Source organism: Anopheles arabiensis, chromosome 2, assembly GCF_016920715.1.
Source record: "Anopheles arabiensis isolate DONGOLA chromosome 2, AaraD3, whole genome shotgun sequence".
NCBI lineage: Eukaryota > Metazoa > Arthropoda > Insecta > Diptera > Culicidae > Anopheles > Anopheles arabiensis.
The window spans coordinates 58,512,767-58,656,945 of NC_053517.1; the positions used below are offsets into that span (position 1 = coordinate 58,512,767).

The 144,179-nt window shown below is 42.5% G+C and overlaps 7 protein-coding genes and 6 long non-coding RNA genes across 17 annotated transcripts; 7 read left to right on the forward strand and 6 right to left on the reverse strand.

Annotated features, from left to right (window-relative positions):
- Positions 1–15,708: 15,708 nt before the first annotated feature.
- LOC120897428 lies at positions 15,709–18,022 on the reverse strand. Its single transcript, XR_005738526.1, has 4 exons — positions 16,766–18,022; positions 16,619–16,692; positions 16,220–16,522; positions 15,709–16,134 (listed from the first exon to the last, which is right to left on the reverse strand). It is a non-coding gene; the product is annotated as an uncharacterized LOC120897428 (long non-coding RNA).
- Positions 18,023–20,147: 2,125 nt separating this feature from the next.
- LOC120908665 lies at positions 20,148–24,583 on the forward strand. The gene is made up of 2 exons (XM_040319894.1): positions 20,148–20,577; positions 24,552–24,583. Exons 1-2 carry the CDS (start codon positions 20,148–20,150, stop codon positions 24,581–24,583), a joined length of 462 nt encoding a protein of 153 aa, XP_040175828.1.
- A 5,221-nt stretch (positions 24,584–29,804) lies between these two features.
- On the reverse strand, positions 29,805–30,820 carry LOC120895854. The gene is made up of 3 exons (XR_005738383.1): positions 30,332–30,820; positions 30,140–30,235; positions 29,805–30,073 (listed from the first exon to the last, which is right to left on the reverse strand). It is a non-coding gene; the product is annotated as an uncharacterized LOC120895854 (long non-coding RNA).
- A 4,746-nt stretch (positions 30,821–35,566) lies between these two features.
- LOC120894892 lies at positions 35,567–36,468 on the forward strand. Its single transcript, XR_005738257.1, has 3 exons — positions 35,567–36,109; positions 36,176–36,273; positions 36,352–36,468. It is a non-coding gene; the product is annotated as an uncharacterized LOC120894892 (long non-coding RNA).
- Positions 36,469–36,963: 495 nt separating this feature from the next.
- On the reverse strand, positions 36,964–42,347 carry LOC120897904. Its single transcript, XM_040303091.1, has 4 exons — positions 40,452–42,347; positions 40,183–40,389; positions 39,853–39,988; positions 36,964–37,114 (listed from the first exon to the last, which is right to left on the reverse strand). Exon 1 carries the CDS (start codon positions 42,327–42,329, stop codon positions 41,340–41,342), a length of 990 nt encoding a protein of 329 aa, XP_040159025.1. The 5' UTR covers positions 42,330–42,347; the 3' UTR covers positions 36,964–37,114; positions 39,853–39,988; positions 40,183–40,389; positions 40,452–41,339.
- Positions 42,348–46,273: 3,926 nt separating this feature from the next.
- LOC120901227 lies at positions 46,274–46,918 on the forward strand. Its single transcript, XR_005739283.1, has 3 exons — positions 46,274–46,449; positions 46,517–46,614; positions 46,693–46,918. It is a non-coding gene; the product is annotated as an uncharacterized LOC120901227 (long non-coding RNA).
- A 2,631-nt stretch (positions 46,919–49,549) lies between these two features.
- Positions 49,550–50,243, forward strand: LOC120901200. Of its 2 annotated transcripts, none has more exons than XR_005739278.1 (3): positions 49,550–49,680; positions 49,746–49,847; positions 49,934–50,243. It is a non-coding gene; the product is annotated as an uncharacterized LOC120901200 (long non-coding RNA). The 2 variants fall into 2 exon arrangements; XR_005739279.1 differs by having other exon boundaries at positions 49,561–49,680; positions 49,752–49,847.
- A 614-nt stretch (positions 50,244–50,857) lies between these two features.
- LOC120901234 lies at positions 50,858–51,681 on the reverse strand. Its single transcript, XR_005739284.1, has 3 exons — positions 51,183–51,681; positions 51,019–51,116; positions 50,858–50,940 (listed from the first exon to the last, which is right to left on the reverse strand). It is a non-coding gene; the product is annotated as an uncharacterized LOC120901234 (long non-coding RNA).
- Positions 51,682–57,437: 5,756 nt separating this feature from the next.
- Positions 57,438–59,204, forward strand: LOC120901100 (palmitoyl-protein thioesterase 1). 2 transcript variants are annotated; one of them, XM_040308810.1, is made up of 5 exons: positions 57,438–58,011; positions 58,089–58,234; positions 58,290–58,378; positions 58,469–58,925; positions 58,984–59,204. In XM_040308810.1, exons 1-5 carry the CDS (start codon positions 57,888–57,890, stop codon positions 59,104–59,106), a joined length of 939 nt encoding a protein of 312 aa, XP_040164744.1. In that variant the 5' UTR covers positions 57,438–57,887; the 3' UTR covers positions 59,107–59,204. The 2 variants fall into 2 exon arrangements, with proteins under 2 accessions (XP_040164744.1, XP_040164750.1); XM_040308816.1 differs by having other exon boundaries at positions 57,457–58,011; positions 58,490–58,925.
- A 331-nt stretch (positions 59,205–59,535) lies between these two features.
- On the reverse strand, positions 59,536–60,571 carry LOC120901143 (probable ATP-dependent RNA helicase DDX10; the record flags this gene model as incomplete). The annotated part of the gene is made up of 1 exon (XM_040308856.1): positions 59,536–60,571. A coding segment is annotated over one exon (921 nt), but the record flags the coding sequence as incomplete, so codon positions are not given.
- Positions 60,572–68,628: 8,057 nt separating this feature from the next.
- LOC120901124 (ubiquitin-conjugating enzyme E2-18 kDa) lies at positions 68,629–73,924 on the forward strand. 3 transcript variants are annotated; one of them, XR_005739274.1, is made up of 5 exons: positions 68,629–68,764; positions 69,102–69,197; positions 69,529–69,565; positions 73,282–73,472; positions 73,534–73,639. XR_005739274.1 is itself a non-coding variant. In XM_040308835.1 (4 exons), the coding sequence occupies exons 1-4, from the start codon at positions 68,738–68,740 to the stop codon at positions 73,683–73,685; spliced, it is 462 nt and encodes a 153-aa protein (XP_040164769.1). In that variant the 5' UTR covers positions 68,630–68,737; the 3' UTR covers positions 73,686–73,924. The 3 variants fall into 3 exon arrangements, 2 of the variants coding, with proteins under 2 accessions (XP_040164769.1, XP_040164775.1); XM_040308835.1 differs by lacking the exon at positions 69,529–69,565 and having other exon boundaries at positions 68,630–68,764; positions 73,282–73,468; positions 73,534–73,924; XM_040308841.1 differs by lacking the exons at positions 68,629–68,764; positions 69,529–69,565 and adding an exon at positions 68,932–68,950 and having other exon boundaries at positions 73,282–73,468; positions 73,534–73,924.
- Positions 73,925–95,383: 21,459 nt separating this feature from the next.
- LOC120908671 lies at positions 95,384–96,328 on the forward strand. Its single transcript, XM_040319910.1, has one exon. It carries the CDS (start codon positions 95,384–95,386, stop codon positions 96,326–96,328), a length of 945 nt encoding a protein of 314 aa, XP_040175844.1.
- Positions 96,329–103,136: 6,808 nt separating this feature from the next.
- LOC120908677 (histone-lysine N-methyltransferase PR-Set7-like) lies at positions 103,137–105,581 on the reverse strand. Its single transcript, XM_040319936.1, has 3 exons — positions 105,196–105,581; positions 104,819–105,131; positions 103,137–104,716 (listed from the first exon to the last, which is right to left on the reverse strand). Exons 1-3 carry the CDS (start codon positions 105,579–105,581, stop codon positions 104,669–104,671), a joined length of 747 nt encoding a protein of 248 aa, XP_040175870.1. The 3' UTR covers positions 103,137–104,668.
- Between the last annotated feature and the right edge of the window lie 38,598 nt (positions 105,582–144,179).

Here is a 144,179-nt window from a genome sequence, read left to right on the forward strand (position 1 = left end):
AACAGCTTGGAGTTCAGAAAGGCTTTCGTACCCTAGAATGCCGTCAAAATAATTATGAAATTTGAACAAAAAAATGTAACATCCGAATTGAACAATTTTGTATCGACCTTTTTATTTGCGTAATGCGTGCCGTTACTATTTGCTATCGATATTGGTTTGCATTTTTTTCCATCGATTTGGGAAATACGTAAGGCGAAATGAAATTTTTATTCGATCCACTATCGACCAAAATTTTTGCGCATTTATTATCGATATGTAACAATATGTAAGGCATTCCGTTTACTGCGTTTACCTCTGAGGCAGAGGTGCAAAGACCTCTTGAAAATTTACTCCGTTATCATAGCGCTGTTCAGTATCCTCGCTAGTGTGCGTGAATAGTTTTACACCTGTTCTTGTCGTATCGACTTCCATCGGTGTGTGCTTTTGCCTACTGCTGTTTAGCTTCTCGGAACTATTCGGCTTTCTAATGGTGTTAGTGAATGCGTTCGTATTCCGATTTTTTGATGAAGGGTCAAACTGTTTCTGATAAGAAATCTTCGTTTCGACACAAGGTGCTAGTATTTTATTTGTGTGTTCCAGATTTTGAAATTTGCAAAGGAACGAATATGCAGATTCCAAATCTTCGGGTTTAGCAGCTTGCACGTAGCCAAAATATTCTTTATTTAGCCCTTTTATAAAAGCGGCAAGACATTCTTGGTCTATAAAATCATTTATAGCCTGCCAATGGTTACAATACAAGTCTTTTTTTCTTGCCAAACACTTCATATCGTGTGCAATTTCTTTTGTACGCTTGTAGTACAAATGGATCGAACTATCCATTTTCATAGACCACAACATCGTTTGATAGGTAGCCATATCTTTTTTAATTATTTTTTATTTATTTTTTATTTATTTACATAACTGCTGTCTGAATTGAATTCTTAACAACATACCTATTAACTAAACTTATTAAATATTTGCTCGGAGGATGGATCGGAAGGATGGTAAGGAGAGGTGATGGTCAAACAGGTGTGCGCAGGAATTAAACAATCTCACAGCACGTAATAAAGGGTAATTTAAACCAACTGAAGTGCGTCGATTTGGAACAAATAAAGGAGCACGAGGGCGTAAGGAACGAATTGGAACATAGAAATGCTGGGATGAAAGAATGATATGTGAATCCACAGCATTAGATATGAGCGAGGCAACAAACATTATTTGAGAAATGTGACGGCGTTTCTCCAATGAGTCCAGACCCAACAGCTGGCATCTTTGTGTAGTGACCGGAGGAGGAAATACGCTTTTCGGATCTCATTAATACGCCACGCACTCACAGTATATGTGTTCCAGCTGACAGTTCTAACTCAACTGACGATTTATTTTCTTCAATTCCATTCCTTGTCCTTCTCTCGCTGTTGATACAACTATCCATCTATCTCCTTTTTTTTCTTTTTCTCTCTCACTCTCTTCCTCCCATACCTTATAATCCCTACAATTTACCTCTCTTCTACTCTCCGGTATTGAAATTTAAAATTAGTAATTATACATAAAACAATTATTTTATAAAAATACAACAAAAAAATCCAATCCCTTAAACACCGAAACCTGTTTTTTATATGTTTTTTTTTATCCAATTTCGTCTACTTATTCCGAGAATCTAGTACAATCTAATATAATTCCATATCGTTTAACCGTACTGGTTTTCGTATCTGGCGTTGTGGTCTCTGCATTTCTATCCTATCATTCGTACATGGAACCTGTGATGAATCTATTATCTCTTCCATATTTTGGTCATTTTCATCTTCCATTAAGCCTTCATTTCCTGCACTGCTTGGGATTAGTTTAACGTCTCGCACATTTCTTGTAAACTCAGTACCGCTCTCACCACGAACAACCACCTTTGCGCCGTCCCTAGCCAAAACTGTGTAGCTTTCTTTAGAAAACGAAGGATCTGTCTTCGTTTTCTGGGGTACGTAAACTAACACTTTGTCGCCTACTTTGATGCTACTAATTTTAGCACCTCGACGATCATCCGCGTATTTTTTACTAACTAATTTAGCATGAGCATCAGCTTCCCGCACGTCAGCCCTATCCAGGTTACTTCTTGCATCCCATAAACTAGGAAAAGTGCCCCTGTAACGCCATCCCACAAGCAGCTCGAAAGGAGTAACACCCAATCTAGCATGATGTTTGCGAGTGTTATGTAGGTGGACATACTCCTCGAGGGCTTCACGCCAGTTTCGCTTTTCTATTTTCGCCGCAGCTATTGCTTTAATAATACCTTGGTTTTGGCGTTCAACAGCTCCATTGGACTGAGCGCTTAGTGGTATGGACTTACGAACCTTTACTCCCTTATGCTCCCAAAATTCTATAAACTCTTTACTTTGAAAAGCAGGCCCATTATCACTTTGGATAGCTAGTGGTAAACCCCATGTCTTGAAAATCTTGCATAATGATGCATTGGTTGAACTTGCATCAATAAGCCTTAACTCCATAACGTGCAAAAAACGAGAGTACGTATCTACGCAAGCCAGTAAATGACCTGAGCTACACTCTTGTACTGAAAGAAAATCAATTTGTAGTACCTCCCACGGCCCTTCCGGAAGATTTCGACTTATTAATGGGACTGGTGGATTTCTCTTTGACATGGATAAACAGGTCATACAGTTACTAACGTAAATCTGGATAACGTAACGTAAAGCCTATTTAGACATATTAGGCCACCAGAAATGGTCCCGTAGAATTCTTTTGGTGGCGCTGCTGCCCACATGACCTTCATGTGCTGTAGTCAATGCCTTTTCCCTTAACGATTTAGGCAAAACAACTAGATCGTCTTTGAAAACTAGGGAATCAAGGGTCGTCAGCTGCTTTGACAAACATTCGAAACGACTCTTCTGATGCAAGCTCGATATCTGACCATGACATACTCATATGCAACGTATCAAGAGCGTATAACATATGCCTTTCGTTGTCGTCGTCGAACGGCTCATCTACTTGAGACTCATTTATCAGGCGAGACAATACATCTGCAATGTTCTGATCTCCGGGAATACATTTAATTTGGAAATTAAATGGTAAGAGACGAAGGGCCCACGTTTCTGCGCGTGTAACCGATCTTTTCCCTGATCTATATTGGCTGCCAAAGATAAATTTGTTTGCTTCCGAATCAGTCCAAATGGTAAAACTGATATTCGTAAGGTAATAACTAAATCGCTCGACTCCCCATACTATAGCTAACGCCTCCTTCTGTGTGTGAGGGTAACGCTTTTCTACTTTCGTTAACGACTTCGAGATACAAGCTATTATTCGAGGCTTTTCAACTTCATCGAACTGAACCATTACCTCTCCTAATCCAAGTGGGGAGGCATCCACAAATAACTCCGTCCTATCTTTGTGATCAAAGTATCCTAGTTTTGCGATTGAATTTAAGGCTATCCTTTTTATCTCGTCGAACTCAAAATCTTCATACTTCGTCCAATAAAATGTATTTGAATTTGCTAGTGCTCTCAACTTTTCTGTCTTTTCGGCTCTGCTGGGAGTAAATTTCAAAAAACTTTTCACTTCTTGAACAGTTTCTGGCTTGCGGAATCCTGCAATAGCTTTCCTTTTATCTTCATCAACACGCCAACCGTCGTGAGAAAGAAGGAAGCCAAAAAATTTTACGGATTGTTTTCCAAAAACACATTTAGCCGGGTTTAACATAACATTATGTTGTCGCAAGCGAGATAAAACATCACCAAGATTTCGATCATGCTCTTCTTTCGTGTTCCCAAATACGAGGATATCGTCAAGGTAATTCACCGTACCGGGACAATTTCCTAACACAACTGTCTGCAGAGTTTCCTGGAATATGTCTGGAGCATTGCACAGGCCGAAAGGTAAACGTATGAATCGATATGTATCGCTCCCAGAGAAAAAAATTGTTAAGTGTCGGCACGATTCGTCTAAAACGATATGGTAAAAAGCGTTGGTGAGATCGATGGTTGAGAACCAGTGAGCCTCTCGAAGTCTAGCAAGTATTTCTTCCAAAGTAGGCATCCTAAAAGGAGTTCTTATGACGCATTTGTTTGGCCCTCTCAAATCTACAACTAATCTAATATCCTGTTTACCCTTAGGCACTACTAATAGTGACGAGCAAAACGATTTATCCATGCCACTGGTTACCTTCTCTATTATATCGGATGCTAATAAGTCCTGCAGCCTCATCTCAACCTCTGCTTTAAATGCCGGAGGAATGTTTGTAAACACTTTCCTTGATGGTGGCAAATTTCTGTCATAGGAAAGCAATACCGGTGGCACATTAAACTTTGGAAAATGCGTTTGCACTTCTACAGCACACATTTCTCGTGGACTTGCAACATGTTTCATTTCTTTTGAGTCTTTTATTGGAACCTGTAGACCTAGCTGTAATACGCTATACCTAGTTGCTGTGCTACGCCCTAACAGTGCTTTCGCTCCCGGAACCACATAAAATTTTTCAAGCAAGCAAGGGCGGTCTGCTGTGATGGTAAATTCGGCTAAGAAAGAAGCCACGACCTTTATCGGCTGGGTAGTTGCGTATGCTTTCAATGGTTTGTCAGTTCCTTCCTTTATGGCGTAAATTGGGTGAGATAAAGGATCACTCATCAGCCGATTGAAAACGCCGTCCCCGATAGTGTTCACCTCAGCACCCGAATCTATTAAAAAATTAACAGCAACTCCGGCCACAGAACCTATAACAGAACCTGTGCTTTCCATACCAAGCCGGTCCAATGAGCACATCACGTATTCCTTTTTTACTTTTCCTTCTGATGCACCGTTAAATAATGCTGTAGCAGGATTAATCGCTGCACATGCGTTGTCCTTCGATTCTGCAATAGTCTGTGGATAACAGATCCGCTGAACACTAGTACTTACTGGCCCGAATGTGCCCCCGCCTATTGTTCTGATGGCGTTGCTCCCTGGTGGTTAAAAAATAAGTATGAATACACAAGGCAAATTGCATTTTCTTTTCCAACGAAAGAACTTCTAATCATAATTTATTCTAAATAGTGAACAACATAATGTGACCCCTTCAGGAAGGATTAGAGCCTGATCAGTCTAGGGTTGGACGTTGCGGTATTTTTTATGTTTAATTTTATTTTAACAAACAACTTAAAAACTAAGCGGATTGCGCGCGCGTCCGATCGCTGCCGTTGCCGTTCGTGGAAGAAGGTTCCCGCTGTTCGGGCGATCACCTTTCTGCTGTTGCCCTCTCACGCACACCAACCAACGCGTTGATGGCCGCCAAATTATGGCACTCTAATTATAGCATTATGGTTCAATTCGCTAGTTATAATATTCGTTAATTATAGCATTGCAGCTGCCTCAGCTCCTAACTCTTGTGTATAAACATCCTCCCCCCCTTGATATGGCATATCAACAAATCGATTGCTACCGGAAAGCACAACACAACAAACTCCCGTCAGAACGGTGCAACCAAAAATACAGACTGCTGCACGTGCATTCAGCGCTATCAACCTATTCTCCTATCAATTTCTCTTTGTTCAAATCAACCTCCTCTGAAGCTGCGTCGTCTATTGACGATGGTATCGGTAACAGGCATATTTTTGTTATGGGACGTTTGTATATACCCTTACTGGTGCGCACAGATACTACTCTCGTTATTCCGTCCCTTCCAGCATGCGTCTCAACAATACGTGCCAAAGGCCATCGGGTTGCGGGTAACAGCTCATCGATGAGAATGACCATCCTGCCGATAGTGAACTGAGGATTCTGTTCATGTCCCACCGTGTCCTTTTGCAGCTCTTGCAAATATTCGCCTTTCCAGTGGACCCAGAAACGCTGCACGTAGGCTTGTAGCTTCCAATAGTGCTCCAACCGGTTTAAGGGAACGTCACACAAGTTAGGTTCGGGAAGTGCTTGCATGGAGGTACCGATCAGAAAGTGGCCCGGAGTTAGCGCCGCCAGTTCATCAGGATTTTCTGAAAGAGGAAGCAACGGTCGCGAATTCATGACCGCTTCGATTTGCGTTAGTACCGTATAAAAATCTTCAAAAGACAAACGAGATGCACCGAGGATACGACACAGATGTCTTTTTGCTACCTTCACCGCAGATTCCCACAGTCCGCCGAAATGAGGAGCCCTTGGGGGATTAAAGTGCCATGATATCCCTTGGGACGTGCAGAACTCATTCACTTGCTGTTCTTCTTCCTTTCTAGCGATGAGCGATGCCAATTCTGTTATTTCGTTACTAGCTCCTTCGAAGTTTTTCCGTTATCCGAGTGAATGTGACACGGCTTACCACGGCGAGCAATGAATCTTCGTAGCGCTGCTAAAAAGGCTGATGTAGACAAGTCACATACCAGCTCGAGATGTACCGCCTTTGTAGCGAAACACACAAAAAGGCAGAGATAAGCCTTGCAGGCGGCCGCTCTTCTGTGTACCGGTTTTAAATAAAATGGGCCGGCGTAGTCGATTCCCACGTTGCTGAAAGGTCGGCTAGGTGTCACTCTGGATGCGGGTAGCTGTCCAATTCGCTGGCATGCGATAAAAGGATCCGACCGAAAACACCGGAAACATTCCCGCGTTATGCTTCTAACTAATCGTCGAGCATCCAAAGGCCAAAACTCCTCTCTTATGTTGCTGATGAGATTTCGCCCTCCAGCGTGAAGTAGTTTCCAGTGATAGTGAACCACTATGTTGCGTGTAAACGGATGCCCCTTTGGAAGGAGAGCAGGATGCTTTGACTGGAACGGCAAATCAGCTAAGTTTAACCTTCCTCCGACTCTAAGCACACCTTGGTTGTCCAAAAACGGGTTGAGATTTCTAATCGAAGAGTTTTTCTTTATAGGTTGGCCGTTCCGAAGGGCTGAAATTTCGTTTCGGAAGGCATCGTCTTGAGCAGTCTTGACCAGAAATGCCTTTGCCTCCTCATTCTGCTCTGGTGTCAGTACGATGGATACCGGGTCACAAGAAGGCTTTGTTCCCGCCTTAAGGCTTAGATTTTTTATAAATCGCTTGCAGTATGCAATAATGTGCAGTAATTGGGAGTATGATGACCACCTTTTGAACCAAGGGTTAACTGCAGGCGATGCGCTGGCAACAGCAACTAGTTTCCTTTTCGATGCCGGTCGGTAGTAGAGGTTCAGATGTAGGCCATTCAGCAGAGGGTAGCGCCAGCCAAGCTGGCCCAGAGAGCCAAATGGTGCTTTTTATAAAATCGGGTGCCGTCATGCCTCGCGAAACGAGATCAGCCGGGTTCTGCTGTCCAGGTACATGCCTCCACGTGTGGCCCTTCGTACATTGTTGAATGTTTGCTACTCTATTTGCCACGTATGTTTTCCAGGTATTTGGAGCCGCTTTGATCCAATGTAGTGTAATACTGGAATCGGACCAGAAATGTACCGACTGCACAGTAAGCTGAATGGCTTTGGCAATGTGCTCGTAAAGATGAGCCCCTAATACGGCACCGCAGAGTTCTAATCGAGGCAGGCTTATACGCTTCAATGGAGCTACTCTAGATTTCGACGCAAGCAAAGATATTTTAATATTCCCCTCGGCATCCTCGCACCTTGCATAAACGCATGAGCCATATGCCGCCTCTGAAGCATCAGTAAATATGTGCAGCTGCACATTCGATCGTAAGGCGAAACAGTATCGTTCGATTCTATAGCAAGCCAAAATCTCCAACTTCTCATAAAAATCTTTCCATTTCAGCCCAAATGACTCTGGTACAGTCTCATCCCAGCCAATCGATAGCGCCCAAAGCTGCTGCATCATTATTTTTGCTCGCACTACGACAGGAGCGATAAGACCCAACGGGTCAAATAATCGAGCTATCTCCGAACAAATGCTCCGTTTAGTAGAGGGTGACTGTAGTGGCTTGATGCTTGATGCAAAGCATAAATTATCGCGCTCAGGTTCCCAGCAGACACCTAGGGCTTTGATAGTTTCGTCGGTATCAAACTGCAGAGATGATTTGGTTCCGATTTGAGAAGCATCGAGCTCTTGCAAAACCTCCAAACGATTTGAGGTCCACTTTCGTAATGGAAAGCCGCCCTTTAGCATAATTCCAGTTAGCTCAGATCGGAGCTGTATAGCTTCCTCAACAGATGATGCTCCGCCAATGAAGTCATCTACGTAGAAATTGCGAATAGCACGACTGGCAAGAGGGTAATTGCTTCCTTCGTCCTGCACTAATTGAAGTAATGTGCGAGTAGCTAGGAAAGATGAAGGAGCCAAACCGTATGTGACAGTATTCAGTTCATACTCTTTTACTGGTGATGTTGATGAGAATCGAAACAATATTCTCACTAATGCGCGATCATCTTCATGCAAAAGGATTTGACGGTACATTTTTTCGATATCTCCGACTAAGGCCACAAAATAGGTGCGAATACGCAAAATAATGTCCAACAGCTCATCTTGCACAATAGGTCCCACACATAGTGCTTCGTTGAGGGAATAGCCTGTAGATGTTTTCGCGGAGCCGTCAAAGACTACTCTCACTTTGGTAGTGGAACTGCTCTCCTTTATGACTGGGTGATGAGGCAGATAAAAGGTTTTCGTTGAGCTTGACGCATTTTCATTAACAGGTTGCATGTGTCCGAGATCTATATATTCCTGCATGAAGGCATGATACTCCTTCTTCAATTGCGAATTTCGAGATAGGCGCTTTTCTAATGCGTAGAATCGGCGCAACGCCTGGCCTTTTGACTCGCCCAAGCGTATCGAGAACTCTGGATGTTTAGGCATCTGCACCACGTATCGTCCGTCACTATTTCTTCCTGTCTTTGATCTATACAGCTCTTCGCAATGCTTTTCTTCTATTGAATGTGGTTCGCATGCATGTAGCTGTTCTGCCTTCCAAAACTGCTCTATTTTTTCTTCCAAAGAAACCATTGGTACTCGTGTTGGGTTGGAGTGAGGATTAACGACCTCCTCGCTAGCTGGACCGACTACAAGCCACCCAAACACGCTGTTGATCAGTATTGGTAATTTATCTGCCAGATAAATACGCTCTGCAGTTGGAAAAAAGGTGTAGAAATGCTCTGCTCCGATTATCATATCTATTGATTCGGCCTGATTAAAATGAGGGTCCGCCAGGGATAGTCCAGGCGGAATGTTCCAGCGACTTATATTAATGTGGTGGGAAGGAAGTTTTGCAGCTACTTCATCCATTAGCAGGAAATTTACTCCACAAGAAAATTGGCTGGTGCGAGATCGAATTTCAGCATACATGGACTCCCGCACCCTCGTCGTAGCACAACCAGCACCTTTAACGTCAATGTCCAATCTGGAAGTAGGTAGACCTATTAATTTTGCCAATCTTTTGCTTATTAGGTTAGGTTGTGATGCGCTACCTAATAATGCTCTTGCTGGATGGTGATTGCCAAACGCATCCACAACAATGACAATAGTAGTGAGTAAGAATACCTCTCGTTGGTCCGCTGCTCGGTTTTCGTTTTCCAATGCTGCTGTGCTGTTAAATGAAGCGCTAGGCTCTACCTGAGGGCTGGTACGTAGTGTTCGGTCGTGGGATTGCTGCCGGCGTACAAAATCAAAGGAGTGCAATAAAGAAAGATGTTGCTGGTTGCAATGTTTGCACCGATTGATCGAAGGACAATCTTTCATGCTGTGGTCGACTCTTAAACAATTAATGCAGAGACTCTTCGCTCGCACTATCTGAAGGCGCTCAGATTGCGGAAGTCGCATAAATTGGTTACAGTACCATAATAAGTGATCTAGTCGACAGCAAGGACATCGTTTTGTATTATTTGCGGTGTACGAATAGTACGAAAGATGCGAAGAAGGCCTTACGGCAGGCACCGATGTAGAGCTTGCATCCGCAGATTTACTCATATAAACAGAATCTAATGTTTTCATTCTTCTTTGCAGAAATTCTATTAACGCCTCATATGTTGGCTTTTTCATGCTAGCTGCCTTGTCTTCCCAATGTGTAAGAGTTTCCGATGGTAGCTTGGAGCACAAAACATATTCTAACATTGAGCTCCATTGGTCGGTTGGCTCTCCTAGCTTTTGAATCATTTTTACATGCCGATTAAATTCGTCTACCAATCTATGCAAGTCGGCTGACGATTCTTTTCGTAATTGTGGGATGCCGAACATTTGCTTAAAGTGCATCTTTTGCAGAAGGTATTCATTTGAGAATCGCCCCTTGAGCTCCTGCCATGCGATGGAGTAATTCGATGCGCACAATGGGATCGACTCTATCAATCTAGCGGCCTCACCAGTTAATGAAGCTCACAAATAATGGAATTTTTGTATGTCCAAAACGCTTGCATTGTTGTGAACTAATGCTTCAAAGGTATCATGAAATGCCATCCAGTGCATTATATCACCGTTAAATTCGGGCAAAGAGATGGCTGGTAATTTAACGTGGTTTTGGATGGGAGAGTGGCTTGGGTTTTGAGCGTGGCTTGAGCCAAGCTCAGAGCTAACGGCTTGAGCTGTTTGAGTAGGCATGTGCGATAGCATGGCGCTTTTCATAGCTATGAACCTTTCCTCAAAATTATCCATCAACTCCTCTTCTTCTAGCTTCTCAGCTTCACTGGGCGCTAACAAACACAAGTGCGTATGAGCCGTTTCAAACTCCTTTTCCATACCATCAATCGTTTGGAGCCGGACAGGCACGAGATGCTTGTGTTGTTCAGCCTGGAAGTTCGCTATAAAAACTTCATTTCTTTTCAGCTTCGTAAATAAAGAATTCAGCCGTTGTCTTAGGCTCGCAATTTCGGTCATCTTTATACTTGACCTGTTGAGATGGCAGGATTCGGGAAAGCAGTTGCAATTACGATGGAGGGGAAATCTCTACAGATGATGACGGATGGCTGCTTCAAACTGCGACTGGCGGGAAACACACGATTACGAAGACGGATATCACACGCGCGAAAAACAACCGGTTGCGACACGGAAGATAAGCTGACGTTTTCTCACACTAATGTTCAACGGATTGGACAGTAACTTAACTTTAGTGTTCTTTGTAACAAGACGTTACACGCTTCGTGACACGAAGACGAACGAAACCTTATATTATAATAAAGGCAAGACGCCTGCGCCTTTTTTTTTTTTACGCGACTGCGGTAAATCGCTGAATTGTATCCAAAAAACGCGATGGCTGAGGTAGGACGCTTCTTATAGCTTTTACGATGGCCGTGGCAAGACGCCGAAGAAGGCGGTAGTTAGCCTGTCTTTTTGGCAACGAACTGAATACGACGGAGACGCGGACACGCAATCAATGAAGAGTAATAAGCGGCACGACTGTCCCTTTGCAGGTTGAAATTTCACATTTACTGACCGCCAAAGTTCGTACACTCAAACACGTATTAACGATAGTTCCTTTGCACGGTACGCACTAAATCACAAAACGAAACAAAAAATGCTCAACGAATAAATCTTTTCACTTAGCGCTTGTCGAAAAAAGGTTTTCAATCCTGGTCACGGCACCATATGATCAGTCTAGGGTTGGACGTTGCGGTATTTTTTATGTTTAATTTTATTTTAACAAACAACTTACCCGGGTAGCTATTAAGCGGCTTCCGTGGAGACATAACGACGTGCTACCAGCTTATCATACGAGGTGTCAGTTGTTAGGGCTTGAAACTTTGGAAAAGAGAAGAATGGTTGCCCAAGGAATTTTTATGTTCAAACTATTAACCGGAAGAATCGATGCACCTCTATTGCTAAGTCATGTAAATTTGTATGTCCCTACTAGACCTTTAAGAACTCGACAATTTTTAATAACTGACTTTCGTTATCGTCTTTTCTGTGCTAGGGATCCGTTGTTATTAATGTCCAAGAATTTTAATTTATTTTCAAATTTTGTAGACCTGTCCTTTAGTGTACCGAAATGTACTAGCGTCATTCGAGATTGCATTACGTCTAATTTTAGGAACACATAGTTTATAAGACATTAGTTTTAATTGTGTATGTAGGCCATGGAGGCTCGATACTCTATAATAAATAAATAAATAAATAAACTTTAAAACTAAGCGGATTGCGCGCGCGTCCGATCGCTGCCGTTGCCGTTCGTAGAAGAAGGTTCCCGCTGTTCGGGCGATCACCTTTCTGCTGTTGCCCTCTCACGCACACCAACCAACGCGTTGATGGCCGCCAAATTATGACACTCTAATTATAGCATTATGGTTCAATTCGCTAGTTATAATATTCGTTAATTATAGCATTGCAGCAGCCTCAGCTCCTAACTCTTGTGTATAAACAGAGCCCTCATATCCCCCGCACTTACAACTTGCTCGTCTAATTCAGCCGTCAGTGCTGCGATTTTTCGTGTTTTTGGTAAGGGTGCCTTTTCTCCTTCTTCAATGTTTTCACGCTTCGTACCATGAGATGTACACGCTCTTTGAATGTGGCCCTTTGTTTGACATCGATGACAGAATTTTTCTATAGCGAAGCAACTATCTGGGCGATGACCCGTACTTGTGCAACGCCAACAAGGTTTTGTCGTATAAAAACTAGGCCCATTCGCACGATGAAATCCTCCTCGATTCCACGGAAAATGACTCCGTCCTCGAAAGTCTGATGTTGATCTGCGTAGGAATCGATGGTCTGCATAGGACACTGCCATTACACTCGCCATGTCTTCCTTGGGATGATTCTTAATAAAAATCTCCTCAGCCTGCTTTTCTATCTCCGTACTCCGTACCCAATCTACAAGTTCTTGAAGGGAGCTTCCCTTACGAGCAGCTTTTCTAGCAACGTCTCGCACTTTCCGATTATTGGCATTGTGTTGAATTACATCAGCCACTGTTTCCACGAGTTGATCGTTCACGTACCCACAAAGTTTAGCCACTGCCGCTACACGTCGCACGTACTTAAGATCCGGTTCATCCGTACCCTGTGGCATGGATCGAAGTTTTTGACGTTGGAACAAAACATAGTCTCGCGAACCAAAGTATTCTCGAAGCCGATGAATCGCGTTCGAGTATGGATGAGAAACCACGTTAGGGCCGTTCTTGCTTAATGTACCGTCAAGCATATCTAGCAACTTAGAACCGGCTTTCATCTTAAAAATGTTGGCTTTTACTGATTCATCGTTGATGCCGGCCAACGCCATTGATGATTCCAAAATATCGAGCCATCTATCGAAGGTGATTTTGTCGATCTCTTCTTCTCCTTCCATTGGCTTACATTCGCCAATCTGGAGCGTAGCAAACGATAGAGAAGAAGAAGTAGAGGGTCCTGCGATGAACGCCACTGATTCTCTAGTCTTGGCACAATCTGATGAGCTAGATGCATCGCCTTGATTGGAATTATCTTCGACCAACCACACTGAATTCTTCTTGTTATACGTTTTAGCGAAACCGCGCTTCATTTTGCTGCAAATTGATAATTTGCGATGATTTAAAGTTTACTGGCCTTGTCAACGATCTGAACACGACTATTCTCTATCCAAAATGGACGCAATTGATAGATGTTGTGCAAGGTGTATGGATATTAAGAGGTGAAGTGCTTCAGAGCAAATTGACATTTCACGACTTGACATAACAATATTAGGGGCTCCTGTATTAAAATCGGAAAGGACTGGAGAAGGGTATAGAAAATTGTATGCGATTTGACATTGTTAAGTTTTCCTGTACTTTATTGTTGCACTACCCGTTCTCACGCGTCTCTTGTGCAATTCTCTTGATTCCATGTGCCCCCGGTATACGGCAGGTGTCACTTGTTATTCCCCGAGGTGCGTATAGAAAAACCGGTGGACGCACTGCTAGCCAAAGGGGTTCACACCGCACAGTGGGCTGTCCAGCCAACAGACATAACAATACTCAATGATGGCGCCCGGCAAACGCGCTAATAATTTACCTTCTAAATAAACACACCTTGGGTATTGGGTTAAATAACACCCCCGCAGTGCAAGTGACAGCGATTTGCGAGGGCGCGCGAGGGCTCGCACGCCATACAAGTTCACTGCTCCAGAGCCCTCGCATTAAAGAGCTTGCGAGCCTTGGAAGTGTCATATGAGCGAGACAGCTGTATGTCAAGTGTATGGCTATCTCTTTCGGGCAAGAAAAAAGCTCCGAAATGCAACGGTGTTGGTGGACAAAATTTAAATGGCCAAAAATTTTGACCACACACACTCTCTCTCCCGGTGCCTTCCCCTGTCCTCTCTTCCTTCAGGCCCCTTCCTCTTATTTGCGCGCGCCGCTCGCTTGTGTGCGATAGCTCATCAGCTGGTACTGGTATATGGTAGGGTTGTAGTTGTATCTTGAATTGGCGATTGGTACATATATATGTAGTGTATTTGGTTTTACCTGTGACCTTGACGATGCGAGAGCCGATCAATTCTGGTTTTGAAGCAATATTTGTGCTATGCTGGTGGTTGCCGTTCCTTGCCGTTTCTGATGTGGCTATTTGATCGCCATGAGGATCAACGGTTATGAAGCCAATTTCAAACGAGCGAAAGTGAAGGAATAATTCCGTACCGGAAATTTGATTTTTTATCAAGTGTGATACTCCAATGTTGATCTCAACCCGATGTAAGCTGGTTTTAACGGCCATATGAGATAATGTACTCATGTGTTAAAAATGTCGCATTTTTTCTTTCCTGATATTCCCGAAAATTGACCCATAATTCAATACGATTTGACTATTTTCATTGATTCCTCATACAACGCATGGAAAGAGGTAAACTGGCTTCGCCAATTCATTCATCTCCGCTCCCAACCATTCATCACCCGAACCACCCACAACCTCATCATTCCATCCACATGCAACGACATTTCCCTCTTCTTTAACAGCAAAGGTCTCAACCGAAGCTTCTACAGACTGCTGCTTTCCATTTTCCTGTTTCTTCTTCTTCTATTTGTCGTATACCTGGTCATGCCAGCCAATGCAAGCTTTAGCGTCTTTTTAGTACCACAAACGCGGCTGGCCAGTCCTTACTACGAGGGGACGGTCTATATGAGGCTTGAACCAATGACGGGCATCATATTATCATCCTTTATGTATCCACATTAATACAAAATGTGCGACAAAACAACACATAAACGTCGTTCAACAGCTCTTTGGTTTATTTCTTTAACACATGATTATAAAGCCACATACATAAGGAAGAAGAAAAAGAAAGCCACATCCAAAAACACACGCGGGAGGGGGAGGGGGAGAGAACGGCCACACTCGGTTCCGTGTCAAGATCCTCTCTGCGGACATCACACGCTGACAGTGCCTCTTTCAACGGTGAGCCGTCAGGATCGGGCCGTGATCTGTGCACATCCATTTGAACGTGTCACCAACTGATAATAAAACGTTAGAAACGGACTCTCTCACCCGCAGGTACCCATCTTCTACCATCTGTTACACATTTTTTGACACACCACGAACAGCTTCCTTTTGTCTGTCTTTGCGAACGACTATGGGCTGGATCGTTCACTACCATGACATGGCCAACCCATCGCGGACTGGCGAGTATGGTGCGCTACAAGCTACCAGATCCACCAGGTTAATCCAATGTAATGATAGACTAGCAGTATCCTTGCTGTTGGGGTTTGTAAAATACAGGACGAGGCAAAGCGACATGCGCAATCGAAGCGACATGCGCAGTCCGCAAAAATCCAAACAAAATCAACTAGCGAACGTGCATAGTAACCTTCTAACAAACTAAATATATGTCATCATGTTCATTCCCCTTTTAAAAATGCGTAGTGTTTTATGAGAATATAATCTAGATTTTTTTATCTTAAATGTAGTGTAAAAACCGCACATTCGAGTGGAGGCCCTAAGCAGTCACACAAATGTAGGCTTGGTTTAAGCGTCTAGCAGGGAAATGTTCTAGACTAGAGAAGGATTGAGTAGCAATTTAACCTGCGAGCGGGGGATGGGTTCCATTTTTGGGGCCCCTCAAGACCACGGGGCAAAATTAGCGCTTATTCCGCCCCTTCACACACACGCGCATTTCAAAACACTTTACTTAAAAATAGGCATATCAATTTATGCCTTAAAGCGCACTTAAGATTAAACTTAACTCGTTAACATCAAGTTTTTTTTCCAATTAACACAATAACACTATTAATGTAATGTCGTGTAGATGTGCGGAAGTGGATTCACGTTAACAATTTGCCACTGGAGATGTTTGAGAGTGTTTGTCGCCTTTCCGGGGTTATTCAGTGGCATGGTGGTGCCATGATGAAATCGATACACCTGAGGGAATATAAAACATTTGTTTTAGAGAGAAGATAAAACAACATATCTAGATGTAGCGATAGTGCATCTAGAAGGAACTTACTTGTGGGGTTTTTTCTCCTGCCAGGAAATATGACCACAATCAGTAGTGCGGTCGGTTCGGTCCTGTTGCTGCTGCAGCTATTGTGGGGCAGCGGATAATGCAGATCCGAAGGGTTGAATTCCTGCCCCGAACGTTGTGAACGAGCGCGCTCGACACCGTCTGACGGCGCAATCGGGGCACCCGGTGCCGGCTGGGTCTCTAGCGTGTTGTGCTGGTAGAGCCCGATTCGTCGCCGTACAGCTCCCGGAGGATGTTCTTTAATGGTTCATCGTAAGCCCACATTCCAGGATAGAGTAAAATTGGCTGCAAAAAAAGGAAAAAAAACACCATGATTAGCATCCTAATCCCTAGCTTCGCCAAACAATCTTCTTCTTCTTTCGTGGCCCACTTACAACTTACCGTATCATACACAATCATACACAGCGCACAGTCGCAAACACCTGCGGCAGGCCCATATCATTTCTGCATTACGTCTGCAAGTTAAAAGAGGTCATAGTCTATTAAAATAATGTTTCTTCATCACTATAATCGCTGGATAACGCTTACCCACTGTCTTGTGCTGTGTTGTCCACCACACCACTTTACTATGCCGGTACATGCACGTACCGCTTCCGACGGAGCCAGCACGCATTGGGCAGGACTTCTACCGCTTATTTTAGCTAAAATGGCACTTACTTACGTAAAATTAAGAACTTAATTATTAAAAAACTTACCGCACTTGATCAGCCAACAACACTGTTTACGTTTTTTTTACACACACAACCTGACTTCTACAGTGACAGCAGCCGCAGAGCACCAACACAACGAAAGGTGTCAGGCGAGATGTCAGACGATCTTAGGCGAGGGGTAGGAAGGAGATCGGTGGTGAGGGACGTGAAAGCTCAGCTCGACAGAATCGCTATAGGAGGAAGCGAGGCAGCTAGACTAGACTAGAGAAATTAGAGCGAGAGGTACCTCACCAACCCTCGCATTGTTTGCCGGGCCACTACTATGAAATAATCACCTCACAAATGTATGTTACAAGGCTTATACGCTTATACGTGTGTATATTCTTGGTTGCATCGGTCCCCGTAGGAATGTGCTTCACTAGTTATTTATTCCTGCATCGATCCCATAAAGGAATGTGCGTTACGATTATATTCATCGACATCGATTCCCTTAAAGGAATGTGTGTGAATCCGTCTGTCCGAGCATGCGCATCCTGCTTATAGGTGTATATATTCCTGTTTGCATCGATCCCCGTAGGAATGTGCTATACTAGTTATTCATATTAGCATCGATCCCATGTGCGTCACCCGGCATCCTGCTTACATGAGTGTATATTCCTAGTTGCATCGATCCCCGAAGGAATGTGCTTTACTAGTTATTCATTCTTGCATCGATCCCCGTAGGGATGTGCTTCACTAGTTCTTTATTCTTGCATCGATCCCATAAAGGGATGTGCGAAACGATTACTTTCATCGACATCGATTCCCTTAAAGGAATGTGTGTGAATCCGTCTGTCCGTGCATGCGCATCCTGTTTATAGGTGTGTGTATTCATGTTTGCATCGATCCCCGTAGGAATGTGCTGTACTAGTTATTAATACTTACATCGTTCCCATGAAGAAATGTGCGTGAGTCTGCTCTTTTTAATCTATATCAATACATATTATCCAATCCAAAATGCCAGAGCTACTCACCCATGACGCACAGATTGATTCACTCATTTTACCAATGCGTATGTCTTCCGCAATACTTATTCGTATCCCTCCTAACTGCGCCATTGTAGTGACCGGAGGAGGAAATACGCTTTTCGGATCTCATTAATGTGGAATAATGGTTTACCACTGTCAGGCGTGATGCTACCTGGCATGAATATAATGTTAAGTGACAGGAGGTAGGGTATAAAGTAAGTTGCTATGTTGAATAAACTCTCTCTCTGCGTTCTGAACTCTACCCCTCAAGTGTGCTGCGTTAATTCATTGCGATTCTGCTAACAGGTTATGGGCCCAGGCGAAATGGCGGACTCCCAACGATTTATTGTGCAAAGGTTGACGAACCAAAACTACCAAACGTGGAGGTTTAAAATGCAAATGCTCCTCGAACGCGATGAGCTGTGGTGCACAATAAGTGAAGAAAAACCTGAGCCAGTGACGCCTGCGTGGAGCCTAAAAGATTCGCATGCTCGTGCGACAATCGGTTTGTGTGTAGATGATAACCAAGTGAGTTTAGTGCGAAACGCGGCAACGGCAAAGGATGCGTGGACTGCGTTGAAAGAGTACCACGGGACGGGGTCGGAGGTGTACCTGCTAAAGCGGCTTACGCGCCTGGAATTAGCGGAAGGAGGCGACATGGAAAACCACCTACAGACGTTTTCCAATATCGTCCAGCAGATAGCAGATTTAGGAGAGCCAATACCGAAAAAATGGCAAATAGCCATGTTATTGTGTTCTTTGCCGGAATCGTACGATCCTTTAACGACGGCATTAGAACAGGTTTCCGCCAATAATCTCACATTAGAGTTGGTGAAGAGCAAATTACTTGCTGAAGGAGAGAAGCGACGTGAACGCGCGTGTAGTGGTTCACAAGAAAACAAAGTATTTCGTGTATCGGCGAGCAAATACAAAAGGTCTGAGCGAGACACTAATACAAGTGTAGTGTGTTACCATTGTGGCAAGGCTGGCCACATGAAGCGAAATTGTCGTTTGTTGAACCGTGCTCAAGCACAAAGCAAAGGTGAGAGCGGTAATTCGGCGAAAGTCGCTCACAGCGAAGCGGCAGAACCGATGGCTTGGATGACAAACAGTGCAGCGCCAGGAAACTGGTACGTCGATAGTGGTGCATCGCGACACATGACGAGCGATAGAACTTTCTTTGAAAGAATGGAGAGTTGCAGTGAAATGCACGTAACACTAGCCGATGGTGGAAAAGCTAAGATCGAAGGCGTTGGTTCCGGGACATTAGTGTGTGTGAACCAGGATGGAGAACGAGCGGCAATAAAAGTGTGTGAAGTGCTATACGTACCGAAATTGGCAAGCGGACTAATATCTGTAAGCAGTTTGGTGAAAAAAGGCATGCATGTGGTGTTTCATGTGAATACATGTGAAATAAAGCTGCGGGACAGAGTGATCGCCGTGGCGGAGAGATGCGGAAATTTGTACAAGCTGAGCAGCGGCGTGGATGCTTTGGTGAGTACAACCGCTAGAAAAGAAGATGCTTGTCTACATTTATGGCATAGAAGGCTCGGGCATCGCGACACACAGATAATTCAGCAACTTTTTAATGGTGATCCTAAGCTGAAGGAGTGCGGTGTTAAGAGTGTGTGTGTGAGTTGCTTAGAAGGAAAAATGGCGCGATCGCCATTTAAGCGGCTAGACAAAAGAAGTGAAAATATTTTAGATATTGTTCACACTGACGTATGTGGTCCCTTTCCACATACACCGAGTGGTAATCGCTATTTTATCACATTTATCGATGATTATTCGAGGATGGCGTTTGTGTATCTCTTGAAAAATAAATCCGACGCGGAGAGACTTATACGGGATTTTGTAGCCTTTTGCAAAACCCAGTTTGGCATGGTTCCGAAAGCCATACGGTCGGACAATGGTGGAGAGTACACGGGAAAGACGCTACAAAATTTCTACAAAAATGAAGACATAGCGAGCCAACTAACAGTGCCATATTCGCCACAACAAAATGGTGTCGCCGAGCGAAAAAACCGGCACCTACAAGAAATGGCATTGTGCATGTTGCAAGACGCACACATGGATATAAAGTACTGGGGCGAAGCCATTCTCACTGCCGCATACACTCAAAATAGACTACCATCGCGTACAATTGGTATGTCATCGTTCGAAAAATGGTTCGGTAAAAAGCCATCTTACGACCATTTTAAAGTGTTTGGGTGTGAAGCGTGGGCACAAATACCAACAGAAAAACGAGGCAAGATGGAGCCCAAAGCAAGGCGATTGAGACTAGTTGGCTATTGTGTTCAAGAGAAAGCGTACAGGCTTGTGGATACGAGCTCCGATCGTATAGTGATTAGCCGTGACGTTATATTCAACGAAGCGTCTGCATCATCCGAGCAAGGAAATAGTGGTCCGGCTGAGGTGGTTGAATTCGACGTTGATTCCAACCGATATCAACAATTTCGACCTGATGACGTTAATGGTGAATGCAGCCCTGATGACGTTGATGACGAATGCAGCATTGATGACGTTAATGGAGAACGTAGCCCTGATAACGTTGATGACGAATGCAGCCCGACTGACGAGCAGGAGGAGGAATTCGATTCGGCAGAAAGTGACGAAAATTCTGCATCGAGTTCTGATGGCCAAGACGAACCTGCTGCAACCTCTTCAAAACGCTCAACAAGAGGTAAACCACCAGCTAAATTTTCTGATTATTTTTTAGGTCTGGTGAAGACGAGTTTCGATGAGCCAGTGTCCTATAATGAGGCTGTTGCTTCCGAGGAAAAGGAGGAGTGGATAGCTGCTATTGATGATGAGTTTCATTCCCTCGAGAGCAACAACACGTGGGAGCTCACTTATCCTCCACCTAACTGTAACATTATCGGATGCAAGTGGGTTTTTAAGAAAAAGTTGGACGCGAGAGGAGAGGTTGAACGTTATAAAGCGAGACTTGTTGCACAAGGTTTCGGACAGAGAAAAGGATGCGATTATGAAGAAGTTTCGGCACCAGTAGCAAATCAGAGCACGTTAAGAATATTACTAACCATAGCAGGGCATAAGAAACTTTACGTAAAACACTTGGATATAAAAACAGCATATTTATACGGAACGCTGAACGAAACGATATATATGTATCAACCACAAGGATTCATAAAGAAAGGAAAAGAAAAGTTAGTTTGTCGCTTAAAGAAAAGTATGTATGGACTCAAGCAAGCTGCAAGAGTCTGGTATCAAACGATATCCGGTATATTGATGCAAACAGGATTCGATCAATGCATAGGAGATACATGTTTATTCAAAATGAGGCGTAAAGATAACATAATATATTTGCTTATATACGTCGACGATATGATCATAGCAGGAAATAATGAGGAAATGATCAAAGATGTTGTTAAATCAATTAGTAAAATTTTACAAGTATCATCCTTAGGGGACATTAACTGGTTTTTAGGGATGCGTGTAATCAAGAATAGAGACGGTTTTTACAGCTTGATACAGGACAGTTTCATACAAAAAATAGCATCCCGTTTCAATTTAGACCAGGCAAGAGATTCCAAATACCCTATGGATCCAAACCATTTCAATAATCGAATGAGCAGTAAAGAAATGGAAAGTAATGATATTTATCAGAAAATTATAGGTAGTTTGCTATATTTAGCAACTTATACACGCCCAGACATAGCAGCTGTTACAGGCATATTAAGTAGATTTGTTAGCAAGCCTACCGAAGCAGATTGGCTTGAAGCAAAGAGGGTAGTTAGATATTTGCTACATACGATCAATTATGCTTTAAAGCTAGGAAGTTCAAATGAAACAATTGAACTTGTAGGTTTTTGTGATGCGGACTGGGCAGGCGATACCAGTGATAGAAAATCCTGTAGCGGATTCCTATACCGTTTAGGAGGAGGCACTATTAGCTGGACTAGTAGAAAGCAAACGTGCGTATCGATGTCTACAATGGAGGCAGAGTACATAGCTCTTTCGGAAGCAAGTCAACAGGCTGTTTGGCTACGTAGGTTATTAGAGGACATGGATCTAAAACAAGAAGGAGCAACTCTAATTTACGAAGATAATAGAAGTTGTATTGATTTTACATCATTACATCATGAAAAAAGAAAATCGAAACACATCGATACTAGATACCATTACACAAGAGATCTTTGCACGAAGAATATTGTTAAATTAAAATATTGTGCTTCAGATAGAATGTTAGCCGATTTATTAACTAAACCTCTAGGAGCACAAAAGCTTAAGGAATTATCGATAGGATTAGGACTCGTTAATGTAGGATCCGATCGAACAATATATTCATGAGGAGGAGTGTGGAATAATGGTTTACCACTGTCAGGCGTGATGCTACCTGGCATGAATATAATGTTAAGTGACAGGAGGTAGGGTATAAAGTAAGTTGCTATGTTGAATAAACTCTCTCTCTGCGTTCTGAACTCTACCCCTCAAGTGTGCTGCGTTAATTCATTGCGATTCTGCTAACAATTAATACGCCACGCACTCACAGTATATGTGTTCCAGCTGACAGTTCTAACTCAACTGACGATTTATTTTCTTCAATTCCATTCCTTGTCCTTCTCTCGCTGTTGATACAACTATCCATCTATCTCCTTTTTTTTCTTTTTCTCTCTCACTCTCTTCCTCCCATACCTTATAATCCCTACACTTTGCTCATAGTCCGGTAGGGTATCTGACGTGAAGCCGGGCATTTTGCTGACAATATACCGAGTAAATGATCTCTGCACTCTTTCTATGCGGTCAATCGATGTAAATGAGGTGGGACACCAAACAACAACACAGTATTCCAAAATCGGTCTTACTAACGAACAATATAACGCTTTTAAACACAGAGGGTCGGTTATGCGGATTGAAAAACGTTTTATCATACCGATTGTTTTACGAGCCTTATTAACGGTAACGTCAATGTGATCGAGGAATGATAACCTGCTATCGAAAGTTACACCAAGATCTTGTACCGAGAGTACACGATTTATTGCTATACCCTCAAAGTTATAAGCAGTCGTAACGGGACAACGTGAACGACTGAAGGACATGACATGACATTTTTCGGGGCATAGAACTAGCTGGTTCGATGAGCACCATGATGCAAATCGGTTGAGGGTGTTTTGGAGCGATACGCAGTCACCAACAGACGATATAGATTTAAAAATCTTTAGGTCATCTGCATAACAAAGAAAACAATCGTGTGGAATGACTGAGTTAACATCATTAATAAATAAAACGAACAATAAAGGACTCAACACGCTACCTTGAGGCACTCCCGATGTGGATGAAAAGGATTTGGAAAAAAAGGAGTTTAGTTTAACACGAAAAGAGCGATTGCTGAGAAACGAATCAAGCCAACGAATGTGTGAGTCAATGAAACCCATTTTGGATAGCTTCGCAAGAAGGATAGGGTGAGGAATACGGTCAAAGGCTGCTTTAAAGTCAGTATTGGTATTTTTAATTGGTAATAAACGATAATTGGTAGCGTTTGCACGATTACCTTTCTTAGGGATAGGAATAATATGAGCTAATTTCCATGTGTCCGGGAATGAACATGATTTAATGGATATACGGTACAGTTTTAATAGGAGAGAACCGAGCACAGTATTGCATTTCTTATATACTGCTGCTGGAATGCCATCTGGACCGGGATTATATGACTGTTTCAGATTTTTTATTGCTTGTAAAACTGTGCTAAGGTGTAAGTTTAGATTACTGTCATTGATTACATCGGTGGGAGTGTTATGAGTGCTATTAGAGATTGATGCTTTGGTTTTGATTGATTCAGCATACACACTTAAAAAATGTTCAGCTAGAAGGTTGCAGCAGCCGTCAGTACCGGATGCAGAGAGATTGCCAAGATTCAGATGAGAAGGGATATCATTAGATTTACGACGTTTATCAGCATATCCCCAAAAGGCTTTAGGATGAATTTTAAACTGTGCTTGCACTCGGTGGACGTAAGATCTAAAGCAAGCCCTGTTATATATGCGATATGCATTAGAGGCGTATTTGAATATGCGCTTATGATGAGGATCTCGCATGTCTTGATAATTACGTAGTGTGCGATTGCGATCTCTTTTGAGGGAGCGGAGTGTAGAGTCAGACCAGGGAGGGGAGTTGTTAGGTTTATAGGTAGGACAGCAGGAGGGGAAAGCCGAGATAATATTAGCATTAAAAGCAGTAACCGCATCATTAATTGAAATATCTGTATCTAAGAACGACCAGTGAATATTCGAAAGCATAGCTGAAAGTTTAGAGTAATCCATTTTTTTTAAAGTTATATCTACGAATATTTGACGATACTGAGCGCGGAGCCTTTTGAATATTTGCAGAGAGAGAGAATTCTAAAGCTGGATGATAATCATCTGGTCTAAGTAAAGGTGCTACAGCCGATAGCACCTGAGAGTTTATATCAACTGCGCTCTCATTAACAAAAATTAGATCTAATTGACGTCCCAGACTGTTTTTGATCCCTGAGATTTGACGGAGACTACACTCTGTTATTATGTCGCAAAATACATTATGTTGAGCGTTGCTTGATGAGTGTGCATTACTTGAAACATAATAGTTTTCAATGGGCGTCCAAACAATAGAAGACATATTGAAATCACCTAACAATAACATTGAATCGTTTCTTTTTAGGCGGTGTTGAACCGCATCAATACTATCGCTAAGGCTATTTAACAATGCGTTATTTGCTATCATACCTGGCGGGATATAAATGCCGCCTATAAATAGTGATACTCTCTGCATCCTAATCTTTACCCAAACCATCTCGATGTTGGCTGGAGATGAAATCAATTCGGTGATCAGATCCGTTGCACATGCAATTAGTACACCACCACCACGAGAGTATGCGCTGTTATTAGGAGAGCGATCGCAACGGTAAATGTTGTATTTGTTACCCGAGAAGAGCGAAGACGGTATTTGTTCGTTTAGCCACGTTTCGGTAAAAACAATGACGTCATAGATGTGATCGCTGAGCACGAGAAGTAACTCGTCCAGTTTCGTACGAACGCCACGCACATTTTGATAGTAGATCGTGAGAGTATTGCGTTTCGGCGAGCGATTATTGCGATTGACATATCCTGTTGGAGTTCTCTCAGTTGTTGTAGTTATTGATGTCGAGGGATCGTATGTGTGGGTTATAAATTGGATGTGTGAGCAGTGGCCAGCTGTGATGCTATTAGTGTATGATTGTTGGTAGTGGTTATGACAGGTTTCACGCGTAAAACCGATGTTGGTATTTGTTGTTTGCGATTATCAATAAATTCCCTGTAGGTTATAGTGCATGGCCAAGTGGACGGAGAGAGTGCTTTGTCCCTTAGTGCTGACGACATCCCAACTTTGAAGGATACAAATGTTAGTGTGCCAGTATCACGATCTTTCGGTGTCAGCTTGATGATAATGACGTCATCAGTCCCTAGTTGTTCCTTAACGAATGTCTCAACCTCGGATTCGGATACCGAAGGAGCGATACGAGTAAGGTACAACCAAAATCTTGGTGGTGCTGGGGGTACCGTCAAAATAGGGTGAGACGATGTTGGCGGTGCTGCTGTACCCGAAAGAAGTGCAGGGATTACATTCGATGAAGGCGGTGAACGATCGATGAATCTACGTTTCGATGTGTTGGACAGCTCTTGTTGATGTGTTGTGTGTGCGGTGAGTGACGGTCTGCGTAGTGACGTTGTCGTTGTTTTTTGTCACCGAACGTAGCATTCAACACTTCGATAACCTCATCAAATGATGTAGGATTACCGTTCACACATAAACTATCTCTAGCTTTGCCTTCTACTTTATTTATAACTATTTGCTCGTACATAACGTAAACTGCGGTAGAAACAATCGGCTGATACATGCTCAGTGTTTTTTTCGCTGTGGCAATCCATGATGCCAAATGCATTTTATTTCCATCGAATAATGGAATGCTTTTCAAAGGATCAGGAACTTTGAAAAGATCGTTTTGGTAACCACCCGAAGGTCCGGGGGAAGCCAACGCGGTTTGTTGCTCAAGCTGTCTGAATAATTCGTCATTTTGTAATTGAAGATCACTTAAATGCTGCTCCATGGCAGAAAAATTAGCCATGAACGCATGGAGATCGGCTGGTTCCATTTTTTTCACAAAAGATAATGCTTTCACTTTCGGAAAGGGTTGGAATCTAGGCATAAGCTTTTAACACAATGCTTGTTTCAGTGGAAGTAGGTACGGTGCCAATTCTCCGGATTGAAATCCTCCAGGGTGTTTTAGTTTACCTGAATATCACCGCAAATCGTCCACGGGTCGGGAGATGGTTTACACCGGATGATACCACAAAGTAAATCGCAGGTTTCTGCACTTATCACTCGGTAAACTAAAACACACTTAGGAAAGGCCCGAACGGCTGCGCCAGTTATGAGTATGAAACCACAGCTTTTATTCAAAATGATTATTGCGTGCTTATCGCTTGGATGCTGATACCGATCTGACGCGACGGGATCGGCTCCTATCGTATGGGTGCGAGGCTGTTGCAGTGATGTCGCACCTGTATTTGTGTTCCACGCATATAACTATATGTTTAAGATAAATACTTTTAGCCAATAGAAAAACGTAGGGTAAATTTTGGCGCGAAAAGGAGTAGTATAAATAAGAGTTAGGAATAAGAATTAGATCATTAAGGAAACTGTATACTAAGAGGAAACGCTGCCCGAAAATACAAAGAGTAAAAAGTATTTCTAAATCGGTGTAGTTATTTCGAGTTGGATGGAAAGAAACCTTTGTCCAACCTTTGTGAGTGGAGTGGTTCCCGTGCCTGACGCATAGATGTCGCTACAATCACTACATGACCCTCCCCCAGTGACCCAGTCACGAATTCGATGAACCGTGAAACGCAAAAAAACCGGACAATTGTATCATTTGAAACGGATTGTTTTTTTCCTTGCGCCTCTGGAAGGACAAACCGGAAGTGAGGTTGGTGATTTTACAATGTCTGGGCTCTCTTCCGATTCGAACGCTGGTTTCAGCCGATCAACAGAAATTGATTCGTTTTTCTCGTTAATTTTTACGACGTAGTATTTTCAACATCTTCTTATAACGTCGTAAGGTCCTTCATATGGTGCAGTAAGTCCTGTTCTCACTTTATCAACTCGAACATAAACTTGTTTGCAATCCTCTAAGGTTTTTGGAAAGTACACGTGCTGACGACGATCGTACCTTGGGGTCTTTGGTTTCACCGATCTAATTTTTTTTTTTTTTAATCTTTGATAGATAAATTCGGTTCGATCCGTCAAGCAGTTGTCTTGTGATGGGGTAAATATTTCAGAAGGTAACCTCAGGTTCTGGCCATAGACCATTTCCGCAGGTGCGCCTTTAAGATCTTCTTTAAAAGCGACTCTGATTCCCAAAAGTATCAACGATAGGCATTTCGTCCACTGATTGGTGTTTTCATTTGCCTTGATTGCTTCCTTTAAATGTCTGTGGAAACGCTCCACCATACCGGTTGACTGGGTGTGATATGCTGTTGTTTTAATATGGTGTACTCCCATCATTTGCATAAGCTCGTTGAATAGCATTGAAGTAAACTGTCTACCTCTATCGGTAGTAATAACTGCAGGGCAGCCAAAACGTGAGATGTACTCGTCAACGAATTTTCTAGCTATTGTGGGTGCAGTTATATCGTTTAACGGGTAGCACCTTCTGGCCACCTTGTGAATCGGTCCACAATTGTTAGTAGGTATGTCATGTTTTCTGACAGGGGCAATGGTCCGACCAAATCCATGAATGTGTTCGATCCTGCCTTTCGTAGGCTTGAATTCCTCGATTGGGGATTTCACGTGGCGAACCACTTTAGTTTTTTGGCATCCCAGACAAGCTCGCGTCCAAATTCCAATATCTCTTTTCATGGACGGCCAGAAAAATCTATCCGTTACAATTTTACGTGAAGCGCGTATGCCTGGATGTGCCAGATTATGAAGGCTTTCAAAAGTTTGTTTCCTTAAGGTTGATGGGACGTACAGTCTGTTATTCCCATTCGAGGACTCCAACACTAAATCTGTGTCGAATAAGGTTAGGCGTTCCAACCTGTATTTCGAGTTTCCGTTGGCGACAAGGTTTTTGAAAAGAACGCTAAAGGTACTCGCTTGCCATTAGTTGTCTGTTCGAGAACAGCGCCGACGGCAGAATTGGAGGCATCCGTTGTGACCGATAGTTTGGCATCACTGATTGGATGGGCCAGCATGGTCGTTTTTTCCAGGTCGATTTTTATGGATTGCAATGCTTTCTCCCATTCTTGAGACCATTCAAAAATCTTTTTATTTTTTTTTTGTTGCTATGCTCAGCTATTATATTGGTGAATAGGACGCAGTTTTTCCGAAACATGTTTAATAAACCGGTGGTAATAGTTCACCATTCCAACTATGCGTTGGGTCTGTTTTACTGTAGTTGGGGTCGGAAAATCTCTGATAGCAATTATTTTGCTTGGGCAAAGAATAATGCCCTCGGCCGTTATGCGGTGACTGAGAAATTTTATCTCGCTTACCCCGAAACAGCACTTCGACGATTTTATCCTTACGCCGTTCTCTGAAAGACGCTTCAACACTATTCGAAGGTGTTCCATGTGTTTTTCCTTTGTTGGTCTGGCTATAAGGATATCGTCTATGTACATGAAAACGAAATTTAAATCACGAAATATAGTGTCCATGAATCGCTGGAATGTCTGTCCAGTATTTCTAAGGCCGAACGGCATTCGAACAAATTCGAATAATCCGAACGGTGTGGTGATATCAGTTTTGTGAATGTCCTCTTCTGCAACCGGAATCAGGTGGCAGGCTCTGATTATATCCAACTTTGAAAAAAATGTGCACCCGTTGAGGTTCATGGTGAAGTCCTGTACATGGGGAATTGGATATATCGGTCTGGTGTGGTGATGGCAGTGAGTTGCCGATAATCACCACACGGTCTTCAATCCTGATTCGATTTAGGCACCATATGTAGAGGTGATGAAACAGGTGATGATGACACACAGCAGATTCCTAGTTGCATCATCTGTTGAAACTCTGCCTGTGCAATCTTCTGTTTTGTGGGGTCCAGGCGCCGAGGCCTTTTTTTTTTTTTTTTTTTTTTGTTAACGAAGAGTGAGCATATTCCATCCCCCTCTCCGACTCACCCAACTCGGCCGGTACGCTTGTGGTGCGTATTACTTCATGCGGAGTCGTGTGTGCGGTTGCACCCTGGGTCACGACGCATCTTCTGCGGCGATCTGGTCTGATGATTCTGCTTATTACGCTGCTTTCCGTGGTGCGACGCGGTCCCTTTGGTCCTATCGCCCACGCTTCGGGTGGGCAATGGGGGGTCTGCATCGTTGGTCACCACTCCAAGCCCGTAAGGCAGTTCTCCTGAACGAAATTTGGATAGAGGACCAGGCGCCGAGGCCTTGAAAAGGGAAGAGTCCCTTTGGTCTCGATATGGTGTTGGACCGAATGACGCACTGGCTCATTGAAATTCGGAGGCTGCAGTAGATTTGGAAACTCTTCTAACACCTTCGTGAATGCAGAAGGTTCATCTGAAAAATGTTTAGGTGTAGGCGTGTCAACCTGAGCAATTTTCCTCTGAGCAGTAATGTGAGAAGACGAATCTACGAACTTGCGTCGCTTCAAGTCTACTGCGATATCATTACTAAAAAGAAAATCTGCTCCCAATATCCCAGATAGCAAAACTGAAGGCCTTTGTATGGGAGCCATCGCGCTGATCAAGGCTCACTTTTTCGCGCGCATAAAGCAAAATGTGCGCGAAGGCGAAAAAAACCCGAAAGCGCTTCGTGTCCTCTCTCGTGTTTCTAGTTTTATTCTCTCGCATGTCATCACTCTCTCCCAGTTTTTCGGATTGAAATGAGAATTCACTCTCTTGATTTGGTTGCGGCAGTCTAGATGCTTCACACTCTTTATTCTCTTCTTTTTGCAGTTCCCACAAGAGGATTCACACATGTGTTCTCACATACTTACATACACACACACACGGTGGTTGGAAGCCACCGCGGCGCGGCTGTTTCCAATATAGTCTTTTCTTCTTCCCTCTTCACACCGCGCTGGAGCCCGTGGTGGTGCGCGTGTTCAGCCTGCTTGGTTCAGGAAAGATGTCATCAGATTTGGCGCGCCTCAACCGCGGTGTTGTATGAAGGCTGTTGATGAAACTACACAATTAATAGACACACTTTGTTAAAAAGATTACACTTCATTTAAAGATGTGACAAACTTACCTTTGTACTCGAGGATCAATTGAACCTTGAACGCCTGTGCACACAGTGTCGCAATTTGAAGAGGTTTGGAGAACAGCTAGCGGTAGCAGCACACATCTGAAACTTGTAAAGTGCAAAACATTGCATATTAGAATAATATTAGAATTAGAATAAATGTCACATAGCACTGGACACTTAGAAAAGGACACTTACCCAAACAATTAGATGATAACAATTCGACCTCCGATGAAGCAGAAAGAACACCGCGGATGGCGCAGTATGGAAAGTGTTTCACGCAGCACACAAACACACACTCTCACATCCACGGTTCAGGGCAAACTGAAGTCGCTCTTTGGCTTGGATGGAAAAGAGCAAACACCCTGATGAGTGCGATGGAAGAAAATGACGTGTGTTCAACAGGGATGGGTAGAATCCAACACACGAAGTGTGCAGGAGAATTCTCTTCGTGTGGCAAGAGAGAATTGGCTAACACCCTGATGAGCGAGAACGCAACAAACGTTGTAGAATGTAGAAATGGGGTAGGAATAGTGAGCGAAGGCAGTTTTTGGACATGAGGGGGTTGAAACTGGGAGAAACAGGCTTCGGTTGCTACTTGGGATAGGTCGATTGACTGCAGCCACCATAAATATATGGCTAAAACCACGTCGTAATCCGAGGCTAACTCTTAGCAGCATCGTACAGTATCGGACAAAAAGATAGGGCTTTTTTCCACGCACAATGCACAAATGTTGGTACAGGTTTTTGTGTGGTTTGTATGTGTGTATATGTGTGTGTGTGTGTGTGTGTGTGTGTGTGTGTGTGTGTGTGTGTGTGTGTGTGTGTGTGTGTGTGTGTGTGTGTGTGTGTGTGTGTGTGTGTGTGTGTGTGTGTGTGTGTGTGTGTGTGTGTGTGTGTGTGTGTGTGTGTGTGTGTGTGTGTGTGTGTGTGTGTGTGTGTGTGTGTGTGTGTGTCACAAGTATGTCGTTTCGGATAGATTTGTGAGTAGTTGTTTATTGTTTTTTGGGTTAGGTACTTACTTACTTACTTATCCGGCGCTACAACCGCTTTGCGGTCTTGGCCTGCCTCAGGAGTGTCCGAAATCGCTCACGGTCTCGCGCCTTCGTCTGCCAGTCCGTTATCCCGGCCTTAATGGCGGACGCCTCCACGCCATCTTGCCACCTCAATTTGGGCCTACCACGCCTCCTCTGTCCTTGTGGACGGCCTAAAAAGACTTTACGGGCTGGGTCGTCCGTTTCCATGCGTACAACATGGCCAGCCCACCGGAGCCTGGCGAGCTTAATACGCTGTACGACAGTGAGGTCGCCGTACATCTCGTATAGCTCGTCATTATAGCGGCTCCTCCATTGTCCTTCCACACATACGGGGCCAAGTATCCTTCTGAGCATCTTCCTCTCGAACGCGGCTAAGAGGGCTTCGTCAGATTTGGACAGTGTCCATGTCTCAGAGGCGTATGTGAGTACTGGTATTATATAGGTACTATATAGTCCCAGCTTCGTCCGTCGCGACAGGTTCTTTGAGGTGAACTGCTTTTTCAGGCTGTAGAATGACCGGTTGGCAGCCAGCATCCTTGCGCGCAACTCAACTTCCATACTGTTGTCGTTGCTGACCTTTGACCCAAGATAGGTGAATTCTGGGACGACTTCAAAAGTGCGTTCACCTATCTGTACATCACGCCTACGTAGATTTGGATTATTTATTGGTAGGTCCGCTGATGTTGCCACCATCAGTTTGGTCTTTGCCTCGTTTATCTGCAATCCGAGGTTCTCTGCCGCCTGCTCAATCCCTTGGTAGGCTTCTGCTACATAGGAGAGCCGCAGACCAATGATGTCTATATCATCAGCGTATGCCAGGATCTGGGTTGACTTATAGAAGATGGTTCCCGTAGTCTCCACCCTCGAGTCGCGGATGGCCCTCTCTAGCGCCAAGTTGAATAGGAGACAGGCAAGCCCGTCCCCCTGGCGCAGACCCTTGGTGGTAGCAAAAGGTCCTGAGAGTTTTCCATTCACCCTCACCTGGCATGTGACGTTGGTCATAGTCATTCTAACTAGCCTTATCAGTTTGGCCGGGATTCCAAATGAGCTCATAGCGTCGTACAGTTTTACCCTGGCTATGCTATCGTATGCGGCTTTGAAATCTATGAAGAGATGGTATGTGTCGTTTCTGTATTCAGCCATCTTCTCCAAGATCTGCCGCATGGTGAAGATCTGATCAGTGGTTGATTTTCCGTTTCGGAATCCTCTTTGATAGTTTCCTACTATCTCTTCGACGTGCGGGACAAGGCGATCCTGAAGGATCAGGGAGAATATTTTATAGGCAGTATTCAACACCGTAATACCCCTGTAGTTGTTGCAGTCCAACCTGTCTCCCTTCTTGTATATGGGGTAGATGATGCCGAGATTCCAATCACAAGGCATCGATTCGCTATCCCACACCTCAGTAACAATTTGATGAATCTCTTTTTCTAGTCGTGCACCTCCATTCTTGACCAGTTCGGCTGCAATTCCGTCGGTTCCGGGTGCCTTGTTATTTTTCAGCCGACGGATAGCCTTTCGTGTTTCTTCTATGCTAGGTGGCAGTAGCATGACATTATCTGCTAGTGGCGCTTCTAGCTGTCGCTAAACTGGTCATTGAGTAATTCATCAAAGTACTGAGCCCACCGCGAGAGGACCTCTGGCTGGTTACTGACCAGATCTCCATCCTTGTTGCGACAGCAGGTTACCTTAGGTACAACGTTGTTTCGGTGACCTGCTATCGCTTGGTAAAACTTTCGTGTCGGTCCGTACGCCTCTCTGGTTTGCTCGAGTTCCCGCATGTTTTGCTCTTCCAAAGCATGCTTCTTGGAGCGGTGAACTTGTTTCTCTTCGCGTGTGAGCCGTGAATATTCCTCTGCGCATGCCCGCGTTCTATGCCGTTGCTGCATTGCTCGGTATGCAGTATTCTTACGTTCGGTCACTAGTCTGCATTCATCGTCGAACCAGCCAGATTTGGTGTTGCCACGACTTGGTGGGAGTATATTTCTTGCACAGTTTATTATTTTTGTTTTTAGAGCGTTCCACCTCTCGCTCGTAGTTTCGTATCTGTCTTCTGGTAGTAGAGACTCGTCTAAAGCGGCTTTGAATTCCTGTTGGACAGTAATGTCCCTTAGAGAGTCCGTGTTGAGCCGAGGCTGCGTGTTTTCTCCGCCCCCATTGGCGCGGGGGCGGGCGATTCTACAACGTATCACTAAGCCAACCAAGTAGTGATCGGAATCGATATTGGCTCCTCGATAAGTTCTGACGTTTAACAGGCTCGACTGTCGTCGGCGGCTTATTAACACGTGGTCGATCTGGTTGAAGGATTCGCCATCCGGGTGCGCCCACGTCATTTTGTGGATGTCCCTCCGCGCAAATTTGGTACTTCCTACAACCAGATTGTTCGCTGCGGCGAACTGGACCAATCTACTACCATTATCGTTACTGTGCTCATGCAGACTGTGGCAGCCAGTGTATTGGCGGTACATTGGCTCCCTACCGACTTTTGCGTTGAAGTCCCCCAGGATGATTTTGAGGTCATGCCTGGGGCACGCATCTATAGTTCTAGCGAGGCGGCCGTAAAAAAGGTCCTTCTCCTCTTCCTCTTTATCTTCGGTAGGGGCGTGAACGTTTATGAGGCTTATATTAAAAATTTGCCTCGCATGCGCAGGGTGCATAGCCTATCGTTTATAGCCTTGAAATCTATGATTACGGATTTCAGCCGGGGACCTACGGCGAAACCCGTTCCGAGCACGTGGTGGCGGTCGTGGCAGCTGTAGTAAATTTCGTAGCATTGCTTACCACGCCTGTTGTGCACACCGTTCCCTAGCCACCGAATCTCTTGTAGAGCTACGAGGTCCATGCTCAGTGTGGCTAGGGCGTCATCAAGTTGTTTCAAGGCTCCGGCTTTGCTAAGAGTGCGTACGTTCCATGAGCCCATTTTTATCGTTGTCCGGGGGCATTGCGTTGGGTCGGTATCGTTAAGTCCGTTTCGTATCCTTCTGATGCTTTCTGTAGTCAGTTGTTACGTGAGACTGGGTGACTGGCCCTGCGCCCACGTGGCCGTTTTATTTTGCGTCGGGTTGCCCCCCCGACGTTCAGGCACCAGTTTCCCGGGATACCCACCCCCCTCCTGGTTCGCCATATGCCACCATCCGCCCAAGGGGTTGGATCTAGCCCGTGTACCCAAGCTAGGATATATGGAGGCACATGTTACCACTCTGCACGACGAGGACGTGTCGGAATAGGAGTTGGATGGGAGAGCCTATGTTATCCCTCGGAGGGCTTCGGATCCCATCCCATTACAGAGTAATGGGATGGGTATTGGTTTTAATTAGCAGGACCACCGCCCTCGCGAGTAGTGTTTCTTCGATAGATACAATCTTACGGTCTTTCTCCGCCGTGGTCTTCCGAGGACGTCCGGGTGACTTGCGCGTTTCGGTTGTCCGAAGCGCGTTTGCCACAAAAGTACGCGATCGTTTCATCACTAACTAGATCGTTTTGCGCTTAATGCCAGCAGCCGCCATTCGCTTAATGATATGGCGCTGATAATCGGTACAATGTTTACCTCGACCCATTGTTACTAAAATTCCTTGCTTGGACCGTCAAGAACGCACTGGTTAAAAACTTGGCCAGGGCTGATGCCGTGCACTGCCTGCGTTCTACTTTTTATACGCGATGAATCACATCATTGTCGAGCAGCGAAAAAAGCGTATGGATAAAAACTATCAATGAGTAAGCGAGCGAGCGTCTACCCATTCAAGTCGAGAACAGAATACTGCCGCGCTCATGAAACAAAACGCCCATTGAAAAGAACACCAGCGCGCTTGCTCAATGCACGCTCAAAGTTTCCCATGCACACCCGAGGTTCAACGCAGAGATGCACGCAGGCCTTTCAATGGCGTGCACTGGAGAAACACCTGTGAGGGAATGCCGATCTCATTGCAATTGTGCGCGTTTCCATTTCGCACCGCTGTCGCATTCACATTCATCAAACAGCACACCTGCGTTCTCGTCTGAGGAACAAGCGCTGCTGTCCATGCAAACCTTAGCTTTTATCCAAGTGTGAACGCACGCTGTTTCACATGATAACACACATTATCAGAATACAGACGCAATATGACATCAGGTCAAGCTATGTTTCTTCAGACACATACCCGCGCACTCGCACATACACGCACGGTGCGATGAAAAAAATGCCCTATCTTTTTGTCCGATACTGTACCATACGTTGTACCATACGTAATGGTACTGCCGTTGGCTGCGGTGGGCATTCCCTACAAACGAAGAGCGGGTAATTTTTTTCATGGTGTGCGTAAAAACCTAGAATCAAGCCGATGGAAGATTTCCTAGGCTTAAAAAAGGGGAGAGAATCGGTACCACGGTTCTCTCCCGCTCCCATGCGAAACACACCGTGCGCTCTCTCGGTTTCCGAGGTTCTTTGAAATGAACCGGTGCGCTCTCTCGGTTTCCGAGGTTCCGAGAACCGGTGCGCTCTTTCGGTTTCCGACCCTACAAACAACGAGCGGGATATTCCCAAGTAGCAGAGCCGAAGTTGTTGAGAGGTTTTTCTGTGAGCCAAAGCGAGAGGCCCTGTCTTCTCTCTCTAGATTTTGGACGGCAAACCGCCGCCCGTGCAGAGGTGTGTGCGTGTGACGAAAAATTATGGATGAAATACGGGGGAAGCGGGGTCTGAAGTTTTTCGTTCGTCACACACACATGCATTTACCAGCGGATATCGCTGGACCGAGTCTACCCATCTCTCTCGATCCACCATGATTTTTCTGCTATCGCGCTCATCCGGGTGTTAGGAATCCTCAGTCTGTCCAGAACTTTCGTTGTGGAAGGATGTACTGAAGTGAGGTGCGATTTCTTGTGCGACGTACTTTGCTCATTTACGTTTTGTGCCGTGTTCCTTCTTCCTCAGTTATGGAATGATTTATCCTAGCAAATTGTTGAGGTAAGTTTCTTGCTGTGTGCTTGTGCAGGTACATTCAACTAACCCTTGGTGTCTAAAAAGTCACAGGTGTGTGCGCTATTTATCAACGACTACCTGCTAGCCTCGTCAACAATCTTCAAAGTGAGCGACGGAAAGAAAACGTTTTCCAGTTTTAAAATATTAAGGTAAGTTTTGATCTAATCCTATGCGCTAAACTCTCCATAGTAATACATACTACATACATTCGTTATTGCTTCATTCAGCCCCCGGTGAGGACGTCATTACTTAACAGAAGCCGGTTCAACACGCGCAGCATGGATGGTACCACGAGCGCAGTAGGAGGAAGGAAGAACGAGAGGAGGAAGAACGGTAAATTTGGAAGGGGTAAGCGTTCTGCCGTCTACACAGCGGGAGTATCCCAAAACACATGTGGGAAGGGAGAGGGATATTATTCAATAAACAGCATGCGAATGTGTGCATAAAGCAAATGTGAACAGCCTCATCATTTCTATAAGCAATCCGAAAAAGGGGGTGGAGCAAACACATTGGTATGCGTGAGCGGCTGAAGAAACCAGAACGTTTAGATGTGTGAGTGACGGATGGTTCGGGCGCCTGTGGCGAAGCTCTCGACAAGCCTGCAAACGAGAGCTTTGTGGAGAGCTTTTTAGGGAGTTCAGATTACATAGGCCGCCGTCGGTTTTTGTGTCCTTGGGCACTTACGTACCCACTTGCAGTAGAAGAGTAAATGTGGTTTCACGCACACATAGACACATTCCACCCGAACGATCGCGTTCACACATACTAATGCATACTATCCCCTCTCACGCACACTTGTTTTGGATTGAAAAAAACCGGTTTATTTCGTTGTTGTAGTTTTTTTACTCTTCTGTTTATTGGCACCGCATGGAGTGGAGCTATGACGCTATCCTTATCTAACCCACTGATTTTACGGTTGCACTGCGTTTTGGTTTCTTCTTGGTGCTTTTGATGGTTTTTTACGCCACCCGCTGTTTTGTTGGTTTGAGGCTGTGAACGAAATAATAACAGAGAGCGTTAATCATTCTTGATAATCAGAAGTATTCTTGCACAGTGAAATCGAAAGTTGTTTATCTTAAATTAGACCAATTCGCTAAAATTACATGTGCTAAAATGGAGCCAACTAATTATCCTGTAAGTATCTACACAAAGTAAGCACGAGCGTTTAAAATAGACATTTTCTTAACAAGTTTTATTTTTGTTTACAGCATACCAAATTACAACAACCATCGACACTGAAATCCGCTGAAATGGTAAAATCGACCCTAACACGTTCTCAGCAAGGTGCGAAATTTCCTCCTGTGCGAGTGCTGTCCCCAGGAGCGGCCGGATTACGTGTAATGTTTTCCCACCCGGCGACACCGTTGTTATCGGAAGAAGTTGGAACATCTATTCAGACAAGTACGCGGCTTTCTCCAGTACGGGTTCTGTCAACGGTTACGATTCCACCCCCGCCAGCACCTTTGCCATCCGGAGGAGCTGGGCCATCGATGACAAAAACTGTGCCGTTTTCGCCCGTACGTGTTCTGTCCACAGTGACGATTCCCCCCCCGCTGGCACCTTTTTCATCCGGAGGAGCAGGATCGTCTACACAGACAGGTGCGCGGCTTACTCCAGTACAGGTTCAGTCAACGGTAACGATTCCACCCCCGCTGGCACCTTTATCACGAGGAGGAGCTGGATCGTCTACACAGACAGGTGCGCGGCTTACTCCAGTACAGGTTCAGTCAACGGTAACGATTCCACCCCCGCTGGCACCTTTATCACGAGGAGCGGCTGGACCATCGATGACAAAAACTGTGCCGTTTTCTCCTGTCCATGTAATGCCATCTAATGCGGCTGGACAATTGCGGCTAGTGTCCCCTTGCCCGTCGGCCAAGTTTGAGTTCGGAATAACAGGACAATCGCAAATGCAAACACCGATGCGTAACATTTCTGATGGATTTCATGAAATCGAATACATCACATCGCCACCACCATTGTTTTCTCCGTCACTTCCAATGCCGTCGAGGCCAGCAAGATCATCACCTAAAAAACCTGCGCAATGTACTGCAACAATGACTGTTTCATCTGGTACAAAATATGAATCAGAGAATAGTGATCTAGTTCCTGCAGCAAACACACCGATTCCGAAAACTATTAAAAAAATAGAAAGAGCTTCCTCAATTCGATCCGTAAACCAACCAACCAAAACCAAAAATGTTGCTGGACGATCTAACAAGCAACGTGCCAAACGGTCGCTAGGTGAAATCGAAGGTGTTACAAAGACATCATTATATTGCTTGTCACTTCCATTATTTTCATTAAAAGATCTCGGTCCACCACCAATGACAAATGTCCATTCTTTTATGAGCAACAATATCAAACCAGTTGATGTCAAAAGAACAAATGCTGCTCCTACGTCAACATACATCCATGCCATGGATTTACAATCACCGGAGAATGTTCAATCATGTGACATTTCAAATAAATCTGCCCCCACAGCAAAACCATTGCAAGGTGTGTTAGGAGAATTGTCGATGAAAAATATATCACCCACACAAGAAGTGTTACCTGATTTGGTTGATGATATGACGTTGGAAAACCATGAGCCGTCAGCACTGTTTCGAGCCTCTCCCGTAGAGCCTCTCCCTCGAATGTCAAACGAGACACGTGTCCTTGGAGATGTGGACAATCGGATGGTGTTACGTGAAGTGCGTGCCTTGCGGCAAAGATTTGAACATGCAGTTCAATCGGGATGCATCCGACCACCTATGCAGACAAACTCAGTTCCGAAAAATTTTCAATTCAATCCACTCAATACCAAAAAAGAACTGGAAGAATTCGATGTTCGTCTAGGGGACGATCAAACATATAAGCAAAACGTTTTAGCGTTTGTTTTACGTAAGGCTCGTGACAGTCGAATCAATTATATTTTACACCGCGCAATAGACACAATTTTCTCAAAACAATTATTTGCAAACTGTACCTGGAGTGGCAAGGGTTCAAAAAAATTCCTTTAAAAGATTTTCCAAACATGCTGAATCTTTTTAAAGAACTTGGTGATCTTCAAGATGAAGACCTTCAGCCGTATTTTACCAAAAAAAATCGCCATGAAAAGCGAAGGTTACATTTAAAAGGAAATAAGATGCCAGCTCCTCTTTATAAAATGGATAAGGAAAATGTATAATAAGTTAAGTCTCTTGTGCGAGTTAGTTTAGTTTTGTGTGAGTAAAAAATTGTGTTATGTAAATACTATTGCTAATAGCGTTACAGTATGGAGTACTGTTGTGTAAATATTAGGATTTAAAGGAAAAATGAATTTTGTAAATAAGACTAAAAGACATGTACGTATTTTATTTAACAGAAAGAAATCAATGATCTTTGACACTCTTGCTTTGGCCAAGTTGTGTTTATGGCCAAGTATGTTTCAAACTGATGAGTTAAATGGAGAAAGAATCTGCCCCCGTATGATTACCGGTCTTACATTCAGATAAATAATAATAATACAGAGTTCCGCATAGCGATTACTCCTTATTATTATTATTACGAGTACATCTACGAGCGAACAAGCAAATTCATATTTTAATTAATAAAATCTTGCATTACATTATCAAATATTAAACACTACCGTCGTAGACGATATACTATCAGCGATAAATTATGGGGGTAAGCATGAAGTTACTTTAATTTCGACATAGTATTTTATCAATAAATTTTAATTATTATTGTAAAAGTTACACACTTACTTTATGTATACATCAAGTTTGTTGGGCACATAGTGTATTTCGCGCTGTCCACAAACTGGTTATCTATTGATACACTTGTTTCCTTTCTTTATCTCGTTACGGTCCTCCCGTCCGGTGTCCGGCTGCTAGTATTAATCTGTTATCAAAACATTAAAAACAATGACAATGATACAGTAAAAGTTAGCGTGTTTGCTGTTAATAGATGTTTAAAAATGGATAACAATAATAAATTTGTTATGAACAATGTTTTATACGTGTTTTTTGCCGCTTTTAATACTTATATTTTATTTAATACAGTTTTTGCCAAAATAGATACAGAAAACTACTTACATGGCGGTGCCGGACTGATCTGCCAGTTTGCCGCATTATCGACACGTTTGCAGTTGGTGTATGGTATGGCTGGATTATCACAAATGGCACTGCTTCCTTTGATGCTTCCGTCGTCGTTCGGAGAACTTGTGCCATCAGATAATGTTTCTCAAACGTAACCAAACGTCCCATTCCCATCAATGTCTGTTTCACAACCTGAAAATAGAACTGTGAATAAAAAAAAACAGTTGATGGAGGACAATCGCAGAAGATTAATTCGAAACGCTTACCAAAAAAGTTTTTTGTCAAGTGCCGCTTCAATTTATAAACAGTGCGTCGATGCACATCGTGTATGCAGTTGATGAATCAGTAATTATCGAAGAAACGTGACATATCGATAGTATCGTAGGTAATAATGACGTGTCGTCAGCACCGCTCCCGGCTAAAGCTCCAGTGGAATTGCCTGCTTCTAAAGATGTGGACATTCGCACAGTACGCTTAATAAAGTCAATTAATTTGTAAAACATTCCGTTTAATCGAGGGCCATTGGCCCTCCAAAACAAGATAGTGGTCAAATGTTTCATGTCAATCCACTCAACTACGAGACTTTACTTGAAGAGTTCCTTGTTTTTTAGGAGTCGATTTACAGTTCCGTGATTATGTAAAGATATATTATTATGCGAAAAACAGATGACAGTCGAAAAGTGTTTGCTGAATGTACTTTGGGTGGTTGGGGGTTCAAAAGGATAAAATGCTTTAAGCAAATTATGTAATTATAAGAGTTTTTCAAAGACCAAGAATTTTGAAGAACAAGAGGTTAACTTTTTGCAAATTTACAAAGTGAACATAATATTAAATGCCAAACGCAAGGCATGAAGGGTGTAAAAATGTCTGCTCCTTATGCCAAAACTTTGAAATTAAAATAGAAGAAAGCAAAAGCTTGACAATAAATATACTAGTTGTAATGAATTAATAAGGACTGATTTAAACTTGAATTTATCATTTGCTTTATTTTAGAACGGCAAGGTCGTTATATTGAAGTATAATAATTCACGTGCTGTAAAAACCCGTAAAGAAGAAAAAAATATTTATTTTTTTATTTAAAAAACCGTAATGTGGAGAAATTTGAAATTAATATTTTTCCTCATATTTTTGTAATAAAGAAAACTTACCGTTGTTCAATTGCTGTCTACGTCGGGAAGCGTGTGTATCAAAGGTGTGAAAAAAGTGTCTCCACCTTCATTTAATGGTATGGCAACAAGTTTACAGAACACTTGTGATGGAGTAAGCTCGACTACGGTTCTTTCAATTTCATTTACGTTACATTCAAATGTGAACAGATATGTTGAAGAAAGCGGGAAGATGAAGGCTTCTTTCTTTCTGCCTATCAGCATTTTTCCGGTAATACGCACAGTAGAAGATACCTTCGCTGCCGAACAATATTGAATAACTTCTTTTTCTGTGGAAAGAAACCAACCATCTCTATTTCCTTTCTTCAATACATAATTGTTCATAAGAACTGTTATTTGAGTATCTGTGACTTCGATGTCATAAAAAAATTTCATTGGTTCTGGAGCAGTTAAATTGTCTAACTCGGACAGCCGGTTTATTACTTGCTCCAGATTTTTGTAACCACTTCTTAGCATGCGTGTCTTACCCTGAAGCGCATTTTCAAAATCGAATGCTGATGTTTCATGGAGAGGTCCAAGGTCCATAACTTCCTCTGTAACATGTAGCAAATTATGAACATTACTGCTCACGTACCCTTCCCCGTAAATTTTATCATAGTCGGCAACAAATTGTTCAAGCAAATATCCAGCGCTTGTCCATTGGTTTTTAAACGTTCTTGAGCAAAGGAATTTTGTAGCGCAATTGAAAAGCATATAGTGGTTGTATTCATTTTCGCTAACTCTGCCTCTCAAAACGACAGGAGCAGCATAATGTAGGAAAGAACTGTACTCAGAGCCTTTCCAAAACTTCAAATCGTCCAACTTGCGTAGTTTGCGATGGATCTCCGATGGCAAAACTATGCTTACCAAATGCAACGAAATTTGTTCAACCATTTCTGCAGTCCACTTTTCCGACCCCCACAATCCGTACACCTTCCCTTGCAAATGCCGGCGTTGTATACCTAAGTAGAAAAGATGCAGGTCATCATCCACCGGCATTTTTTTAACCAAATTGAATTTTTTTTAATTCCAGCAGTGGTGTTTTTCTTTTATGTGCTCCTTATAGACACCCGCACGGAAATCTTCGTCCGTCCTCGGAGCAGCACTGGTTGATGGAAAGCACGTTGTTCGTGATGATGGATGATAGTATCCAACTGCCGTGCATTTCAAGCAGCCATGATGCCCTACGTGTGACACCACACCTAGGAATAAAGTGTTAAAACAATTTTAAACAAGCTCCATTTTTTTCGTTACCTTTAAGAAATGCACGTGCTGGAGAATCAGCCAATTGCCAATTGCATATACTTCAATCTTCACCAGAGTAGGAGGAGAACCTGCAAGTACTCCATTGTCAATGATATGATTGACATCCTATACCAACGGACGAAGGTAATCCTCCAGTGAATCTGGCTTCTTTGTTCCACAAAATATTGCCACCGTCATAGGTTTTATGTGTGGCATTTTGTGTACTTTTGCCAAAATTGGCCAAAATGCCGTTCGGCTACTTTTGTGCAATGGCACTCCATCAATATTTAAGATAATTGGTAGTTTAGTGCCGGGTATTATCCTCTGTTTTCTAAAATAAAAATATATTACACATATCAACAAAACAATATACACAACGATTGGATGGTTTGCACTAGTGGTGGGAGCTCGGAATCGGACCTACCCGATTCCGATTCCGTGTTGGGAATCAATTCCGGAGCCGATTCCGATGCTGGAATCGATTCCGATTCCGGAGCCGATTCCGGAGCCGATTTCGGAGCCGATTCCGGAGTTGGCTCCGGAGCCGATTCCGGTGTTGACTCCGGAGCGAAATCAGTCCGGGAATCTCCATGCGAATGGATCTTTTACAAGTAATTTTGGATTTTTGCAGTTATCAATACGTAGTATGATTGAGCCCAAACGCCTTTTTTATGGCGATGCCGAAACTGACTCCGTTTGGTAGCCGATTCTAATTTATGAACCATTTCCGATTCGATAGCCGACATCGATTCCGGAACCGATTCCGGAGTCGATTCCGGAACCGATTCCGATTCCGGAGCCGATTCCGGAGTCGATTCCGGAACCGATTCCTATGCCGGAGCCGATTCCGGAATCATCTTTGGAGCCGATTCCGGAGTAGATTCCGATTCCGGAGCCGATTCCGGAATCGATTCCGGGAAACTGATTCCGGACCTACTATCCGGAATCGATTCCAGAAAACTGCGGAGCTAGCCGGAATCGATTCCGACAAAAACTTCATTTTTCCCATCACTAGTTTGCACCACTGCTATCCTTGGTGGCTGGTGTGGGAAATATTAGTTAAAATATACAGATATTGGATCTTTAAAAGATTCTCATCCAACCAAAAATTAAAAAAAGGAAAATGAAGCCTAACATATTGTGCCAGCCTTCTTTGGCGGTTTAAGCGTTGTGGCCCTGTAGGCGCCTGGCTGTGCTACTGATGGGCTAGCGTGTCTGTAACTCATAGCAGGATAGTCAGGCAGGATAGGACAGGAGTGGAGGGGAAGGGGGGACACAATCCACAAGGGGCTTTAACTCATGATGAGCATTTACAACAAAACCGATTTTGCCTCCTTAAGCAAGGATAAATTAAATAACATACTACATTATTATTACATATTCTCACCTGAATGCCTTTTCAAGACACGGTCCAAGGCCATTATACCAATACTGTCCCCCCGCAACGTTTAATATTTTTTTGGGCGCGGTACTTGTTTTCAACAACGTCCGTGCGTCCTTAGGGAGTAATAAATTAGCTCGCTCACGCATTATATGCAGCAACAAATTAACGGACGAGTGAGCCGCATTGGTCTTCAATGCCCAATATCTCAAACATTCTTCCAGGGAATGCGCGTGCAAATCAAACCCAGGGGTTTTTGATGTTTTGCCTGCACCTTCACCTTCCTCGTGACCATCCTCGTCATCATTCTCGTCACTAGAAATATCCAATGTGTCGCCCTCTACAACAGCTTCGAAAATGTTCGACACTTCGCATGGATCCTCCACAACAGCTTGCGGTTGTGGTTCAGTAGCTAAAATGTTTATAAATCCTTTTTTTACTAATCACGATTTCAGCCGTTGGTTACGCCTGATGTACCTTTTCGTAGATTTGAAATCTATGAGTTGTTTTTTTATTCGCAGATTAGTCAATTCTGCGAAAAGGTATCGGCACACCTTTAGTTTTATAAGCACATAATTTTACAAAACACTTACACATACATACACATCGAGGATAAAATGTTAAGCATTGTTTTTCTTTTACTTATTCACTTTAACTGCGTGACGATATTTGAATGTATTGTTACAAAAAACCTCACTTAGTAATTAATTTTTATCTTTTTAGTATGCTAAAACATACTACAGTATGCAGTCTCTGATTGAAGTTGGATTCTCTACCTACTATTGAAAATGTGCTTTTTAGTTAGCACGTTTTTCCATAACATAAATAAATGAGTTTTTTCTCGGCAGGCCATGAGGTTTTTGTGAAATTTGTTAAACGAATACAAACGCAACTGTCAGCTAACTATTGAGCGATCATCTAAAAAGCATGCCACCTAAAAACCGTTCAATTAGCATGGATTATTAACTGAAACATATTTTTCTTCCTCCTCTTATTGGCTTTACAATCTACGCGGTTATGCTCAGCGGGATAGTCAGTCCATGCTAAAGGTGAAGGTTCATGCGATGCTTGAACCCTTTCTCCTTGTTCTTTGCCAACACTATCTCAGTACGCAAAATGCATTTTAGTTAAAACAAAATATTGTTATAATCTGTCTTTGCCTCGGTATGACGGTCCATTCCAGCCTTGAACCCATGACGGGCATATTCTTGACTGGAAGGAGATAACGACTGCACTACGTTACCGCTTTTTTCTTCCGTTCCTCCCGAATAAAAAAAATGTTTTAAACACTACACTGTTTTGAACTGTTGTGCAATTAAAGATGCACTTATTTTTATTTCAGAATGCTTAACTATTTATTTTAATTTGCAAAAAAAAACACCATACATACCCGGACATTTCACTCTGATTTTAAATTGATAAACATATACACAACGTAAACACAACTATCGTTTGATGCTAACACAATATTGAATAAATATCCACATCAACTATCACTTGCACAACTGGGCATCACCACAAACAAGTGTTTCATTAAATACTACTTACCAATCTGCACATTACACCGGCTGGTTTCTGCTTCTTCTTCTAACTCTAATTGAGCAGAGCGCATTTGCATCTGGCGATAAAATTGCCCGGATTGCTTAGATGCCTCCAGAGACGCATCCATGTAGTCCATGTCTTCAATGTTTTCCATGTTATTGATGTTTTGCTGTATTAAACAAATGAAATTAAGTTAATTTTGTAATATTACATTACTGACACAAAACAAATTTACCTTGCTTCACTTGATAAAACCACCTTTACTTTTCACTTGAGTTTGCGCTTTAGAAATGGCTTCACGATTTTGACAGCACTTGATCAGATTTGAGGAGAAAAAAATGTATTGAGAGAACGCACAGCGCTGGCGTGATCGATTTGTGCGGTGAGAGAATTTTGCAAGTCCCAGATGAGCGCGATAGCAGAACAATCATGGTAGAACGAGAGAGATGGGTAGACTCGGTTCAACGCAATCCAACGGTAGATGCATGTGTGTGTGACCAACGAAAGATTTCGGACCCCGCTCCCCAACCCAAGTAGCAGAGCCGAAGTTTTTCAGAGATTTTTCTGTGTGCCAAAGCGAGAGGCCCTGTCTTCTCTCTCTAGATTTTGGACGGCAAACCGCCGCCCGTGTAGAGGTGTGTGCGTGTGACGAAAAATTATGGATGAAAAACGCGAGGAGCGGGGTCTGAAGTCTTTGGTTGGTCACACACACATGCATCTACCGTTGGATTGCGTTGAACCGAATCTACAGATCTCTCGATCCACCATGATTTTTCTGCTATCGCGCTCATCCGGGTGTTAGACATCCTCAGTCTGTCCAGAACTGTCCCTATGGAAGGATGTACTGAAGTAAGGTGTGGTTTCTTGTGCGACGTTCTTTGTTCATTTACGTTTTGTGCCGGGTTCCTTCTTGCTCAGTAATGGAATGATTTATCCTAGCAAATTGTTGAGGTAAGTTTCTGGCTGTGTGCTTGTGCAGGTACATTCAACTAACCCTTGGTGTCTAAAAAAGTCACAGGTGTGTGCGCTATTTATCAACGACTACCTGCTAGCCTCGTCAACAATCTTCGAAGTGAGCGACGGAAAGAAAACGTTTTCCAGTTTTAAAATATTAAGGTAAGTTTTGATCTAATCCTATGCGCTAAACTCTCCATAGTAATACATACTACTTACATTCATTATTGCTTCATTCAGCCCCCGGTGAGGACGTCATTACTTAACAGAAGCCGGTTCAACACGCGCAGCACGGATGGTACCACGAGCGCGGTAGGAGGAAGGAAGAACGAGAGGAGGAAGAACGGTAAATTTGGAAGGGGGTAAGCGTTCTGCCGTCTACACAGCGGGAGTATCCCAAAACACATGTGGGAAGGGAGAGGGATATTATTCAATAAACAGCATGCGAATGTGTGCATAAAGCAAATGTGAACAGCCTCATCATTTCTATAAGCAATCCGAAAAAGGGGGTGGAGCAAACACATTGGTATGCGTGAGCGGCTGAAGAAACCTGAACGTTTAGATGTGTGCGTGACGGATGGTTCGGGCGCCTGTGGCGAAGCTCTCGACAAGCCTGCAAAGGAGAGCTTTGTGGAGAGCTTTGTAGGGAGCTCAGATTACACAGGCCGCTGTCGGTTTTTGCGTCCTTGGGTCCTCGCGTTTTTCATCCATCGTTTTTCGTCACACGCACACACCTCTACACGCGCGGCGGTTTGCTGTCCAAAATCTAGAGAGAGAAGACAGGGCATCTCGCTTTGGCACACAGAAAAATCTCTGAAAAACTTCGGCTCTGCTACTTGGGTGTGTGTAAAAACCTAGAGTTAAGCGGAGAATCGGTGTGAAATACACGGAGGCGAGAGCGCGTTTCGACACAGTTTTGGCACTAACACAGTTACACATGTGGAAATGTGTGCGTTCATTTTCGGCCAGCTCGCTCAGTTTGATCTGCTCGCAGCGCTGTCCTGATGTCGGTGTCTCGCTTGCACTGCTGCACCGAAAGTTCCTCTGTGTGCTCTCGTTCTTGCTACCACACGAAATCGTCAGTACAGCTCAAGGATCGACAGCGAGCGGCCGTACGTGCGTCAGCCTAAGTCCTGGACGATTTTTTACAGTAATCAACGTGTGCAACAGGATCTACGCAGATATTCGACAACTTGCAACGTTTGCATCGATGAAGCGATCAATTTTATTTTAGTCAAATATTGTGTATCACCTTACGTAAATGTGTGAAATCGTGTAAAGTTAAAATGTAAATGTTTCAATAAAGTGATGAAAAAAAAATCTACGCGTGTTTGTGTTTTTGTTTAGCTTTAGATAACAAAAAAAACGCAGCGAGTGTGAGCGATCGCTGAACGAAAGAAACGCACACAGCGCAACACGAAAGAAACAAACACAAGCACACGAAAGGATGCGTGGGCGCGAGCATTGAGAGAGCGCACCGTGTATTTTATATGGGAGCGGGAGAGAACCGTGGTACCCGTTCCCGCCCCCTTTTTTAAGCCTAGGAAATCTTCCATCGGCTTAACTCTACCCTACTAGCAATGAGAATGAAAAAGTGTGCGACTTTCAGGCGAGGGGCATGTAGAAGCATGGGGAGACGGTTGGAAATTCGCGGAATTGCTCGGAGGCGCGAGCGTGTTTTGGTTTCTACGCAGTTTTTGCACTCACACAATTACACATGTGTGAATGTGTGCGTTCACTTTCAGCCTGCACGCTCAGTTTGGTTTTCTCGCAGCGGCATGCGGGTATCGGTGTCTCGCTCGCACTAGTGCAGCGAGTGTTCCTCTGTGCGCTCCCCTTCTTGCCACCACACGAAATCGTCAGTTCAGCTCAAGCGTTCGCCGTGAAAGGCTGCGCGCGTGTTAGCCTAAGTCCCGGGCGATCGAAGTTTCGCTAAGTGTTGAAGTGTTGTGCACATTGAAATGAAGCTGCGCTTATTTTTTATCATCTATCCTAAATGTGTGATTTGCGTTGCTTCATTTTAATATTTGTTTGCTGTATTGAACATCAACAACGGTATCCATGCAGTTAGGCGACTATTTTAAATACGACGATTTTTTTAAATAAATAATGTGTGTGATTTTGTGGCAAGATTGTGTGAAGCTATGTGTGAAAATGCCCCTTTATTTGCAATAAAAGTGATAAAATATAAACCAAGTTTGATGTGTTCAAGTTTTTGTTTTGATTCGGGTGCACCAAGTCCGAATGAAGGGAAGCGCACAGCGCGCTACGAAAGAAACGAGCGGGAGGGGGTGTCAGTCCAGCGCAGCGCAATTCGCTCGAATCAAGTGGGAGGGGGTACCAGTTCAGCGCAGCGCAAGCCGAAAGAAACGGGGAGGAAGGGGTATGAGGAAAATACGATGAAACAGCGCGAGCGAGCGTTCTTTACAGCGAGAGCGCCTCGTGTATTTTAAAGGCAAGCAAGAGAGCGCATTCTCTCCGTGGTAGCGCTCCATCCGCCATTTTTAATTTCGAGCCCAAAACAACGGACTTTGGATCCGATCTTGGGCCGGGCCCCCACCGCGTGTTTCTACCTACCCCTCGCCTGAAAATTTCGTTCTCTTTGTCTGTCGGGTAGGTTTTTACGCACACCATGAAAAAAATTACCCGCTCTTTGTTTGTAGGGTTGAGCTCGCTGAAAGAAGACACACACACATTCACAGACGGCTCGTCAAAGCACGGTATTTGTATTGGTGTTAGTGAAGCGCGCGTGTAAAACAGAATGCGAATTCTCATCGCAGCGCGTTTCTCCGTGCTTCCTCCCCAAGTAGCAGAGCCGAAGTTTTTCAGAGATTTTTCTGTGTGCCAAAGCGAGATGCCCTGTCTTCTCTCTCTAGATTTTGGACAGCAAACCGCTGCGCGTGTAGAGGTGTGTGCGTGTGACGAAAAACGATGGATGAAAAACGCGAGGAGCGGAGTCCGAAGTCTTTCATTGGTCTCACACACATGCATCTACCGTTGGATTGCGCTACACCGAGTCTACCCATCTCTCTCGATCTACCATGATGTTTTCTGCTATCCCGCTCATCCGGGAGTTAGGCATCCTCAGTCTACCCAGAACTTTCGTTGTGGAAGGATGTGCTGGAGTGATATGCGATTTCTTGTGTCCCCTACTTTCCTTGTTTACGTTTTGCGCAGTGTTGCTTCTTCTTCCGTGGTGGAATGATTTATCCTAGCTAACTTGTTGAGGTAAGTTTCTTGATCTCATATGTGCTTCAATGTACTAATTCGACTAATGCTTATCGTCTTCAAAGTTACAGGCATGCGCCATTCATCAACGCCTACCTGTTGGCATCATCAACAATCTTCAAAGTGGGTGACGGAAAGAAATTGTTTTCCAGTTTTAAAATATTAAGGTAAGTGTTGCTCTCATCATATACGTAAAACTATCCAAAGTAATACGTACTACATGCATTAATTATTGGTTCATTTTTATTGACAGCGTTCAGCACAACTCAGCCACAAAACAACGCACTGGATTGCGCTAAGAACCTGTCGAAACGCGCGCAGCCCCCGGGAGCGGTAGGAGAAAGGAAGAACGAGAAGAGGAAAAACTAAAGCCAGCGCGCAGCTCTGATGGTACCCGGACGCGGTAAGAAGAAAAAAGATCGAGAGGAGGAAGAACGGTAAATTTGGTAGGGGGAGACCGTTCTGCCGTCTCCACAGTGTGAGTATGCCAAAGCACGTGTTGGAAGGGAGAGAAAAAGTGTGGAATAAACCGCATGCGAATGTGTGCATACAGCAAAAATAAACATGTGTGCCTCATCATTTCTATAAGCAATCCGAAAAGGGGGTGGAGCAAACACATTGGTATGCGTGAGATGCAGAAGAAATCGGAGCGTTATAGTATGTGTGAACGCGATCGTTCGGGTCGAATGTGTCTATGTGTGCGTGAAACCACATTTACACTTCTACTGCAAGTGGGTACGTAAGTGGGGCCATATCCCAAGGACGCAAAAACCGACGGCGGCCTGTGTAATCTGAGCTCCCTACAGAGCTCTCCACAAAGCTCTCGTTTGCAGGCTTGTCGAGCTTCGCTTCGCCACAGGCGCCCGAACCATCCGTCACGCACACATCTAAACGTTCTGGTTTCTTCAGCCGCTCACGCATACCAATGTGTTTGCTCCACCCCCTTTTTCGAATTGCTTATAGAAATGATGAGGCTGTTCACATTTGCTTTATGCACACATTCGCATGCTGTTTATTGAATAATATCCCTCTCCCTTACCACATGTGTTTTGGCATACTCCCGCTGTGTAGACGGCAGAACGCTTTCCCCCTTCCAAATTTACCGTTCTTCCTCCTCTCGTTCTTCCTTCCTCCTACCGCGCTCGGGGTACCATCCGTGCTGCGCGTGTTCAGCTAAGCTTCAGTTTCGTGATGACGTCATGAACAGGAGCTGCGCGTGTTGAACCGGCTTCTGTTAAGTAATGACGTCCTCACCGGGGGCTGAATGAAGCAATAATGAATGTATGTAGTATGTGTTACTATGGAGAGTTTAGAGCAGAGGATTAGATCAAAACTTACCTTAATATTTTAAAACTGGAAAACGTTTTCTTTCCGTCGCTCACTTTGAAGATTGTTGACGAGGCTAGCAGGTAGTCAATGATAAATAGCGCACACACCTGTAACTTTTTAGACGCCAAGGGTTAGTTGAATGTACCTGCACAAGCACACAGCCAGAAACTTACCTCAAGAATTTGCTAGGATAAATCATTCCATAACTGAGGAAGAAGGAACACGGCACAAAACGTAAATGAGCAAAGTACGTCGCACAAGAAATCGCACCTCACTTCAGTACATCCTTCCACAACGAAAGTTCTGGACAGACTGAGGATTCCTAACACCCGGATGAGCGCGATAGCAGAAAAATCATGGTGGATCGAGAGAGATGGGTAGACTCGGTCCAGCGATATCCGCTGGTAAATGCATGTGTGTGTGATGAACGAAAGACTTCAAACCCCGCTTCCCCCGTATTTCATCCATAATTTTTCGTCACACGCACACACCTCTGCACGGGCGGCGGTTTGCCGTCCAAAATCTAGAGAGAGAAGACAGGGCCTCTCGCTTTAACACACAGCAAAATCTCTCAACAACTTCGGCTCTGCTACTTGGGATGTGTACGACACGATCCCATACAAAACTTCGGCTTTTGCGGACTGGGTCAAGCTCCCTCATATCCCTCGGCCTGAATCACTCAAAATTTGGAGTCTCATTGTTTGCGTGGTAGGATGTTGAGCTGGCTTGAGAAACCCTGTAATGTTTACAGGGTTTCCCAAGATTAATTGGTTGGTTCTCATCAATTTTTGGTGGGTTCCTATATTTTTTTGATGCGTTCCCACGATTTTTTGGCCATTTCCCAGAATTAAAAATTGATATCCAGTCCAAGGTGTAATAAATGACAAGGTGAAGTTGTTCAGAGCAAAATGACATTTCTCGACTTGACAATTCTCTTCCGGGGGCTCCGGAATAAAAATCGGGGAGGACTGGTGCGGGGTAATGAAATTTGTATGCAGAGAGTGACAGATGTCCGCCACAATGTCGCCCAGCAAAAGTGATAAAAATCAACCTTCTAAATACATTATCCTTGGAACGAACCAAAAATCTATGGGATACGACCAAAAATTCTTGGGAACGCACCAAAAAATCATGGGAACTGACCAATAAATCGTGGAAACCCTGTATTGGTATTTATTGTATTTTATGTGCATATTAAATTACCTTAGTTTTGAACACCAGTTCAAACAAATAGTTTAAAATGTAGTGGCTTGGTTTTTATGGTTCTTTAAGGCCGAAAATACACGGACCGGAATTTCGCGGCCGCGGAATTCCGCTTGCTGAAAAATGTATGGATATGACAGTTCGGGAAAGTTGCCGTTGACACTTTGTATATGGGTTTGACAGCAGGCGGAATTCCGTGGCAGCGGAATTCCGGTCCGTGTATTTTCGGCCTAAGATACTAGCCCAATTTTTCGACCAGTTAAGCTCAAAACTAGCCTCATCGATATTTAACCGTTCAAATTGACATACAGCGACAACGTTACGCTCGACGACGTCGCGCGCGACAAAAAGTAGCTCAAAATTTCACTCGGTGTAGATCAAAGTAGCTCATTTGACTCAGTCAACCAACTTGTTTTTTGTTTGAAAACACACAAAAATAGGTTAAAATGTGTTCAAATCTATTTTTTGCGTTTGGTATTAATCAGGCTTGTAAAAAAACTAGATAATTCGATTATTTAGGATGAAGCAAAATTGTCGCGCGCGACGAGTAGCTCTGTTTGCAAAATTGAGCTACTTTTTATCGCGCGCGACGTCGTCTCGCGCGACGTTGTCACTGTATGTCTATTTGGACGGTTATACGCGGATTCGGAGATACGCGGTTTTCTAAGTTTGACAATTCTTTGAGCAAATTGTACTGATTTGACACATCAATTGCAAATTGCCAAATAATTTCCGTTTTGATCGAATGTTCAAAACTATTTCAAAAGGTTTAAAACAGTTATATTTGTTGCGTATTGAATTCACTTTATTGAAAAAAGAATGTAATAATGAGGAGAATAAAAGAGTGGAAGTTCACGAGCCAACGATGCTGATTGATCTAGAGCTCTTTTAGTTGATGCCAGGTCGGGGTGCATCCGGACGGCATCCAGGTTGTGTCACGTCAGGAGCGATGACAATCATCACCGCTCATACGTAGGGTATTCCATATACAACAATATTCAGTCAGAATCATATCAAATAATTCATAAAGTGACTAAAACCGCCCACTACTTGCAAAATTACACGAAAATTTTTGATATTTTAGCTGGAAATCACGAGATTGGACTTAGGCGGAAATTCGAGATACGCGGTATTTTGCGGCCGTTTTCGGTCCCCATTAACCGTGTATCTCGGGGACCGCCTGTATATGTATTGATGGATTTTTTACGTTTTGCATGGTCAATATTTGGTGGAGATCAATTTGGGTGAATATTTTAGTTAATTAGAACACAGCCCGTGATTTCCAATGGAAACTTTCCTTCGAGAACTTGAAGCGTTCGCCAAACGCGGAAAACTAACTGTCAGTTTTCTTCGTCGATTCTTCTTCCACCTAGCTGTCAAAATGGGCTTACAGGTTTACCTAGCCAATCCGGCATCGTCAAAGCGTTATTGGTCGCCGTAAATACTTTTTCGGGCGACGTAAACCCTCAATTGAGCACTGTCATTTCTATTCGGGCCTTGTGAAGTATGAATCGGGCATAGTACAGAATAAAAGCGTCCTACTCTTGAAGGTGTCAAATCGGTAGCTTCGGTGTGTTTGATCCATTAAGTTGTTTAAAAATACGTATTTTGCATGTTGTTCAACTTATTATGTATTATTTTAAAATGTTTACCTAATTAAATCACCAAACATATTATATTTTTAAAAAAATATGCAGTGGAGCGTCGTTTATCCGGGTACCTTTTATCCGGCTTTCTGTTTATCCGTGCTGTTGAGAAATGACAGTTCAATACAAAAGTGACATTGGGTTAGGCTGGAAATAGACGAACCGAGATCGTCGCGGTACCGCGAAATTCGCGCCTTGTTTATAACAGTTGTAGAACAGTAGAGCTGTCAAATCTTCCGCGCCTCCAATCGCGCCTGCTGTTTCGCAGAGATACCCAACATCGGTTTTGCTGAGATTTTCGCGGTAGCGCGAACCGATTATTTTTACTTTTCCTGGCGGATTTGTGTGAAAACTCGTGTCGAGAAATGAGTTTTGTATTTTATTTTGCATAAACTATGTGAAATAAATAATTTGATTCGCAAATTGATAGAAAAATATTTCTTCTTGGCACATTCAATCGTCACCAGACCTCGGATGGTTCCATACACGAACCGCGATTATCTCGCCTATCTGTCAGATGTTATAACATAATTGAATGCTCAAGTCATACGCGATTTTCGTGGTACCGCGATGATCTCGGTTCGTCTATTTCCATCCTTATGAGGAGGATATTTGAAAAAGCGGTTATAAGAGCAAATTGTCATAACAAAAAAACACTGTAATTCATGGCAAATTTTAAAAATGCTCTTTTGAAAAACATGAAGTTAATAAAAACTGGGTTATTTTTATTAAAAATAAGAAAAATTTCCAAAAAATCACCATGAGTTGGTGATAAAACCCAAGTGACATTTGCTAGAATTTGTTTTCCCATATCTGCTCGATTAGTATTCGATACGCCTGAAATTGTGGATTTGTGTCTGATCAAGTGTTTTGAAAGCGCTAAAATTTGGTGAGTTCGTAAATTAGACTTGCTTCTATCGATTGACGATGCCGTCGAGCTCATTTTACACACATAGCTTAGATTTTTGATGAAAAACAAAAGCTAATTTTGTGTGACGTTATTTTATAAAAAATCAATATTATTTAAGTATAAAATGGCTACCTGACCAACTATAACGATAGGAAACATCATTTTCGAGCGAATCTAGAAGAAAACAACGAAAAAGCCGCATCACAGTGGATTTTAAAGGCCTTTTTCTAAATTCCCTTAAACTGATGCAGTTTAAGGGAAGTTTAAGGCTCCAGTTTAAGGGAATTTGCTCGAATTCCCGATTATTCGTGCTCGAAAATGTCAATTGGGAATATATCATATGACTCATTATCCGTATTATTCGCTTATCCGGGCGAAGCCAAGTCCCGGATAAACGGCGCTCCACTGTAAAACCAAATTGCATTGTACGGGCAGTGCTGCAAAATGTCACCATCAATATCAAAAAAAAAACTGAATGAATCAAAAACCTTGTCAGCGTCACGTACTCAATTGCGATTATCACAGGTGAAATTCTCAAGTGGTTGTAACGAGTGATATGATTGCTGACAATTTGGGAATAAACTTTTAGTCAATCACTGTTATGAAATTTTCTGGACCAGGAGCAGCACTGTAAAATATCACTGTTTCAGTCACCAACGCTCATGACTGAAACGAACCTCAAATCAGCTCACGTACACAAGTGCGATGATCAGACGCAAGATGAACATAGTCGTTGTGACGTGTGACCAGATTGGTGACATTGCAGCAACCCCTCTTGGTCGGTCACTTTGACGTGACTTTGTTTGTATGTGATCAATTTCGAAATGTCACTGGTTCTATCACGAGCACTCGTGATTGAAATGAAATTCATTTCGGTTCACGTACACATGTGCGATGATCAGGGGTAAGACGCACATGGTCGTTGTGACGTCTGATCTGATTGGTGATATTTTGGTAACCAACTCCTGGTCAATCAGTTTGTCGTGATTTTTTGGTATTTTATTATCGCGATAGACTTAGAATATACGTGGCGCGGGCGAGTGGTGTTTTTTTAACCATGTGCATATGATTAGAAGCAGTAGTCGGTTCTGCTAGCTGGTTAAATGATCCCGCATCCTATAGATATTGCCAGACTCAGTTTGCTGATCCAAACGTTTATGTATGAACTCTCGTAAGCAGTGCACATGCAATGATGCAGCGAGCGTTGCCTTTCTGTGAAAAATTCACAAACCCGCGACAATCACGGTTGCCTCTGATTTAGTTCTAAAACTGAGAAGTTGTTTTAGAACAAAGAGCTCGCAAAAAATTGTCGCGGAAGATTTTGTGGGTCGTCTAGAAGCGGTGTGACAGAAAGTAGCCCAATTTTGCAAACAGAGCTACTTGCCTAGCGCAATAATTCTGCTGCACCAAATATAATCAAATTATCCAGTTTGTTCCAGCCAGATTAATGCCAAACTAAAAGAAAAATAAAATTGAGCACAATTCAACTTGTTTTTTATGTTTTTTTTTTTAACAAAAAACAAGCAGGTTGACTGGGTAAACTGAGCTAATTTGATCTACTCGGTGTCAAATTTATCAATGCAATTCACCAAAAACGTGAGCGAAATTGTCGCAAAAAACGTTGTCGCTTTAAGTTTATTTAAACGGTTACGGGTTTCAATCATAATATGCCATTCTATTAAGTCACTAATATTAAGATGTGTCGTACAAATTTGGAAATTAAAAAACAGACTATGAGCAGCCTGGTCTCCATAAACCTTGGGCTTGGAGAACGATTGTTGTTGATGTGTGTTTAATATTTACATTTCAAGAGGCATAGCAAGCGGAAAACGGTTTGGTTTGTTATTCGAAGCTAGGAGATAAAATTTCAAACGGTTCGTGTTTCATACCATTTAACATATCAGCAAGTCGAAGCACACGTAGAATGGGATCGAAGTAACGGCTTCATATTTTGGAACCATGCACCAGCGTTGGATGCTGGTGTCATACTTAGCACTCATACTTAATTCATACTTTTGTTCATACTTACATCGGCACTTGTGTACGTGAGCTGATTTGAGGTTCGTTTCAGTCATGAGCGTTGGTGACTGAAACAGTGATATTTGGCAGCACAGTACACAGCCAGCAATAGTCATGATTATGCTTATGCGGGCAGTAAGCTAAGCTTGTCAGTCAAAGTATCGCGTTGGACTCAAGAATTCACATGTCGTGTTCAGCATGTCATGATGCACTTTTATTGACTATCAACAATGAACATCAAGCTACCACGGATATGTTGATTGTTTTCATTGGTGAAAATCTCGTGATAGTCATGCCATTTTGCAGCACTGTGTACGGGTTCGAATTAAAAATTAAAAAAAAGGAATTTGAATAATTTGTTATGTGATTAAACTTAAAAATATTGAATTTTCATACATATCAGTTCAACTACTAGCAAAAAAGTATTGTTTTACAGCTAGAAAGCAACAAAATATAAATTAGGCCCAATTCATTCTGTACTTTTTCCGATTCATACTTCACAAGGCCCGAATAGAAATGACAGTGCCCAATTGAGGGTTTACGACGCCCGAAACAGTATTTACGGCGACCGATAACGTTTTGACGACGCCCGATTGGCTAGGTAAACCCTGTATAACTTGACCTGATATCTTTACGGTCCTTGTACGAGAGGGATTTTTGTGCCAAAGTCTTAGTTTGACAGAAAAATGCCAATCGAGAAATGACGGTATTTTCCTCCGTCTAATAAGGCCTTATCACGGCGCAATTCTATTTGGCGGGATGTCTGGTTGCACGGTAATGTGTGTTTACGGCTTTATAAAAACAAAGATCGTATAAATGACATCTATTCAGTTTAATGGTATGAAGCGGATCGGTCCGAAGAACATTGTTGTAGTTGTTGGATTAGTTTAGAGAGCCTTTGGCTCCACCGGAGTTCTTTCGCCTCTAGGCCCGCAGAACATATTTACTTAAAGCAACTATTTAGTGTCTAGTGTGGTATAGTTTAGAAGAGCTCTTACTTATTCATCCGTGATTTTAAAATTCATGGAAATCTAATTAAAAGTAAACTAATAACAAACGTTGATAAGACAAACAACAAGTTCATTTTGGTCTCACAATTGATGTGTGACTGCATAAACATGCAACATACTAGATTTGAAGTGGTTATTTTCTACTTCATTGCACTCACAACAAAAGTGCAAGTTTCTAGTGAGAAATTACCTATTGTTTTGTGGCACGGCATGGGTAAGTTATGCAAGAAGTTATGTTCGATTTGTTTGATTTTTTTTTGTAATTTGTATTTGTTTGTTTTTAATCTTCAGGTGATACATGTTGCTTTCCGTTCAGTTTGGGCGGTGTGACAAAATTTCTAGAATCTGAAATCAATGTTTACGTAAAATCGATTGAAATCGGAAATTCTATAACTGAAGATTTTAAAAGTGGTTACTTAATTCATCCCAATCAACAGGTAACATTCGAACAAACAGTATTCCCTACAGATTAATAATCGTTCTTTAATACAGGTCAATATGGTTTGTGAAGATCTAAGCACGGATGCTCAATTGAAGGGTGGATTCAATGCTATTGGATTTTCTCAGGGAAGTCAGTTTTTGTGAGTATTGAGTTGTATGTTTGTAATTCATGTCACGCCCGTTCCTTAGTTATTCGCGTATGAAGGCATGTATATAATACGACCATTAAGGATGAAATTGGTATCTTCCAGGCGAGCACTGGTGCAAAGATGTTCAACTCTACGCATACATAATTTGATTACATTGGGTGGTCAACATCAGGGGGTTTTTGGATTACCAAACTGTCCTTCAATAAGCAGTCGAACATGTGAACGGTTTCGGCTGCTTCTAAACTATGCCGCATATACAGATTTGATGCAAAATTTTCTCGTTCAAGCCACGTATTGGCATGATCCGCTGAATGAAAGTAAATACAGAACTTCTAGCACATTTTTAGCGGATATTAATAACGAGCGGTTCATCAACAAAACCTATGTGAAAAATTTACAAAAATTAAATAAATTTGTAATGGTTCAATTTAATAATGATAGCATTGTTCAACCATTACAAACCCAATGGTTTGGTTATTACAAACCTGGACAGGATAAAGAAATACAGGGCCTCAAGGAAACCAATATCTATATCGAGGTAAAGTAACATCTACTTTTCGCCCGCCACAAATTTAATTCTACTTACTTTTTTTCAGGATCGACTTGGTCTAAAAATGATGGACGATCAAAATAAAATCGTATTTCTCGAGTGTGAGGGCAATCATCTTCAATTTACGAAAGAATGGTTTAGAGAAAATCTCTTTAGTTATTTGAAATAACTGAATCATGAGTAGGATTTCAATGCTGAATATATCTGAAAGCGAATTTGTAGAATGTATCGTATACAAATAAAATACTTCAGCTATAATCTGTTAAATGTTTATTAGTTCATAAACGATGTCAACGATCAACTATAAATTACCCACTACTATTGAAACATATTTGTAAGGCACACACCATTTACAAAAAAGAAAAACAAAAGATCATTGAATCAACATTTCGTTGCATACTTGTATTTTTTTACTTCGTTGTTGGAGAGACCACTATCATGTTCTGATTTGACACGATCGTCGGAAATACTATTTTAGCAAATTAATGGCCAGTTGTTCTGTATCATTTAAGGACAATGCTTGAGCATTTTGAAGTACACGTATTCTTTTGACTGTATCTTTAAAATCATAGCTTCCTGAAGCGTGTTTACAATCTACATGTTTTCTTTTTCCATACACTTTATCCGGATCAGGAAGCCAATCAAGAGAAACGCTATTTTCGCTTTCGCTGCCAAAATCATCAGCCAGAACACAAGAATCGTCAACTTGCCTTTTACGTTCCTTTTCTTTTATAATCATTCTTTTTTGCTTTCTTTAATGCTTTATAACGCTTTTTATCATCCGCATCTTGTTGTTCTAGTCTAAACCGTGCATCTTTCAAATCGTAGAACTTGTTCGATTGCTCACCGTTTGTATTAACCGGGGCACCATCTTCATCAAATACGATTCGTTTACTCATATGTAGGGACTTCTTTACTAGCTTGACCTTAGATATTCGTTTTTTTTGTATCTTTTTTACATCTTCTGATTCAGTAGTAACATTGGAAGCCTGTAGATCATCCGATGCAAAACAATGTGAACTATTATGAATGTGTTTAATTCGTAGAAAATCATCCAGATCTTGTTCTTCATCGCTGCTATCCTTAGTTTCGATGCCAGTAATTTTGATTTTACTTTCAGAATCGGAAGTATTTAAGATTTTACTTCGTTTCCTTTCCAACGTACGAGAAACAAAACGTACACGCGGAGTGTTACTCAATCCTAAAGAGTTTGCAAACTCATCCAAATTTAAATTGTGCAATTGAAACACTTCCTTATTCTTCATCAGGGCTATTGATTTGATGTATGCAACAAAAGCTCGTTTTGCACTCTCTTTTAATTCTGGGGATTGGGCAAGCAGTGATTGGATTTTCAGCAGTGGTGAAAATAACTGACGTTCATCAATTTTAATCTGTTTAATAGGTATTTTGTTCTTTTCTAGAGAATCTAACATTGGATCTACCTCGTGCGGGAGCAAAACGAGTAAATTTTCACCACTTGTATTCAACCTTGCAGTTCGTCCGGCTCTATGTATGTACTGGGCAACGTCTTCGGGGCAGTCAATTTGAACCACCCAGTTAACCTTAGGGAAGTCCAGCCCACGCGATGCTACATCTGTGGCTAACAAGCATACATTTGTTTTCTTTTGCAAAAATCACCATATATTTTGTTACGCTTTTCTTGGTTCATTCCCCCATACAAGGGTAACAGTAAAGAGGTCGGACGAAGCTTCTTAAATACCTGGTAGAAATATTTCACCTGTTTGCAAGTGGCAAAAAATACTATAACTTTTTGTTTAGGATGGGTTTGCAGGAATGACCAAAGCATGGTCAGTTTGTTAGCAAGATCAACTACAACGTAGCTTTGCTGTAATTTCGCCGGTGTGGCGATTTGTTCATGCTCGTGTGGAGCAATTTGAACAGGGTTCACTAGTTTCACTCTGGCTAAATCACAAACAGAATTCGTTTGTGTTGCAGAAAACAATACAGTTTGTCGTACTTCTGGAAGATTTTCGATGATGGAATCCATTGTAGCCGAGAATCCCATATCCAAGCATCTGTCAGCTTCATCCAGTACCAATATTTTCAAGTTTGTTGTATCAAATAAAGGATTTTGATCCATATGTTGTAACAGACGACCGGGAGTGCCGATTATTATGTTCAGATTGTGCAGGCGATTTCGCTCGTATTTGAGATTTTGACCTCCAATGAGAAGACCAATGGTAAAATCGTGATGCCGTCCGACCTGTGTCATAGTTTCGTAAATCTGTACAGCCAGTTCACGTGTTGGTGTTATTATGAGAGCTCCTAAACCATCCATGCGGGTCCATTTCTCCACGAATAATCGTTCGAGGATAGGGATGATAAAAGCTAATGTCTTTCCACTACCCGTTTTCGCTGCCGCGAGAATATCTTTACCGAATATAGCAGGCAATATAGATTCCCTTTGAATGACGGTGGGTCTAGTGAAATCTGCTTCGGCTAATCCAGCTAAGGTTTTCTTTGAGAGCGGAAAATCTTGGAACGTTTCAATAACTTTAGAAACTGAGATTTTGTCATTGTAGCGTCTACGCAGCATTTGGATTTCCTCTTCCTCTTCCGTAACTGTAATATGCATTATAGAGCGTTTCGATTTCGTTTGGTGAGGAAAACATTTTTCATTCGCATCACCGATGGCATCATGTTTCGAAATGCGATTATTATTAACTTTGAACACATTACACTTGTTTCTTCTAGCAAAATTAATATATTTGGTATTCGACATTGCGGTGTTATAATGAAAACGTGGACTAGTCTGGAACAGCTTTCAAAATCACACCGAGCTCTGGCAGCTAATAAAGAAGAAATCATTACGTGCGACACCAAGGTGAATTTAAAAATATCAGGTGCTGGATTCTAGTGCATTTTGACAACTCGTCACTTGACGTAAGGTCCCCAGGATTCAAACTTTGTTTACATTTATTAAATTTGATCATATAATTTATCTACCTCATTTTTTCGATTGAACATTCTTTCAAAATATATTTTGGACTTTTCGAGTTCTAATTTAACATTAAAACATGGATTAAAATGTGTTATTTTATGTTATTCCTAGAATTTATTCTATAATTCATTGTGTTACCGACATTTTTGATGATAAAAACTAAGAAATCATTTTTTTTTTCAATTTTCACATTAATTCCACATTATCTACGAGCCGCATGGGCAATTTACGTGAGATTAGAACTCTTACTCACATGATTTTAAATTTCGTGCATAAACAAATCATCAAATCTTTTGTTAATATATCTCATTTTTTCGATACAATCAATAGACATACAAAAATGTGCCCTTATCCACCACCTGATATTTCTAATCCACCTTGATATAACCTTGAAAATTTATGCGCAATCCAAGGTGGATTAAAAATATCAGGTGGTGGATTAGGGCCTTTGGGGGGTCGCCATAGTTGAGGGACTTTACGTCATTTTAAAACCGTTAAACATTTGTTTCCGCACAAAGCTTAGCAAATAGAACAGATTTCTTTGTAATTACAGTGGAGCGCCGTTTATCCGGGTACCTTTTATCCGGCTTTCCGTTTATCCGTGCTGTTGAGAAATGACAGTTCAATACAAAAGTGACATTGGGTTATGAGGAGGATATTTGAAAAAGCGGTTATAAGAGCACATTGTCATAACAAAAAACACTGTAATTCATGGCAAATTTTAAAAATTCTCTTTCGAAAAACATGAATTTAATAAAAACTAGGTTATTTTTATCAAAAATAAGAAAAATTACCAAAAAAATAACCATGAATTGGTGATAAATTAAATCATTTGACTCATTATCCGTGTTATTCGCTTATCCGGGCGAAGTCAAGTCCCGAGAAGGCCGGATAAACGGCGCTTCACTGTATGTGCATTTTTGTGTGTCTATTGGTTTTATTGAAAAAATGAGATATATAAACAAAAGATTTGATGATTTGTTTATGTACGAAATTTAAAATCATGTGGATAAGAGTTCTAATCTCACGTAAATTGTCCATGCGGCTCGTAGATAATGAGGAATTAATGTGAAATTTGAAAAAAAAAAATAATGCTTTCTTAATTTTTATCATCAAAATGTCGAAAACGCAATGAATTATAGAATAATTTCACGGAATAACGCAAAATAACACATTTTAATCCATGTTTTAATGTTAAATAAGAACTCGCGAAGTCCAAAATATATTTTGAAAGAATGTTCAATCGAAAAAATGGGGTAGATAAATTATATGATCAAATTTAATAAATGTAAACAAAATTTGAATCCTGGGGACCTTACGTCAAGTGACGAATTGTCAAAATGCACTAGAATCCAGCACCTGATATTTTTAAATCCACCTTGGGTTATATGTCCGAGATGTATAATTTTTTTTTGACAGATAAATGTTTCAAACCGATCCGTTTGACAGATAAATATATGCGCAATCCGAGGATAATGTATTTAGAAGGTTGATTTTTATCGTTTTTGCTGGGCGACATTGTGGGGGACATCTGTCACTCTCTGCATACAAATTTCATTACCCCGATCCAGCCCTCCCGATTTTTATACCGGAGCCCATGGAAGAGAAATGTCAAGTCGAAAAATGTCATTTTGCTATGAACAACTTCACCTGGTCATTTATAACACCTTGGCGCAATCTGAGATTGCGCATCGTCTATTGCTACGGAAAGGTGAGCTTTTGTCAAAATCAAGGTGTTATCAAAGTGGGTAGAAAGGAGGTGTCGTCATGTAGAACAATTGGGCATCGAGGCTTTAGAAAAAAGCACAAAACCATGATCGACGGCAGTTGTCAAATGCGACGAATGTTGCTGGTATTTGGATATGATATATGAATTGTTTTCGTTTAATAAACATTTTTTTAGCATTAAAAATTCGTATTTTGCATCCACACTTCATAAATCGACATTTTACACGTTATAATGTAGCTGCTGCCTGTAAACAAATATCGACGGCTGTTGTCAAACCGAATCTCAAAATGGCAACATGCCAAACGCTAAGAAGACACCTCCTCTATATTCCACCTTGGGTGTTATAAATGACAAGGTTAAGTTGTTCAGAGCAAAATGACATTTCTCGACTTGACATTTCTTTTCCTGGGGCTCCGGTATAAAAATCGTGGAGGGCTGGTGCGGGGTAATGAAATTTGTATGCAGAGATTGACAGATGTCCCCCACAATGTCGCCCAGCAAAATCGATAAAAATCAACCTTCTAAATATATTATCCTTGGTCAAAATTCGGTAATTTTGACCCAAGGTGTTTTAAAATGACAAGGTGAAATTGTTCAGAGCAAGGTGTTTTAAAATGACAAGGTGAAGTTTTGCGCAAAATGACATTTCTCGACTTGACATAACCGTTCCCCGAGCTCCAGCAAGGTCTAAGTGGGTAGAAAGAAGGTGTCGTCATGTAGAACAATTGGGCATCGACCAAGGTGGAATGTATAATAGGTGTGGTTATAGCGCTTTTGGCGATCCTCCCCCTGGGCTCCGATTTTGACAGATGGTTTTCCGCTCGTATATGTATTGATGGATTGTTTACGTTTTGCATGGTCAATATTTGGTGGAGATCAATTTGGGTGAATATTTTAGTTTATTAGAACACAGTCCGTGATTTAAAATGGAAATTTTCCTTCGAGAACTTGAAGCGTTCGCCAAAAGCGGAAAACTAACTGTCAGTTTTCTTCGTCGATTCTTCTTCCACCTAGCTGTCAAAACGGGCTTATAACTTGACCTGTTATCTTTACGGTCCTTGGCATCGACGCTTTAGGCAGCGGTCTAATCTTGTTGCGCGCAATATTGTTGCCCGGAAACATATCGCTGAGGTGGTCTATGAATGTTGCTGGCAACATTTCGCTTTGAGATTGTTTAGCGTCGAAAATTGGCCCTTTCATAGCTCAGAGTTTATTTTTTATCACTCACTTGTTGAATAAAGTGTTGAAAAAATAAAATATACACCAAAAAATGTATTATAAATGCAAAAATTCCAAATTTAGCGGATGTCAACAAAACGCACACTGCTGCTGTGTCACTTCATACACCCGATTACCATGACCAAGGTAAATAGAAAATGTTGCCAGACAAAAATCAAATTGGATAGAATTTGGCATGCAACAAAGTTGCGCTAGCTGTCAAAATCCATACATTTTGCCAGCAACAATGTTGCGCGCAACAAGATTAGACCAGTTCCTTAGAAGTCGTTTAGTGGTCGTTTAGTGGATTTGTGGCACTTGGGTATTTTGCATTTTTCTTGATTAATTATTATTTAAGGGTTATGAAACTTACATGGTGTTCATAGAACACTCTAATGAATACATTTTGAGCATTGGAAAGTATCTTTGTAGTCAAATAATGCTTAACGTCAATCTGAGTGTCCGAACAAAAAGGCAAAGTACCACCAATGCATCGAAGGCACACGTCGGTGAAGCAAGTGTTAGTTTCGTTGGTGTAAATGCGGGATGTTTTAACAAAATGGAGTGGTATATAGATTCGGGCTGTTTCGATCATCTGGTGAATAACAAAGAGTTTTTCGATCAAATGTGATTATTGGAAAATCCAATTGAAATTGTGATTGCGATGAAGCTCAACTGGTTGGGGTATCCCACCAACAGAGAGCGCCACCAGCTTTTTTGCTATTTTTAGAATGCATGAGTCGTTTGCCGTCTGCTAAACGAAGTCTTTCTATATTCCGTTTAGGTAGAGAACTTGAGTCGTTTAGAAGCCGTTTAGTGGTCGTTTAGTGTATTTGTGGCACTTAGGATTTCCATACAATTTCAGATTGCGCCAAGATTGGGCATAAATTTTCAAGATTATATGTCCGAGATATATACATTTTTTTTTACCGATAAATATATCAAAACGACCCGTTTGACAGATAAATATATGCGCAATCTGAGATTGCGCATCGTCTATTGCTAAGGTCAGAGCAAAATGTCATTTCTCGACTTGACATAACTGTTCCGGGGGCTCCGGTATAAAAATTGGCGAGGGCTGATACAAGGATAATGTATTTAGAAGGTTGATTTTTATCGCTTTTGCTGGGCGACATTGTGGGAGACATCTGTCACTCACTGCATACAAATTTCACTACCCCGCATCAGCTCTCCACGATTTTTACACTGGAGCCACTGGAATAGTTATGTCAAGTCGAGAAATGTTATTTTGCTCTGAACAACTTCACCTTGTCATTTTAAAACACCTTGGGCTGGTGCAGGGTAATGAAATTGCAGAGAGTGACAGATGTCTCCCACAATATCACACAGCAAAGGGATAAAAATCAACCTTCTAAATACATTATCCTTGCCTTGACCAGCCAAGAAATAAAGTTCACTAAAAATGACAAATGGGACGGTCTGATGGTACAGTCTTCAACTCGTACGACTTAACAACATGCCCGTCGTGGGTTCAAACCCCGTATAGAACGTGCCTCCATACGTAGGACTGCCTATCCTGCTATGGTAACAAAAAGTCACTGAAAGCCAAAGCTCACTTCACTAGTGGGTACGGGCAGGCCTTGACTGACGACGGTTGTTGTGCCAAAGAAGAAAAGTGACAAAACTTGAGGTTCGTGAAAAACATAAACAAAATTTTGCGCAATTGAAGATCCATTGCTATGGTAATTTTTATGTTTTGCACATTTACACATTTATTAAACGAATTAAATAATAAATAATAACACAAAACACAATACAATAAAGTATGGGGCCGCGCGCACGAGCCGCACCGTGAGCCCTACCGGGAGCCCTGCTCGACCGGTAGCCTGTTACACTCCCCGTTAGGTGCGCTCTGCACACACTTAGCGCGCATCGCTAAGTGCGGCGTATTTGTGTGCGTGAGCGCAGTGTCGATTCCTGGATGTCGACCAGCAGCAGCGCAACTGCTACGGCGAATCCAGGGCTCGGCACGTCTATCCACAACAGTAATAATGTTAAAATGCATGTTTCTAATTGTACGACATCGGGACGATTTTTCGTTATACAGCCCCAAATCAGCTTTAAAGTACGAGCTGGCTAGTTGGGTTGTGGCTGATTAAGAGATAGACGGTACTTCGTGGAACTATTAAGCCTTTGAACAGGCACATGGTACTCTCAGGAGCCTTGTAGCTGATTAGGTTGATGTGTGATGTGATGGTTCACGATGGAACTTGAAGGCTTGTTAATAAAGCGTACCGAACTTGGAACTTTATAGCTTTTTAATGCATGAAAACGGTACGAGGTGGCCCTTGACGCTTGCTTGAAAATAAAACACAAAGAAAAATAATCCCCGGCATTGTAGCATTGTATGGATATGACAGTTCGGGAAAGTTGCCGTTGACACTTTGTAAATGGATTTGACAGCAGGCGGAATTCCGCGGTCGAGAAATTCCGGTCCGTGTATTTTCGGCCTAAGGAAGCTGCTTAGGCGCTATTTGGAAGGACCACCTGGAACTTTGATGCTTTTTACCTACAGCAAAAGGCGAATTCAAGCAGCGATCTTTAACATGCCAAAATTGGCCGATAAGCGTTTTTGGCTAATTTTCTATTTACCTATTTACATTGATTAAAACATTTTCTGACCTGTATTTGCGTTGCCGAAAATCGGAACACAGCATGCCAAAAATAGGAACAAACTGCCAAAAATAAAAGCAGAACCAAACCAGCATTTTAACAAATATTTGTGGAACATGGATTTCGATTGGCACTTTCACTTTGGCATCGCATACGAATTGTTAATTCGATCGCAATCGAAATCGCAAAGTCAGTTTCGACCAGTAGACAAACCCTATGTAAAACATCGAGCAGTTGACAATTTTGTCGACAATTGGTATCGCATACGCTCTTTGTCGATCGAATTTATTTCGACTAGGTAGAGGGTAGTCGGAAGATCTTGTATAATCTGATTTCATTCAAATTTTTTAGATAAATCATTTCAAAATGCATGTAGAAATTAAAAATACCATTTACAAAACAGTAATGTATTAATTGAGGCAAAAATAAATGAATTAAAATCTGTTTTGAAATACTGATTTTTTGTAACCTAAATCAATACAAATATCTATTAATTTGCATGTATACACCTATGTCTATGTGTATATATATATAACTAAAATATATAACTAAAAAATCTATATGTATATACAGGTGTCCCCCGAGATACGACTGTATTTGGGACCGAAAAAGTGTCCCAAAACAAGGCGTAAGTCGAAAAAGTCGTATGTCGAATATCTATGAATATAAAGTTTATAACCGAAGTTGAAGAGTTGGAATCTATGATATCGTGTATTTTATTTAAAATAATGTTCGATAATGTAATAATTATATTTTAAAAGACGTACACAATATAGATATTCAAGATAGAGTAGTTGTAGAATCTTTGGAAATGTGTGTATAACGGATATTATCCCAGAAATTCAAAAAAATACATCCATTTCTTGTCAATGACAACTTTTAACTGTTAAAATCAAAATCGTCGTATCTGCGAATCGTCGTAACTCGAGGGGGTCGTAACTCGGGGGACGCCTGTATAACTAAAAAAACATAAAATTAACAAAACTATTTTCCATCAAATGAATGTCACCAGTCTGCAACTCTCTTTACCGCATGCATATATGTAAACAAACGGAATTTCTGCGAGCTCGCAGACTGCTCGAATTCGTTTCATGGATTTTTTTTTACAAATGTCACTTAGGTTGGTAAATGGACTCTGGGCCTGCTCATTGGGAGTGTCTTACTTGACAAAACGCAATTAGGTTGAATCTTTCAATTTGATGATAATCTAGCTGCCAAACAGGAAATAACAACCTTTATTTAATATATCTTAGCAAAATGGCAGCCACACGAAGATTGCAAAAAGTAAGTTGATTTTTGTAGTATTACTTTCGGATATTTCGTTGGCTTAAAAGTGTGTAGTAAAAAACAGAATAAAACGCAAGTTATTAATGTTATTGATAGGAATGAGGGCTTAGCGCGGCTTCAGTGTTATCAGTGTTATGATTGATGAACTGATACTCAATTAAATAGTTAAATACATTTACGATGGTACAAATTCTGTTGAAGTGTTATAAATTAAGCGACGTTAACAACATGATGTTTTTACTCGTAACATGTAGTTGGACATCCACCGAAATGTTCTATGTTATGGTTGTGTGGCTCTTTTTTCATCTGATTTTCCTGTTGGCATCTCTTGTAGGAACTGGCAGACATTCGATCGTCAGGCATGAAATCCTTTCGTGACATTCTTGTAGATGAAACAAATTTACTACTTTGGACGGGATTGATTGTACCGGTAAGAATTGTGCTTGTGAAGTAAACCAATGAGTTTGCTTGTAGTATTATTCTAGTCTTATTATATGTACAATTATATTTTCAATAACACAAACACACAATGGAAGAGTAGATAGCCCAAAATTCTTGTTACAAAACACACACATTCCCCGAAATACGCGATATCACTTTACAGGCTGTCCCCGAGATACGCTATCAATGGGGACCGACAAAAAACCGCTTATCGAATTTCCGCGTAAGTCGAATCACGCAATTTTCAGCCAAAATATAGCTAACCATGAAACATAAAAATTGATCTATATATATATATGGTATATAATTTTTTTTTACAGATAACTAGGGCTCTTTTTAAAATTGAGATTAATGAAGGTAGTAAATACTTGTATGTATTTCATTATCCTGCTTTATCAATTGCTGGGAAAATAAATAAATAAAATATATATATATATATATATATATATATATATATATATATATATATATATATACATATTATATATATATTATTTATTATTTATTTATTAGCGTAACGTAGAGGGCTGAGCCTTACTTTTACCCGGTCTCGGTTCGTCTATTTCCATCCTAAGACTCAGCTCTCTACGTTACTTTGGAGAAGTGTTACATTCCTTAAAATATTCCCAAGCAGCATTTTTATTACAGTTTTGTGTTTGTTTTATTACAGTCCACGCGACTGGCCAGTGAATATTATTTCAATAAAAAAAATTTTAAATTGCGATGAAAAAATGTTGATTTCTTTAACTCGAGATTCGAATCGATATCTACGAGATTTATTTTTTAACTATAACAGGTTTTATATTTTTCATTGTTTTTCATTGATGTTCATTGTTATAAAATATTAAAAATGTTCACAAATAAATGATACATATGAAATATAAATATTATCTGTTCAATCTATTTTTTGGCCATTTTGATAAAAAATACTTTAGGTGCTAGGGTTCTTTTTAAAGCGATTCTTCTTCTTTGGCACAATAACCGTAGTCGGTCAAGGCTTGCCTGTACCCACTGGTGAAGTGAGCTTGACTTTCTTTGACTTATTGTTACCATAACATGATAGTCAGTCCTACGTATGGGGGCACGGTCTATTCGGGGCTTGAACCCATGACGGCCATGTTGTTAAGTCGTACGAGTTGACGACTGTACCACCACACCGGCCCATTAAAGCGATTAATGAGTTTAATACATATTTTTTTACAATCAACATGCTATTTTAAAAGTCTCGATTCCACACTTACCCTATCTTGAATATCTATATTGTTTACGGCTTTTTAAATATAATTGATACATTACATAAATACATCGAACATTATATTAAATAAATACACGATATCATAAATTCCAACTCTTCATCTTCGGCTATAAACATTATATTCAAAGATATTCGACAAACGACTTTTTCGACTTATGCCTTGCTTTGAGACATTTTTTTCTGTCCCAAATACAGTCGTATCTCGGGGGACATCTTTATACAGTAGAACGTCGATTATCCGGGGGCGGCTTAACCGTGCGCATAAAAGTGACAGCTGTTCAAACGTACAGCGAACATTTGCTGCGATCGTCAAGTGGGCAACCAGTTTTTTGTGCAGCTCTGTAGTGTCTAGTGGTGTTTTCGAAATTTATTTTTGTTCATGAACAGTTGTTAAACCTATAGTTATTGATTTAAATAATATTCTACTAACGATTTATTGATTGATTCAAGGTGAATTAATCATAAAATTAGTGGATTTTTTAATTTTGATATGAATTTGACATTTCTTTAACCATTATCCGTGCAAATCGATTAACCGGCAACCGCCCGGTCCCGAGCTGCCCGGATAATCGACGTTCCACTGTAGTTGATTACAGTTTTCCCCGAGTTACGCGACCCCCGAGTTACGCGACACCCGAGTTAGGCCCGTGTCTGTGCTTCATCGCATGCGATTTTATCGCACGTGCTGTCAAACGCTTTTTCGTATCATATTGCGATTATTTGGATGATTTTAATAATATAACGATTATGAAAACTTAAGTTGCGATTGTTCCTACAAAACACCAAACATTTAGTTTGACAGATAAAATCGGATGCGGCGTCCGACGAAATCAAAATGTTTTGATTCCGTCGTACGACGAATCGCACGTCCGACGTTATCTGTCAAATCTCATATAAAATTTTGACAGGCCTTCCGATAAAATCGCATCCGATGGAGCACAGACACGGGCCTTAGGCGAATTCGAGTTATGCGAATTTTATTTTTGACAGTACATATGTCAAATCAGTAAAATGTTTTGCATCAATTGTCAAATGAAGAAATTTTCAAGTTTTCCAAAAGTTTTAAATCACTAAAAAACAAATAATCGAATTTTCTACACGAATTGCATTAAATAAGTAATATATTTCATAAATGAACGGAATTCAAATTCGGAATCAAAAATCATAATTAATCAAGTATATTTGGCTGTAAAACCTGATAATCGACTTACGCGAAAGGTTGCTCGCAACAAACAACGTGACACGAGATTTTTATTTATATAGGCGGTCCCCGAGATACACGGTACCTCTTATACGCGGATTCAGAGATACGCGGTTTTCCAAATTTGACAGTTCTTTGAGCGAATTGTACTGTTGTGACAAATCCATTGTGGAATACCAAATAATTTCTGTATTGATCGAATGTAAAATATCATTTCAAAAGGTTTGAAAATGTTCAATTTAGTGGAAACATATAAAATAATTTATTTTGTGTCTAAAACCACCCCCTACTTGCTCCGAGATTGAAAATAACGAGATTCGACTTGTATCTCGGGGATCGCCTGTGTATCAGAGATTATATATATACATATATATATATATATATATATATATATATATATATATATATATATATATATATATATATATATATATATATATATATATATATATATATATATATATATATATATATATATATATATATATATATATATATATATATATATATATATATATATATATATATATATATATATATATATGACCCGGTCTCGTACTACAGTCGTCAACTCGTACGACTTAACAACATGCCCGTCATGGGTATATATACAAATTTTAATCAAGATTTTAATAATGACAAATGGCACATAAGATGGCCAATCCGATTTTGGTTAATATTTGACCTCGTTCCTACACATTCCTTGTGCCTATTTTTTGTTGTGGACAAAATATAGTGTAAATAGACATTTCCATCTCATCAACGTGGCATGGAGTAGTTACACCTGTTTCCAGCTAGGTTCGAATCTCGTGCCGTGTGCATCGAATCGCAAACCGCCTGCTTCGAATCGCATGTCACTACGATCGAATGCGTGCAACCATGGTTGAATCGCGTTCCACTACGGATTGAATCGTGTGGCGCTACCATTGGAATTCTTAAAGGTAAAGCATAGTAAACTGTTTGTTTACGTTTGCAAACTGCTTCCTTCTTTGCCGATGTCAATTCGTTTCTAAAATTCTAATAAAATTTAATTATTCACTGACTACACGTAAAATTTTTGTTATCAGCGAATTAGTCATGGTTCCTCGTTGGTGATAAAACCCTTGTTTTCAACTAATATTCGTGGGTTTTATCCATAATCAGTGAATAATTACCATTCGTATTTTACAAACGAATTGCTATCGGCGAAGAAGAAGGCAGCTTTCAAACGTAAACAAAAGGCTTGCTATACTCTACCTTTCAGAAATTCAATGGTTCAACTCTATCGTAATGGTGCACGATTCGACCGTAGTGGAAGACGATTCAACCGTACTGGCACGCGATTCAACCGTGCATGTACGCATTCGATCGTAGTGCCATGCGATTTGAAGCAGGTGGTTTGCGATTCGAACCTATCTGGAAACAGGTGTAAATCATCTGATAGTGGTGTGTTCCATTCATCGGTAAGCCACTGTATATTCCTCATAAATCATGGGCTATACAAATCTGGCCTTGAATTATTTTTAATTTAAGCTTGACGACGGTTTAGCATTGCCATTGCCAGCAGTACTGGTTTGTTTGGGCGACGTTATTTGTTTATAAAACCAATAATGAGTTTTCTTTCTATCTTTACCTAAGGATAACGTCCCCTATAACAAAGGAGCTTTTAGAATAGAGATAAATTTTCCAGCCGAATACCCATTCAAACCACCAAAGATTTCGTTTAAAACCAAAATATACCACCCAAATATTGATGAAAAGGGTCAAGTTTGTCTTCCGATTATAAGTGCCGAAAATTGGAAACCGGCAACAAAAACAGACCAAGGTTAGTAAGTATAATAAAAATGAAGATTACAGAAGGGAAATATTTAATTATCTTTTTCATTCTAGTTATTCAGGCGTTAATAGAGTTGGTCAATGATCCCGAACCTGAACATCCTTTACGTGCAGACCTGGCAGAAGAATTTCTAAAAGATAGGAAAAAATTTACAAAAAATGCCGAAGAACATACCAGAAAGCACAGCGAAAAGCGACCGGAATAAAATAATAGATGTGAATACTAGATGCTACACCATCAAGATCATCGGATGTTCATCATTGAAAAAAAAACAGTTGTAAATTGTAAAACGATATTAGGGAGATGATACTTACATTCGCTTAAATCAAATACATGCGTTATCTGAGCGACGATAAGATAATCATTGATACTCGATGAACGTCACATCTGTTTAGTCGAATCCAACAATCTGAAAATTTTATTAAAAAAAATCCTTAATTCAAATTCTCCTGTGGTTTTGGCAAATTTGCCTTTCTCATTCAGAAGAGAAAGCGGGCAAAATGGGCACCTTCACAGCAAAGATACATTCCAATGCTCGAAATGTATTCATTGGAGTGCTTTATGGATATCATGTAAGTGTTATAACCCTTAAATTACAAACTACCCAGAAAAATGTAAAATAAGCTTAAGCATTTTATGTAATTTTTGCCACTTCGAAAATAAGCACAAAACAGTGTAACAGGGATGAGTGGAAAATTTACATGGTATGTTTTTAAAGATATGGTTTTACTATACTATTTGTCTGAAGCGAGTAAGGCCATTGAATGCGTATTTTTACTAATATTTCAAGTATTCAAAAATGCTGCACGTGGGGAAAAATAGCCAGTTACGATTGGGGCAAAAAGGGCAGTTACGCTTGGAGCAAAATGGGCAGATGCTTTTGACATATGACGCTTGGTGAGGGTATGGTCAAGGATTGTGTAGGAACGAGGTCCCCCCTACCAGCCAAAATCGAAATAAAAAGGCAACGGATCCCAATAACTGTCTATTAATTGACAGCTCATGTGTAACTAGACGACTCGTCGAATTGTTGTCTTTTTAGTGTCTAATACGATTTATTAGACTTCTTATCTAATAGTCGTCTAAAAAGTGTCTAATAAGCCTTATTAGACTTATTGTCATAAACCTGTCTCATAATAGTCTAATAGTTGTTATTAGATGATACATGTTAAGAAGTGTCCAAATTCAGTCTTTAAGCAGTTTTGTTAGAAGGATTGCCCGTCTACATGGATGAAATTGTCTAATTTGATGAAGAGTTACATTTAAGAAAGAAGTGGAATATTACGCCAAGTATTCAAAGACTCTGCTAAACACACAGCAACACATGAATATTGTTTAAGAAAACAATAGCAGTTCTGATTATTATTGACATATTCAATGAGCATTCACAACACAAACAATTTGTATGTATAAAAACAGTTGTATCACAATTATCACAATCACAAACCTGAAGCATTTTATCTGTTTTTAGCGTTCCAATGGGAATAATTCTCTTTATCCCTCACTACAGATGTACGAGTTTTCATCATCACTGGACTGAGTTCGAAACGCGGCTACACACACAATAATGATCTGGAATAAACACGAAAAAAGTTCTTCACATCAAACATATCCGCAAAGCACTACAAATGTAATGGCGTAGAACCCTAAATTTTTTTTCTGCTGGTGGTTTTGATATTTACTGTCCCCATTCGTGAACCTAATAGAAGCCTAACAGACAGACAGTCTTAGTCTATTGGGCTGGCTAATAGACATCTATTAACGATTTTGGCTGGTAGGGCCGTATTGTAGTATTGAACGATTTTACAAGTAGCCAAAAGTTCGTTACAGGCAGTTTGACATCTAAAGGAGCCCCTTTCGATTCAAATTTTATTTGTGATGAAAATGATAAGTCGGTCTAGTTATTGCAAGAAAAAGGTTAATTGGTTCATACATTTTACAGGAAGAGTATGTTTGCCTGTAGTAACAGTAAATGTTTGAGGGAATAAATAATTTTCAAGGGCGTTCTGCTGTCAAATGGTATCCAAAATGGCCAATCCGATTTTGGCTCCGCTCCAACGGCTCCGAAGCTGGTTTTAACACAAAGGACCAAAAGAACTTTTTCTATGAAGTTTCAATCGAGGAAATCCGTAAATAGCGGAGTAGGTCATGTTTAAAGGAATTTATAAAAAAAAAACATCGATTAGTTTTGAATATTGTTAAGAAAAACGGGACTAACGAATGCTACACAACGTCATGCATGTCAATACTGCAATCACATCGTGCACTCTTAAAATGTTTTGCCGAATCTCGGTTAATTTATGCCGAAATCTGCACAACTGAGATCTCGGCAAAGATCTCGGTTAAGTTTCTGGTGCCCTTATCTCGATTAAAAAATGCAAATGACATTTTGTTTTGACGTTTCCGTTTAACCAAGATTTTCGGTTAAGCAAATCGAGATTTCGGCTAAATACAAAAACTTTTTTTTAATTTTAGTGGTTTTATTTGCGTATCAAGTCGGTTTATGTAGGTAACATAAACAAACGCAATTATTTATTGAGACAAACAACCATAGCAGCCTGAGCCCATGATGATTGCCGGTGCACATCTTCGTATCTCTAGTTGGACGGCAGGAAGTCACCCTACCCTTATGAGAGTAGTGGTGGGATGGGAAGCGCAGGGACCTGCGTCGGTACAACACCAGATGGTGTACAGCGTCTGGATGTAGTACAGGTACAGGAAGATGAGCCAGATATGGAGCGGGCACCGGTACAGACACGGTTCTGTAAAGCGGGCAGAATGAAACAAGCTTGAGTGAACCCTGATTAGACGTCACGTGGTTGAGTATTTGGATATTCACCTCTGAAAGGTGACTGGAAATAAAACCTGGAAGTCCGAATGGACCGGTAATGGTTGGTCCAATCGGACTAGCATCCGGTAATCCTTGGAAAAGGACTGCTCCGAGCGACGATCTTATGTGCACTGGCTACGTGCATTGACAGAGCTTCCTAGCCCCACCCGTGCCCGATCGTACGCTACTGATGCTCGAATTCTTCACGCTGGGTGATGATGATGACTGACAGAAAGAAAACCGAAGAAACTTGCTATCTTCATTGCACGTCTAGCGTTAGACATTTTGAGGTTAAATTGTTTTTACATTGTTGGTGTTTATATGAATGATACGATACGAAAGAACACAACTGATTTAAATGCAAACTAAACATAATAGTAAAAAAGAAATATACATAACCTGCTTCAACGCTTGGCTTGGAGAGCGAAATGGTTCGAATGGAAGAAGCACACATACAGTCATATATTGCTTGTCAAATTATGAGAGTGTATGAGTTATCGTACGAAAATTTCCGCTTGGGTCGTTGTTTCCCATTCTTGTTGTTTTTGTACTTCATCATTAAATTCAATTCGATCTATCGACATTAACCTTCATTTCTATAACCACCTACCCGGGTATGTTTTGCGTTTTAACCGTCTTGTGTACGACCAAAAAACTTTACGTAATCGTACAACCGCCTACCTGGGTAGGCCATACATTTTGTATGGAACAATGATGTTGTAATATGTTTAAGTCCTGTCACGGTCGCCATGTGTTATGTTTGAGATAGTCCCGGTATGTTCGATTTTGGGACGGTTGCCATGTAGTAACTTTGAACTCGCGTTGGTCAGGGTGGCCTTCGTCATCGTTTGCCGAATTAAGTAGAACTGAGGTGGATACTGCTTCGAAGCGGACGTTCGACACTTGATCGTCCAGGCGATAATAGAAACCTTTAGGAGGTTTCTCTTACTGGAAACGTTGGAGTTTAGAGGCCTTACCTTGGGTAGGGGGACATAACTAAACTCTTTAAATGAGAAGTCGATAGATGTTGGATGGGCATAGTCCTATCCTGACAGTCCGAACGAATCTGACTTGCCATGATCGGAGTTGGTTTTATTTATACTCAAATGAAGTTAAGGGTTTCTCACATTTGGTTCCGGGTTGCATGTTGGAAAGTTATTGTTTTCACTAAGCTAGTTACGTTTGTCTTTTGTTGACAAGAACGATGGTTCTTGTCACTAAGTTCCTGTTTTGGGTTTAATGCTTCTACTGTTCCTGCTTTGGGTTATAATGCATAAACTGTTCCTGCTTATGTTGTACGTTTCGGTTGGTTTTGTTAAGTGTGTCACAATTGTTTTTATATGAACGGTGTGGCCTGAGCTCTTCCCGGTGTGTATGGTATGATCTGCTTTGCTGAGTGTGTTATAATGAATGTGTTGCGATGGTGTGATTTGGCTTTCCAAAGTGTGTTACTATGTGTCTATGGCTGATAGTGTGTATTACAATATGTTCTGTGTAGCAGATATGCTACAATGTTTTTCGTGGTTAAAAGAGTATAACTTTTGAATTTCTTGTAAGATTTTAATGAAAACTCTCTTAAAAGTTCATAATAATGTTTTATAACATATCGTAGTAAAAGTAGAATTTTAAAAATCCTATCAAGATTTTTTTCAATCAAAAATATGTTCTAACTCCACCGCCATAACTGGCCAGGCCGCAAGTTTTAGGTGGATGATGGGTCTTTTTCTAAGTTTTACTTACGTTTCTTTCAAAAGTTATATACATTTTCCAATTGTTTTGCTTGTTGTATAAAAATATATGTTGACGATCTATAAAATATGATCATCATCTTATATTAAAAACGGGTTCCGACCGACTCCAGACAACTTCGGAACCTCCTCAACTCCAACCCAACGTAGCCGGCTCCGCACCCACGGCCAGTGGCGGGTCAAGCCTCTTCGAGGCCCTAGGCGTTATGATAGACGGGCCCCTTCACCAAATTCTTTGATGGGGGAGGGGGGGGGTTTGGTTTATGAATCATACACTGCAAATTTTATAAGTTGGCTGCAGTTACATTTTTTACAGAAAGCTATTGAGTAATACATGGTTTTATCGTTTCACTGAGTATCAGTAAAACAAATTACTGAAAATGCAGCTGATGGATGGGCTTAGTCCTATCCTGACAATCCGAATAAATCTGACCGGCCATGATCGGAGTTGGTTTTGTCTATACTCAAAAGAAGTTAAAGGTCGAAAAGTTATCGTTTTCGCTAAGCTAGTTACGTTTGTCTTTTATTGACAAGAACGATGGTTCTAAACGATATTTTCTTTCCTACTTTACAGTTTCCAGCTCGTGTTTCATAATACGGACGATTTGATTTAAAATCGTCATCGTGAGCATAACATGAAAACAATATTTTGCTTTTACGTTGGTGTTTACCTTTACAATGAATACTGAAGTACCGTCTTGCTTCGAATTACGGCCACTTCATTTTCAACCGGTCAGAGCGATAACTTCTTGCACGCTGGAAAAAACAATATTTTCATTCGAAAGTAACTGGAAATACCTTGTATTGCAGTATGTTTGTCTCAAGTAATCCACGGACCACAGGTTGGAGACCACTGCTTTAGATCAGCTGCTTTCTAAATGATCGAGCGGTGAGAGCCAGGAGAATGCATTTTTTACACATATATTATTTTATTATTACAGTTAATACACAAAATAACTGGTTTATGATATTAAACAATGCGATTGGTTATTGGTTTTCTTAAATTATTATATCATCCAAGCAAGTTTCAAATTCATTTTATTAAATTACAATAACTAAAATTGATTGTAAAGATTCTTCAATTAAGAGTCTGCAGCATAGTGTGCAAAAGTCATAAAAAGTTCAAAACAATTAAGCAAAATCGCAATATTGCTTCATAATGTACCCTTCCTTCCATGTTGCAAATTGTTTTCAGGATATATCTGAAGATGGTACAAAAACCTTAACAGCTGAAAAATTATCGAGACAAACGTATAATCGTTCAGTACTATTGTGAGGCCACGGACAAGTAAGGCCAGGTCAGACCAATTGATAGCGCATTTCCTTAAAAAAAAAACTCCTAGAAAATCGTTGCATCCTTAAAAAGCAATAGTGTGTAACCATTGTTCTCGTAAAATCAACAGTCAGGTTTTTATGGAATTATTCGTTTCTATTTTCTAATTTCTCCTCAAATTTTACCATATTGATTGGTCCGACAATCCATGTTATGATGATCAAATTTGGAAGAGTTCATATTCGATATGAATTGTCTTATTAAAATATGTTCAGTTAATTTTTAATGAATAGGATCTTCCTATCTTTCCAAATCGCGCAAATATTTTCTCGGGCCTGACTGCATATTGTGGCGGGCCGGACTTTGCCGACCGCTGCCGACAGCTTAATTAGTTCAAACTTTACGCGATCATTCATATCGATTTTTCCTTTCCGTCGACCCTTGCCAATTTGACCCAAACCCTTCAACAGCTTGCCTTTCCACCATCACTTCGTCCAGACCAAAATTTTGACTGGGGCCCCAAAGGTTAGCCGGGGCACGAGTTCTTAGTTTTTGCGTGATAACATAGACACAGGCCAAATTAAAGAGCGCACACATCGACATCGGAATCGATTCTTGAATGAAACCTCCACAGATAAAAAGAGCGTGCTTGGTGTCAGCCAATTTTTCTTGCTAATTTCTCCGGCTACGAACCGTTGTGTTGAGATCGGTTTCGGAGCCTTTTAATGTCGTATGTGCATGTAGTTTGCGTGAGGCATCTCTTGTAACGGATTTCGCTTTACCCGACTCGCGCGTAGCGTTCAATGCATTTGATCCATTGCGTTGGGCTAACGATGATGAAATGATATTGTTTTGAGCTGTGGGCATGTATCGCAGCGTTCTACGCTTCCAACTAAAGTGCCCATGTTGAACAAAAATATTGCACATGTTAAAAAGGCAAATGTTTTCTGCCTCTAATAGTAAAATGCTTCTGAAAAATAAAATAAATATGCTTCTGATAGGTCTGGTAGTAATAGTAAATCTGATTGTAAACATAACCCCCGGGGGGAAATTGGGGGTATATTAGGTTGACAACATCAAATGGAAGGGGCCCCTCAATCAACGGGATCATCAACGGGGTCCCAAATGGACGAGGCAATGGAGATTGTTCTTCGTATTATGGCTGTGTATGGCTGTATGTAGATACATCTGTAACGGTTTTTGGTCTTGTTGTATTCGCAAAAATTGAAATAGTCGATAAAAACCATATATAAATGAACATGGTGTAGAGAATGGAAATAGCATAGGAGGAGCAAAAGAAGAGAGAACGTAAAACTTGTACTAAAAACATCAAGAAAGTAATTAATTTCACATAGAAGAACGTAACCGGCTTTGCGACGTAACAGAGATTTCAAATAGCCGGCGAATCAGAAGGAGATGGAAATGGAGAAGCAGAGAGAGATAGCAATATCAGGGCGAAATAAAACCCAAACGTAGGAAACGTCAGGCAAGGAAAAAGGAGAAAACGTCAAAAGAAGGAAACGAGTCAGTCTTGTGTTTAGAGAAGTCGAAGACAGACGTAAAGCAAGAACAAGATAAATATAATTTAAAGAACCCTTTTAATTAGAAGGAACTTATTTTAAATAAAAAGATGTCAAAAAGAACCTTAAATCACGACACATGGTCCATAGGTTCCTTGAGTATTTTTATAACCTTCCCCCCTTCCTTCTGGTTGAAACCTTTCCCATTTCCCCTTCTCTTACGTCCACAAACTTGATGTGTTCCATTAGGGCCAAGAATGAAAATTTTAGTTTTTGCATTAAAAGACATACACAATCCACTGTCCCAGGCCAGGAATGTGAATACCATTTTTCGCGTGAAAACAGCTGTCTGCTTTCGGCACAAAATCGCAAAGCGGTAGCAGGGGCCCCGTATACAAGAACAATACGGTTCATCCCAGCCAAGAGCGCACACAATGACATCGATTTAACCATTTCTCGAATGAAACCTCAACCCACTGAAGCACCGTTGACCAAACGACCTTCCTAGACTTTTTAAAGCAACGCGAGCTCGGTGTCATTTTTCCTGCTAATTTCTCCGGATACGAGCCGGTGTATTGAAATTTTGTTTAGGGGCCTTTGAATTTTGGTCTGTGTATGATGTGTGCTTGTGGCTGTTTCAACGGGTTTTCTTTGTGGTTAAACGCAGCGCTGTTCTGTGTTCCGTGCATTGGATTTTAGCAGCAAGTGTCTCCGCGTTTTTTTTGGTGAGCTCGTGCACCGACCATCCACACCAAGACACCAAATGGACGAGGCCCCTTATTGATGGGGCCTCCTTACCGACGGGGCCCCTTCATCGAAGAGTCCACATAATCGTTGGGGCCCCGTAAACCACCTTTGAGTTTTGGCTTCAGTATAGCTGTAACGGTTTTTGATCTTGTCTTCAAGCAAAAAGTTGTATGTAAATAGTGATAAAACATCATTTTAATGTTAACATGGCCCAGTTCCTTTTTGGACATATGAATACAGGTGTCCCCCGAGATACGACTGTATTTGGGACCGAAAAAATGGCCCAAAGCAAGGCGTAAGTCGAAATAGTCGTATGTCGAATATCTGTCAAAGTTAAGTTTAAAACCGAAGTTGAAGAGGCGAAATCTATGATATCGTGATTTTTATTTGAAATAATGTTTGATAATGTATTAATTTTACACCGAAAGTCGTTTACGCGATATAAATATCAAAGATCGGCTAGTTGAAGAATCTTTGGAAATGTGTTTGTAACGGTTTTCAACACAGAAATTCAAAAAAATACATAAATTTCTTCTCACTGACAACTTTTCACTGTCAAAATCAAAATCGTCGTATCTGCGAATCGTCGTAACTCGAGGGGGTCGTAACTCGGGGGACGCCTGTACCACCCCTTCCCGATTTCCCCAATTTGTCAGTTGACCACAGAAGTTGAGCAGGGCCCCGCGTGAAAATTTAAGGTTTTGCGTTAAAAGCAGGCACGCTCCACGATCCCAGGCTTGGGATGTGAATACCATTTTTCGCGTGAAAACAGCTGTCTGTTTTCGACACACATCTGCAAAACAAGTATAGGAACCCCAGCCAAGCGCAGGCACGTTTCATCCAAGCCAAATTGAAGGCGCACACATCGATATCGATGGAATCGTTTCTCGAATGAAACCTCTACCCACTGGAGCACCGTTGCTTGCTTGATATTAGCTAATTTTACCGGCTACGAGCCGGTGTATTAATATTGTGTTTCGGGGCCTTTAAATTTTTGTTTGGGTGTGTTGCATGCTTGTGTTGTGTAACGGGATTTTGGGGGTAGTTAAGCGCAGCGTTCTGTGCATTCCATTTTAGCAGCAAGTTGCTCTGCGTGGTTTTGGGTTTGGGTGTCTCGTGCACAGGCCACCCACACCAGCAAAAATTGACGGTTTCTCGCTCTGTCCAATATATTGCACCAACGATGATGAGGTATTGATTTGAGCTGTGCGCGCGTGTCGCAGCGCTCTTCGCTTGCGACTTTGATGCATGTATGGCAGATTTCTTAGAACATTTAATGTGCTGCTTTGAGTAGTACGGGGCCCCGGTTTTCTGCAGTTCGGGGCCCTCGACAAAATACAGTGAGTGAAGCGATGGGAAAAATGAATTAATTAAAAATGAGTCATTTTGAAATAGATAGTAAAAGACCCATCCAGAGGGAGGGGGGGGGGTAGAATCGATACGAAGTCGAACATCCACAATGACGGGGCCCCCTAGATTGCCGGGGTCCCTGGCGGCCGCCCAGTCCGCCCACCGTTTAACGCGCCACTGGTGCATGGGAAACTTTGTATGTGCATTGAGCAAGCGCGCAGGTTTTCGTTTGATGGGCATTTTGTTTCATGAGCGCGGCAGTATTCTGTTCTCGATTTAAATGGGTAGACGCTCACTCGCTTCGCTTACTCATTCATAGTTTTTATCCATACGCTTTTTTCGCTGCTCTACAACGATGTAATTCATCACGTATAGAAGCAGAACGCAGGCAGGGATCGTGTCCAAGTTTTTAACCAGTCCGTTCTTAACGGTCCAAGCAAGCAATGTAAGTAACATTGGGTCGAAACATTGTTCCGATTATCAGCGCCATATCATAAAGCGAATGGCGGCTGCTGGCATTACAGGGTTTTCCAATTGAGTTTAGACTAGCCGCATACTTTTTTTTGAATAGTCGCAATAGATTCTTGACTAGCATCCTCTATTTTTGATTACGAGCAATGGATTATTGACTAGGAGCAATTGATTTCAGCAGGTCCCTGCATGACAGCCTAAGAGCGTCGCGTTTATAGCACCCGGTGTGACAGATCTGCTTGAATAATAATCTGTGGATAAAATTGAATTTCATCCGCTCATTAGTTTAAAGCGTTTGTTTTATTGCTATATATCATCCACAAAATAAGATATATTTTATCTGATAGGTTTTTGGTGCTATTGTTTTGATTTTATGAATGCACAATACAACACAAAAGCTTAACTTAACGGCTGAATTGAAATATGCAGTAGTGAACTCACAGGCATAACCTAACCAAAAGCTAGATTAAGCAAGTTTTTCAGAGTGACCATTTATAGTTGTATCGATTTTCGATCAAATATCGGTTTACAATTGAGCACATTAAAACTCAGTTTTTCTAACCAAAAATCAAATATTTTTCTAAGTATTGATCGTTTAACCATAAAATTGGAATTTAATAAAATTTATGAGTGAATAAAAAGTTGTTTTTACTGAAAATTACCGAATTTGCTTTAGATTTCCTACCGATAGCCTCTAAAAACAATCTGGTCACTCCGCGCCAGCAACCGGTCTGCTGAAATCAATTGCTCCTAGTCAATAATCCATTGCTCGTAATCAAAAAATAGAGGATACTAGTCAAGAATCTATTGCGACTATTCAAAAAAAAGTATGCGGCTAGTCAAAACTCAATTGGAAAACCCTCTAAGCGCAAAACGATCGAGTTCGTGATGGAACGATCGCGCACTTTTGTGGCAAACGCGCTTCGGACAACCGAAACGTACTTGGACAACCGAAACGCGCTTGGACAACCGAAATGCGCAAGTCAACCGGACGTCCTCAGAAGACCACGGCGAAAGTTCCGTAAGATTGTTAATACATCGAAGAAACACTGATCGCGAGGGCGGTGGTCCTGCTAATTACAACAAAAACCTAACCCAAAACACAAAAAACTACTAACAAATCTATCCGAAACGACATACTTGTGACACAAACACACACACAGCAATTCGCACTTAAACATACACACACACATACAAACATACAAACACACACACACACACACACACACACACACACACACACACACACACACACACACACACACACACACACACACACACACACACACAGAGTAACTCGTTGAACGGAAGATGGACCTACTTGCTGATCCCCGACGTTGCAGCATGGCTAGACAGGAAACATGGTGATGTGGAATACTTTGTCACCCAGGTTCTTTCCGGCCATGGCTGTTTTAGAAGCTATCTGCACAGGTTCAATCGCGCCTCTATCTCGGTGCCCTGCGTGCAAGGATGAAGATGAGACGGTGGACCACGTCATGTTCCACTGCCCTCGATTCGCCGAGGAACGCCTGCAGTTGAACGAGAGTTGCAGAGTAGAGGTGGGCCGTTCTAACCTGGTACAAGTCATGCTGCAGCACACCGACTCATGGGAGGCAGCGGCAACAACAATGCGTCTGATCCTGACCAAGCTGCACCAAAAATGGAAGCAAGACCAGTAGCTCGGCGATATTTAAATTCGTCGTGAGTGTATGTGTTAGTGAACGCGTGAGTGCGCGGCGGAAAAAGTGTCGTTTAGTGTCTAGTGTTTCGCGTCGTCGTCATGACCGTTTTGTGTTCGCGTGATAACTGTCAAATCTGTCTCGCGAATGTGGTCCATGTTGCAATAGCGAGATGTAATGCTAATGCATAGCCCTTCCCCAAGAAGCATACCGAAAGGTGAACCCATGAGGAAGGGTATATGGCCCAAGGAGGGGGTTTACTGGGTAAGAATCCCATGTCAACACCCGTGCGACAACGGGAGTCTTTCGAAGATTCCCCCTCCTTGTAAAACAAAAAAAAAAAAACACACACACACACACACACACACACACACACACACAAACACAAACCAATACAAACCACACATAAACCCGTCCCAACGGGTGCATGGTGCGTTGAAAAAACCAATGCCCTATCACAGCGGTCGGCAAACTTTTGAGGCAAAGGGCCAAATTTAGTAAATGATCTAAAGCCGCGGGCCAGGAGAAAGCGGGTTTTCTATTACTGTGATTTGATTATTACATTAAATAATTTTAGAAACAAAACAATTGGTTTATGATATAAAGCAATGCGATTGGTATTATTGCTGTTTTCCTATTATTGTGTCATCCAAGAATGGTTAAAAATTAATAATACCTACTAAAACAATTTTTTTTAAATATACAAAAATATAAATCATAAAATTTCGTATGCGACCTTCATTCTGATAGTCTTAATGTGGTGTTAAAATAATGTTAATATTACATAACGGTTACATTAAAAATGGACAACAATTGTCAATTTTGCATGGGTTTATCTTGACTTATCTTAACTAAACGTTAATTGTACTTTGAGTAGTAGTATCTCATTAGTTAGCAGACAAAATTTGACACCTCTATCAGTCGAACTCTAACCATGATGGCCAAAATAGTGATATAGTGAATAGTGAGGATAGACAATCTCTTCAATTCCATGTTAATGGTTGTATTGAGAAAAATTGCACTGGTTAACACCGGTGTGAGTGGGTGTGTAAACGTGTGCACATGTATGCTTACATGCATGTAAATGAATATAGGACTAATTTTATTGTACTATGAATTTTATTTCAGACATCTTGCGAATGCCGGGCCTTGCGGCTCAACCGTTCAATTACGAAGGGTATTCCGAAAATATAGGTGTGGAATGGAAAAAGTGGCTCAGATCGTTCGAAATTATGCTACGGGCTTGTCGAATCGACGATGACGATTGGAAAAAAGACCTTTTACTTCATTTTGTTGGCTCAAACGTACAGCAAATAATTGATTCACTACCAGAATTACCGAACACCGACAGTTGCGGGCCACTTGCAAATGTAGAAAGATACACCCCGAATAGGACTGCTTATCAAGAAGCAATTGCCAGACTGGATAATTTTTTTCTTCCAAAACAAAACCCAACCTACGAACGACATCTGTTGCGTCAAGTAAAACAGAAATCCGGAGAGAGTTTCGATTCTTTTATCATGAGATTGCGTGTACAAGCAGACCGTTGTGGTTTTGGAGACAAGATGGAAGAATACGTGAAAGATCAGGTCATTGAAAATTGCCAATCCGCTTCATTACGCCGAGAATTACTTAAGCAAGGTGATGCTAGCCTTGACAAAATAGTGAGCGTAGCCAAAAAATTTGAAACTGTTGCGTATCAAGAAAAATTATTATAATTGATAACGCTGATAACAAAGAACAAGTTGAACAGGTGCATAAAATCGAAGAACCTCAGTATGGCAAGAAAAGAAAATTTCTTGAATCAAGTCAACGGGAGTGTCATCGATGTGGATACTCAGGACACCTTGCAAAAGAAAACAAATGTCCAGCAAAAGGAAAATTGTGTAACAAATGTGGTGGCAGAGACCATTTTGCAAAGAAATGCCGTACCAAGCAGTCAGACTATACAAGAAAAACATATTCAAAGCAGGACCGCAACTACATCGCAAGTAATAACAAAGGAGACCAAAAACCAAGCATTGTAAACCACATCGCCTATGAAAACACAGAATGTTTTTCATCTAACTAATTCAGGCAACAACAGCGAAGTAAAATGTAATGTTGGTGGTGTTCCGTTAACCGCAGTAATAGATTCGGGATGCAAGTACAATTTAATCAGCAAGGTAACATGGGAGGAGATGAAATCGCAACATGTTCACGTGACAAATCAACGACGCGAAACTGCGCTTGATCTTAAAGCATATGGGGGACAATCTTTGTCACTGATCGGCATGTTTCCAGCTACGATCTCACTGGGCATGGCTAAAACAGTTGCCGATTTTTACGTCGTAGAAGGAGACGGAAAAACTGTTATTGGCCGTGATACTGCCACCTTCATGGGCGTTTTGAAAATAAGCATACCAGTAAATGCAGTTGAAAACACAAAAGGGAAATTGGGAACCATTAATAATATCGTTCTGGATTTGCCTATTAAACCCAATGCAATACCAGTAGCCCAACCATATCGCCGTATACCAATAGCATTAGAAAAGCTGGTGGACAAAAAGCTGGTCGAGCTACTACATCAAGGAGTTATTGAACAAGTAAACGAGCCAGCGAAGTGGATATCTCCAGTAGTGGTAGTCCCAAAAGGAGATAATGACCTTCGCATTTGTGTAGACATGCGGCGAGCTAACGAAGCGGTGGAAAGAAAGAACCATCCTTTACCAACCTTCGAAGATTTTCTTCCACAATTAGCGAAAGCAAATGTTTTCTCCCGGTTAGATGTAAAGAATGCTTTTCACCAGGTATGAAGACAATGAACATCGATGCAGCATAAGAAAAGTTTCGGAGTTTTTTTGACATTTGAGAATTCTTTTGTAACACTTGAAATGAGGTTAAAATAAAATTAAAAAAAAAAGTTCTCTGCAGCTAAACTAACTGTGTACTTGTTTCAATTTTAGGTAGAGATATCGGAACAATCTCGAAGCATAACAACATTCATCACACGAAGAGGCTTATTCCGCTATACATGACTTATGTTTGGTATAAATTGTGCTCCGGAATTATTTCAGAAGATAATGGAACAAATTTTAACCGGCTGCGATGGCTGTTTCAATTTTATCGACGATATAATTGTGGATCTGACCAGGAACAGCATGATACAAGGCTGAAAAAGGTTCTCCAACGCTTAGTAGAGTGGAATGTAATTTTGAACACAGAAAAGTGCTCATACGGAGTACGGCAAACGAAGTTTTTGGGACACATTCTGTTAGCAAATGGAATTAAACCAGATAACGATAAAGTAGAATCAATTAGAAAATTTAGAGAACCAAAGTCTGGAGAAGAGGTTCGTAGTTTCTTGGGACTAGTTAATTACTTAGGGATATTTATACCGGATTTGGCAACAATAACGTTTTCATTACGACAATTAACAGGCCAGAACCAAAATTTCTGCTGGAAATCTGTGCATCAAGAGGCATTTAACAAATTAAAATCAATTATGATGTGTCCCACAACGTTAGGGTATTTTGATGTTGCAGATAGAACGCAGCTAGTGGCTGATGCAAGTCCGGTTGCCCTCGGTGCGGTCTTAATTCAAATAGATGCTCAGGGTACCCCACGTATCATAGCCTATGCTAGTAAAAGCTTATCTAACGTAGAGAGGCGCTATGCCCAGATAAAAAAAGAAGCTTTAGCCCTCGTTTGGGCTGTAGAACGATTTCATTTCTACTTATACGGACGTAACTTTGAACTAATAACAGACCACAAACCCTTAGAAACGATTTTCGGAACAAGATCAAAACCATGCGCTAGGATTGAGAGGTGGGTGGTGCGTTTACAGTCGTACAAAGTATCTGTTATTTACAAACCAGGCAAAACTAACATCGCAGACCCACTTTCACGGTTAGCCATTACGGAAACTGTAGAAGGAAAAACATTCGACGAATGTGTGGAGCAGTACGTTTCTTGGGTAGCTTTTAATGCATCACCAGCTGCTCTTTCATTAGGAGAAATAGAAAAAGTTTCAACAACTGATAAGACATTTGGTCTGAAGATGCTTCACCATTTAAAGTATTTTCGTCAGAATTGTGTTTTGCAAACCAGATTTTGCTGCGCGGTACAAGAATTGTCATACCCAATTCATTAAGAGAGGAAACTTTGCATTTAGCACATGAAGGTCACCCCGGTATGACCATTATGAAACAGCGACTACGGGCTAAAGTGTGGTGGCCAAAATTAGACCAACAGGTAGAAAACTACGTAAAAACTTGCAAGGGATGTATGATGGTATCTGCACCACCTGCACCCGAACCGATGAAAAGAAGGGAATTACCATCTGCACCATGGCAACATGTAGCTATTGACTTACTCGGACCACTTTCTTCTGGGCACTCACTGCTAGTTGTCGTTGATTATTTTAGTCGATATATAGAAGTAGAGATAATGAAAAAAATTGACTCGGGAGAAACTATAAGACGGTTAACACCAATTTTTGCCCGTTTTGGATTACCATTAACTATCACCGCAGACAACGGTCCACAGTTTTCTAGTGACGAATTTGTATTTTCTAGTGACGAATTTTGTATTAAAAATAATATTAAACTAGTTAGCACAACCCCCTTGTTGGCCCCAGCAGAATGGAGAAGTCGAAAGACAAAATCGCTCTTTATTAAAAAGATTAACTATTAGCCAATCAATGAATACCGATTGGGTCGAAGAGTTAAACAAGTATCTTTTGATTATCGATCCTCCCCACATTCAATCACTAAAAGAACTCCATCAGAAATGCTTTTGTCATAAAATATTCGAGATAGACTTCCATCAATTTACGAACTAAAAATTGTAGATGAAGAAACAGCGGACCGAGACAGAGAATCAAAAGAAAATGGAAAATTGTACGCAGATAAACGTAGAAACGCAAAAACCAATCCTATAGCCGAAGGAAATGAGGTTCTATTGAAAAAACCATTCAAAACCAACAAATTGTCTGCAAACTTTGGTCCCAAAATATATATAGTAGAAAAAAGGAAAGGAGGTGATGTAATAGTGGCTTGCAAAGAAACAGGAATAAAGTATCGTATGGATGTTTCTCACTTATTGAAAATTGCTGCTCCTAAAAACACTTGCCCGGTTGGGAGCGTGAAGTGAAAATAACACCCCATTACCTGCGAACACCTCAAGGAACAATTCATTCGAATCAAAAGAACAGGAGCTCCAAAGAAGTAAACGAATTACAAAAAAGCCAGGTTACTTAAAAGACTTCGTATGACGGCTGTAGTAGGCTAATATTTAGAATAAGATGTATTATACAAACATTTATAAAAGGAAAAAGTGAATGTAGTGTAGCAACCTTTGGGGGATATCTTAGTTAAGCAACCTTGGTATGTCAGTTGGGAATGATGGACTAGAGAAGAATAAAGTTGTGTGGAGACCGAGGAAGGATCCAGACGTGCTAAACCACGACACTACAGCTACATTACTGCGTTAGCCGGACCGGGATATCGATGCAACCCACCAAACAGTAAAATAATACCTGGGAAACATGAAGAAACAGATCAGGAATTAGAAATCGCATCCACTGGCTTCGCAGTGGCAAACAATTACGCAAACACTCAATGCAATCATTTCAGGTGAATTTCGACAGAATTTCGATATAACACCCTGGTCCTCAAACTGGTCCAACATCCGTCACCTGTGTTCCATCGATTTTTTTCTACGCCAATGTGATGCGAAAACTCTACTCTAACAAGTTTGTAGCGAAAACTTAGGAGGAATTGATAAAAATCGAAGGTAGAACTTAAATCATGCATGTCTTCGTCCACCATGGTGAAAATTCCTAATAATTGACGAAAGGCAATTCGCAAAGTCTTGAACATATTTGTGCAAGTAATCTGAAATAATTCCCTTTGAACAGATGTAAATGTAAATAAATTATCTTTCCTACTTTTTTCTACTTCTTCTTATTCTTCTTTGGCGCAACAACCGCTGTTGGTCAAGGCCTGCCACTAGTGAAGTGAGCTTGGCTTTCAGTGACTTATTGTTACCATAGCAGGATAGTCAGTCCTACGTATGGGGGAACGGTCTATTCGTGGCTCGAACACATGACGGGCATGTTGTTACGTCGTTCGAGTTGACGACTGTACCACCAGACCGGCCCCACTTTTTCTACAGCCAGTCGAAAATGGCCTATGTTTTCATCCAAAAGCTACGGGGATATTGACCTCGAGTTCGAACCATCGTACTTTTCCAACATTTAATTAAAGTACTATGGAATGATGGACCGTTCAGTATCTTTAATTAAAAGTTGAAAAAGTACGAAGGTTTAATATGGTATACTAGTGTGGTGATTTCCGAAATATTTGTTTATTAATAACAACATTTATTCCGTCCAATCGAATAGTCGCGTCCATTCTTGCTAAGATCAATCACAAGACTGCCGATTCTCCTCCTCTCCTCGAAAAGCCTCCTATTTTGACACTTCCATACGAATGGATGTATCGCCTCTCGCTATCACTCTCTCTGCGATTAGCCTGATTTTTATTTTGAGTGCGCCGATACTTTTCGTTAATCGCTAATCTATCTTAAATGTTTTCATGTTTCTACTTAATAAACTTATATTTGTATGTTCTTATCTGATTATCTGATCATCATTAAATGATTGTTACTTGCCTTATTCCAATCTATGATATATATTTATTTTCCTTGCTGCTCTCGATCCCTACAACTAGAAGATCTTCAGTAATTTGTGTACGAATCGTTGCTTCCCATCTTTCAAAATCAGTCAAATCCTTTCGCGGGACGGATTGAATGTTGCAGCGGGCCGCATTTGGCTCGCGGGCCGGACTTTGCCGACCGCTGCCCTATCATTTTGTCCGATACCGTACCATTGAGAGACCGTCGGGGCGAGTACTGGCTTCGAACGACGAAATCCGTTCGACGCTCATGAGAGAATGAGAATGATGACATACAACTGTCAAGCATTTAAAGACGTTTATATCTACGATTTAAGGGTGGTAAAGTTTTGAATTTTGAGTTTTTTTGCCGTTGGTATTGGATTTAATTCGTTACATCATTATTGGATGATTTGTTATCAATTACAAGGCAGCTTTACTAACTTTCTTGAAATTTTAATTTACCTTTATTCAAATTTAGGAGGGACGACAGGATTGGATTTACTTTATAAAAATGTATAAAAATACTGATTGATTTTATTTTAAAGAGTTATAAACGTTATTTAAATATATATATATATATATATATATATATATATATATATATATATATATATATATACGACCCATATATATATATATATATATATATACGACCCATATATATATATATATATATATATATATATACATATATATATATATATACGTTACGCACACATTTGTAAACGATAGTGTTAAGAACATGATTATACTAGGATAAGGATTAGATTGAAGAGAAATATAGAGCATTCGGAGTTGAGCACTCGAAGCAGACGGACGCATACCGTTTATCTTCTTAACTGGCGCAGTCGTAAAGCGAACAAGCATCCTTTCTCATCCCGGTTTATCCATCCCTGAGAGCATATCAGCTGAGTTGCGGAGAGAATCAAAGCGAAGGACACAAATTGCTCGAGAGCGGAGTGCGTACAAGTACGGAATTTGCTGAGAGACAGCGTACCACCTACGCACAAAAGAGAAGAGACTACATCTACAGACAACTACAAGCACAAACAAAGCGTGTAAGTAGAGTGACACGAGTGACATAAAAAGTGCAAAATCCACCACACACGATGAATCAAGAAAATAATTAATAAAACCGATACACAGAATAGCCTAGTCGAAGAAATGAATAAGATGAGGGCAGTTGTAGAAGACGATCGAATGCTTTCCTTTAAAACGCCAGATCCTATAACAAATTTACCAATATTTAATGGTAACAAAAACGAGACACAAGCTTGGATAGAAGATACCGAAGCAACGCTTAATCTATTTGACACCTATAAGGGCACACAAACGTACGAACTTATTGTTCGAGCAGTGAAGAGCAAAATATTAGGAGAAGCGAGAGAAGCTTTGATAGCTGCAGGGAACTTTAACACGTGGCCAGAGATAAAAGAAACGTTACAGAATTGCTTCGGTGAAAAACGAGATCTCACGTCATATGTTCAATCACTTTTTTACGAACAACAAGGGAATAAAACGCTAACGGAGTTTTATCATACCCTAAAAAAACTCGATACACGCATAAAATCTGTAACTTCAAATACGGAAGACTATAAAGATCCCAGCCAGGCAATGAATAAGTTCATTAGCTTACTAACACTAACGCGTTTTGTCGATGGACTAGATGGTTCACGAGCGTCGCATGTTAGAAGCTGTAAACCGATAAATTTGGATGAGGCTTTTTCAGAGGTAAAAGAGTACACGAACGCGGCGTATAGAAAGAGTACGAATTACACCAGCACATCACAAACACAGAAAAATGCAATACGCGGTAACAAACCTGTCTCAAACTACGACCGTACACGATCAGATAAATTTAAACCGATGAGTAAGAGAGATGACGATGTAACCATGAGAACAATGTTATCAAAAATGCAGGTCAATAGCCATGAGCTGGTACAGAACATAACTCAAATGAGGTAGGCGAATTAAAATGGTCAAATATTTCTAATCGAAAAATTCCAAATATTAGAAAAAATGATTTCATTCCTTATCTGGAAATAATCTCAAGCGAAGGAAGCCTTAAATTCTTGGTGGATACAGGGTCGAACAAAAATTACATAATACCCAAAAACGCAAATTTTGAAAATTGTTTAGACGAAAATGGCATTTTTGTTAGTAACATTAATGGAAAACATGCAATTAAAAAATCATTGCTGCTCGACATCTTTAACATTAACAAGAAAATTAAATTTTACATTTTTCATTTTCACGATTATTTTGATGGATTGATATGCTTTGAAACACTTCGAGACCTTGATGCGTATTTTGACATAGGGAAAAACATGCTTAAGATTGGAAAGAAAGAATATCAACTTAAAAAGAAATATCCAGACTATCAGACTATTAACAATACCGACGAAGTACGTTTCATCAAAATTGAAACAAAAAGTAAAAACGATCTTGTTGTTGGTGAAGAAACAGGTTGTGGACCATATTCCATTCTGCCAGGAATTTACAGTAGTGATGGAACAAGCGCACTAGTTGCAGTAAAAAATAATAATAATATGGATCAAGAAACTAACTTCAATGAGCTTCATCTGCACGAAGAAGAATTTGTAGAAACAGAAGGACCTTCTGAGCTGTCAGTAAAACAGTTTCGACAATATTTATACGGTCGGAAGTTTAAGTTGGTTACTGACCATCGCCCATTGATTTATGCTTCATCAAGTTTAAATCAAAAGATAGTCCGATGGAATCTAGTTCTAACAGAATTTGATTTTGAAACAATTTATTTCATTAGATGCAAAATTTGGTCTTATTCTAGACAAAGCATCAGCCACCACATTTCATCAGATCAGATGTTCCGGCCCGTGTAACAAGCTAACCTCGCCGACGATCCGGCTTGTGCAACCTGCACACTCCGCCGATGTTCCGGCTCGTGTAACCTGCGAACACCGCCGACGATCCGGCTTGTGCATCCTGCACACTCCGCCGATGTTCCGGCCCGTGTAACCACCGAAACACGCCGACGATCCGGCTTGTGTAACTTGCACACTCCGCCGATGTTCCGGCCCGTGTATCGAAACATCGCCAACGATCCGGTTCGTGCAACCAGCACACTACGCCGATGTTCCGGCTCTTGCGATCTACGAAGCACACTGACGTTAGGCCCGTGTTGCTAGCAGCTTTCGCCGACGATCCGGCCCGCGCGACCGACAGATTACGCCGACGATCCGGCCCGTGTAGTTAGCAGCCAACGCCGACGCTTCAGCGTACGACCCCGCGCACCGCGCCAACGTTCCAGCCCACACAGCCAGCAGCCTTCGTCGTCGATCCGGCACGTGCCCTCAGCTGTCTACGCCTGTGAGACCAGCGACCCGTACCAACGATCTGGCTCGAACCAATTACGCCGTCATTCCGGTAAGCCCAAATACGCCGTCAATCCGGCCAGTGCTAGTGACATCGTCATTCGCGACACACCATTTTATTCGTGTCGGTACTGCGCACCATTTTGTGTCAATCAGTTCAGCGCGCCATTGTGTACGAGCAGACAGCGCCATTGTCTTCGGAACCCTACAGCGGCATTTCGGGTTTTCAAAGCACCGTGCAGCGAAACCACGATTTTACACGTGGCGAAAAAGATGATGCAACACAGCTCCGACCTGCAGCGCGATTCCCTAGCATTACCGCTCGTCCCAGGGGCGGCTGAGATGAGACCGGCTGATGTTAACGACGCGGCTGCAGCAGCACCTACGATGGAGCCCACCGCAGAGCGCCAAGTGGACACATGCCACGCCATACGACTGAATGTACCTGAGATGGACACCAACATCCTACCGTCGTTTTTCAGTGCTTTAGAACATTGGTTCGCAGCGTCCGGTATCACCGCGAAAATGGACAACCGACGTTTCCATATAGTGATGGCTCAGATATCTCTTCGTTTGTTCTCGGAGCTACAACCACTACTAGCAAACGTGCCTGCGAATGACCGATACGATTTCGTAAAAAAAACCATCCTCGCACATTACAGCGAATCTCAACGCATGCGACTAAATCGGTTATTGTACGCGACCGAATTAGGAGACCGAAAACGGTCCCAGCTACTTGCGGAGATGCGTCGTGCCGCTGGCGATACGATTATCGAATCGCTCCTGGTGGACCTCTGGATCGGGAAGCTACCTCCACACGTGCAGTCGGCCGTGATCGCCGCACAAGGAGCGACAGCAGACAAGACCGCCGTCGCCGACGCTATAATGGAATGCATTTCACCTCTCGCCACGACCAGCGCTTGCAACACCATGGCCGAGGTACGCACGACGACCGATTTCGAAGCACAAATGACGCGGAAAGTGGACGACCTTAGCCGCCAGCTCAACGAGTTCATACGACAGTGCCGCCAAAGCGACCGCTTCCGGACTCACCCTCGTTCACAGCCACCGACACCGCCACGTCGTGTCACTGACGCCACCGATGGACAGTGCTACTACCACCGCCGTTTTGGAAGAACAGCACGATCCTGCCGACAGTCTTGCTCGTATCCAGCCCCCGTGTCCCCGAGCTCGGGTCAACCGCCGTCATCAGCATGAGGATGCGCCGGGAACATCGGATTGCAAGTGAACACCATCTCACCTGTCAGCAACCGGATGGTGATCTTCGACCGCAAAACACAACACCGCTACCTAATCGACACTGGCGCTGATGTTTCCGTCATTCCGAAGTCAGCTAACTACATTCCCACGAAGCCGTCTACTATGCGACTATATGCAGCCAACGGTTCGCCGATTGTGGTATATGGTGAGTCCCTCCGTACAATTGATCTTAGTTTACGCCGTCCTTTTTTGTGGAATTTCGTTATCGCGGACGTAAGCTCTGCTATCATAGGAGCTGACTTTCTGCGCCATTACCATTTACTTGTAGATCCACGCCATCGCTGTTTAGTTGACGTGCAATCTAACCTTCGCGTAGCCGGTCAGCCGGACACAACCCGACAGTCCACCGTCAAGGTATGTGACGCGTCTTCACCCGTAGCTGACCTGCTAAATGAGTTCCCCGATCTCATTACGAACTCACCTCGAACGAGAAATGCGTCTGAAGTAGTACACCGCATTGAGACCACGGGCCCGCCAACGTTCGCCCGCTCACGGCGTCTACCACCGGACAAATATGCAGCAGCCAAAGCAGAATTTGAGTCCCTTGTACAACTCGGGATTTGCCGACCGTCTAGCAGCAGCTGGGCCAGTCCGCTGCACATGGTGCGTAAAGCGGATGGTACCTGGCGTCCCTGCGGCGATTACCGCGCTCTCAATGCACGCACCAACCCCGACCGGTATCCGTTGCCATATCTGCACGATTTCACCATGCAGCTGGAAGGGAAGACCATCTTCTCGAAGGTGGACTTACAGAAGGCGTACCATCAAATCGCCATCCATCCGGACGACATCCCCAAGACGGCGATCATCACTCCCTTCGGACTCTTCGAATACACCACTATGCCTTTCGGGCTGCGAAACGCGGCCCAAACGATCCAGAGACTGATCCACAACGTCCTACGCGGTCTCGACTTCGTATTCCCGTACATCGATGACATCATAGTCGCTTCAAGGACACCGAAGGAACACCAAGACCATCTCTTTTTTAGGACACCGCGTCACTGCCGAAGGCATCCGACCACTAGAAGATAAGGTGGAAGCTATTCGTCAGTACCCGAAACCGACCACCGTCATGGAGCTGAAGAGGTTTTTGGCCATGACGAACTTCTACCGACGCTTCATCCCTCATGCCCTACGAGCACAAGCGCCACTATTGGACATGATACCCGGCAATAAGCGGCGCGACAAAACACCGCTTTCCTGGACGCCCGCTACCGACGCAGCCTTCGAAGACAGCAAACAGCAACTTGCCCAAGCCGCCTTGCTTGCGCACCCTGTGCAATCGGCGGAGCTATCTCTCTGGTGTGACACTTCTGATTTCGCCGCCGGCGCCGCACTACACTAGGTCGTCGATGGGCAGATGCAACCGCTTGGATTCTTCTCCAAGAAATTCGACAACGCGCAACGTAGATACTCCACTTACGACCGCGAGTTGACCGCAGTGTACCTCGCAGTTCCACACTTTCGTCACCACCTGGAAGGACGCTCGTTCTACATCTATACGGATCATAAACCACTGGTTTATGCGTTCCAACAGTCGCTGGACAAAGCATCTCCAAGGCAAGCACGACACCTCGACTTCATCGGACAGTTCACCACCGACATCCGTCACGTGGAAGGGCAGGAGAACGTCACCGCCGACCTACTGTCCCGTATCGAAACAATCCAGTCCTCTTCGACTATCGACTTCAACGAATTGGCTGAAGACCAGTCCCACGATCGCGAACTGACTGACATCCTCAGCGGTAAAATCAGGACGGACCTGGTCCTTCAACGCGTCCCAATTCCTGGCAGCAGCAAGACACTGTTTTGCGACTGTCCTACCAGCATCATGCGCCCGTACGTCACGAGACCTTTCCGACAACAACTACTTCGTGCCGTCCACAGCATGAGCCATCCCAGCGCGAGAACCACCATTCGACTGATGACCGAGAGATTCATCTGGTTGAACATTCGCCGAGACACCAGAGAATTCGTCCGAAGCTGCTTAGCCAAACAACGAAGGTCCATCGTCACACACACAGCCCACTCGTACGATACCCGTCACCAGACACCAGATTCGCCCACATCAATCTGGACATCGTTGGGCCGTTCCCGATAAGCAATGGTTACCGCTATTGCCTTACCATCATCGACCGTTTCACCCGCTGGCCGGAGGCCATTCCCATCACCGACATCGCAGCGCCAACGGTAGCGTCAGCTCTGCTTAACGGCTGGATAGCCCGCTTCGGCGTCACGGCTTTCATCACTACCGACCAAGGCAGGCAGTTTGAGTCGACCCATTTCGCCGAGCTCACCCGAGCGCTGGGCACCAAACACCTGCGAACGACAGCTTACCATCCTCAGGCCAATGGTCTGATCGAACGCTGGCATCGCACCCTGAAAGCAGCCATCTGTAGCAGAGATTCTACCCATTGGCCCGATCACCTGCCTATCATCCTGCTCGGATTGCGGACGGCATTCAAAGACATCAAAGCTTCCCCAGCAGAACTCGTTTACGGCAGCACGCTGAAAAAACCGGCCGAGTTCAAGCAAACGCTTAGAAAGGCTATGGACAACATTCGACCAACGCAGACCGCTTGGCACGACAAACGAGCTTCCTTTGTCCATGCGGATCTGAGGACATGCAGCCACGTTTTCGTCCGCAACGACACCGTACGCCCCGCCCTTACGCCACCATATCAAGGGCCCTACGAGGTGTTACAGCGTTCCGGTAAGTCGTTCCAGATCCAAATTAACGGTAGATCGACCAACATCTCCATCGACCGCCTGAAGCCCTGCTATTCGCTACAAGAGCCGACACCAGTGTCGCAGCCAACGCCGCCACCACCTGCCCCACCACCACCAGATACATCGTCATCTCCGAACGATTTATCGACCGGTGTCACTCGTTCACAGCGTCGCGTCATTATCCCGTTTCGTTTCCGGTAACACCAGTCTGATGGGGGAGTACTGTGGCGACCACGGTGTGGCCCTACCACTGTTCGGAGCTGACCTCCGGTTGTACACACCGCACACGGATTATCCAAGAAACGTCAACCTGACATACACCGCGCACGGATTAACCAAACATGTCAACGTGACATAAGCCACGAGGCCGCGCAATACACTTCCGTCTCATCGTTTATAAAAACCCAGCGAACACTACACGCGCTCTGTTTTCCCTTTATTCTCTTCTCAAAGACACATCCAATTTTGTAAACCATTCGACAAAGTTAAATAAATCTTGGCAATCTCAAAATATAAAAATGGTCTACCGTTTATTCTGGTAGCCAAAGATCCATAAATCGCTTGCACACATTCATACCACAACATGCCCATCGCCCCCCCCCCCCCCCTCCCTCCCGCACTGTCCTATGTCCCCTTCGCTTTAGTTAATTACAAAATTTGACTAGGGCTTCGAGTGAAAATTGTAGTTTTTGCATTAAAACATGCCCTGCTATGGCAAGCCTGCGACGCGAATAGCAGTTTTAGCGTGAAACCAGCTGTCTGTTTCATTGCACAATCACAAAGCAGTGACTCCGAGTACAACACAGACACGTTTCATCTCAGCCAAATTCAAGAGAAACCTCAACCCACTGGAGCGTCGTTTACCTACGACTTTCACAGTTCATAGTTGTTTTAAAGAGACGCGTTCTTGGTGTCAGAGTATTTCTACATACACCGAGAAAGCAGCTGAGAAAAATAACTGACAGCATGCTTTGACAGCGACTGACAGCATTTTCGGCGAGAGAAATCTCCTCGGCATGCAAAGAACGATGGAGCTGAGAAAAAATTGAATTGGCAGTTTATAGCAATCGATCAATTATAGTTTGCATTTTTGCTGTCTAATAATCGTAGATATATTATTAAAAAGTAAAAGAAACTTTTTTGACTTCATTTCAGCGATTAAAATTGATTTTTTCAACATCATTTTAAAAGTCTCATCTCGGCGCTTTTCAGAGCTTCTACACACACCAGCGTGAGAAACCGGTTGTCAATTCTCCAGGGTGGCCACTCGAATCAGGATTTTAAATTCCCGGTTTTTTCCCGGTTTTTCGCGGAATTTTTGGAGTTTTCCCGGTTCACTATGCTTCGTGTGCCGGTTTTATCGATACTTTATTTCCAAATTGTTATATCATACGTTTTCAAAAATCTTTATCTAGAGGATGGTAAGTAAACACGGGCATTACGGTAAAGTTGGAAACTTGTCATAAAAACTGCATAAAAGTTATTAGTGAATTATTCAACTATTTAATATCCAATCTAGAGGTGTGACAACACATTTGAGAACCATTTTGGCATAATTTCTATCAAATTTGTACAAACAAAATTTCAATCGTGCACTCGTTTGTGGATCTAATTTGGCTACTATGGATCTTAAGCTATTTAAATATGAATTTCTGTATATTTTCGGAAGTTTTATATGAGCAAAATACTGATGAAACAATGAAAAAAACAGCTTTACAAACATTGCTTTTTGGTGGTTTACCATCATGACAATAACGTGTAAAGACCCCGTGGCATAGATATTTTTCATCTGCTATCAATTGTTGATTAACAAATGTCATCACACAACCTTAAAAAAGGTAAACCGGAAGTCATGGACCAACCAACCACTGAAAAAAGCATACAAATCTGCGAAAAGCATACCTGTTAAATAGCAGCCATTCATTTTGCTGTTACCCGCACGTCGCTGAAGATAGACCTCACGAATAGATACAGGAGATTTCAGTGGGTTTCTTAATTTTGGGACACTTTCTTGAATATGTTTTACGAGAAGTGTACTTTATGTGATAACAAAACAAAGGAACAACGATAGGACTGCAGAAGCGACGCCACCTCAACCATCAGTGCCAGTGTGGGAACCCAGTCACCCGGGAGAAATGAAGGTAGAGGCCCGAAACCAAAATGCAAAATGCCAATGTACAGGCGATGTGTGATTGGGTAACCTTAAAATTGCTTAAAAGGACAAAAATTATCAGTTATGTTCAAAAATTGGGATCGCCCACTAAATCCACCGTTAAATTCGACATGACCGCAACTTCACGAGAGTTGAATAACAAAAGATGAGTGCAAGGTAGAACGAATAGGCACACCACACCCGAAATATGCAAGAGCCAATATCGGTGAACGTAAGTATTGCACCAGTGCGAATGAAAAGTATAGTACATATATTGCACATATGGTATTATATAATACCATATGTGAGAAACGGAAAATGTTGTCCTTACACATAGGTGTGATGTTGCTGGCCTGTGGTAAGTTGGGAACAATATACAAAACATATTTCAACATTAATTGAAAATGCACTTAGTACGATGGTAAACAGTGATAGCAAAAGTTTGTGATAATTTCCCGTCTTTTTTGGAGAATTTTCCGGGTTTTCCCGGTTTTTCCCGGAAAAATAAAATTCCCGGCTAATTCCCGGTTTTCCCGGTTGAGTGGCCACCCTGATTCTCTCACAGCCATCTCTCAGCTGCATTCTCGGTGTATGTAGAAACGCTCTCAGCCGATTTTTCCTGATAATTTGTCTGGCTACGGACCGCTGTGCTGAAATTGTGTTTCGGGCCTTTAAATTTTTGCCAGGATGTGTTGTATGCTTGTGGTTGTGTAACGGGTTTTCGATGGTGGTCAAGCGCAGCGGCCATCCACACTAGCAAAGAATTGTGTTTCTCGCTCTATCCAATGCCTTGGGCCAACGATGATTAAATTGTATTGCCTCGCAGAACGCTGAAACACACGCGCACAGCTGAAATCAATACAATTTAATCATCGTTGGCCCAAGGCATTGGGTAGAGCGAGAAACATATTAGTTACATGATGCTTAGAATATATATATATATATATATATATATATATATATATATATATATATATATATATATATATATATATATATATTACTACTTATACTTTCATTATTCTACAAAAATATTCAATATATGTAATATTGAATGTAATGCAATATATAAATAATTGCAATAAACAAGTTGAGCCTACTATCATCATTCCAGCAAAACACAACACCTATGAACATGTCATGTCATTTATGTTCAAATTTGATTGAAGATTTTTTTTGTTATATTTTTGTTGAAATATGGATAGACTTATATTTTAAAACAAGATGGCAGATAATCAATGATAATCAATGCTTCCTCCTATCTCTGTAATACCGAGGTTGACATTTCTAATATTTCTTAGTACTATGGGAACCCACAGCACGAACAGTTTTATATAGACGCACAAAAGAGGACAAATAAGTTACATTTTACTATCTTATTTAAATTATAATGCTAACCATGGATAATGAAGTAATGCTTCTTTTGAACGGTCACCATAATCGTATGTCACTTCTACACCCTTTTCAATATCTTCTTTGGCAATTAAAACAAGGTGCGGCCGATTATTGATAGGCACGGTTTTGGTAACCAAATTTCCATTCCGGGAATGGTTTACTAACCGTCCGAGCTTTCCACTTTCTGCTGTCGCATCAATACTGCAACGAGAGTAAGATTTTTTTAATGAAAATAAAAAAATGAATATCAACATACTCATCAGTTTCTCACCAGTGCTGTACGTTCTTGTGCCTGAAGTAGTACATGTAGCATCCTGTACTATCATCCTTAGAATAAACTTGTTCTCGTTGTTTTGCTTCGGCAACACTTATAAGGTCGCCAATATATTCTACTACAAATTCTCCTTTCGCAAAGCTCCTCGTTGTAACGATGCCTCGACCCTTTCCTTCAAAATATTCGATCTACATGAATATATAAACGTGATAGTGTTAGGTGTTTACATACGCATAAATAGTATATTACTTTATATGGGATTTATTATTTATTTATTATTTAGTATCTTATTATTAGCGAGTATAATGGTAGCAACGCACAGCTTCCTACACTAAGTTGCAATAGAACGAACAATATAATCAAACATTCGATAGCTTAAAAGTTAATGTTAGGGTCAGCGTTAAATTTAATATGCGAGTTTCACAGGGGTTTTCAAAAATAATGTTAATAAAAAAAATTAATAAATTAATAAATAAATATAACGTTTGCCATTAGCCGTGTTTTCTCAAGGCACATTCTGCTACAAAATGTATGTCAAACAACCTTTTTCACAGCGGTAGGGGAAGTCTAGCAGCGTTGTGAATCAATTCGAGCAATCCAAATTACGATAATTGACCATTGCAATAAAATTGTTTAAATGACTATAATTGTATTCAATAAAGATTCGTGGTGTGTAGACCCAAAAATATAGGCGAATCTTTTTTTTGCACTTGTTTCTAGAAAGGAAGATATTCGCGAACAAAGAAGAGGCTTGTAAAAACGTAACTTATGAAAAAGGAATATTGATGCATGCATTAGTAAGCCATGAAAAATATTGACATCGAAAGCAAAAGATTGAGATCAATCAGCCGTACAACAATCTTTATTCGCCAATCTTTTTGTGATCGCAGACCACGAAGCTTTGTAGGATACAAATATCGTATCCTTCAAAATATTTCGTATAATACGGATTCTTGTTTTAAAGAAATGCACTATATTCGTCCGTTAGAACACTTAGGCCTTGGAAGGAATTGAAAATTATTGTTTAGATACGATTAAACACGATTTTTCTCTCGGCCTGTCAAAAGATTACAAGCAAATATTTTTAGTAGTCATCCAGCAATGGATAGCTTCTAATTCTTATTTAACGAGGAAGGATTTATTCTACCAGACGTAAGTCAGATTTTGCATACTTATTTTCTCATTTGTAAGCTTGAAAACAATTTCTGTTTTAAAACACCTGTTCGAACCACCGTCTCTCATGCCAACGGAAAATCGAGCAGAGTTTTGCAAATCTTTATCGTGCATTTTTTGCCATTCGCTATGGGCTGTATGGCACGAATTTTTGCTTGTAATCTTTTGACAGCTGCAAAGAAAACTGTACTACTACAAGTACAATTGTAATACTGTAATATTTTAGTACTTTAACATATTTTTGGGATCGCTGTGCATGGAAAACATTCGTTTTTACGTTTTTAGTGATTTCCATACGGTAAAAACAAATGTTAATGATAATATGCGTACGTTTATGGAAGTGTCATTTTCGAATCGATAGAAGAATCGTGTCATGAAAACGCAAACACGTTCGCGAATCGTTTTTAGACGATGGAAGGGTCCGATCCGCCATAAAAAATAGTTCAGTGGAAAGTTACCTAATGTATAGCTGACACTATTGTCCATTGAAGTTATATGATTACAGGGGGTTTCAGGAGTTTGTGGATTTCAGGATAATTTTGTGACAATTTCTTTAATTGGACTCTACGGTATCCTTTTTAAACAGACACTTTGGAAATTCCTATCGGATTCCACGAAAGTGCAAAAAAGTGAAAAAAATGAGAACCACTGAAAAACGCTGTAAAGAAAGAAATAAATATTACATGAACAACTACAACTTTACCTTGAGTCCATCTTCACGCCCTTCCTTAATGGCTCGTTCAATATCACGATCTCGTTCAACTTGTACTTCTTTCTTTGTTTTACGTACACTTCGCCTGATTGGATAATATTCTGTAATTTTTTTGTTACATCCAGGTTTAAAATTTGCTGATCCAACAACTATTTTCCGGTTTTGATGGACAATATTTTTATTCAGCTCGATCGGAACAGCTGAATCACGAGCAGCATTCGCAGCATCATATAATTGTTCAGGTTTCATTTCTTCAATTTCTTCTGTAGCTGCAACACCATTTTCTGCATCCTTACTAATAAGTCTTTAGATGGAAAAAAGTTTCAGGATTATTTATCAGAACAAGTTTAAAACATATTTCCAAATACCTTTTACGAGTTTTATTGTTGCCAGCCTGTCGTTTGTTACGGCTTTTTCCTGACGAAGAATTATTGAGAAGTCCAGGCGGGCTTTGAAGGTATATGATAGCATTTTTTGTAGGTGAAGGACAAAGAATACGATGCGGGGTGGCCGGTTTCTTTCGATTCTCAGCCTCACCTATCTGCTCGGCACATGCTGACAAATTTGCTTGATTATTTGTGAGGGACATAGTAATGGTTCCGTTAGTTCCTGACAGAATAACAACGCCGCTATCACCGCTATCGCAAGAATTATCGTCATCGGTCGATACATTTTCCGCAGTAGTAGTAGAATCAATTTGGGTTACTTGTGTTGGTTTAGACAGATCTAATATATGTTGTTCATTATTGCTCATTGATGATCGTTCTTTCTCATCATTTGTGCCTTTGATGTTCCTGGTCAGAGTAACTTCTTTCCAGAATGAATTTATCTTTGGTTGCGATGGTGTTGTGAAGAGACCAGTTTTTACATCTTGTTGTGTTAAAATAGAATTTTGCACCATACTTAAAGTTCGAGATGAAGGGTTTGATATTTTGGCGAAGTTTAAGTGTAGGACTGGCTCCTGAAGAAAAATATTGTTATTTTTCGATTTTTTTGGATCTGCAAAATTGTTTCTTGTTAGTGTAGCATCTGAAAAACTAATGCTTGCTTCCAAAAGTTGAGCCTCAACAATTTCACAAACGTTTTCATCTGTTATATCTAAGTTGCCCTTTGATTGTACCAGTGTTATAGATTTTTCGGTAATGTTAGAATCATTTTTTTTCCAAATATTTAGATATGTCCGCCATCTTCACACGGCCGCCACGAAGCTTCATAGGCTCGTCACAAACCGAGGTATTATTTCGCTGTTCAATATTTGCGACAGGATTGTTACTATCTTCATGTGTGTATTTAATATCTTTGCGCTTTGGACTGGCTGTGTCATCATGAACAAGATTAGCATTTTTTTTTTCAGCATTGCGCGTCCGTCGACCTGTAATAACGAAACGGCATAACGTATTAGACAATTGAACAATTAATATTAGAGAACATGTTATTACGGTACTATTTGTGAGTAAACTTGTAAAAAAAAAGTGCATTAATATCCTCGTGGAAAATGACCATTATTTTAAGAATAAAATAAAATTGGAAACGGCACTTAATATTTGCAATCGAATGGCGGAATTCAACCATTGGTTGCAAAGCAACCTTATTAAATGTGTAAATATTTAGCGTGTTCGCGAATTACATTACTGTTAAGATGAGTTAGGGAAGAACAACGTAAAGATGTTACTGAATGCGGTGCGTAAGGCACTTGGTGGTGTTTGATAAATTTGTATTACCTTTCAGCATTTTTCCTTAGTACCGTCTAGGAAAAGCCTTTGTCCTTTTTTTGATTTGACACGCTTAAACTAAGACAACTTAGCTATGTAAATTTTAGGCAGTTAAAAGTGTGTAAAATTTTACACAAAAATAAAGCTTATTGTCACTTTGCAACGATTCAGTCAACAGGATAAACACAGTTCTTTTCATTGAACTACTATGGCTCAGTTCCACCCTTTGATTAAGATACGCGTTGCTAATTGAAGTGGCATCCTTTCTTCTTCCTTTTCTTTTCTCAGCCAATCGTCACCGTTCTAAGCTGCCTTGGTGCATCGTCGGATGCACGTTTAATTTAAAGAAATTAATTCTCCAAATCAAGTATCACTCGCCTAACGAAATCAAAATACAGTTATTATATTACACATAAAACCAGCTTCAACAACAACTATTTGCAAATCTCGATGCAATCAAGAATTCGTCAGGCGGGTCTGTCATACCATTCCATAAACCATATCAAGGTTCACTAAGATAACAGCTGGATGATTTACGATACATTAAGATCATCAGGTATACAAAAGACGCTTTTGTAGATTACCCGGCGCTCTAGCACCAATCGAACACGACATCGAACATGAAAAATGTATGGGATTTGACATGTTTGTTTTGTTTGTTTGCTTGTGTCTGACAGTGCACCTCCATATGATTATATCAAGGTGTGTTTATTAAGGAGGTGAATTGTTAGCGCGTTTTCCGGGCGCCATCATTGAGTATTGTTATGTCAAATCGCATACAATTTTCTATACCCCCCTCCAGCCCTCCCCGATTTTAATACCGGAGCCCACAGTATTGTTATGTCAAGTCGTGAAATTTCAATTTGCTCTGAAGCACTTCACCTCCTAATATCCATACACCTTGGATTATATGGGTTTGTTCGAGTCGGATGTCGTGTTCGATTGGTGCCAGAGCGCAGCCTTAGGCGGCGCTCTGGGACCAATCGAACGAGAGAAACAGATACGACTCTGTTCGAAATGTACAGCAATTATCCGCAGTACGCGATACTCGATGTACGCGCATTCGCAGTAAAGCAATTATCCGCAGTACGCGATACTCGATATACGCGAATTCGCAGTACGCGATTACTCTGAATTTGACAGCTCCATGTGTTTTTTGCAAATACATTTTAATTCGTTGAAATATTTTATGCTCTTTTTGAATTTCTTTAATGTTCGTAAAACATTTTGCATTAAATTTGAGCAAGAGATACCTGTTTAACATCAAAAAACTTTAATACAAAACTCTGTGGCGATATATTTCCACCGACAAACCGACGTGACACTGGCGTTACAAAAGTGTCCCACACGAAAGTACTGTCATTTACCGGTGAGGCGAACACTTCTGTCAAAGTAAGCTCTGTTCACTGCTGATTCGATGTAAACAACTTTTCTAAATACAAATGGTGAAGGAAGTGTGAGGCAAGATTTTGTGAGAATAATTGGACAAAAAACACAGGAAAATCATTTTATAAGTTTTCAAATCAATGCAAAAGATGTGAGAAGTACATAAAACAATACGCACTGGAATTTGCGAAGAAAAACAAAAAGTCGGTTTAGCAGTTTCTTCTCTGTGTCAGTGTAGCAAGCGAATCATTATAGAGATGGCGCTAGTGTTTAACGTATTTTCATTTGAAATAAGGAGACAACTTTTGAAGCTCATTTTGTTCGAAGTGTCACGTCGGTTTGTCGGTGATATTTGAACCCTCGAACTGGTAGTGTAAACTATTTTTCCATAAGAATCCGCTATACGCGAAAACTCGAGATACGCTATTGTGCTCGGTCCCGTACGATAGCGTTTATCGGATAAATACTGTACTTTGTCAGCTGTTCGATGTCTTAGGGCGGTGGCAACGCTGATCGGATGAGATTTATATGGGATTTGACAGATAACGTCGGACGTGCGATTTCGTCGTCCGACGTTATCGTAAATCCATATAAAAATTTGACAGGCCGTCCGATAAAATCGCATGCGAAAAAGCGTTGCCACCGCCCTTAGGCCCATGTCTGTGCTCCATCGGATGCGATTTTATCGAAAGCCTGTCAAATTTTTATATGGAATTTGACAGATAACGTCGGACGTGCGATTTCGTGTACGACGGAATAAAAAAAAATGATTTCGTCGGACGCCGTATCCGATTTTATCTGTCAAACTAAATGTGTGGTGTTTTGTAGGAACAATCTCAACTTAATTTTTCATAATCGTTATAGTATTAAAATCATCCAAAAATCTTTTTATCTCGATATCATAGTTTAAATGAATATTCATCAGCAGGGGAAAGATTTAACAAATAATTTACTAGTTATTCACATCAATAATAATCAATAATACTGAAAAATGTAAACAAACGTCCATGCCAAAACACATACAGTGCATACACATTCATTACGTACACGCAATAGTTTTATACGTCTTGAACCTGTATATTTCATGTTATACACACTTAAAAATATTTCACGACCTATTCAAGGATCAGATGTGGAAGCTAATCCGGTTGGCTCAACCTTTGCCAGACCGTTCAAACTTCCAGGATTCATTTCCGGTCACCTACACGAGGTAAGTATCAACACTCGATCACATGAAATCTAAAAAGGGTTCACTCAGACTTGTTTCACTCTGCCCGCTTTACAGAACCGTGCCTGTACCAGTGCCCGCTCCTTGTCCGGCTCATTTTCCTGTACCGGTACCACATCCAAACGCTGTACCCCATCCGGCGGTTGAATCGGCGCCTGTCCCAACGCTTTCCATCACATCAAAAAACCCCATTTGATACGCAAATAAAATTACTACAATAAAAATAAAATGTTTTTATATTTAGCCGAAATCTCGATTTTCTCTAACCGAAAATCTCGGTTAAACGTAAACGTCAAAACAAAATGACATTAACCGAGATGTCGGCAACAGAAATTTAACCGAGATCTTTGCCGAGATCTCAGTTGTGCAGATCTCGGCAAAAATTAACCGAGATTCGGCAAAAAAATTAAGAGTGTAGTTTAGCGCGTGGCCACGGAGCTGAAAAAATGTTGAACAAATTTTCAACTTTGTCAAAATTGCTTGTCAACTGCAAAAAAGAGCTTTTCTCGTGGCCGCACCGCTCCCATGGCCTTTCGCTTATTGATTATAAAGCATAAAAATCATGAAGGCTATGGGAGTGACAAAATGCTGACAAATTTTTCAAAATGTGAGCTTTTGTCACTTTTTTGAGCTTGTGTCAAAATTATGTAACCTGGAGCAGCCAGGAAAAAAAGTTGACAAAAAATGACAAAATTTGACGTTCGTGAAAAAGCGTCAACAAATAGCTATTTGGTGCAGTTGTGACCCATTGTTATGATAATAATGCTAAAATGCATGATTCTAATTGATTTATGTACCTATTTAGTATTTCTTAGGGCTTGGTACTTGTTTCGACGCAGCGTATCGCAACGCATTGCGTGATGCACGCTGGTATCTGTTCGCTGCGTTCTGCATGGATATGTCAACAGATTTTACAAAGAAAAAAACCAACAAACAGCAATAATGCCTCTTATTTATAGATTCTGATATGATTATAATGTTAAATTACAACTGTAAAATCATTTCCAGTTCTGCTCAAAACAGTGCAAAGCATGATTTCGCATTTTTATTGCGTATTGCATACTGACCCACACACACCTGTTTTGCAGCAATTACGAAATTACTTTCTCTACATTTACAGGCGGTCCCCGAGATACACGGTACCTCTTGTACGCGGATTCGGAGATACGCGGTTTTCAAAATTTGACAGTTCTTTGAGCAAAAATTGTACTGATTTGACACATCCATTGTGAAATACCAAATAATTTCCGTATTGATCGAATGTAAAATACCATTTAAAAAGGTTTAAAACTGTTCAGTTCATTAGAAACATATCAAATAATTAATTTGGTGGCTAAAACCACCCCCTGCTTGCAAAATTGCACGAAAAATAGTGATATTTTGGCTGGAAATCACGAGATTCGACTTACGCGGAAATTCGAGATACGCGGTATTTTGCGGCCGTTTTCGGTCCCCAATAACCGTGTATCTCGGGGACCGCCTGTATATTGTTTTGTTAATAAAATTATTTAGTAGTTCAATTACACGTCCAATTGCGCTCAAAACAATTTAACGTGACAAAATATCGATTTTCACCCGGTATGGTTAAACCATTTTGACAGACGCATCACGACGTGCGTCGAAATAGAAATTTTTCTACTTTGACGCTGCGTCGTGCGTCGTTAACGCATGCGTCTGTCAAATCCCATACATTTTGGCAAAATCGCTACGCATTGCGTCGGAACAAGTACCGCTTTCTTACGCGGTTTCTGCGTTTCCGACGAATCCTCGTAAGGGCTTGGTACTTGTTTTGACGCATCTTATCGCAACGCATTGCGTGACGCAAGCTGGTATCTGTTCGCTGCGTTCTGCATGGATGTGTCAACACATTTTACAAAGAAAACATAAACAAACAGCAATAATACCTATTACGGCAATTATCCGCAGAACGCGATACTCGATACGCGATTGCTCTAAATTTTACAGCTCCATGTGTTTTTTGCAAATATTTAAATACTTTGAAATATTTTATGCTCTTTTTTTAATTTCCTTAATGTTCTTTTTGCATTTTGCATTAAATTTGTGCAAAAGATATCTGTTTTACAACAATAAACTTTAATGCAAAACTCTGTGGCTATATTTTTCAACTCTCGAACTGGTAGTGTAAACTATTGTTAAATGTGGGTACCAGGAGAGTACCCTCCCAACAATGGCACTCAAATACTCTCATTTACTCATTTCCTCTCTGTCACATTCGTAGCTCGATCTCCCTCTTCTGAGACTTAGCGTTCTGAGCATGCGGTTTTTGCAACGGCCATTTCGTGCCGCTTCGATCTCATCACCTTCAAGGTGTGTTTATTAAGGAGGTGAATTGTTAGCGCGTTTTCCGGGCGCCATCATTGAGTATTGTTATGTCAAATCGCATACAATTTTCTATACCCCCCTCCAGCCCTCCCCGATTTTAATACCGGAGCCCACAGTATTGTTATGTCAAGTCGTGAAATGTCAATTTGCTCTGAAGCAAGGTGTGTTTATTAAGGAGGTGAATTGTTAGCGCGTTTTCCGGGCGCCATCATTGAGTATTGTTATGTCAAATCGCATACAATTTTCTATACCCCCCTCCAGCCCTCCCCGATTTTAATACCGGAGCCCACAGTATTGTTATGTCAAGTCGTGAAATGTCAATTTGCTCTGAAGCACTTCACCTCCTAATATCCATACACCTTGCTCTGAAGCACTTCACCTCCTAATATCCATACACCTTGATCACCTTCTCTACCCTACCACCCTCCTTTTTGATCCTCATTTTGGGGCTTGCAAATTTTTGACATGTCAAATGAGAGTGAAGCCAAAATGTAAACAGCAAGTGTTCGCGTGTGCGGTGATTTTGTAAGTATTTGATGCAAATTATATCATTACTTACTTACTTATCCGGCGCTACAACTGCTTTGCGGTCTTGGCCTGCCTTAGGAGAGTCCGAAACCGCTCACGATCTCGCGCCTTCGTCTGCCCAAACGTCCAAAACGCGATGAATGGGTAAAACTATGGACCTGAGGGGCCCTATCTCAGTACCCAAACTGGTACCCAAAGGCAGACAATTTTGGACTTATTTTTTGAGAGAGAGCTAAAAGCTGATTCCTCCCCTCTTCTCCACTTCTCTCTAGAATTCCATTTGTATGAGTTCTGGGAGAAGGGGAAAGGGAAGGAGATGAGAAGTAAGTGAATTAAAGTTTATGAGGGAGGGGAGGGACACATTCACCAGTCACCGCCAATATCGAGAATTTGACATTGGCCGGTGATGTTTGATTCATCGGCGTTCCGTGTGGACCACGGATGCTTAAAGGAAATGCCCTGTATATTTCCGTACAGTATCTCATTGCGGCGGAACCTTACAAATGTTATTGCGCGGTCGAATCAGGAGTCGCACATCAGATCGATGGAAGAAGGGAGTACGAACGAGGGGGGAGAAGAGGAAGCACAGAGAAAAACGCTACACATTCACTCATACATTCTTACAGCAGCAGGCAATTCGCGAGAACATGAATTCGGGAGAGTATATTTTAACGCTCGCGAATGAGTGCAAGCAGGTGCGGTATAGAAGATAGAGCAAGACAGCCCAGATTTTGTTCAAGCTAGGTCCAAAATGTTTCCTTGGGTGCCATTCCGTTATCCCGGCCTTAATGGCGGACGCCTCCACGCCATCTTGCCACCTCAATTTGGGCCTATCACGCCTCCTCTGTCCTTGTGGACGGCCTAAAAAGACTTTACGGGCTGGGTCGTCCGTTTCCATGCGTACAACATGTCCAGCCCACCGGAGCCTGGCGAGCTTGATACGCTGTACGACAGTGAGGTCGCCGTACATCTCGTATAGCTCGTCATTATAGCGGCTCCTCCATTGTCCTTCCACACATACGGGGCCAAGTATCCTTCTGAGCATCTTCCTCTCGAACGCGGCTAAGAGGGCTTCGTCAGATTTGGACAGTGTCCATGTCTCAGAGGCGTATGTGAGTGTGATATCCTACCAGTACTGAGTACACACACACGCACACCACCTTGTTCGTTACCAGAACACAACCTTCTTTATTTGCTGCTCAACTCCAACTGCCTTCAACCATCATACATCGCATTCTTTCTCTTTCTTACTCTAGGATCCCACATTCTCCCTTTACTAAAAAATATGTAAAGGTTTTCACATCCCAAATATATTATGATATAAACTTAACCTACACCCTTCACATACTTCCGTCTCGATACCTCCATTGACGCTTAATTTCCCTAGCTTCTCTAATCCTAACATCTGTTTCGGCCATCCGAATCGACCTTTCCACGGGTCGCTCTACTTCTAGTTCTCGGTATAAATTCCGTTCTACTACCTGTTCCATTCCTTCGGGAACTTCCAGAGATGTATTCTCCTTCTCAATACCTATCTCACTCTCCTGGTCATCACTTCTGTCCACAAATTTCTTTAAATGCTTAACGCTGCGCTGATACTCCTTACCATTTTCCATATCCCTTATTGTCGCTCTTCCAATTCCTTCCATTTTAGTTACTATATAAAATTTGTTTTTATAGGCTGTATCGGCCTTATCCCTTTTCTGCTGCATAACAAGTACCTTATCACTAACTTTTATATTTGTATCTTTAGCTCTGCGCCTCTCATCCTATCTTGCATTTCGCTCAAACTTTGCTGTTCTGTCTCGATCCCTGAGTTCATCATCCAGCGCCTGCCTTGAGTTCAACTTCATGTTTGGCAATAAACCCCTGACCGCCCTACCAAACATAAGTTCCACCGGGGGTATTTTCGTCACATGATGAGACCAGGAATTATATGCTGCCACATAATCGGCAAGAGCTTCTTTCCAATTAAGCTTTCCAATTTTTGCAATTGCTGCAATTTTGTTTATGCCTTGCATATTTGTTATTTCTCTCAACCAGACCATTTTCTGTTGGGTTCAGCGGCGTACAATGAATCAACTTGACACCTCATACCTCTTGCAACCAAGTTTGTAGCTCCACACTATTAAAAGGTGGTCCATTGTCCGCTTTTGTAGTTTTTGGTACATAGTGTTGTATCCGCACAAATGAGTCGTAGATGGTTGTACGGCACAAACAGAATATGTGATTTATTCTACTCTTCGGTATGGTAATACATTTAACACGTAATAAATAATAACGCATACACACACGCAATGCGGGGAGAGGACGACCGGTCCTGCTCGCGCCGCGATCCTCACTGAGGACGTCACAGGATGACAGCCCTGCTGTCAACAGTGAGCCCTCAGGATGAGGCAGCGGTCTGTCCACAACATCTCCCCGTTTTAATTAAGCCGGTACGGCTTAAGCCGACGCAGCGGTTTTAATGTAATTAAAACCGGCGTGGCAAGCGTACGGCTCAAGTGGCGCTGTGTAAAACGGGAGGGAGGAGAGTGTTGACCGGCCTCCGTGCCTAATGCTCGAACGGGAGGAGCGTTGGGGGCTGCAACAGGGGGCAGCCGATGTGCTGCGCTCGCTCGTTCCGTTGCAGCCGCTGTGGTGTTGTTGTTGTTGTTGGTGCTGTTGTTGTTAGTGCAACTGCAGCATGATGCTGTTGTCGTAGGCCGTTGCACCGGACGCCCATGATCCTGATGAGGCAGCTCTCCGGATGCTGCTGCCGTTGGGGCGTCAATGTGCGGCTGAGCAGGGGGCGGCAGTGGTGCCGCGCGCGCTTGGACCGCTCAGCCGGAACCGCTGCACAGGGGCGACCGTGATGTCGCTACCGGTTAACTGCTGTGCATGGCGCGCAGGATGATGATGACGTTGACGATGATGTTGAGGGTACACAGGGGGCGACCGTGATGCCGCGCACGACGACTGTGACCCGGGACACATACGATGTTGCTGCACAAGGGCGACAGTGGTGCCGCCGTCGAGATGCACCTGTGCAGCTCGAGCGCCGGCGATGAAGATGGACAGGGGGCAGCCGATATGCCTCAGCACTGTGCCTGCTCACCGGGCTCGACGATGGTGCTGGTGCAGCAAGGGCGGCCGTGATGCCGCGCACGACAATACTGCACCAGTGTGTCCGATGACGCTGCAGCGGGCGGCGGTGATGCCGTGTGACGACGGTCCAAAGCGGAATGTCCCCTCGCTTTGTCCGGTATAGTGCTGCAGCGGAGCGAGGATCCTCTTTAGGGCTTCGCGCAAGCCCGAGCGTGCCCATCCTGCGCGATGGCGGTTGCGCGATGGTGGAACCGCGATGGTGGTCTCGGTGCTGCGTCGGTTTGTTGTAGGATCCCCCCCTACGCGAGGAGGATCCCATCCTCGTCGCCACTGTTGTATCATCACAAATGAGTCATAGATGGTTGTACGGCACAAACAGAATATGTGATTTATTCTACTCTTCGGTATGGTAATACATTTAACACGTAATAAATAATAACGCATACATACACGCAATGCGGGGAGAGGACGACCGGTCCTGCTCGCGCCGCGATCCTCACTGAGGACGTCACAGGATGACAGCCCTGCTGTCAACAGTGAGCCCTCAGGATGAGGCAGCGGTCTGTCCACAACACATAGTAAGTGTTAAAAACTTTTTTAAGAATTGCTTTCACTGCCTCCCCGTCAGCTCGCTCTATCGGAACCGCAACTAAAAACCTGGAATAATTGTCTGTGAACACTAATGATTTCCAATGCAAAACGTCCGACAAAGTAGCAAAATCTATGGATACATAATCCCACGGGTTGTTAGGGAGATCTGTCAATGTGATGGGAGGTGGATGGCTATCTGCTTTAATAACCTGGCACTCCGGACAACTTTTTACAAAAGATTCTACCTTCCGATCCATATTGGACCACCACAACCCTTGCCGCAAAATATTCTTCATTGTTGACATTCCTGGATGACATCGATGCGCTAGACTTAAAGCCCTCTTACGCAGATTTTAAGGCAATACTTACTTTTCCTGCTTCATTAGTGATCCCTCCTGGATGTACATTTCACGTTGAAATGGTTGGAACTTCACAATTTCTGTCGGCCATTTCTGTTTTTTGTCTAACCAAAGCAAAACCTCTTGCAACTCCCTATCCTTCAGTTGTTCCTTCTGCACTTCCTGCGACGTCATTGCTACTAGTCCTTCACTAATATAGTTAATCTCCGTTTCTACCAAACATAGCTCATGCGGTTACTTTCCCCATCCGAATTGCGGATCATTTCGCTTTTCCCCAATTCTAGAGGCTGCGTCAGCTATATTGTCCTTTCCTGCTACATGTTCGAATTCGTAACAAAAATGCTCCATGCTCTGGAACCAGCCCTCTGCTCTTGACATTATCCTTTTACCCATGTCCTTGCGGTGTTTTCCTCTAAGCATAAACATTAAGGCTTCACTGTCTGACCGCAATGTAAATTTTCTGCCAATTAAATAATATGCGAATCTTTCCATGGCCCATACTATAGCCAACGCCTCACGATGAAGTTGTGGATATCTCCCTTCTACCTCTGTAAGACTCTTCGATGCGCATGCTATAATCCTTCTTTCTCCGTCTAAATAACCTTCTTGTGCTGAAACAGCGCCTAACCCCCAGGGTGACGCATCAGTGTACATAATGGTTTTGTCTTTTGCATCGAAATATCCTCTCTCAATCAAATCATTTTCTGTTGCAATTTTCAGCTCCTCAAACGCATCCTGTTGTTCTTTTTTCCATTCGAATTTTGCTTTTTTCGATAACAAATCCCGTAAGGGTTTAGTCTTATGCGAAAATCCTTTTATGAATGGGCTTATAAATGTTATAAAAACTCCAAAAAACTCCGCACCTCGGACACGTCTTTTGGTCTATCGAACTTTAATATGTCTGAAATCTTCTCTTTGGTGGGGAGAATACCTCGTCCGTCGATTGTGAAACCCAAAAAATCAACTTTCTCCTGATTATATAAAGATTTTTCTTCATTAATCGTTAGGTGATTTATCTCAATCACTCTTTTTACTTCCTTCACTAATTTCTATTACTCCTCTAAAGATCGCCCATTAACTAGAACATCATCCATGTAGGGTAAATGTACCAATAGTGGTGCAATTTGTAGTGGTACCGATGTGTTTTAATGAATTTAAAGTGTCAGGAACGACAATTTCTGAATATTTTAACACATAGCAATTGGAATATGTTTTATCTTCGCAATCACAACCATTTTTACCCTGAAATACATTAAATTTACGAAAAAATACATATTTTTGTGACTGCTTCGTTGTACCTATAATGGTGGTATGGTTCCTATCGTCGTCGTATTGTGTTCCAGTATAGTGGTAAACAAAGATGCATCAAAAACGGTGTATAATATCAATGAAAATTAGTTTCAAAGCTGTTTTCGTATGAATAGCAAGGATTACTGCCATAATATTGGTTTCTTGCGTAATTTGATCGTAAAAAATGTTAAAATTTGATTGATGAAACTATTCACTAAAGTACTGCAGCACACCTGTCGTCAACCTACATCCGGAAGAGTGTGCTTAATTTGAAGTTAATTTTTCATTCAGCCAGATAAGCGAATTTTGGCCTGTTTTTAGTAAATTACCTACATAAAACTCATTTCTGTTGCTTATTTTAGTGAAAACAGTACGACATGTCAAAAATTTCCCCGAAAAAATCTAAAACGACCTTTTTTTATTGATTTTATAACTATAACCACTGTTGGCGCCTAAATGGCTGCAAATTTATAGATTGTAAGATTATAGGAAAAGGGTACATAGGATTACGTTAGTATTAGTGTTAGCAGGACTGTCAGGGTTATGACGAAAATATAAAAGGATTAGTAGCAATCAGACAGTCGACTCGGCAACATACTTTTTGGAAACCACAAAAATATCACAGTAGTTTATGAGCTATCTGTAGTGACCGGAGGAGGAAATACGCTTTTCGGATCTCATTAATACGCCACGCACTCACAGTATATGTGTTCCAGCTGACAGTTCTAACTCAACTGACGATTTATTTTCTTCAATTCCATTCCTTGTCCTTCTCTCGCTGTTGATACAACTATCCATCTATCTCCTTTTTTTTCTTTTTCTCTCTCACTCTCTTCCTCCCATACCTTATAATCCCTACACTATCGTTCATTGGTCCTTCGAGCCGGATCCGAATTACGGATATTCTTTGCTAATTTTTGGTGGTTTATGCTATTTGGTTACCGAGCGACAAGTGGGAGTGCAAAGAAATATTGGATTTCTTAGCAGAACGGTGTGTTCTCCACTCCATTCGTGTTGATGCTACTGCTGCAGGAGCCGGACACTCATCGTTGGTTTGTGTGTGTGAGAGAGAGAGGACGTGAAGCCACGAAAGGAGCTGCGTATCTGTGGGCTGTCGGTAAACAGCAAAAGACGAACTGTGCGACGACGAAAGGTGCGAAGTTGTAATACGGTGAATAGCTGAATTGAGTGCGTGCGTGAACTTTCCATTAATAACATATTTGTGGATAATTAGTGTCAGCGCAGAACATTTTCGAACGCGTGAGTGTCGTTCAACCGTAGTAGTGGAGTGGATGTGCGTGAGTGACTATCCTAGCGCCATACTTGGCACCCAAAGCTGTGCGCGTATTAGTTCAGGTGTCGACAACTTCCAGGGGTACGGAACTCATTGCTGTGCGTTTTATTAAAAATTATGTTAAGAAGTGCCTAAAGAACAATTATTGGGAGCAAAATGCCAGCAGCAGATAAACGAATGAAAATGTTCAATTTAAAGAGGGTAGAAATTATGAACACTTTGCAAGATTTCGAAGAGTTTACGAAATCCTTTGATGCAAACATCGATGCATATCAGATACCTAGTCGGTTGGAACAGTTAGAAGAGTTGGTTAGTGAGTTCACGGAATTACGTAAAGCATTCAACGAAACGGTAGATGATTCGGAAGCGTTCGATATCATGCAAAAAGATCGGCGTGAATTTAACAAACGGTCTCACGAAGTAAGGGCATTTTTATTAAAAAATAGTTCGCATTCTGGGGCGTCGAGTGGGTTGAACACTACACAGGTTAACACAACTAATAGTGCAGGAACTCAAAATCATCTGCGCCTTCCGAAGGTTGACCTTCCAAGCTTTGATGGTGAAATAACAAAATGGCTTACGTTCAAAGACAGATTTTCATCTATGGTGCATGACTCGACAGAAATGCCTGAAGTGTTAAAATTGCAATATTTATTATCGGCGCTTAAGGGTGATGCTGCGCATCAATTTGAACACATGCAAATAACGGCCGATAATTATTACGTGACATGGGAAGCTTTGCTAAAACGTTATGATAATTCCAAGGTGTTAAAAAGGGAATATTTCAAGGCATTTTATTCTCTAGAAAAAATGAAAACCGACTCGACGGAAGAATTGGCACGTATCGTGAACGAAGCAAGTAGATTAGTCAGAGGGTTAGAACGTTTGAACGAGCCTGTTGACAAGTGGGACGCTCCGTTAACAAGTTTATTGTTTTACAAATTGGACAGTAAAACTTTAGTGGCGTGGGAGCAGTACTCGGTGGATTTCAAAACAGATGAATTCACAAATCTAGTGGCATTTTTGGAACAGCGAGTGAACATTTTAAAGAGCTCTGCGCAAAATATTTGCAATCAATATTCGGCTAATTCGATCATGGTGACCGGCAGGCAGGCGAGAAGAGATGGTAGGAATGTGGCATTACCAGTACGGCAAACGAACAATACATTTAAAGGGTATCTCAAGTGTCCACTGTGCAACGAACAGCATCCTTTGTATGTGTGTGAGAGATTCGAAAGAGCGTCAGTGATAAATCGAGAGGAGATAGTAAGAAAACATGGCTTATGTTTTAATTGCTTGCGAAAGGGACACTCATCACGTGAGTGTAGATCGACGTATGTGTGCCAGCAGTGTAAAAGAAAGCACCATTCGAAACTGTGTAAGATAGGAAGATTATCTGAAGTGGAAGTGGTTCCGTCAACGTCAAGATTAACTGCTACGGCTCAAGCAAATTGTTCGAAGAAAACAGTTATATTGTCTACCGCGCAAATTATAATTCTAGATGTTAACGATCAGCCATACAAAGTAAGAGCATTACTCGATAACGGTTCTCAATTAAATTTCATCACGGAGAGAGTGGCACAAGAACTCAGATTGAAGAGAGCTCGCGTGAGTGAACAGATAGCTTTTTTTTTTTGTTAACGAAGAGTGAGCATATTCCATCCCCCTCTCCGACTCACCCAACTCGGCCGGTACGCTTGTGGTGCGTATTACTTCTTGCGGAGTCGTGTGTGCGGTTGCACCCTGGGTCACGACGCATCTTCTGCGGCGATCTGGTCTGCTGATTCTGCTTATTACGGTGCTTTCCGTGGTGCGACGCGGTCCCTTTGGTCCTATCGCCCACGCTTCGGGTGGGCAATGGGGGGGTCTGCATCGTTGGTCACCACTCCAAGCACGTAAGGCAGTTCTCCTGAAACGAAATTTTGACAGAGGAAACAAGAGAAGGAGAAAGAGATAGAAGAAAGCTGAAAATAGAGGAGAGAAAAGAAAAAAAAGAATGCTGGAAAGAAACGAAAAGAAAGAGATAAAAGATTAGTAACTTTCCAGCTTAGTGAACAGATAGCTGGTGTGGGTGGAGCTATTATGAGAGTTGCAGGATCAGTTGTGGGTACCATTCGATCACTCACCACTGAGTACACAACATGCTTAGAATTTTTAATTTTGCCAAAAATTGCTACCGATTTACCATCCGAAACAATGGACGTACGAGGTTGGAAGTTACCAAAAGATGTTCGATTAGCGGACCCTACATTCTATGAAAGGGGCTCAATAGATATGTTGATCGGGGCAGACACTTTTGTTGAAATGATAAAGGCAAAAAAGATAAAGCTTGATCATGAGTTACCAACACTACTTGAAACAGAATTAGGTTGGATTGTGAGTGGTGCATATAAGCATAATAATTTAAATCAATCAATGGCATGCACAATTGTTAGTCAAGGGGGAGAAAACGACATAGCTTCTTTGATGAACACATTTTTTAATATCGAAGAAGTTCAAGATCAGAATTTGTGGAACGTTGAGGAACGAGAATGCGAAGATAATTTTCTAGCAACAACAAGGCGTGATGAGAATGGAAGATACGTGGTGCGAAGTAGGTCCAACAATACAGCAAGACACTAAGGATATTTTATTAAGATGGCGACGTAGAGCCATAGCAGTGGTCGGTGATGTTGAAAAAATGTACCGACAAGTGTGGGTTCATGAGGAGGATCGAAAGTTCCTACGAATACTTTGGAGATCACATTCTAGCGAAAAAATAAAAACATATGAGCTTAATACAATAACGTACGGAACGGCATCAGCGCCATTTCTTGCTATACGAACCCTAAATCAGGTGCTAGAAGACAATAAGGAAAAATACCCACTAGCAGCATCGCGTATAATTGATTTTTACGTGGATGATTTTATTTCTGGTGCGGATTCAGAGAATGAAGCAAAACAGCTGTGCGAAGAAACCAAGGCAGCGTTAGCAATGGGTGGGTTTCCTTTACGAAAATGGGCTTCTAATTGTCCCCATATATTACCATCTGAAACCGAAATTGATAATGTACAAAGGGTAATTGAATTGAAGTCAAGAGAGGGTGCAGTATCAACATTAGGACTTGTGTGGAATCCGATCCTAGACACTCTAGGTGTAAAAATTAGTGAACCAGAAACTTGTGAGATATATACAAAAAGATCGATTATAAGAACAATCGCAAAAATCTATGATCCATTGGGGATTGTGGATACAGTTAAAGCAAAAGCAAAACAATTCATGCAAAGAGTTTGGTCATTAAAAAGAGAAAATGGTGACTCATACGGGTGGGATGAAGAAATTCCACAGCAACTGAGACAAGAGTGGGAAGTGTTTGAGAGGCAGTTAACACATTTGCAAGAAGTACAAGTACCGAGATGCGTAACGATAGTAGGAGCACGTTATATTCAAATACACGGATTTTGTGATGCTTCTGAAGAGGGTTATGGAGCTTGCGTATATGTGAGAAGCACTAATGGAAAAGAAATAGTTTCGCGATTATTTGTATCGAAATCAAAGGTCACTCCATTAGCTACAAAACACACAATAGCTAGATTAGAACTATGCGCAGCTCATTTATTAGGAAAGCTATTGGTGAAACTCAAAAGGGCCACAGAAGATCAATACGAAACATTTTGTTGGACAGACTCTAGCACAGTAATTTATTGGTTGAAATCGTCTCCAAGCCGTTGGAAAACATTCGTGGCGAATAGAGTATCACAAATACAAAATGCAACAAAAGAATTTGAATGGAGGCATGTGCCTGGGATTCATAATCCAGCAGATGCGGTTTCGAGAGGTAGAAATCCCGCAGAGGTTGTTGAGGATAGGCTTTGGTGGCATGGACCAGATTGGCTAGTCAAAGACCCAGAACATTGGCCTAAAAATATAGAGTCAGGAAACACTTGTGAGACAGCGAAGGAAGAAAAACAAACGAAAACTACATTAACATGTATGGTGAAAGAGGAAAGTTTTATAAACAAACTATGCGAGAGAGTAGGCTCATTCACAAAACTAAAAAGGATTGTCTCATATTGTCATCGTTTCTTCGATCGTAAGCGAATCAATCGCAAATCTTATTTTGAGTAGAGGGAACTAAAACGAGCTGAAAAGACAATCATTCGATTGGTTCAAAATGAAGTCTATGCAACTGAATACGAGTGTATCAAACAAGGGCAACAAGTAGTGCGAAAATCACCATTGAGAGCGATTAGACCAATACTGGACAAAGATAATGTCATGAGAGTAGGAGGTCGGTTGTCAAACGCCGACATAAAACACGAACAAAAACATCCTGTTATTATTCCAGGAAAGCACAGGATTGCAGAGTTGATTGCCGACAAGTACCATAAGATACTTCGTCATGCTGGGGCTCAACTGATGATAAACACTATGCAGTTAAGGTTTTGGATAGTGGGAGCGCGCAATGTAGCGAAACGTACAGTTTTCAACTGTGTGAAATGTACTCGTTGTAGACCAAAACTGATTCAGCAGCCAATGGCTGATCTTCCAGAGCAGAGGGTGAGACAAGCTAGACCTTTCTCAATTAGCGGTGTGGACTACGCAGGACCGATAATGGTAAAGGGCACACACCGACGGGCGGTGCCCACAAAAGGCTATATTTCAATATTTGTTTGTTTCGTAACAAAAGCAGTTCATATCGAACTTGTATCAAATCTAACCTCTTCTGCATTTTTAGCTGCACTGCGTCGATTCGTTGCGAGGAGAGGGCATGTTACGGAATTGCATTCGGATAACGGATAACAAACTTCCGAGGTGCGAACAATAAGTTGCGCGAACTGTACAAATTACTAAATTCTGATACACACCAAGACGAGGTTGTAGGATGGTGCGCCGAACGAGACATGAAGTGGAAGTTTACACCCCCAGCTGCACCACATTTTGGAGGTCTGTGGGAGGCCGCGGTGAAATCTATGAAATTTCATTTAAAGCGCGTGTTAGGTACAGGGCATTTAACGTTTGAAGATTTATCAACCTTATTAGCCGAAATAGAAGCATGTCTAAATTCTCGACCAATTACGGCAATATCAGAAGATCCAAATGATATGGAAGCACTTACCCCAGGGCATTTTTTGGTAGGGAATCACTTACAAACGGTCCCGGTCCCGTTACAAGGTAGACATCGCAGATGTGCCAACAAACAGATTAAACCATTGGAGACTGATACAAAAACACATGCAACACATTTGGAATCGTTGGCATCGCGAATATTTAAGTACATTGCAGAAGCGAGCAAAGTGGAACAAAAATGCTATATCGATTGAGCCAGGAAGATTAGTAATCCTACAAGAAGACAATGTTGCAGTGTGTAAATGACCGATGGCAAGAGTAGTGGATTTACATCCAGGAAAAGATGGTGTTACACGAGTAGTAACGTTGAAATGCGCAAATGGCAAGGAAATTCGTAGGCCAATTCATAGAATAGCTCCTTTACCTATAGAATCGTAAATTGAAATCAATAATTGGAATTATTTTTGAATTAAGATGAGGAATTTAAGAAATCAAATAGGAATATGAAAATGAATTCAATCATTACTGAATATTAAAAACATTCGTTTTTGGTGACCGGTAATGTTGGCGCCTAAATGGCTGCAAATTTATAGATTGTAAGATTATAGGAAAAGGGTACATAGGATTACGTTAGTATTAGTGTTAGCAGGACTATCAGGGTTATGACGAAAATATAAAAGGATTAGTAGCAATCAGACAGTCGACTCAGCAACATACTTTTTGGAAACCACAAAAATGTCACAGTAGTTTATGAGCTATCGTTCAACCACTATAGGAACATGCCTGTTTTGTGTACCTATAATGGCACTATGATAAAAAACACTTAAAAATGCATAAATATGGTCAAAAGGCAAAAAATTTTAGTTAAACAATAACATTCCATAACAGTTATGTTGAAAAACTAGTAATGGCGTGGTTATGTGGTCATTTAGAACGTTAACAGAAAAATGAGTTTCGTTATGAAATCCTAAGGAATTTGGAAAAATGTAGACACATTTCACAAAATAATGGATTTTTCGGTCACTAAGTAACGGAATGGGCCCATTTACTTTTAAACCCTTTGTAAAAGGCTAAATAACATTTCACACTAACTTATATAACTTAATTACTTTTAATTTGCCCTATGAACTGCATTTTAGAGCAATAGCACCACTATTGGTACTACCACCACTATAGGTACATTTACCCTATACCACTAAATTCTTACAATATGCAAATAACCTCTCCATAACACTCTGAAACAACTCAGGTGCACACGATAACCCAAAAGGCAACCTCGTTAATCGCATCAACCCGTTAGCCGTCATAAAAGTGGTTAAATGGCGCACCTCTTCGTGAAGTTCTATATGAAAATATGCATCCTTTAAGTCTAGTTTCGTGAAAAATAATTTTCCTCCATTATGAGGCATGTCAGCAAACACTTTCTCAAGCGACGGCATTGGATAGGGCTCACGAACTATCGCCTTGTTCACCTCCCGATAATCTAAAACCATTCTGAAATCCTTCTGACCCTTCGGAACTAGCACCATTGGTGATACAAATGATATCGTGCTACCTCTCCTATCAGCCCTTTCTATAATCTGCCTTCTTTCCATATCTTCAAGACTTTCATTAACTAATTTTTTCGAACGCAATCGGGACGTTATATCTAATTATGCGCTTTGGTATCATTGATGTGTCTATTCGGAATTTTACCGGCTCCCCACCGATTTTCGGAAATTTGACCCACTGATCAGCCGCACCTGGCCCCGATTCACTGTTGTCGATGCTTGTGTTTCTCCCAACTAATTCGGCACAATTTATCTCCTTCTTTAGCAGCCCTGGCCCTATCCTTATTAATTTTAACTGACTTGCCGTTTGAAAACCGAGAAGTGAAATCTCTGTACCGTTCACTACAAAAAACAAGGCAAATTGCCTGTCCTGTCCAGCATCCTTCACCCCCACATAAGCCCGAAATGAACATATCACTTCTAACGGTCGATGAGTAGCATATCCTTTCAAAATTTCTTCTGGGTGCAATGTAATGTCTTGAATTACAGTACTACATTCTTCCTTGATCCTCTCCCAACCTTTCTTAGTTACCGTATTCACTGTCGCCCCCGAAACCACCAAGAATTTAAACTCCACCGATCCTATAACACAATTCACGATACGCGGATCACTTATCACCCCAGATGACGTTGCCTTGCCAGTTATCAGCTAAAATATAAAACAATAAAAGGAAAAGAACAGAAAAAAATAAGTTTACCAGCACACGATTTAAATTTAACAAAGAGTGTAACTTTTAATTTCCTTTATTTATTTCAAAACAAAAGAAACATTTTTTTTTTTCACTCCGGAACGTCAACTTCTACCTGGTTGACACGCTCGGCTTTTTGTTTCATTCCCATTGTATTATAGTTCCTTTTTGCTGCAAAGCAAAATTCGGCAAAATGGCCGGTTCTTCCATAAGAGAAACATTTCGCGCGAAATGCTTTGCATTGGCCCCAACCGTGCGCACGTCCGCACTTCGTACAGAGTCGCATTCCTTCACGCATTTCCTCATTCTTCTGTACTCGAGATCCAGCAGCTCGCATTTTACTCCACTTTGTCTCGTAAGGCTTATATCGATTAGCCGGAACTTTCGCCGAAAGGATAGCATTCACCGGTCTTATCAACGCTCGTCGATCATCTTGACTTTGCGCGGAGTTCCCTTCTTCTCCTTCCGGCTTCCTCTCCGCCTCTTCCGTACGAATGAAATCGAGATGTTTTCCCTGGCTAATTACCCGTTCTAAATTGTTACCGAAAAAGTTTGCCATTTCGTAAAGCTTAGCAGATATTTCTGGAACCGATCGCCGTACCACCGCCTGCATTATATCCTCCTCACGCTGCGCACCCACGAACTCGCATAACACCGCTTGCTTTTCAAGACGCAGCACCCAGTCCGCAAATGGTTCATGCACTTTCATCTTCATCTCACGGAACTTCATCCTCTCTTTTGATGCGTGGCACAAATCACTAAAATAATCGTCAAGTGCGCGGATAGTTTCGTTGTATATATCCTACGATTCGGACGGCAAATTTCGCTGCTGCATTTCGATGATGCTCAACAAATAGCTTCCTGCAAAAATCTTTAGACCCGTTACACGGGTTTTTGAATCAACAGGCGCTTTGCATGCCACTATCCTCTTAAACTGATCTCGAAACCGTATCCATTCCGCCTTGCGTTTGTTAGTTGGCACTGTTTCATCGAAATGCCTTAACGGCCACGATCCTGACAACCACTCGTTGGTAGTTTTTCTAGCAGCAAAATGCATGTCATCCTGCTCTTTTGCATCCGGCTGTTCATCACTTTGTGATATATCGCTAACTGCCCAGCCTTTACTCATTTTGATTTTACAAAATATGACACTTTTTCTTTTCTTTGCGCAAATATTTTTCCGTCCGCTTCCAGCGATAAACCAACAAAGTATGATCAAACCAAATTCTGCACATCATCCGCGCCAAAAGAAAAGAACATAAACTCTCATTTAACATATACCAATCCATCTCCCACAACAAAAGAGATCAGATATTCATACACGATCATCGATACTGGCAACCCGTTCGCCGAAACGCTCTGCAAGCGCGCGTTTCGCCACACTCACCACTACACACGTAACTCCTTTATCGACTCGTCAAACTCATTTCTCTCTCTCTCTCTCTCTCTCTCTCTCTCTCACACACACACACACAGCTAATCCTTTAGGAGTCTCTTCCTCTTCTTTGTGCACAAAACCTACCAACAATTTAACTAAATCTTGTTTTTGATCTGGCAACACTACCAGTCGACCACGGCCCGCAAATTTACCCGTTCTTTTCTATTCTCTCTTTTTCCTGCCATGGACCGAACCCGGCTTTTTATTCTCATTTTTTTTCTTTTAGATTGCACTGACCATGGGCCGAACCCGATTCAGTTTCTGCATTTTCTTGGACGCTGGCAATGGGACGAACCCAGCTCAGTGTCCACACTTTGTTTCTACGCTGGCCATGAGCCATATCCGACTCAGCGTTTCTTGCATAAAACTTCTTCATATTGGCCATGGGCCGAACCCGGCTCATCTCTCATATCTTTTACCATGTTGGCCATGGGCCGTACCCGACTCAACGCTTACAACCTCTTTCTACACAACATTTCAACAACTTTTTTTTTTCGATCATGGGCCGAACCCGATTCAGGTTTCTGTTTTCCAGCAATGGCAGGATCGCCAATGTGATATCCTACCAGTACAGAGTACACACACACGCACACCACCTCGTTCGTTACCAGAACACAACCTTCTTTAATTGCTGCTCAACTCCAACTGCCTTCAACCATCATACATCGCATTCTTTCTCTTTCTTACTCTAGGATCCCACAGTGAGTACTGGTACTATATAGGTACTTATATATAGGTACCCAGCTTCGTCCGTCGCGACAGGTTCTTTGAGATGTACTGCTTTTTCAGGCTGTAGAATGACCGGTTGGCAGCCAGCATCCTTGCGCGCAACTCAGCTTCCATACTATTGTCGTTGCTGACCTTTGACCCAAGATAGGTGAATTCTGGGACGACTTCAAAAGTGCGTTCACCTATCTGTACATCACGCCTACGTAGATTCGGATTATTTATTGGTAGGTCCGCTGATGTTGCCACCATCAGTTTGGTCTTTGCCTCGTTTATCTGTAATTCTGACGTCTGACGTCTAACTGCTCGGTCGCATATCGCTGTGCTCCGCGTTTTTCCAAAAATATTTAAGTGTATTTTCTAACGTACCTAGTTAATACTCGTTCAATTGACTACCAAACTGCTTCCTGTTACTGTTCCGCGTTAGTGTGTTATTTCATTGACCCACGACTGTGTATTAACGTTTTTAATCCGGGTTAACGGTGGTGTGATCAAAACCGCGCATAATTTCGCGATGGCGGCTATCTGTTTCGCGTGTGCTGTGCCACTGGATGCTGCCGACTGTATCGTCGGCTGTGCGTACTGTGAGGCTACTTTTCACCGCGGTTGTTGCAGGCTGCCTTCCGAGCTGATTGATGCGGTCCTGACTCACATCGATCTGCACTGGAGCTGCACTGGGTGCACCAATATCCTGAAAAATCCGCGATGCCGATCAAAGAGATCGGGGCTCAGGTCGGTTTTCAAGCTGCTCTCACCTCAACTGTTGCGGCTGTGGGGAAGCTTATTGAACCGATTATCGCCGAGGTGCGCAGCGGATTTACTCTACTGCAAAATGCACCCATACCTCAGCTTTGCAATACCGATCCTCGGCCCGTTGCGGGTAGAAAGCGGCGGCGTATCATCGAGGATTCTATGTCCCCTGATGTCAACAAAAACGTAAACATTCGTCAAAATAACATGTATGCAGCGTCATCGCCAAGCGCGTACACTAACACTACAGTCGGCATCCCACCCCCGTCTACGCTACCGGAAGAACTCATGGGAACCGATACGCTATCGTCACCGCTTCGAGCAGCGTTTCCCCAGCCGGCCACAGACAGAATATGGATCCGACTATCTCGCTTGTCCACTGCCGTCACCGTGGAGCAAGTGGTCGCTTCTGTGAAACGCCGTTTAGCCACCGATGACGTCCTAGCACACTGCTTGCTGAGGAAGGGAGTCAGTGTTGACAGCGTAAACTGGCTTTCTTTCAAAGTGAGAGTACCGGCCGCCCTTCGTGACGCAGCACTCGCCCCATCGTCCTGGCCTGTCGGTATTGGTGTACGTGAATTTGTACAATCCCGTCAACGAGAGCATGGACACTCATCGTCACCAATCACCATCAAACACTGTTTTCTCACACGCACACCTGTTGTCATCGATCGCCGTTCGATGCCTCGCACACCAACATCCACTGTCTATCACTCACCGGCACACGCATCAACTTCACAGGCTCAAACACTAACATCACCACAATTGGGAGAACACACGCTGGATGACACCACTCATGGTCCTAATTCAACACTCATTGACGGCCCGCATTTTATTCGCCGCACTTACAACACCAACTTACAACAGACCACACTTGACCGTTTCTTTCACGAATAGACGAACCTCTGTTAAGTCTGCACAAACACCTACCTGTTATGTTCCTGCTGCTAATGCGCTTCGCACTGCCCGTTCCACTGCCTCTGTTTACTATCAAAACGTGCGGGGACTGCGCACGAAGGTCGATGAGTTTCGCCTGTCGGTGTTGGAATCCAATTTCGATGTAATAGTGCTTACGGAAACCTGGCTCGATCCTAGTCTACCTTCGGCTTTGCTGTTTGACGATAGCTTCCGAGTCTACCGATGCGATCGCAGTGTTGACAACAGTACATGTTCCCGCGGTGGAGGTGTGTTGATTGCGTGCTCTCAGTCTCTGACGTCACGGGAACACACAACGGTGCATCCATCGCTTGAGCTAGTGTGCGTTGTAATACAACTAGGCAATTCCCGACTATTCATCATTGCTGCATACCTCCCGCCTAGACTTGCCGCAAATGCTGCCACGCTCCGTGAAATCGAAAATTGCATTCGCTCATTATGCTCAACTATGCATCCCGGAGACGGTTTACTCCTGTTAGGAGACTTCAACCAACCTCTCGTCTCCTGGTCAGCCGCTCAGCATGATCCGGATTTGCCATTTCTGCATTATGAGCCACGTACGCGATCGGCTCTCTCCGCTCTGTTTATGGACGAGATGCATCATAGCGGACTTTTCCAGATCAATGGTCATCTTAACACCAGCGGACGCGTCTTAGACCTGGTGTTTGCAAATAATGCTGTTGCTTCTGTTTGCCTTCCGCTTGAACTTTACCTCATCCCGCTGTTAGCAATTGACACCTATCACCCTGCGCTTGAGTTGGCCATCCCGCTACCACGAGAGGAATCAGCCGTTCCTGCGCTAACATCACGCCTTGACTACGCGCGGACGGACTTTAACAGGCTCCTGCCGATGATTGCCTCGTTCGCGAATGTCTTCGATTGTTCCCGTTACGCCACTCTTGACCTCGCTGTGAAAGATTTTGAGCGGTTCATGTTGCAAGCCCTGAATGAATGCACGCCGGTGAAACGACCTAAACGAGGCCCCCCTTGGGGTGACAGAACGCAGCGCAGGCTCAAAACGGCTAAAGCTGCCGCGTATCGCGATTATTTGTTGCGTAGGTGTCCCGCAGCATTGCGCAACTATAATACTGCGCACTCTCTCTATCGGTGCTATAACAGGTTCCGCTACCTGGGGCACGTACGGCGTACGGTTTTGCGCTGCCGCGGCAATTCACGTGTACTGTGGAACTTCGCAAACAATCGTCGGAAATCCTCTTTTCCTAGCTCCGTCAGTTACAACGGGCGCAACGGCAACAATCCGTCTGCAGTATGTGATATTTTTGCCTCGCGCTTTGCCGCCACCTTCCTTCCAGCTGTAACTGATGAGAGGCAGATAGCCGACGCATTATCAAACGTACCGGTGGATGCTATGGCCCCAAACTTGCCGATCATCGATGAGTATTCAGTCTCGAAAGCGATTGACAGGCTGAAATCTTCGTTTGCTCCAGGGCTTGACGGGATCCCGACATCCACGCTTAAGCGTTGTGGCACCACCATCGCGCCTATCCTGGCCTCGATTTTTCGCGACTCGCTGCGTTCGGGCATCTATCCTGCCTGCTGGAAAACTTCGTGGCTTGTTCCACTGCACAAAAAGGGGGACAAATCAAATGCATGTAATTACCGTGGCATTACATCGCTTTGTGCCTGCGCTAAGGTCTTCGAGCTCCTGGTGTACGAACCTCTCCTCGCAGCTGCCTCGAACTACATTAGCACAGCTCAACATGGATTTGTCCCTCAGCGTTCAACCACCACCAACCTGGTTGAGTTCGTTAGCCTCTGCCACAGGACCATCGATGCCGGCTCGCAGATCGACGCAGTCTACACGGACATCAAGGCTGCCTTCGATAGCGTTCCGCACGCCTTGCTGCTCGCAAAGCTCGTAACGCTTGGTCTGCCTGTGCAGCTGCTGGCCTGGATGCGCTCCTATCTTGCTGGTCGCACATACTGCGTGAAGATGGGACCCCATACGTCGCGCCGTATCGATGCTTCTTCGGGGGTGCCGCAGGGGAGTAACCTTGGACCGCTGCTGTTTGTCATTTTCCTGAATGACGTAACACGGTTGCTCCCTCATGACGGCCACCTACTGTATGCAGACGACGCGAAGCTGTTCCTGCCTATCCGTGACCGGTCAGACCAACTCCGCCTTCAAGCCACTCTAAGTGCCTTCCAGTCATGGTGCTCTTTGAATGGTCTTGAATTGTGCGTCGAGAAGTGTGTTGTCGTTACGTTTGCGAGAAAGCGGTGCCCCTTAGTGCATTACTATGCGTTAAATGGATCTACCATTGGTCGCAAAAGCTGTGTCATGGATCTAGGAGTGCTCCTTGACGAAAAGTTGAGCTTCCACGACCAGCTAGAGCACGTTGTCACTAAGGGTAACCAATTGATCGGCTTACTAAAACAAATAGCACGAGACATCACTGACCCGATTTGCATCAAGACGCTATACTGTGCTTTGGTGCGACCAGTGTTAGAATACGCTTCAGTAGTATGGTGGCCTACAGCTGCTCGTCCCCTAGCTCGTTTAGAGTCGATCCAGCGCAAATTTACGCGGTTCGCTTTGTGCTCCTGGAGTGTCCAACTTGACTATGAGGGACGCTGTGCGTTGCTTGGCATCGAGACGCTGAAGCAGCGGAACTGCAACGCTCAGAGGCTGTTTGTCGCGGGACTTCTTGACAATCGGATCGACTCGCCCGCGCTTCTTTCGAGGCTCAACATGTATGTCCCGCCGAGATCGCTCCGAGCTAGATCGCTACTTGACGTGGAGGAACGCCGCACTCGCTTTGGCTCCTCTGATCCGTTTATTCGTATGTGCCGTGAGTTTAATGTTATTTGTGATCGTCATCAACCTGACATGTCGCGCACCGCATTGTTAAATAGTATTCGTGTCGTGCGACCTTTTACATGTTAATTATGTTACTTAAGACTAAGCGTGACAAATGAATGACGGAAATGTGACTATGTTATTGTTGCGACGAGTCTGGCAACTGTTCGACGTTATAATAATAACGCGTATTGATGACTGCCCGGTGTAAAAGATACAGATACTTGATAACACACGGATAATGCGAACGGAAAGGATAAGGCGTACGGAAAGGATGTACGGAAAGAAACAGAGTGCGGCGGCTCTTTTCTATTCTAACCGTACGACGAGACAGAAGTTTTTTTACTTGTTATCACCGTTAGTTAAGCTTTCGGCAATAAATATACCTGTAAAATTATCTGGGAAGTCGTCGCGTCATTTTGACTGTTGCTCAACGCAACATTGTAAAAAAACTTCTGGTCTAACCAGAGAAGTGTTAACCACTGGTAAATATTGTTTCAAACGAACTCTATTGTGAATTAAAATGTCACAACCGGCAAGTGTACCGCGTGAAGAGCAGAATCCCCGTAGTGAAATTGATGTGTCCGACTTTGTGACGGGTCGGTCACCCGACGGCGGCGAACAACGGGTAGACAGCTGCTTCGTAAACGAGTCTAACCCGCTTGCGAACTCTACAGCTACGTTGGAGGATTCACCGCATCTCCGTGCGCTCCGCAACGACCGCTCGACAGATGCGGCAATCAGTGTTCCTCAACCAGACGAGGTTATGTTTCACGCGTGTGTTCCACCAATAGCATCGAGTGCCCATCAAACGAGCGTTGTATGTCCTGCAAATCATAACATGCCTGTGAATTCTAACGCTACGTTGGAGGAGTCTCCACATTTCCACGTGCCCCACATCGACCGCCCGACTGATGCAGCGATCAGTGTTTCTCAACCGGACGAGGTTAGGATTCACGCGCGTGTTTCAAACACAGTTTTGAGTGGCCATCAAATGAGCGTTCTAAAAGCTGCAAGTGCTTGCACGACGTGCACAAATCATCCGGAAAATGTGGCGTCAAGTGTTACCCGACCGGGTGATGTGAACCCCTTGGAGCCACCTGCGTTGAACGCAACCATTCGAAATGACAAAGCAGTCAGTGCTCGTCAACCCGGCTTAACGTGGCTTGCTCAACAACACGCACCACTAACAACGAATAGCGCTTCTCAACCTGGCGAGATGAGCTTAATTAACTTACGTGTGCCGCCTGCAAATTACAATACCTCTGGGACTTGTGAGGTTAATATGTTACCGGAGGCAAATGCTAATTCAACAATGGAAGCCAGGCTACACAACCCGTATTTGCCACACGCATACCCGGAACAAGTAGCACGGCCAGTTGAGGTTAGGTTCCAGGAGCCACGTGTAATGCATGCGACTTATCCGGATGGGTTTACATCGAATACCGCTCAGCATAATGAGCCAATGTACTCGAGCTCACGAGCTCCTTGTGGCGGCTATCAGCATCAAACGGCGTCGGGAAATTATCGCTCGAGTGAAGTAATGTTTACGGGTCAAACCGCCGGGCATCCTGAACAACATCTGCAATCGACGCAACAAGGGTATCAGGCAGCATCGAGCACTCTTCTACCCGACGGCATTAATCCGAGAAACAGTGCACATCGAGTACCAACACATCTTCGGGTCCCTTGTGCAGCAGCTACTCTTCGGACGGACGTTACGTTGAATGCTGATCCTCGTGCACAGGCCTACACTCGGAACGCGTGCACAAGTAATGGAGCGTTAAACGCTCAGCGACCGAGTGAGTATCCTATGTATCCAAACCTAAGTGCGCGTGGCGCATATGAATCGCGTTTATTTTTAGATCAGCGTGATGTGCATTTGGATCGTTCGGCGAGTAATCTACAGAACGAGCTGCGACGAATCGATGAAAGATGCGAACAGTTTCGAATTGAACAGAGACTGTTGCTGGAGGAACAGTGCGAGCGTTTTCGGCAAGAAGAAAGGCGTCGTTTTCTTCAAACGCATCACCCGAAGCCCGTTTCGGGCTCGCAGAGTGATACCCGGCTCGACAAGGAACATATGCATCCATGGCACGGCTTCAGTGGTCAACAAGTCATTAATCAAAGCCAGGTGTCTCCGCACCACTGCACCAGCCGGGAATTGCCTAGCTTCTCCGAAAACCCTAAAGAGTGGTCAGTATTCATCGCCAGCTATGACTATTCGAACGGTATGTGCAGTGATGAGGAGAATATGTTGCGGCTTCAACGGTGTTTAAAGGGCAAGGCATTTGACGCTGTCGAGAGTTGTCTCTATCACCCATCGAGTGTTCCTGAAGCCATCGAGATACTTCGTGAACGCTATGGACGTCCAGCGCTCATAGTTAAGGCTCTCATGAGCAAGATTCGTGCGATGCCAGCTCCGAGGGCGAACGATTTCGAATCGCTTGCAGATTATGGATACGCAGTGCGGACCCTGTGCGCAGCAATGGGTGCTTCTGGACTGGTGGAGTATCTCAATGGCTTTACTAGATGAGATAGTGGGTAAACTACCTGCTAACGTGAAACTAACTTGGTTTTACCAGTGTGAAGCCTTAGGAGAACCAACCCTGAGCCAGTTTAATGAGTGGATGAAGAAACTTACCAAGGCAGCCTGCAAGGGAGTTGAACCTGGTCACAACATGCCAAATACAAATTATCGTAACAGCTACGAAGGACACCAGAAAAGCAGTACCGATCGTCTGAATAACCGCAAGTATGAACAATGTAACGCTCATTTAACAAATAATGATTCCAAAGAAGCGGGTGCAGGTGAGACCTTTACAGAAAATTGTCGAGGATGTGAAGGGAACTGTCCGAAGCTAGAGAAGTGTGCAAACTTTTTGAAGATGTCCGTCAACTCAAGGTGGAATCTGATAAAATCCCACCGAATCTGCCGTATCTGCCTTTTGCAACATACTCATCACTGCCATGTGAAAACATTTTGCGGAATCAATCGATGCTCGAGACGCCACAACTCGCTTCTACACTGGACACCGCAGACTACAGCAACACCATTAAGCAAGTGAAATGGACGCCCCATTGACGCCAAACCACTTTCTTCTTGGAAGCCCCGACGGGTCTAAACCTCCTATCTACTTTGACGACACACCCCGCATGCTACGAAACACGTGGAAGACAGCACAGCTTTACGCAGATATATTCTGGAAGAAATGGATCGCCGAGTATCTTCCATCACTCACTCGGAGGAGTAAGTGGTTTCATCCGTGCCGCCCAATTAAAGAAGGAGATTTGGTAGTGATCGTAGATAATACGCTCCCCCCGAAATAGCTGGCCAAAGGGGCGCGTGATTCAAACCACTAAAGCAAAGGACGGACAAGTAAGGCAAGCTGTAGTGCAAACCGCGAACGGATTATTAGAACGACCCGCCGTTAAAATTGCGATCTTGGATATCGAACCGAGAGAAAGGACAGACAAGACAGACGTGGAACCAAAAGAGTAGGATAGGGACAGCAACGACACCGGAACAGCCATAGGGAAAGTGAATTCGACAATTCACTGGAGGGGAGAATGTTGCGACGAGTCTGGCAACTGTTCGACGTTATAATAATAACGCGTATTGATGACTGCCCGGTGTAAAAGATACAGATACTTGATAACACACGGATAATGCGAACGGAAAGGATAAGGCGTACGGAAAGGATGTACGGAAAGAAACAGAGTGCGGCGGCTCTTTTCTATTCTAACCGTACGACGAGACAGAAGTTTTTTTACTTGTTATCACCGTTAGTTAAGCTTTCGGCAATAAATATACCTGTAAAATTATCTGGGAAGTCGTCGCGTCATTTTGACTGTTGCTCAACGCAACAGTTATAATGAATGAATGTAAATGAATTCGCTTCAAGTGGGCCACTTGCGGTCCGTTGAATTTTAATTAATAAATAACAAATAACAAATCCGAGGTTCTCTGCCGCCTGCTCGATCCCTTGGTAGGCTTCTGCTACATAGGAGAGCCGCAGACCAATGATGTCTATATCATCAGCGTATGCCAGGATCTGGGTTGACTTATAGAAGATGGTTCCCGTAGTCTCCACCCTCGAGTCACGGATGGCTCTCTCTAGCGCCAAGTTGAATAGGAGACAGGCAAGCCCGTCCCCCTGGCGCAGACCCTTGGTGGTAGCAAAAGGTCCTGAGAGTTTTCCATCCACCCTAACCTGGCATGTGACGTTGGTCATAGTCATTCTAACTAGCCTTATCAGTTTGGCCGGGATTCCAAAAGAGCTCATAGCGTCGTACAGTTTTACCCTGGCTATGCTATCGTATGCGGTTTTGAAGTCTATGAAGAGATGGTATGTGTCGTTTCTGTATTCAGCCATCTTCTCCAAGATCTGCCGCATGGTGAAGATCTGATCAGTGGTTGATTTTCCGTTTCGGAATCCTCTTTGATAGTTTCCTACTATCTCTTCGACGTGCGGGAGAAGGCGATCCTGAAGGATCAGGGAGAATATTTTATAGGCGGTATTCAACACCGTAATACCCCTGTAGTTGTTGCAGTCCAACCTATCTCCCTTCTTGTATATGGGGTAGATGATGCCGAGATTCCAATCACAAGGCATCGATTCGCTATCCCACACCTCAGTAACTATTTGATGAATTTCGTTTTCTAGTCGTGCACCTCCATTCTTGACCAGTTCAGCTGCAATTCCGTCACTTCCGGGTGCCTTGTTATTTTTCAGCCGACGGATAGCCTTTCGTGTTTCTTCTATGCTAGGTGGCAGTAGCATGACACTATCTGCTAGTGGCGCTTCTAGCTGTTCGTTTAACTGGTCGTTGAGTAATTCATCAAAGTACTGAGCTCACCGCGAGAGGACCTCTGGCTGGTTACTAACCAGATCTCCATCCTTGTTGCGACAGCAGGTTACCTTAGGTACAACGTTGTTTCGGTGACCTGCTATCGCTTGGTAAAACTTTCGTGTCGGTCCGTACGCCTCTCTGGTTTTTACTACAATTAAATAACCCTAACTACGCGTCAAATCAGTTAAACTCATGTTGATATATTAAGAGGCAAAATTTCATGAACAAGCGACAAAAATTGGTGACCATGAGACAAAAATTGGTGCCTTCGAGACAAAAATTGATGCGCACTGTCAAAAATTGACGCATTCGAGAAAAAAATTGATGCACACTGTCAAAAATTAACGGCTTCGAGACAAAAATTGATGCATACTGTCAAAAATTGGTGACTTCGAGCCAAAATTTGACGGCAACGGATGTAAGCCGCGAGAGGATGTCTGCATTCCCGAAATTTCCTGATTGCACGTACTTACTTATCCGGCGCTACAACCGCTTTGCGGTCTTGGCCTGCCTCAGGAGTGTCCGAAACCGCTCACGGTCTCGCGCCTTCTGCCAGTCCGTTATCCCGGCCTTAATGGCGGACGCCTCCATGCCATCTTGCCACCTCAATTTGGGCCTACCACGCCTCCTCTGTCCTTGTGGACGGCCTAAAAAGACTTTACGGGCTGGGTCGTCCGTTTCCATGCGTATAACATGGCCAGCCCACCGGAGCCTGGCGAGCTTTATACGCTGTACGACAGTGAGATCGCCGTACATCTCGTATAGCTCGTCATTATAGCGGCTCCTCCATTGTCCTTCCACACATACGGGGCCAAGTATCCTTCTAAGCATCTTCCTCTCGAACGCGGCTAAGAGGGTTTCGTCAGATTTGGACAGTGTCCATGTCTCAGAGGCGTATGTGAGCACTGGTACTATATAGGTACTATATAGTCCCAGCTTCGTCCGTCGCGACAGGTTCTTTGAGGTGAACTGCTTTTTCAGGCTGTAGAATGACCGGTTGGCAGCCAGCATCCTTGCGCGCAACTCAGCTCAGCATGCTGGTGTCGTTGCTGACTTTTGATCCCAGATAGGTGAATTATGGGACGACTTCAAAAGTGCGTTCACCTATCTGCACGTCACGCCTACGTAGATTCTGATTATTTGTTGGCGGGCCCGCTGATGTTGCCACCATCAGTTTGGTCTTTGCCTCGTTTATCTGCAATCCGAGGTTCTCTGCCGCCTGCTCGATCCCTTGGTAGGCTTCTGCTACATACATTGGTGGACATAAAAATAGGAACTTTTTTCTGTGACCGAAAGACATAGTTCTTGTCAGAAATATTTGGTAGCCCTGAAAAGGACTGTTTAAGTGGTTGTTGGGAGGAGGTGTTGCGGTGTTCCACTGAGCGAAAACACATTCTAACGGTCAATCTGGTGACCGTTATTCGCTATCACTTCCTGACAGCGTTTGGCCATATCGCCGATGAGATTACGGCATTCGCTTCTGTCTATGCGTTCCCACATAAACTTGCAGCGTGTCCATAGATCATCGGCTGAACGTGCAGGCTGGTTCTTAAGCTGACGCTTGAGAGTTGACCACAGATTTTCAATCGGGTTGAGGTCAGGACTCAACGCAGGCCACGGTAGAACTTGCACATCCTGGTTTGCCAAATAACATTTAACTGTTCGCGATGTGTGCTTAGAGTCGTTATCATGCTGAAAGATGTAATGCTCTTCGTCTCCGAATTGTTGTCGGGCGTAAGGCAACATCTCACGACTAAGTATTTTTCTATACCCTTCCGAGTTCAGTGTCCCGTTGATACGGAACAAAGGACCCGTGCCGTGCCAGGAGAAGCAACCCCACACCATTACGTGGCCGCCTCCGTGACTTCGGGTTTTTATCGTATTTTTCGGATGATACGCCTGATTAGGAAAGCGCCAGACGTATTTAATGCCGTCCGAACCATCCAGATTGATTCTGGACTCATCCGAAAAAATGATTTTGCTCCACCAAAAGATGGATGCAGCTAAATGTTCTTCGGCAAACCGAATGCGCGCTTCTACGTGGTGCGGCTGCAGCTTACGAACCTTCCTCGGTCTCCGGGCACAGAACCCAGCGGCGTGTAAACGGCGAGACACCGTTTTCGCCGAAACTTGCAAACCAAGCTCCTGCTTGATACGAGTGCAAGTTTTGAAAGGATCCGCCCTGATCATCTCAACAATCCGCGCGTCAACGTCGGCCGTTGTTTTTCGCGGACGACCTGTCGATTTACCCGTAGCCTCGCTACGAATGGCGTTGTCCACAAACGTCCGCGAACGGCCGAACGCCTTGCAGATTGTCTTGATTGGCACGTTCTCACGATACAGCCCCTGAATGTGTTTTCGCTCCTATGGTGTGCAGTGCTTTCCGCGACCCATGATGATTTTGTGGAATTTTTAAACAGCAACCTTTCACCTTGACCACTGATGGAAGAATGAAGCACAACACGGTTTGGCTCTCCTTTTATACTGCCGCAAAACGCTGCCGGCACTCAAAACTCAGATAAGTAGCGCACCAAAAATGAGAGTATAAAAGGCAAAATTCGGCTATTACAAATTCAGTACGCCTCGAACTGTTGGCGATGACACACCTAGTGTATGCAAAAAAAAACACACAAATTTTTTTTTCCTATTTTAATGTCCACCAGTGTAGGAGAGCCGCAGACCAATGATGTCTATATCATCAGCGTATGCCAGGATCTGGGTTGACTTATAGAAGATGGTTCCCGTAGTCTCCACCCTCGAGTCACGGATGGCTCTCTCTAGCGCCAAGTTGAATAGGAGACAGGCAAGCCCGTCCCCCTGGCGCAGACCCTTGGTGGTAGCAAAAGGTCCTGAGAGTTTTCCATCCACCCTCATCTGGCATGTGACGTTGGTCATAGTCATTCTAACTAGTGATGGGCAAAACGGCTCCGAAGCCGGAGCCGGCTCCGACCGGCTCCAGACAATTTCGGAGCCGGCTCCGCTCCGACGGCTCCGGAGCCGGCTCCGCACCCATGGCTCCGGAGCCGGCTCCGCACCCACGGCTCCGGAGCCGGCTCCGCTCCAACGGCTCCGGAGCCGGTTTTAACACAAAGGACCAAAATAACTTTTTCAATGAAGTTTCAATCGAGAAAATCCGGTAATAGCGGAGTAAGTCATGTATAAAAGAATTTATAAAAAAAAACATCGATGACTTTTGAATATTGTTAAGAAAGGCGAGACCAACGAATGCTACACAACGTCATGCATGTCAATACTGCAATCACATCGTGTATTGGTTTCCACACGTGCGAGAAGATATATTAGTTTTTTTATTACGCTATCATACAATGATGTCTCTATTGAACCGTTAGTTCGGAGCCGTTGGTCTGGAGCCGTTGATTCGTCGCCGGCCCCGGAACGGTGGGCCTGAAGCCGGCTCCGCAGCCATTGGAACGGTGCCGTGAGTACCGTTAGTCCGGAGCCGACTACGGAACCGTTGGTGCGGAGCCGGCTCCGGAGCCGTTGGTGCGGAGCAGGCTCCGGAGCCGTTGGTGCGGAGCCGGCTCCGGAGCCGTTGGTGCGGAGCCAGCTCCGGGGCCGTCGGAACGGAGCCGGCTCCGGAGCCGTAGGAGCGGAGCCGGCTCCGGAGCCGTCGGAGCGGAGCCGGCTCCGGGAAAAAGTCGGAGCCGGCTCCGGAGCCGTTAGTCCGGAGCCGGCTCCGGAGCCGTTAGTCCGGAGCCGGCTCCGGAGCCGTCGGAGCGGAGCCGGCTCCGGGAAAAAGTCGGAGCCGGCTCCGGAGCCGTTAGTCCGGAGCCGGCTCCGGAGCCGTTAGTCCGGAGCCGGCTCCGGAGCCGTTAGTCCGGAGCCGGCTCCGGAGCCGTCGGAGCGGAGCCGGCTCCGGGAAAAAGTCGGAGCCGGCTCCGGAGCCGTTAGTCCGGAGCCGGCTCCGGAGCCGTTAGTCCGGAGCCGGCTCCGGAGCCGTTAGTCCGGAGCCGGCTCCGGAGCCGTTGGTGCGCTCCGAAACGCCCATCACTAATTCTAACTAGCCTTATCAGTTTGGCCGGGATTCCAAATGAGCTCATAGAGTCGTAAAGTTTTACCCTTTACCCTGATTGCACGTACTCATGGTCATGGCAAATCGCTGCAATCTGGTAGCTGTATAGATGGGAATGCCTTTCTTCGAGCCAAAAATCCGGAGCAGGGGACGGTGGTCTGTTTGGAGCCTGAAATGACGGCCGTATAGCATCTTATGGAACTTGGTAACTGCATAAACCAGGACCAAGTCTTCGCGATCAATCTGACTGTAGTTAAACTCCGCCTTGGTCAGCGCTCGTGAAACATGCTGTATAACCTTAACGCTTCCATCTGGAAATTTATGGCTAATAGTAGCTCCGATTCCAAAGGATGAAGCGTCTGCTGATATAATTATTTCTGCCGTAGGATCGTAGTGTGTTAATAGCAGCTCTGATGACAGTATATCTTTAAATTTCTTGAAAGCTGCTTCCAGTGCTGCAAAATGTCACTATCAATGTCATAAAAAAATCTGACTGAAACAAAATCCATATCAGCGTCAGCGTCGACAATCAGAGGTGATACTCAGAACGGTTGGTGTGACTAACACATGCTCATGACATGTTTGCGACCATCGCTTGGTCAGTCACGACTTGCTTTTGCTGTGATCAATTTTGAAAAATGTCACAGACATAGTCATGACAAATTCTGACTGAAACAAAATCATCTCAGCGTCACGAGCTCTACTGTGAAGATCAGAGGCGAGCCTCAAACAGTTGGTGCGACCATCGCATGCTTGGTGACATTGTGTGCAACCAGAAACGGTGCAGTGTAACCGCGACTCGATGCTGTCGTGCAACTGACAGCATCCGACGTCCGAATGGCCGTTAAGGGCTACCGAGGGTCGGCACTCGATCATAGGCCGCGACCCGACACACACAACAGTCTTGTAGCATATATGTTATTTATATTAGAATATAAGTGGTTGATACAGAAGAGCCGCGTGTGTCCTTAATATCCTCAATTGTGCACCAGTCCGAAACACAAAAGTGGCGACGAGGTTCTAATTGTTTGTTGTTTCGTTTCATTTATTCGTGTGAAAATTCAGCGACCCAAGCGGCGAAGGATGTCCTCTGAGGAGACTGGTGCCATGGACGAGGAGATGCGTCGTTCATCGCTAGGGCTAGCTAGCGCGAGCGGAGGGCTAATTCCGCAGAACGGTGCGATGCTGAAACCCAACGTGCATCTTTTGGGCGACCAGCGCATTCTCGGTGGTATGCAGCGAAGTGAAGCTGCCGCGCCGTTGCAGATACGTGCGCAATAGACATGGGCAAAATGAATCAGAACTGAATGATTCATTCCAATCTTTACACTGAGTGAACGAGTACCGCACCGCCAGATAAATGGAAATGATTCTTCCGCATGCTAGCAGTGCGGTATTGATTCTCCGTGCGGACGCTCTCCCTGTCGACCATGAAAGTGTGCGATACATCTCCGCACGCTAGCGGTGCGGTATTGATTCTTTGTGCGGACGTTCTCCGCGCCGACTATGAATGTGTGCGATACATCTCCGCACGCTAGCGGTGCGGTATTGATTCTCCGTGCGGAAACTCTCCATACTGATCATGAAAATGTGCAACATACCACCGCACGCGGTGCGGAGTTCATTCTCCTACTCAGAAAATCAGCATGCTTTTTCGATCTGATAGTGTGTTGACTAGAACGAGAAAGCTTCTGTTATCCATGTCTTCTTTCTCGTTCTGCAAAATAGCGATACACTCTCGCTCTAGTAGTTTTTTTTTTCACCAGATCGAAACTGCAGGTATTTTTCCATATGTTAGAAGCACCCCATGTCGGCTTTGAATATATGAAAAGATTCTCCTCATGGACTATAGTTAACCAGTTTTTTTAAACTGTACGATTAATTGAATGAGTGTTATGAATCCGTTGTTTTGAACGGCGATAAATTTACATTTTTATAAAAATACTTTAAACGAGTAGAACACAAAATGAATAATGATATAAGAAAATTAAGCAAACCGTGATAAATTTAAAGTTTAGTTGAGCATTAAAACAACTTTGATTTCCTTTTTCTCTGCTTGTAAATGTAACTATATAAAAATAAAAAATAAAATAGAGTGTACATTCTTTCAGCATAAAATCGATATTTAAAAACATGCTGCACCTCGGGCGTGCGAAAGAATCACCGCACGCGTTCAGTTCATTTCACTGAGCGAACAGGACCGCACCTGATCTTTAAAAAGAATCATTTTTCCCATGACTAGTGCGCAACCGCCATCGCAATCCGGGTCATTGTCACTGTTCCACGGTGGTCAGGCGCCATTGCTGTCAGCTCCAACGGCGCCATCGCAGTCGGCTCCCGCACAGCAGCACCAAAGTACAGTCCGTATTTGAGTGGAAGTGATAATACGATGATGCAAACGCTACAGCAGCTACAAAAGCAGATGGCACAGCAGCAGCAACTTATAAGTGAATTATTATGCCAGCGTTTAAATAACTTAGGTGCGTCTACGGCCGCGGTACACCCCGAGCAGATCATTGACACGCTAGCGAGAAATATAACGGAGTTTCGTTATGATGAGGAAGGAGGTGTAACGTTCGGTGGGTGGTTTGCGAGATATGAGGAACTGTTTAGGAAGGATGCGGAGCGTATAGATGAAGCCGCGAAAGTCAGGCTGTTGATGAGGAAGTTAGGTCGGGTCGAGCACG

Bases quoted from the DNA above. Each gene is read 5' to 3' on its own strand.
- LOC120908665 (XM_040319894.1), top strand. From the start codon at position 20,148: ATGGAGCCCAAAGCAAGGCGATTGAGACTAGTTGGCTATTGTGTTCAA. The intron at 20,578-24,551 runs GTAAACCACCAG...GTTTCTTTTTAG, and splicing joins TTCAAAACGCTCAACAAGAG to GCGGTGTTGAACCGCATCAA.
- LOC120897904 (XM_040303091.1), bottom strand. From the start codon at position 42,329: ATGCCGGTGGATGATGACCTGCATCTTTTCTACTTAGGTATACAACGC.
- LOC120901100 (XM_040308810.1), top strand. From the start codon at position 57,888: ATGTGTGACTGCATAAACATGCAACATACTAGATTTGAAGTGGTTATT. The intron at 58,235-58,289 runs GTAACATTCGAA...TCTTTAATACAG, and splicing joins TAATTCATCCCAATCAACAG to GTCAATATGGTTTGTGAAGA. The intron at 58,379-58,468 runs GTGAGTATTGAG...ACGACCATTAAG, and splicing joins TCTCAGGGAAGTCAGTTTTT to GATGAAATTGGTATCTTCCA.
- LOC120901124 (XM_040308835.1), top strand. From the start codon at position 68,738: ATGGCAGCCACACGAAGATTGCAAAAA. The intron at 68,765-69,101 runs GTAAGTTGATTT...CATCTCTTGTAG, and splicing joins CCACACGAAGATTGCAAAAA to GAACTGGCAGACATTCGATC. The intron at 69,198-73,281 runs GTAAGAATTGTG...TCTTTACCTAAG, and splicing joins GGACGGGATTGATTGTACCG to GATAACGTCCCCTATAACAA.
- LOC120908671 (XM_040319910.1), top strand. From the start codon at position 95,384: ATGATGCAACACAGCTCCGACCTGCAGCGCGATTCCCTAGCATTACCG.
- LOC120908677 (XM_040319936.1), bottom strand. From the start codon at position 105,581: ATGAGCAATAATGAACAACATATATTAGATCTGTCTAAACCAACACAA. The intron at 105,132-105,195 runs GTATTTGGAAAT...TTCCATCTAAAG, and splicing joins AACAATAAAACTCGTAAAAG to ACTTATTAGTAAGGATGCAG. The intron at 104,717-104,818 runs GTAAAGTTGTAG...GGAATCCGATAG, and splicing joins GGCGTGAAGATGGACTCAAG to GAATTTCCAAAGTGTCTGTT.